At 41.7% G+C, this 144,179-nt stretch overlaps 3 protein-coding genes, 1 long non-coding RNA gene and 1 pseudogene across 17 annotated transcripts; 3 read left to right on the forward strand and 2 right to left on the reverse strand.

Annotated features, from left to right (window-relative positions):
• The first annotated feature begins 8,614 nt into the window (after positions 1 to 8,614).
• Positions 8,615 to 32,448, forward strand: cip2a (cellular inhibitor of PP2A). 2 transcript variants are annotated; one of them, XM_036124960.1, is made up of 22 exons: positions 8,615 to 8,755; positions 8,952 to 9,044; positions 14,283 to 14,430; positions 14,507 to 14,619; positions 16,218 to 16,312; positions 16,409 to 16,505; positions 19,868 to 19,990; positions 20,474 to 20,619; positions 20,711 to 20,786; positions 22,524 to 22,751; positions 24,269 to 24,431; positions 25,090 to 25,237; positions 25,346 to 25,445; positions 25,528 to 25,646; positions 25,736 to 25,913; positions 27,685 to 27,759; positions 27,848 to 27,958; positions 29,070 to 29,266; positions 31,432 to 31,545; positions 31,624 to 31,706; positions 31,798 to 31,937; positions 32,012 to 32,448. In XM_036124960.1, exons 1-22 carry the CDS (start codon positions 8,624 to 8,626, stop codon positions 32,156 to 32,158), a joined length of 2,826 nt encoding a protein of 941 aa, XP_035980853.1. In that variant the 5' UTR covers positions 8,615 to 8,623; the 3' UTR covers positions 32,159 to 32,448. The 2 variants fall into 2 exon arrangements, with proteins under 2 accessions (XP_035980853.1, XP_035980854.1); XM_036124961.1 differs by having other exon boundaries at positions 8,630 to 8,755; positions 8,952 to 9,054.
• A 2,132-nt stretch (positions 32,449 to 34,580) lies between these two features.
• Positions 34,581 to 90,785, forward strand: chrnd (cholinergic receptor, nicotinic, delta (muscle)). 10 transcript variants are annotated; one of them, XR_004927327.1, is made up of 13 exons: positions 34,581 to 34,716; positions 38,196 to 38,341; positions 38,797 to 38,841; positions 38,929 to 39,038; positions 40,835 to 40,990; positions 41,111 to 41,220; positions 45,483 to 45,683; positions 46,025 to 46,136; positions 46,630 to 46,744; positions 50,004 to 50,131; positions 50,540 to 50,750; positions 50,916 to 51,034; positions 51,936 to 52,240. XR_004927327.1 is itself a non-coding variant. In XM_036124986.1 (13 exons), the coding sequence occupies exons 2-13, from the start codon at positions 74,043 to 74,045 to the stop codon at positions 90,570 to 90,572; spliced, it is 1,569 nt and encodes a 522-aa protein (XP_035980879.1). In that variant the 5' UTR covers positions 34,663 to 34,716; positions 74,020 to 74,042; the 3' UTR covers positions 90,573 to 90,785. The 10 variants fall into 10 exon arrangements, 9 of the variants coding, with proteins under 9 accessions (XP_035980882.1, XP_035980881.1, XP_035980879.1 ...); XM_036124986.1 differs by lacking the exons at positions 38,196 to 38,341; positions 38,797 to 38,841; positions 38,929 to 39,038; ... (7 more) ...; positions 50,916 to 51,034; positions 51,936 to 52,240 and adding exons at positions 74,020 to 74,103; positions 77,661 to 77,806; positions 78,888 to 78,932; ... (7 more) ...; positions 90,167 to 90,285; positions 90,390 to 90,785 and having other exon boundaries at positions 34,663 to 34,716; XM_036124983.1 differs by lacking the exons at positions 34,581 to 34,716; positions 38,196 to 38,341; positions 38,797 to 38,841; ... (8 more) ...; positions 50,916 to 51,034; positions 51,936 to 52,240 and adding exons at positions 71,381 to 71,484; positions 74,020 to 74,103; positions 77,661 to 77,806; ... (8 more) ...; positions 90,167 to 90,285; positions 90,390 to 90,785.
• LOC118556759 lies at positions 52,390 to 61,735 on the reverse strand. Its single transcript, XR_004927330.1, has 2 exons — positions 61,386 to 61,735; positions 52,390 to 52,499 (listed from the first exon to the last, which is right to left on the reverse strand). It is a non-coding gene; the product is annotated as an uncharacterized LOC118556759 (long non-coding RNA).
• A 2,636-nt stretch (positions 90,786 to 93,421) lies between the features above and the next one.
• Positions 93,422 to 105,988, reverse strand: LOC105921174 (HERV-H LTR-associating protein 2). Of its 4 annotated transcripts, XM_036125012.1 has the most exons (7): positions 101,699 to 101,801; positions 101,430 to 101,517; positions 96,899 to 97,216; positions 96,237 to 96,503; positions 94,624 to 94,914; positions 94,421 to 94,516; positions 93,422 to 94,353 (listed from the first exon to the last, which is right to left on the reverse strand). In XM_036125012.1, the coding sequence occupies exons 2-7, from the start codon at positions 101,500 to 101,502 to the stop codon at positions 94,316 to 94,318; spliced, it is 1,083 nt and encodes a 360-aa protein (XP_035980905.1). In that variant the 5' UTR covers positions 101,503 to 101,517; positions 101,699 to 101,801; the 3' UTR covers positions 93,422 to 94,315. The 4 variants fall into 4 exon arrangements, with proteins under 4 accessions (XP_035980905.1, XP_035980904.1, XP_035980903.1 ...); XM_036125011.1 differs by having other exon boundaries at positions 93,422 to 94,516; positions 96,237 to 96,497; positions 101,699 to 101,802; XM_036125010.1 differs by having other exon boundaries at positions 93,422 to 94,516; positions 101,699 to 101,802.
• Positions 105,989 to 135,377: 29,389 nt separating this feature from the next.
• LOC118556747 lies at positions 135,378 to 137,123 on the forward strand (annotated as a pseudogene).
• The last annotated feature ends 7,056 nt before the right edge of the window (positions 137,124 to 144,179 follow it).

Here is a 144,179-nt window from a genome sequence, read left to right on the forward strand (position 1 = left end):
TTTTTAGGTATCTATACTTTACTCCATTACTTATTTTTCTTCCTACTTCTACTCATTACATTTTCACACAAGTATCTGTACTTTCTATTCCTTACATTTTTAAAACAAACGTTACTCGTTACTCTTGGCTTCAGTTTAATATTTATAAATATTTATTTCACGTAATGTGCGCCATCTAATGCAGATCATTGGCGCCATCCACACTTAGTGAAAACTAGTGTACTTGGATGAGTCATATAACGCAAAACTATTCGTCAAATTTGTGCTGACGCGAATGTTTTTGCACCAAAGGGTATAGTTTACCTTAGGTATTTGATGGAACTCACACATTTATGTTCTGGCAGTTCTGCAGGCTTGAATACTACCTCTGTTTGGAATTGAATTCCAATAAAGTTTGAGAGAGAACATGCTCCTTCAGTGACTTTGTCTTTGACTAATGGGTTAATGGTTATGTTGTGTCTTGGGCCACATGTAGAACTAATCAGTGTTTAAATTAAGCTTTCAATTTATATAGTGGCATTTTTTTAAAGGTTACTTTATACTTTTATACTTTAAGTAGTTTTTGGAGCACATACTTTTTCACTTTTACTTGAGTAAAGAGGTCAAGTTGATACTTCAACTTTTACCAGAGGGTTTTTAAACTGTGGTATCTATACTTCTACTAAAGTAACAAATGTGTGTACTTTTGACACCACTGCACCTAACCAAGAGCAGGTTGTGGGATCAACACGGGAATCCATCTCCATCTTATTGTAGGAGCTTCCAGTGTATTTCCAGTCCAGTAAGGATATACTTACTGACTTCTTGGTCTGCCTCATGGTCTCCTCACAGTGGAACGGGGCCATGGACAACCTACCAAGGGGGCACCATGATCAGATACCTCTAACTGCACTGATGCTTTTCAATGCGCGGTAGCAGCAGCTCTACTCTGATGGAGTTCCTCACCTTATCTCCCAGGCTGAGTCCAGACACCCTCTGGAAGAAGCTAATTTTAGCCGCTTGTATACAGACTCTTATTTTTTTCAGTCATGAGTCATCTCCAATGACCAAAGGTGATGGTTGGAGCACAGATGGACCTCTAAACCAGAGGCTTCACTCCGTTGTTTAGGACGAGGTCCCACATTTCAGTCTCCAACTCTATCCGCTTAAAGGCAGAGACTGACCCCTGTCCCAGGTGAGTCTGCCCACCTTCTTCCCATTGAGATCCATTGATTCAGACCTGGAGGAACTGACCAACATCCTGACCACTTCAGACTTGACTGTGAACCATTCCAGTAAATACCAATATATCATCTGCATAAAGGCAAACATGAGACCCAGATGTTCCCAGACCAAAGACCCCTTCTTTACGTGACTTCACTGAGAGACTGAAAGATCCCGAGAATATTATTCTAACACACTAACACTGTGAGGTTAAAATAACGCACGGTCCTCCTTGGAAACGTTGTGGCCTTGGAAGCAGCTTTTATTGCTCAAAGCTCTCAGAAGGACTTCTCTGCATCAATACTGCCACCAGAATAGAGGAAATGAGCTTTTCCAAGGGCACTGATACAAGCCCACACAATCACCTGCTGCAGGAACTTGTTGCTGACAGCTATCTGGGTGCATGTTTCTTCTCCGCTGCCTTAGTTAAAAAAAAACAAAAAAAAAAAACTGGCAAACTAATACATGTACCTACGATCCATGTGTTTTGCTTTGGGATAGTCTCACCGCAGACACCTCCGAAGCCAGAGAAGCAGACACTGTCTCCAGACAAGACTGCTTTTTACACAGTTTTATTTCTGGTATTTATGAGTGTAATTCTGTGCTATAATATCTGAAAAAGGTTTTGTAAGAGATTATGAGATTACAAAGACTGAACTGCAAGGTTGGTTGCCATGGAAATTACAGATAAACTGACTCTGAAGGGAAAGTGTCTGACATATTCAGACTGGACAGAATCACTGTTATGGGTCACTAAGGAAGTCTGCATTACCGATCTTCTCCACTGGTATTTAATGTGACTGACAATGTTCTCAGGAACCATTTGCATGGCATTGTTATGAGAACATAGTTTCTGTCTGTAAACATTCCTCTGCCTTTTAGATTAAATACGGTAAAAAATAGTTACAGTTTGAAGACTCTTTTTATTACTAGTCTGCAATGCAAACAACACATTATCAAATATAAGAACCAGGGGAGGCAGAGAACAGGTCAATACTTGAACAGTTTCCAAAAGCATTTAGTTGCCCTTTAAGGTTTTGTTGACTATTTTAAATGTAATGCAAACTAAGAGGGTTAAAGATCACAACTGAACATCTTAGCTTTGCTCCGTTTTCCTTTTTGCACTGAAACTCCTGGTTGTGTTTCCTCCACTACCAAATACCAAGTGTTGTCTCTGAAAAGACGTTGCATATTGTGATTTTTTAACTTTGTTTTTATGCTGCATGCCTTCCTAAATATGTCACATGTATCCCTTGATTGAAGAAGCAACCAAAGAAACCCAAAAAGACCTTTAGAAAGGGCTGGAGCGTTATTGGCCAGGGAATCTTTAAAAGACTGCAAGACGATCTGACTGACTGGAAAAGTGGCTTATTAAAAGGAGAACTGGATACAGACCAGAACATCGCTGCATTAGTTAAATGTGGAAGTAGACAACTTTTTGCCGCACCATATCCAAGTTATTCAGAAACCACAGCAAAGCATGACTCACCTCCCGCCTACGAACAATCACAGCACGATAGACTGTGACCTCTATCAGTAAAGCTCTGTCGGAAGAACTGAGAGAGATGCAACTCTAACCATCGCTTTCTTTAAAATGACATTGTATGTAGCTGCAATTTTTTCTGAACTAAATAAGAAATGTTGTAGACAAAGAAACAATACACTCATAAGGCCCTTTACCTGATAGACCTCATTAGTACTGGGTTGGAGACTCTTTTGCCTTCGGAACTGCTTTAACTCTTCACACCAAACATCAACCAGAGCCTCAGAAACATTCGGAAGAGATTTGGCTCCATATCGACATGAAAGCATCACACAGTGGCTGCAGATTTGGTGGATGTACATCGTAGACGTGAATCTGCTGTTCCACCACATCCAAAAGGTGCTCCTTTCGCCTGAGAAGTGGTGACAGTGGACCATCAGAGGACGGGTACACCGTGGTCACAAAGGGATGGATGCTGAAGGCAGGATGGATCCATGTTTCCACATCTTTTACACCAAAAACTGCCTTATGTCGATGTTGCACCTATAGCTGAGACTCAGCGGACCAGACAGCTTCCTTTTACAGCCCGTTGTTTGATTTTGATGAGTCTGCATGAACTGCAGTCTCAGTTTCCTGTTCTCAGGGGACAGGTATGGAAACTATTGTGGTCTACTTGAACATCAAGTCGTCCACGTTCACTGGCCTGCAGCTGGATTTCTGAGTCCGGTCGATTTGGTTCAAGCTCCTTTTATCTCATTGCTTCTCAAATTGTGGGGCGTGAAGGTACTGTAGGTAGGGTGCAAGAAAAGCCTAGCCTTTTTTTTTGTGTCCAGACAATAGGGTCTAAATGTGACAACAGCACCCCCTGCTGTTTGGTCTTCTAAGAAAGTGTACAACTTGATGTAACTGAAGTTTGTCTTTAATATTAACAATATTAGATAATGTTAATTATCCATTAATGGCAAATTAATATGAGGCTCATAGCTACTTAATAGTTGACTGCAGGTACGAGTCAGGCTAGAAGCCATTTTTTGTTGTTGTTAATATTATTATATATTTAAAAAGTGTGGTAATCTTGAAAAATTATAGGGGAAATTATTATGTTATAAATTAACTCATATATGTTGTTAATTTTCTAGAGGGATTCTAGGTAATCTTCAGAACGACAGCTTTAATGCATTAAAACAGAAAATGCTAAAAGTTACATTTTTGACTGACTCTTCTTTCTTTTGACCAACAAATTGCGCAAATTGTAACTACAAAAATACATTTATTTAATGGAAACATGGCAATTTCGAAAATACTCCTATTTTCGATGAAAAGTTTTTACCCTAGGATGAGGTGGTTTTTAAGCCATAATAAAAATTGGTATATATTGCAAAACTGCAGTTTTTTTTTTGCATCACACGAGTCACGTCATCAACAGCCGGATGTTACTTCTGGTGAAACAGACGAAGAAGACAACAGGAAGTAGTAGCAGGATAATGGCACGGCATGTTTGGGTTCACGAGGAGACGGCGTATTTTTTACATTTAGTTTGTGACGGGGGAATTACCAAGATCCTAGATTCAAAAACAGCAAAGAAATGTGAGCATCTACGAAGATCTTGAAGTGGCCATGATGGAAGCAGGGCTCCACAAGCTGTGGAAAATCTTAGGTTGAAAATAGAAAACTGAAACAGAAATACCTGCCGGAGAAGAGAAAGCTCTGCAAAAGTGGCGCCGGTGGAAAAGATAAAATTTGTTTTAAATACTTCTCCCTCATGGACGAGACACACCCAGAGGAGGATCTTTAAGTGACCAATTAGAGATGAGCATGAAGTCACATGGAAGCCAAAGAGTTAGGATGTGATACTCTCTTATCTGTTCAGCGTCGGATGGCTTTGAAGCATCAAAATTAGGCCTTGACAAAAAACAACAACTCATAAACCAAAAGTAGTGCTGAACAATCAAAGATCAGACACATTTTATGAGAGAACAGATGCGATAATTATTTTTCATTTTTTAATTGACGTTTCCTGTCTATATTTTTTCCTGCAATTTTGATGAATTTGGTGCCGTAGCACCCCCTACTGACCAGAACCTTTATAACCGATTTCAGCAATTTATCTTCACCAAATCTACACATCTGAAGGCAATGAGTTGCTGTGATCTGATTGGCTGATTCAGTATGTGTTCACCAGCCATTGAACAGACGTATCAAATAAAACTTCTACTTTATGGAGGAAGATAAACACACATGAAGGCTTGATTAATTATTAATAATCAATTTTTAACAAAGTTAAAGCTGGTGAGGAAAGCTGCCTGTTGCATTTCAGTAAGGTTATTTAAAATGTTTGTTGGGTTCAGAAATGAAATGTTTTGCAACTTTTTATTTACAAAGAATTGAAGAACTTTTATTGATACAAATTAATTAAGAAAGTGAATTAGCTTGGTAACTTTAAAGTATCTAAATAAAAAAGGCATCGGTATCCTGACTGTACAGTCGCTTCTTCCTTTTTTGTTTTTATAATTTTACTTCTTCATGTTTCACTTCATTTCAGTTCAATTTTATTTATAAAACGCAGTTCACATCATGTCATCTCAAGGCTCTTTCCAAAGTCAGACTCCATCAGATCCTCCAGGTTGGTGAGAAAGTTTCCTCTCTAAGGAAACCCAGCAGGTTGCATCAAGTCTCTCCAAGCAGCATTCACTCCTCCTGAAAGAGCGTAGAGCCACAGTGGACAGTCGTCTGCATTGTTGATGGCTTTGCAGCAATCCCTCATACTGAGCATGCATGAAGCGACAGTGGAGAGGAAAACTCCCCTTTAACAGGGAGGAGAACCTCCAGCAGAACCAGAACCAGGCTCAGTGTTTCAAGCACTCTGACTGTTTTTACTGAGAAAGATGAGCTTCAGTGTCTGTGTTTCTGTTTGGTTATAAAAAGATCATAAATTGCTTGTAATGGAAAATGTTGTGACCTGCTGATGTCCCATAACTGTTTTATAGTTTGTTCCTTAAAATCTTATGATTGTGTTGCGTTCATGGTGTATGCTTTCTGAGTGGAAGGAGTTTCTCTGCTTGCCAGCTCTGAAGTTCATCAGGTGCAAGAGTTCGATAAACAGAAGCAAGCTTCTTACACAACTTGCCAACAACCTGCCGTACATTGCAAATATCTTTGCACTTCCCCTGTCTTGGTTTGAAGATGTGTTGATTCTGTAGGTCAGAGCTAATGCTACGAGACAGAGCTCATAGCAGCTGACACTTTGAAAAACCGAGTAAATGATTCTTGTCTTGGATAACCATATTTTTACACCTCAGGCTTCTCTGTGTCTTTTGTTCTGCTTAGCTGAGATGCACAAATGTATTAGTTTATCACCTGCTGCTGAGCTCAGCAGATGATCTCCCCTTTTACTGCCAGTGCATGAAGCTGCACGTGCAACAACTGCACCATGCAGGCAGAACGCCTGAACAATAACAGCATCTGTCAATCTTGTGCAATTTGCATGTTAAAAATATCATGTGAGAAACTTTGTGATCATGCAGCAAAGTGCATGAAAGGAGAAGCTCTAATCTATGAGTGGCTGTATGGACAAAAACACAACCACACATCCTGCCTGTGTTCACAACCCCCAGCTCATGCTGCTATCAAGGTCCTTGATTTGTGTTGTTCACACAGCGTCTGTGAGCTGTGTCTGTATCAGCTGCAGAAGATCACAGTTTAAGGCGTCTGCTCTTTGTTTTTCTATAGATTGCGCTAAGGGTGGGGTGATGTTGCACATTTGAAGCTAATAAACGCGGTGTCTCTGATACAACAAGGTGTGAGGGAAGCAGAACAAAATGTTTTCAAATAGGCTATCAAACTGTAGGCTTGGTCTAACCGCAGTTTTTCAGTTTGATGTGTTCAACCATTGTTCCGATGCGACAGCAGCAGATTTGAATAAACACGGCAGGTTTAGGGGGCTGCGTTTGTAATCTCCAAAGAGTTGGTATTTTACTTTTTTACGGGGGCGACAATGGTGCAGGAGTTAGGCGCAGCAATTGGCGGGTTGCCGGTTGGATCCCCCTGCTCCGTCCGTCTAAGTCGTTGTGTCCTTGGGCAATACACTTCACCCAAAATGCCGATGTATGGCAGCCAAGCTTCTGTCAGTCCGCCCCAAGGCAGCTGTGGCTACAACATAGCTCACCACCATCAGGGTGTGAATGGATGATTGTAGAGCTTTGGGGTCGTTGGACTAGTTAAAGTGCTGTACAAGTACAAGACATTTACTGTTTGATGCAAAATAAAAAAGAACCTATATTATATAATTGAAAATGAAACGGACAAATCTACAATGGCTGATGGTAGGGTCGGGTGGGGTGGAGGGTCACCTCTGGGCAGTTGTTTTATTATTTGTTATTTCATATCTTTATTTGTTTACCATTTTTATTTATTTAATATTTATCTTTGATTCTGTTTAGCTTTTTCTTTAATTACTTTTTTCCCTATTAATTTATATATATATATATATATATATATATATATATATATATATATATATATATATATATATACAGTTGCTGACCCTAAAAAACCCTAAAAATGCATATTAAAAGTATGCACTGTGTGACTAAATTCAGACTGAGCACTTGGATTTAACTCAGTGTGACACAACAATACAGCCTTTGCACCTTTTTACTTTCTATAATCAGAAAATCAGAAATACTTTAATAATCCCATAGGAAAAATCTTTCTTTCGCAGCATTTTTCTGTTGTGCTTGTGCATTTTTTGAGTTTGCATTGTTCATGTGCGGCCAGCGCGTTCAGTGGCTGCACGTTTGTACCTGCCGGCCACCGTAGATAAAGTTATGGACGCAAGATTCCCTTCACCTTCACAGTTTAAAAACTGAAGTGATTCAAACTGGTACCACGCACCGAATTCAACAACAAAATATCTTCAGCATTACTTTCACTGGCTAGAAACGTTCTCTTTCCAGTAGAGTCACCAATCTTGGGCTTATTTTTGATCCACAAGTGAAAGCCTTATCAAGCAATCAAGCATAACTGTGAAATGTCGTACTTCCATCTCAGAAACATTGCAAAGCCATTCTTATTTTAATTATATTGTTTGTTTTATATAACACTTAGAGATTTTTGTAAAGTGGATTACAATATATATATATATATATATATATATATATATATATATGTATATATATATATATATATATATATATATATATATATATATATATATATATAAAATGTGTGCGTGTGTGTGAATATGCCTTTGAACCCATTTATATAATAATAATAACAGCAAAAACAATAATAATAATAGTAAAAATAATAGTTTAAGTTATGATGCACTTTGCAATTACAGAAAATCTGTAGGTGTTAAATAAAACGAACAATATAATAAAAACAGGAAAGTTTTGCAATGTTTCAATTACATTTTTACAGATACGCTTTCATATATGTATTTTAAAAAATCAGTGGCCACAAGATTACAAAATTAGCACCATAGTTATAACACGAGGATGATTTTTTTTACATGTCTTTATGACAAAGAATAAATTAAATGTAGTACTTTGTTGCATTAAAATGAGGATGTTTTTTGTGTAATGTAATTCATCATACGAATTTATTTCACTTTATGTATCTTATTGGATGAATAAAATTAAAGTTAAATTGTTTGGTTTATTGTATTAAGTATTAAGCTTTATTTCGTTGTGTTTTATTTATATTCTAGACTTTATTTACATTTATTTTATTGCACAGCTCCTCCTACACTTCCGCAAATGACGGACTTCCTTCCGTCTGAAAGACAAAGGGGGGGGGGGGTCGACATTAAACAAGCTTCAGTACGAAAATAAGGCAGTTTATAGTCACTATAGTTGTCCTAATTTTATTAAAATGACGTATTATTCAGATAAAATCTACATTTAAAGAGAAAAATGAGCAATAACCACGGTGTAAATGGAAATGGCTCCGCCGGTGTCCCCCCTGCTTCCTACATGGTTCGGTCCTCCCCGGTTCGAATCAGAAGCGGGAGGACTGTTGTCGCTCTGCCCCGGTGACCGGTTCCCGAAGACAGGAACAACAGCGAAGGTACTCAGGAGACAACCATCACAGATTTACTGTGACACACAAACGCATAAATCACATTTATGAGTATAATAAGTAAATAGTTTCTGCTGATGACGTGAAACTTTCGGCTAATCTACAAGCTAGCGTTAGCATCCCGAGCCAAAATGGACGTCAGTTGATAGGAGCTGTCAGCTGTAACTGTCGCTTCTCCCCTCAGGATGGACGCAGCGACGTGTCTGAAGTCTCTGCTGCTGGCCATCCAGCAGTACCGAGACGGCGGCACCGCCCAGCTCGCTGCGCAGCTGCAGAGGCAAGTGGAGGTGAGCTGCGGGCCTTTCCTCCGGTCCTCAGGGGTCAAACATGCACCATCAGCAGGACACCAGCATGTCTCCACCAGGGTCCAGAGAAACCAGCACCTGTAGCTGTCTGCAGGGTTCTGGCTGCTCTCATCCCACATGCTGGGTCCATTTATCCTGGTTTGTTACCTGGCACAGACTCAGACTTTATGCTCATCCACTAATTAATAAAACAGCTCATCCAGAAATGTAAACTTAGCTTTATTCAGAGGAGGGTTTAGCAGCCAGAAGTGTTACTAAAGTAAGAGTAGCATTACTTCAACATATTAAAAGTAAAAAGTAGTCTGCCAAAAATAACTAATTTAAGAGTAGAAAGTGTGTAGTACAGAGGCTACACAAGTACTGAGCAACTAACCATAACAGCTGATGATTTAATATTTAAAAAAAATGTAAACAGACAAAAATATAAGGTTATGTGCAATTTCTGGGATTTTAAAGAAAAAGGAAACACTATTCTGAATGTTTGTTCCCGACATTAAACTTTTAAGCAATACTTACAGCAGTTAATACAGTATGTTAAAACAGTACAAAGTACTTCAAATGACAATATCTACTGTTTACTGTACGTTCATCTGACCTCCATGTGGCTCAGTGAGCTCAGCAGATAGAAAATAACATTGAAATAATGAATGTTGAGATAAGAAGAATAAGAAGTCTCACTTTAACAAACTCTGGGTTTGTTTGTCTCTGGTGCCTTTTTGGTTTAAACAAGTCAGTTCTTTATTCATGAACTCACTCGCACTACCCAGAAAATTACTCAAGTAAGAGTAGAAATACTTCTTCACAATATTTACTCAAGTAAAAGTAAAAAGTTGTCAGCCAAGAAATAACTCATGTAAGAGTAAAAAGTATTTAGTTAAAGGCTACTCAATTACTGAGTATCCATAACCGCTGATGATTTAATATTTAAAAAATGTAAACAGACAAAAATATAAGGTTATGTGCAATTTCTGGGATTTTAAAGAAAAAGGAAACACTATTCTGAATATTTGTTCCCAACATTAAACTTTTAAGCAATACTTACAGCAGTTAATGTATATATACAGTATGTTAAAACAGTACAAAGTACTTCCAATGACAATATCTACTGTTTACTGTACGTTCATCTGACCTCCATGTAGCTCAATTAGCTCAGCAGATAGAAAATAACATCAAAATAATCAATGTTGAGATAAGAAGAATAAGAAGTCTCACTTTAACAAACTCAGTTTTTTTTGTCTCTCTGGTGCCTTTTTGGTTAAAACAAGTCAGTTCTTTATTCATAAAGTCACTTGCAGTAGCCAGAAATTTACCCAAGTAAGAGTAGAAATACTTCTTCATAATATTCAAAATATTTACTCAAGTAAAAGTAAAAAGTTGTCAGCCAAGAAATAACTCATGTAAGAGTAAAAAGTATTTAGTTTAAGGCTACTTAAATACTGAGTAACTAATCATTACAGCTGATGATTTAATATTTAAAAAAAAAAATTGACAAAAAAACAAGGTAATGCACAAATTCTGGTATTTTAAAGAAAAGTTTGTTCTTTATTCATGAAGTTACTCACAGCAGGAAGAGGAGCCAGAAATTTATTCATGTAAGAGTAAAAAGTATTTAGTTAGCTACTCAATTACTGAGTATCCATAACAACTGATGATTTAATATTTAAAAATGATGTAATCGGACAGAATACATAATTTATAGGTTACAAGCAAATTGTGGTATTTTAAAGAAAAAGGAAACACTTTTCTGAATAATTTATTCCGACATTAATCTTGAAATCAATACTAACAGCAGGTAATGTATATTTACAGTATGTTAGAACAGTGCAAAGTACTTCCAATAACAATATCTACTGTTTACTGAATGTTCATCTGACCTCCATGTGGCTCAATGAGCTCATCAGATAGAAAATTACAAAGGTTGTGTGCAAACAAGAGGTCTCACTTTAACATAAATTACAGGTTTTTGAGTCTCTGGTGCATTTTTGGTTAAAACTAGTTTGTTCTTTATTCCTGAAGTTACTCACAGCAGGTAGAGGAGTCAGAAACTTTACTCAAGTAAGAGTAGAAATACTTCTTCATGATATTTACTCAAGTAAAAGTAAAAAGTACAGCGCTGTAAAACTACTCCTAAAAGTACACTTTGCTTAAAAAGTTACTGAACTAAATGTAACTGAGTAAATGTAACTAGTTACTGCCAGGCTCTGACTTTATTTATACCAGTCTGGTGTGGATGCATGTTTGGGATCATTATTCTGGTGAAACCCCAACCGTGTCCACGTCTCAACTCCATCTGGTTCTTCATTGTTCCATTCAGGCTGTGCACTGATGGAACAACAGTCCCACAGCATGATGCTGCCACTACCATGCATGATGATCAGTGCGCTGTTCTCAGTTGGTAAACCCTCTCCCTGACTCCTCCAAACATAACTCTTCACCGAGGACAGTGAGACGTTGTTCCTGCAGAGTCCAAGGCCAAAGTTCATGGCCGGCTCCAGCCTCGGTGCCTCCTGGGTTGGTCCTGGACATCCTAACTAATTTATGCATGAGTCTGGAGAGTAATCAAAAAGAAATGAAGTGAGTTTTCTGTTGCGCCCGTCATTAACTGAGAAGAGCTTTCGTTAAAACAAGTGCAATTAAAAGAAATGGATCTAGAAAGGGCTGGAAGACAATGAAAGCATTGTTACTTAAAAAATGCAGCCATGAGTTCAAAGCACCCAGTTACCTAGTTTTACACCTTTGACTTCCCCCAGATCAACCTGGGAGATCCACAGAAATCTGGAATTTATCTTTATTTTTAAACCACAGCACCTGCTTCTTATTCTAATTTCTAACAGGATTGTCAGTCAGAATCTTTTATATAAAACAATGTACTGAATTACAAAAGCATAGACGTGCCTGTAATTTCACTCATAAATAAGGGTAAAAATATAAAATTGTATAAAGTTACAAAGCAAAACCTCATTAAAATTGCAGCAGAAATGCCAGGAGTTAAAAAGAGGGTTTACTATCCACAAATTACCATGTAAAATATGATTAAGCAGTTTTAGTTACTTAAATAGAGAGTTACACGTGTTTGTGTTAACAATGCACATAATTATTAAACTAAAACAGTCATCTGGTTTCATAAGGAGCCTGTTGGATGGCTGTAAAACTACTTTGACAGTAATAACCTAGAACATGAGACTAAAAACTGACCATTTTCTACACAAGGTGTTGATAAAAAAGTTTAGCCTTGAAAGACGTGTGATTATGATGAATCATTTTGAACTTTACACATATAACGTGGCATTTCCTGGATTATTCACTTGATGAGTGAATAATCCTTCTGCGAGAAGGTAAAATGTCACAGTAGCCTCTGAAAGCTGCAGTTAAAGCAGCTCTGGTTGGGGTCTGTGGTGGGAGACCCTCAGCGTCCCTCGTCTCCACCTGATAACTTTAACTCAGTCGGCCTTTCAAACGCTCTCGTCTCCAGTAGAGACGCAACGATCCGTTTTTTATGATCCAGTCTGATACCTGGGCTGATCGTATCGGCCGGTACCGGTACTACTGTTGAACGAATGAACCGTGTACCGTGTGAGCTAAGCTATCAGGCTGGAACTAAACAGTTAAAATGTTCTGCCTGTTGTTTAGCACGGTGCTTCTGGAGGAGCTAATTTTACTTTGTGGTGGTGAATTTACCACCATTATCAGCTCCTCCTAACTTAGGCATCGCAGACGCTGCAGGTTGCTGTCAGACCGTATTGAGTCTGAAATGTTTCCAGATTTTGCTCGGTTCGCCGCTTGCTCTCTGTTAGCTCACCGCTAGCTGCTCTGCTAACCGCTGTCGCTAACATAGAAGTCACAGACATCAGATACGTAGACGCGTCGTTGGGCGCAGGTTCGCATGTCAACGTCACCGCCATATTGTATGTGGCAGAAAAAAGTTGAGTTCTGTTATTGTGAACGTGGATCAGAGAAGATGCCTCATTCCTGTGCTGCATGGAAATGTATTCTGGCTGATTTCACTACTTGTATCTGCCTTCTATAAACTAAGGCTGCACCATGTTGCAAAACTGGACACACTAAAGCTGCAGAGTGGCAACAATAGGAAAAAGCTGTGCAAGACCATTATTTTTCAAGGTTTTTAGCCTGCATACAGTACAGACTATTGTATTTAGACATAGATGTGCATAGATTTTCCAAGTACTATAAATAAGCCAATAAGTTATATATTTATATATAATGTATATATGTGTGTGTATGTGTTATGAATATAAGGATCAATTTGTTAAATCTAAACATTGTGGTCTTCATTATTTCATAAAACCGTGTCACATGTGAACCTTTAGGAACAGACTTTTTGGGTGAGTATTAAAGAGGTAAAATTAATAATATGAGAAGAAGAAAAAGACCTATGACAATAAAGTAAAGCAAAAACCAAAACAAAAAAAACATAAAAGTGGTAATGTTATGAGAAAAATGGCATATTATGAGAATTAAGAGGGAACATTTCCAGAATAGTCACAGTTTGCAGAATTATTCCACTCCTGGAGTAATAGGGCCAGGTTAGATTATTTTAATTATTTTTATTCTTTACGAGAATAAATTCAGGAGAATGAAGCTAAAGGGATACGAAAATAAACTTGTAATATTATAAATATAGAAATATTACGAATATAAAGTATATCCTGAGATTAATGTCCCTCTGATACTGTTTAAGTGACTGAGTAACTGCAGATTTGCCACTTTCAACATGGCGGACGCTCTGAGGCATCGCAGCATAGGCAGAACCCGCCCACCGAGGCGTCTACATATATGATGTCTATGATAGAAGTGAGGAGATCACAGTGATTATCGCTGTGTTTGATGTTAATAAGAAAATAAACGACTGGATCAGCGTCAATCATCCGATATCTGATCCGGCTAATTAGTCGATTTTAATAGCATTACAGCAGTAAAACCTTTCTTTTATCTATCAAGCAGCTTTTTGTACATTTCTTTGGTGTTTTTATGATTAATTTCTGCTGAAGAGCTGCAGGCCTCCATCCCATCACCCTAATCTTTAAGCTCTCTCCACTGAGTGTCTGTTGCTCCAAAAATGCAATATTGCTTCCAATCAAAAGAACCATGCTGGTTAAATTAAAAGATTACCTAAAGCCTAAATCTGCCGGGGGTGTGAATAATTTAGGATCCACGGTGCCTCTTGGTTCCATGTCGGTTGTGTGTTTCAGGAGGTTTCCAGCCTGCAGTGTGAGAACCTGCTGTCCTCGGGTCAGTTTCTACCCACTGAGTGTGTGAGTGGGCTGGTGGAGCTGGCAGGAAACCCAAACACCAGCCCCGCCCTGACCAGCGCCATCATCTCCCTGCTGGCCCAGCTAGGTGAGCAGCGCCACCAAACCCCGTTAACCCAGTTAACGCTTTCTGGATCACCGCCGTTAACGCTTCCCTCTCGCAGGAAGTGACGACGCCAGTCGGGAAATTCTGCACAGCAACTACAACCTCACCGGCACCCTGGCCGCCGTCATCCACTGCCACAGCAGCACGCCAGGAGAGCCTCTGGTGCTGCAGGTAAGCTGTTAGCGGGCTACTGGACCGCAGGCAGACGCCCACCCACATGGTGCCAGCGGTGATCAAGCTCTGCTCTGGTGGCTACATGGTCCTCTGTCTGCAGCTTGTTGTTGTCTCAGAAAGCTAAACTGTTCCTGCAGCTGCAGTCAGCATCCTGCATGGCCGACGGAGAGAGGAACCGCAGACTAAACTCAGACTTGAGTCTCTTTATTAAATCTAAACACTTGCTGTAGGATTCAGGTGTTAAACCATTTCTACAGTTTTTTTTCTTTCAGCCTAAATGCATTTTTAGATTTTTCACCATTAAATAATTCATCTAATAAGTTATCAAAAATGATTTTCTGGTATTTAAAACAATGATTTACAAGCTGAATTGAACTAAATTCTTAAAAAGCTGATGGTTGAACGTTATTGATGTTAATAAAAAAGCCAAAGGCAAAACTATCTGATTACATAACGTCCAATATTGCAGCATATAAACAGATTAAAGGCCGTCCGTCTGCTGAGAGAACGTTAGTGCCAGTAATTTGATAAACTGAAGGCCTTTTTGATGGCTGCTCACTTTTCTTTGGAGGTAGCCACCAATTAGGCAGATAAAGAGCATTATAATCTGTTTACTAATTAGATTCATAAAGTGCAAAGTTAGCAAAAACACTTTTGGCTCATTGCTAAAACTTTCTGCACACATTTTCTAAAAGTTCAGGAATTTACTAGATTATTAATGCCGCTAGCAAAGAGTTTATTCTTGTCAAGTCAAAGTGACTTCAGTCAGTCCTGGAGAAGTTTGGTGTTGAAGCTTAACTTTGACCCGTTTTACTAATCTGAGATGCATGTGCAGCTCAAGCCGCAGCAGCTCTGCAGGGGTATAAAGAGACCGCAGCGAGCCTTTTTAGACGTAGAGGGCTTTAGTTTCTCCTTTAAGTGGTCACATTAAAGCTGTTTTTGTGAATCTGATACTGGCGACACAAGAACAAGACGACGGATGGCAGCTCCGTGAACGAAGAGAAGTTTGTGAACCAGTTCATTCCATCGTTCTAATATTCAACTCGTGTGCAGAGTCTGAAATAAAAGCACTGAATATGTTCCAAAAGTTGTTTCTCATTGTTTTCAGTTATTTGGGTTTGCAGCTTTTGCTTAAGTTTCAAAAGCCTAAAAATCGAGGAAGATTGTGAGACGGCTGAAGCTGGGAAGCTGAAGCTCGTTCGTTTTAGAACATAAAAACGTAGAATCTTCATTTCATGAAAACGTCTTCAAGGTCTTAAATATCAGTTAGTCCCACATTATTAGATCTGCAGTGGAAAGGAACGAGGAGAGGAATCAAAGTCTTTAAAAGCAATTAAGATCTAAACATCAACCACTTTGGATAGTCTGAACCCGTTTGGGGTTAATGCGTCAGGTTCTGATCCTGGTCAATTCATTTATATGGCACCAAGTCTCTTTGAACAGGAAAAAAAAGCAACGATCTTGTCCAGCTTTTTGCAGCAGCAGCTTTGCTGAAGGCTTTTCCTCAGAAAAATACACGACTAAACAGCGAGCCTCTTTCACAGAAGTACTCTCTATATGATGTGCTTTTAACATGTTTTTTTCTTGTTTTTCAGTGTCTTCAGGTGCTGCAGAAACTGACATACAACTCTCGCACCTTCCAGTTCACAAACTACATCCATGACCTCATAGGTTTTCTCCTCACCAACATGTAAGAAGCATAAAGTCATAATGTAACCCGAGGGATTAATGAGATTAATGACATGGGATTAATGATAAACTCACCGGCTTCCATGTTTCACCACAGCCAGTCTCAGAATGATGACATCATCATGCCGTGCCTCGGCCTCATGGCCAACCTGTGTCGTGACAACCCCTCGGTGCAGTGCCATATCAAGTCTATGGTGAGGTTTCATCACAGTTCAGCGATACTATGAGTTGTACAGCTGAAAAGGTTTAATGCAGAGAAAATCTGGTAAATATTTCTAATAGGATGTTTCATCAGTATTGTGTTGTGCTCAGGTCTTGCTGACATGGAGCCTCAGCTGAATGTCCCTAAAATAAGAGGACAACAATTGTATAAATATTCTTAGAAATGTAAGTGTAATTGTAAGTTTAGACAAGGAGTGGTAAACATGCAGCTTTTCCGCCTGACCTGTGTGACTCACAGCAACTCCACTGATCTGTCATTGTCCTCATCTAAATGCAGGTGTTTGGGTATTTTATTTAAAAAGAAATTATTCATTAAAAAAAATTTTACTTCTGCCTGTGCTTGGCTCCCCCGTGGACACTTCAGCTAAGTCTGCCGTGCAGTTACTTCAACTGATCCGCTAGGGAGAGTTACAGCTTTACATAAGAAGTCATTTTTACTTGTTGGTACAGCTCACAGATCAATCGGGCAAACTCATTTAGCCAGGTGAGGGAGCTCTGACCCGGCCATTGGGCAGTAAGTATCCACCTAGCTAATAACAGCTGGCGTTGGGTAATAACAGCTAGCGTTAGCTAATAACAGCTGGTGTTAGCTAATAACAGCTGGCATTAGCTAATATTAGCAGACGTTAGCTAATAACAGCTGGTGTTAGCTAATAACAGCTGGTGTTAGCTAATAACAGTTGGCGTTAGCTAATAACAGCTGGTGTTAGCTAATAACAGCTGGCGTTGGCTAATAATAGCTGGCGTTAGGTAATAATAGCTGGTGTTAGCTAATAACAGCTGGCGTTAGCTAATAATAGCAGGCGTTAGCTAATAATAGCTGGTGTTAGCTAATAACAGTTGGCGTTAGCTAATAACAGCTGGTGTTAGCTAATAATAGCAGGCATTAGCTAATAACAGCTGGCGTTGGCTAATAATAGCTGGCGTTAGCTAATAATAGCAGGCGTTAGCTAATAACAGCTGGCGTTAGCTAATAATAGCTGGTGTTAGCTAATAACAGCTGGCGTTAGCTAATAACAGCATGCGTTAGCTAATAAATGCATTCGTTAGCTAATAACAGCATGCGTTAGTATGTAAGTATGTAAGCGTAAGTATTTAAAATAAATAAACAAATGACGCTTAGCCTGGCGGCCCACCAGGCTTATGATACCATGGGGGGAAACCACGACATGTGGGACATTCCCAAACGTTCCTCTTTTGTCTCCTCAGTCCACGCAAAATGTTCCCAGAGGTCTTGGGGATCATGAGATTGTTTTTGATAAACGTGAAACGAGATATTAATTACTTTTTGGTTAGGGCTCGGTATCGATTCAGATTTCAAGAATTGATTTGATTCTGAGTCTCAAGATTTAGAATCGATTATTTTCTATTTGATTTGGTCTGCTCTCAAATTGGAGTGCTAGTATTAAAAACATTTTTAGCGATTTCTTGAATCATACTAGTATTATATTAGTATTCAACAGCAAATTACCACTGCCAATGATTGCATGATCTGCCAATGGAATGAATATTTTAACCCCTAAAATAAGATAATTAGTTATTCGGCTCTTGAAATAAGATGGAGATGAGTTGTTCCAATTGTAAGTGCCAAAAATTGGCAGATCATTTAAACTTGTCTGCTTAAATCAAGGGAAAATACACTAATTTCAAGAGAATTTTACTTATTCTTAGTTCAGTGAATTAAGCAATGGTGGTTGAAGGAAGCTGTAAGAATCAAAGCTTCTCCCTAAATGTTTTCAAAACCATACTGTGGGGCAGAAAACCCAAACAGTTCCAGAGTAGAAAACAGGACACAGAGATATCTGCAGCTGCTATCTGGACACTAACCTGGCGCATTGTTAAAAATATGATGTTAAAAATTCGTCTGGACTGGAGAGTGAGCTGGAAATGGCGGCTCACTCATTTAAAGGAACAGTGAGTAATAATGGCCCATAGTGGTTAAAATCGGAACAAAACATACACAACAGCCCGTCATTTACTTACATCCTAGTAAATGGGAATAATTTAGTATGGTCTTACAGTAAATGTCTTACTTATTGCCCCTAAGTTCATAGTGATAAATGCATTTTTTAAGTCAAACTTTGGTTATATGAATCTGCCTTTAGGAATTAATATGATAATCGATTCAGAAGTGGAAAAATTAGATTCTTTTGGCCTTGGAGCCTTCTCCTGGAGGCCATTTTTGCCCTTTCTCTCTTTTATTGGTTCTGAATATTTAACTCTGAGCTTACCTGAGGCTCTAGGGTCAGGCAGAAGAGCGCTAACATCTCTGCAGACCCCACACACCCTAGAAGCAAACCGTTTAGATGTTTACCTTCAGAGCGGCGCTGCAGACCGCTAGTTACTGAAACCAGCCGCCACAGAGACAGTTTCTTCCCCCAAACACTTAACAGCCAGGGTATTAATACACTCATAGATTCAAAGTTCATTACACCAATCTCAGCTTTAGAACCTGCATCCAAGTTGAGCTGTTTTTTTGTGCCATAGAGCATCAATAAGTTACACAACATGATTAGAAACAACCACTGTGTGAAGTTTAGTGACATGAACTGGGCTTAATCATGGAAACTGTCTGTTTTCATGAGCAGCATCTGTGTGTGGCGGTGAGGATGACTGTGAGAAGCTGGCACCACTGTACGGCTATCTTAAAAAAATTTGTGCTAACAGTAAATGCCACACAATGTTGTGTTATTTCCCCCAAGGAGGAAGTACTTTTTGACACCTCTACTTTATTTTCTTGCTGGGTAAACAGTTACAGATGGTCAGGGCCTCCATGTGGACCACAAGACATGTAAATTAGAGCGTTCCTGCTAGCTGCTCGGCTCTCTATGCCTGTCAGAACAGACGTTTCTGCCAGAATAATGCAGGATATCTCAATATCATCAACACAGAGAGAATCAAGAAGCTTTTATTGTCACCGCGTGTTTCATTTGAGACGCACAGGTAGACACTACAAACATAGACCTTTTTTTTAATATGGAGATTAAGTCGGTCAGTTAGTCATTGCATTGCACAATTAATTATTCAAAGATACTCATTTGCATCAAAATCGATAATTGATCTGTCCAAACAGCGGCACGTCTTTCACCACAGCGCTGCAACGACACTCGATCTGCTGCTGGACCATTTTATCTGCTTCTTTATGTACATTTTGAGCAATAAATGCGTTTTTTTGTACGTTGATAAAGCATTGGTGATTGAAGCACAGAGATGTGAATTTGCACGTGTTTGTCTGTGTTTACCTGCCTGGTACTAAACTAAACTACAGCTCTGAGCAGCCTGACCTCATGGCTGAGCTTCCTGCTGGTAAAACGTGTTTGTTTTCTCTCTGAAGGACAACGTGAGGCAGTTTTACCGGACTCTGATCAACTTCCTGGCTCACAACAGCCTGACTGTGGTGATCTTCACGCTGTCCATCCTGGCCAGCCTCACTCTCAATGAGAAGGTGGGAGAGAAGGTGAGCAGAAACGACTCTTTTCTGATTTAATTTACAGATCCGGTGGTGACAGGGAAAAAAAAAAGGAAAAAAAAGAAAAAAAAAAAGGAAAGAAAAAGGAAAAAAAAGGAAAAAAAGAGAGAAAAAAAGGAAGAAAAAAAGGGAAAAAAAAGGAAAAAAGAAAAAAAGAGGAAAAAAAGAGAAAAAAAAGAAAAAAAAGAGAGAAAAAAAGGAAGAAAAAAAGGGAAAAAAAAGGAAAAAAAAGAAAAAAAGAGGAAAAAAAGAGAAAAAAAGAAGGAAAAAAAGAAAGAAAAAAAAAGAAAAAAAAAACTGGACGGATTCTTGGCCTCCTTTGGGTTCAGTATAAAAATGCTACATGTTGGCCAATATTATAACCGTTCACCGTCACTCTGTCTGCATGCAGAGGGAAATCACATATTTTGCCACGCTTTAGAAACAGCATATTTTTATTTCTATAAACATGCTTGTGGTTCTTCTCTGCAGCTCTTTGATGCGAAGAACATCCACCAAACGTTCCAGCTGGTGTTCAACATCATCGTGAACGGCGACGGCACGCTGACCAGGAAGTACTCGGTGGACCTGCTGGTCGACCTGCTGAAGAACCCCAAGATAGCCGCGTACCTGACGAGGTGCGCCTGATCGCACGACCTTCACCTACAGACGGTTTACCACCAGCCCGTGCATTTGACGTCTGTCTGAAAACCATATTTCCATTCCTAGGTATCAGCACTTGTCGGCGTGCGTGGCTCAGGTTTTGGGGCTGCTGCAGTCCAAAGACCCAGATTCTGCAGCCACGGTGAGACGCACGCCTCTGCAGGAGCTCTAGCTGAAACGCACGTGCGCAGAAACCAAGCCGCGTCCAGAACGCAATCGCACGCCGTGCATCGAGCCTTTTTATCTCCGGCTTTGCATCTGTTTGCACCTCCCAGTTTGTTTGTTTGTTTTATGAAGAAAGGGAGGCCAACAGACCATTGACAGGAAACGGGTTGTGGTGAAAAGGTTGATTAAAAAAGCCCTGCTTTCTCAGTTCTGCATTGAAAAATTACCCAAAGGAATATATATCTATATATATATATATATCTATATATATATAGATATATATATATATATGTATGTGCATGGTTTCCTGTCAGAGTGTTAGATACAGGAATGGTCTCGCTTTTAATAGATCTGTCTACAAAAGGCTGCTCTTTTTCATTCCCCATTAGCGTTACAGTCATGGTAATTTAGCAGAAATACGGTTAGAGAGTCGACTGTTGATTCATTTTATTTTGTAGAACCATCTCTTTGAATCGCTGGAATTGACCTCAGGTCTCTAACACGAGCAACCGCTTGAACTTTCTGGGTCTGACTTCCTGATTCAGTCGGACTGGACCAGAAAAATGGCTTCACTCCTTCTCAGGCGGCCTGAATCCTGCAGCATCACCACCAGCTGCTGCCTAAGATGTAAAACCGCGGCTCTGAGGCCACAGTCGGTTTATTTAAATCAGCTGGTCAGGCTTAAAGAAATGTTCTCACGCAGCTGCAGCTCTTAGCACGCCATGGCAGCATTTTATAATCATTTATTCACTGACTGCATGAATCCGTGTGTTTTTCTAACCCTTTGCTGCAGCTGCATGTAATATTTCTCTGTTTTGTCCCGTATAATCTCTGTGTTGGTGCGTTCTGTCTGTTATCTGAGTCTATATATTCGTTACATGCAGAGGGAATTACTTCTAGTCTTTATTTCTGCTCATTTTGATGAAAACCAAGAAATTCAAGACAATGGAATTGTCTTGAATTTCATAGAGATTGTCCAAAAAATGGACAATCTCCATGGAGTTTGTCAGCAGAAGGAAGCATGAAGTGCTCTAAAATGTTCTGGCTGTGTTGACTGGACTCCATTAGAACCCAGTGGACCAGACGTTGACATTTCTAGGCTGTAGGCAACGTCTGGCTCAGATGCACAAAAATACGCAGGAAGATTTAACTTGAACCAGGGCTGGACCATGTAGAAAAAAAGCATATTGATAAAATAGAAATCATATTGATTGATATTGATAATTATCAACAAATTCCAAACATATATTTTAAGCACAGCCCTGGACACTTTATGCTGTTGCCTATTTTTAGATAAAGACACAAACACTGAATTCAATCTGAAGCCTTTATTCTACCAACTTTTTATTAAAAACTGTAAGTTTTTATAAACAGAATGCGTGCGAGCTTAGTTGTGTTGTGATTGGTTGGATGTAATGACTGTAATATTAACCTAAATGGCTAGAATGCAAAAAGAAGGAAAACCTTTATTCTATTGAACTTTCTATTAACCCTTTTCCTGTCCATTGATATATATTCTTGTTGAATTATTGTCCACCTCTACATAAAAACATAATAGCTGCCAAAGCTTCCAGATGGAAATGTTCCATAGTGAAGGTGTTTCTAACCTTGTTTCTCTTTATTCCACTAACCATGCTGTATTTGCTGCCTGATGAGCTTAATAACCTCCATGTTTCGCTGTTTACGGCTGCTTCTATGAATCATTTCGCTGCAGGTGCTGGAGCTCCTCCTGGCCATGTGCAGAGTCACAGACCTGCGCTCGCAGCTCTGCGCCGTGGTTTTCCGACCGTCCGGACCCAGACTCAGAGCCGCCGGAGTCCGGCAGGGCGGCGGGACGGACGGGGGCCGCGGTCTGGCTCTGCTGCAGTGGCTGAACTCACCTGTGGAGGGCGGAGACAAATGCTCGCTGCAGACGCTGCAGCTGCTGAACGAGCTGCTGGAGGTACCGATCCTCTTTGGGCTTTGGTATCTGCTGTTACTGCTGTTAATAATAAAGTTTGCACATTTTAAATCTCATCCAGCTTTTCAAACTAACCTGGTTCTGTTTGGCATCATAGCTGCACCTCACAGGCCTGTGAGGCAGTGTTGGTTGTGTTATGACATGTAGCATAAGCATCAGAAGTAGGAGGTTAGAGGCTTTGTTGGTAGTTTCCTGCCCCCTACAGGACAAACTCTGCAGCTGCATCTGTTTTCATCCCACAGCAGGGTGAGAAATGAGAACATCAAAGAGCAAAGAACATTATATACAAATACATAAAAATGGAATATGAAACATGTGCTGTGATTTAAAATAAAATAGACTTGTTCTAGATGTATCTTGATCTGCCAGGTTGATCTGAAAGTCAAAGACGTGAAACCTTAGTAGCTGGCCTTTTGATTTCTTAACTCAGCCCCAAATCAACTATTCTTTGCCAATTAACTGTTAACATGGTTGTCTTATAGTGCTGTCTACATATCCTGGTCATTATTTTGACAGAGTAGTGCATATTTGTTGAAATCCTGCTTTTGTGTCTAACACAGTCAGTGTGCCCCCCCCCCCCCTTTCCCCAGGGTTAAAGGGTGGTCTTGCATTGAATTTGGAATCCGTATTGCTGTTGGTTAAACGTTTTTGTGAAGTGATTTGGGGAAACGTAGCCCTGCAGCCTAATATGGAAAGCCGATTTAATATTTAATCAGTGAATTTAACTGTGCAGAATTACCATTATAGATATCTGATGTCATTTTGACTGGTCATAATGTCACTATGTCACTATGACTAGTAGGAATTTTGATTTAGGATATAGCTTAAGTCATTCTGACGAGTCAAAACTAAATTAGATATCTCTGATGACAAACGACACATGAATGACAATATAGTTTGAATCTTACAAGGCAAAGCTGTATTACAGAGGTCTGTAATTAGAGTTTGGACTAGTTAAAATCTAATTCGATGTTTTGAAATAGTTTCGACTAAGCAAAATTAAGCTGCAGATATCAGTAATTAATAGCCTGTCTTGTGATTAAATGTTAAATATATTGCCATAGGTGAGTCTCACAGCCAGACGGCTGCTGTCTCGTCCTGAAACCCGTCTTCACTGCCTCGGCAGTGCCGGCTTCAGGCTTCATCAAATCAAACTGATAAGGTTCTGACCCGCTGGGCTCCACAAAGCCTCTCTAACCTCCGGGGGGTGGGGGGTGGGGTGGGGGTGAAAATCCTCCTCCTCAAAAGACCAAACTGTTTTACACGAGGGGAGTTACACTTTAATGCCGTCCCTTTTTTTTTTTTTTTTTACTTTTAAGACCTTTAATTTACTCTGTTTCTGACTTAAAATGTTGATATTTTTGAAAAATTGTTTTAAATTGGTTGTATCTTTATTTTAAGACGTTGTTGTGGCTGAGCTGAACTCTTGATTTTATTAATAGGGAATATTTTTGCTGTGTGTGTTTTTTCTGTCCTGACGGGCTCCTCTGTGCATCCAGGAGACGCTGGGAGCTGAGAGCGTGTCTGAATCCACGCTGAGCTTCGTGGAGGTGCTGCTTCCCGTCATCCTGGGGCTCCTGAAGGGCCCGGCCCCCCCACAGGGAGAGGCTCACCTCAGAAAGCACTGCCAGCGCATCGCCCATGTCTCCACCCTGCTGCTCAATATCCTTCCTGCACGCCTGCATTACAGCATTCACGCTGATCCGAGCCGTTTAAAGGTTTAAAATGCTGCAGTTTATTCAGGCTCGCTCTGAACTGAGCTTTCCTTCATCAAAGTCTCAACAAATGACTCTGAGTACCGTATAAGTAACCTGCAGTGAAAAATGCGTCATAAAGAGGAAAAAAACATATATAAGTCGCACAAGACTTATATGCATTAGCATCAGAGAAGTTGTAACCCGCCCAGACAACAGAGCTGTAAGCTAGCGCTAGCTGCTATTAGCTTCATAGCCTAATAACGGGTTCTGTCTCGGTCTGGATCCTTAGAGCTGCATCACGCAACGCTCTGCTGTGTGAATACAGACTGAAACAGTGAAACATCCAAACATGTTCATGTCTAAAAGTCAATGTTTCAATACATTTTTAAGTCAAGGTGACCAGATTTATCTAACGAAAGCCGGGAACGTCTCTGATTTTGTTGAGAATCTCTGTCTGGGTGGGTTGGTTTGTAGACGGTAATGTTTACTCCTTGGTTCATGCTGGTCAGGATGAATTACCATTTCAATTTGATATATTAGTCGCACCTGAATAAAAGCCGCAGGATCGAACAAACTATCTCAGACGTGATATTTGCCTTTGTTGTTTCCTTTACCTGCTCCACCCCTCTGCTCCGAGGACTCCACCAGATCGTTGGTGTCCTCTCAGGTGAGCGCCCAGCTCTGCTTCGCTCTGGTCGACGGTCTCCTCTCCTGTTGTCATGGCAACAGCCCCCTAACCAGCCTGGCTCCCGCCTCCAGCAGCGACCTCAGGTGAGTCGAGGCGAGACTGGCCTCTGCTGACTAAACTCCTCCAGTTATCGGCCTTTAACTCAAAGAGATCACGTTGCCAGAAGCTTAAAGTCGGCGTTTTCCCTTCAGTCAGCTGTGCGCTGAAGCTCTGCTGAAGACTCTGGAGCTGATGAGCAAACTGAGGCAGCAGGTGACGGACATGGAGACGAGCTTCTACAGGATGCTGCAGGTAGACGCACACGCCTCACCTGAGCTCCGGCTTCAAACCCTCGGCCTTTTTAACGCGTCTGTCTGCTGTGAACTCCTTCCAGGACCAGAGGACCGTGACGCCGCTCTCTCTGGCGCTGACCTCCCACCACAGGGAGCACGTGCAGACAGCGCTCAGTCTGCTGGCTGAAGCCACGCCCCTTCCTGACTTCCCATCACTGGTGTGAGTCTCAGCAGGAAGCAGCATCACGGTGGAAACGAGGCCAGAAGCTGCTGCCGCTGATTGACTTTGTCCAACTCTCCTCCCTCCAGCCTGGGGGAGAGCATCGCCGCCAACAACGCCTACCGGCAGAGGGAGGCGGAGCTGTCGGCGAAGCGTGTCGCCGTGCAGGGCGTCCCGGCGCTCAGGACAAGCAGCAGCGTGGCGGAGGTGTCCAGCGGCTACAGGAGCGTCGGCAGCCTGGTGGAGAAGATCCAGAGCGGCTTGGAGGTAGACAGTAGGGCTGGACGATAACTCAGTAATAATGTTAATAATTCAGTATCGACCGATAGACGTGTATCGATGATAGAAAAAGGGTGAATAAAAAGTAGGGCTGGGCGATATGGATTAAAAAATAAATCTCCGATTAATCGATTTTTTTTCCTCCTTTTTGTTTCATAAAAAGAAATTAAAGAAATTATTTTAAAACCTTGCTTTTATGTCAAGCATTTCGTCAGGGAGTTGACCTGAATTCAAAGTGCAACTAAAAACAAGCTGTGAAACATGCTTGTAAAACAAGATGGCAGCCGTGCCATTATAAACAATGAAAATATAACAAAACATTTGCTGCTAGTGGTATTACACATTGAGCTAAGAACAGGCTTCACTGCACTTGTGAACTTCAAACTAAGTTAAAAATAAGTAAATGAAGTACCTCGTATTATGGTAAAAAAAAAGTTTCCACTTAATAATATTTTGACAATAATTTTGCCTAAACATATATTCAGCATCACATGCTGTTCTCTTCATGGAAACCCAATGAGTGTATAGGCAAAATAAAATCCAGATTTTCCAAAAATGAAATCTTAAACAATTGTAAATTCAAAATAATCGATTAAATCGATTTATCGCCCAGCCCTGATAAAAAGTTCAATAGAATAACAGTTTTCCTTCCTGTTGCATTCTAGCCATGTAGGTTAATATTACATCATTAAATCCTCCTAACCAATCAGAACGCAGACCCAGAACCAAGCTCCGCCCCCTTCATAGAGTTCAGACAACACACGTTCTTTTTAATTTTTTAAAAAGTTGCAGTTTTGGTAAACAGTTGATTGAATAAAGGGTTGAGTTTGAATTTATTGTTTGTGTTATTTATCTAAAAATAGGTTGCTAAGCAACAGCATTAAAATGGCCAGGGCTGCACTTAAAATATATGTTTTGAATTTGTTGATAATTATCGATATCGATCAATATGATTTCTATTTTATTGATATGCTTTTTATCTACATCGTCCAGCTCTAGTACACAGAGACTCCAAGCAGAACCTGAACTTCAGGGTCTGGTTGACAGACCAGAACAACGCAGAGCTTTAGCTGCAGATTTAGGGTTTCAGTTTTCTAGCAAAGAAAAAGGAATCCAGTGAGGTAGAGGTTAGTTTTCAGCCCAGAGAGTCGGTACTGTGTAGAACCACCGTGCTGCAGCGGTTTTCTGGTGTCTCTGTATCTGCAAACTCTGCAGAAAAGCTCAGACTGGATGGAAAGTATCTTTTTCCTATGTTTTTTTTAAAGTGTCTATGATAGGGCTACAACGACGAATCAATAAAAAACCAACGATTGAAAGCATTGGCAGCGCATTTCATCATCGATTCGTTGTGTCGCGCGATTAATGCGTCACTCGGCGTGTAGCGGAGCCGTTTACCTCACCTGCAGAGCGAGTTGAACGCAGCGAGGTGGAGGCGGTATTTTTAAACACATATTTAATTTTTAGTAAATTTTACTAATGATGATACAGAGAACACGGGTGGAACAAAATCCTCAGAAGACAGGGAGCATACCGTAGCTCTTAATGGGGCTGTTAGCTCGTTAGCCGGTTAATGACAGGAGCTTGTTTACATGCAACATTCCCTGATTGGGTTGAAATGCTTTAAAAGTAACGAGAGTATTCTGAAAGCGCCGTTTATATGGGCTCTAAATCAAATAATCCGATCATGACGTGCGTTTTTATTCCAGTCGTTAGTTGCAGCTCTAGTCTACGACTCTGACGTTCCTGTTGTGATCCGCAGCTCCAGGAACAGACGAAGGACTCGCCTCTCTCTGACATCATCGACGTTTATGAGCAGAAGCTGGCCGGATTTGCTGTGAGTTTTAGCAGAACATGAGGAAATGCACGGGGAAATGCAGGAACATCTGAGCAGCTGCTGTAACGTTGTCGTCCTTCTCTGCCAGTCCAAGGAGAGCCGTCTGCAGGACCTGCTGGAGGCCAAAGCTCTGGCTCTGTCTCAGGCCGACCGCCTCATCGCTCAGTATCGACTCCAGAGAGCTCAAGCCGAGGCCGAGGTAACCCGACCAGAAAGTTCCCCGTAACGCTCATCTAGTAGCTTCTCTGCAGGAACGGCGAACTTTGTTCTCAGTTGCATAATTTCCAGTTTAAACTCAGCACTACCTGAACGGAACAATACGGTCGTATGTGTTTTTATTTAATTTGCAGTGAATCCTCTGCTTATTATTGTGTTGTACTTTTACCCTGTCTGACTTCTAATGTTCCTGTTACCTGCTTCAGTATCTTTATGATTTTCTACATCTGCTTAGATATTTTTTATTCCATTTTATACTTCTTTATTTATTGTGTTATTGGACCTGCGCTGGAACCAGAGGAACAAACATGCAAACACTTGACTTGAACTTTTCAGCAACGTATAAGGACTATAAGGCGCTTAAAATCCTTCAATCTTCTCTAAAATTGATGGTGCTCCTTATATCTGATCACCGTTGTGATTACTGACTGATTTTATGTGGTACAATGAGCTCAGAAATCTGTTAAAATGTGTAAATACGACTCTGGTTAGCAATGAAGCTTCTCCACTCAATGGATATTAGGAGCATTACGGTACACTGTCACTACCTGAGGACCCCTGAGCTGTCTACCAGACTGCCTGACTGTAATGTCTGAACTAGAAGTGCATTCATGTAAGGCAGCCTGGAGTACGCGCTAGCAACAATAAACCTAGTAAGTTAATTCAGTATAAAAGTTTATTTTGGCCTTATTTTAGAAACAGGACAGTGTAGTCCAGCTACTCTGTCCTCCTGATAGACGGATAGAGAGCTGTAGACGTGGAGGAGAGATATTACACACCTGGGAAGAAAAATACGGTATTGGAAAATACGGTAAACATTTAATACTTAGAAACTGCTGCTGTATAAAATCATGAAACATTCACACAGGAACCTGCAGAGAAGATCATTAAAATGGTGGAAAATAGTCAGACTTTGAGGGAAACCCAGATGGTCCACTTTTGTCTCGAAGATCTTGATAAATTTAGTTTGTTCACAGATCAGGAATAAAGGTTTTGCTGTTTGGAGCTGAACGAGTTGCAGACGTCGTAGGTTTGAGAAAATGGACAAACTTGAGCTGAAGTTGTTTAATAAACGATAAATTCTCCTCCTGCAGGCCCGGAAGCTGGCCGGCCTGCTGAAGGACGCGGAGCGGCGGCGGGAGGACCTGCAGGGCGAGCTGAGCAACCAGGTGCTGGAGGTGGAGCGATCCAAAGCCGACATGGAGGAGCTGCTGCAGCACAACGCCAGGCTGCAGAGGGACTCAGAGGAGCACCAAACTCTCAAGGGAGCCTATAATGCCCTGCTCAACAGGTCAGAGGCAGACAGTTGAGCTGAAGTTTGTTGTTGTAAATGTAAACAGCTCCACCTATCTCTGCTTAAGGCCCGGTGTCGGTACCAGATCGTCTCGCTACCCGTTGACGTCTACATATGGCAACTCAACTCAAACAAACTACATTACGTCTCCATTTGTTACAAATCAATTTTATTTAGTTAATTTACGGTTATTTTCCTGTAAATTAGTCGAGGCATGAAAACTTTTAACATCATTTTGGAATGCTTGTGTGGTAGTCTGACAATTTAATCGGTAATTTTGCAGGATCAAAGTTACAACCTTAGAGAAATTTAATTCCTCCAATTTTTTTTTTTAAGTTGTGAAGGGAAACTAAACCATAAACTCATTTCATTTTTAATAAAAGTCAGCAGCCAAATTTAATTTTATCACGGCATTCATCACTTTAAAATCAATAATGTTCATTCATCCTTTTTGTGCTGATGTTGTTCTTTCTGATCACATGTTTTTTTATTATTCCAGATGAAATTGTGATGAATTTGATTATTTTTTTATTGTGGTATTTGGTACATTTAAGATATATGCTGGATAAATTAGTCTGGCTAGCCCTTTCATTTTTGTTAACAATATTCTTCCAAACATTGAGCCAATTGTCAAATATTTGTTTATTTTTTTGTAAAATGGCTTGAATATTTGTTCAAGCTTTTGAGAAAAAAGAAACCGCTAAATTAACTAAATAAAATTGATTCGTTACAAATACAGACAGCGGGCTCTATGTAGTTTGTTTGAGTGGTGTTGCCATAATGTGATGTCATCAGGAGGCGCAGGGACCACGGCGATTTTCTTCGTAAAATTGTCCGTTTACAAACCGCAATCCCGCTCTCGAATAAAACCAACACCCCGCTATAATTACTTTAGTAAGTTGTCCAGACTAATTACAATGTTTTGCGTAATTGTGCAAACATTAAACCAACCATGTATAGTGACGTCATCAGAAGGCGCAGGACCCGAGCAGATCTGGTACCTACAGCGGTTACCTGGAATCAATTCAGATTCGGGTCAAAAAAGGTTTTTTGTTTTAAACAGTTTGATAATGACGAAGATCTTCTCTTCCTAGAAGCTGAAGATGAAACCTTTTTAATTGTGAGATAAAACAAATAAGGTGGATGGATCCTCCTTGAATTATGACGTTTGCAGATGACGTTGTGATCTGCTGTGAGAGAAGGAAGGTTAGCCGTAGCAACACAGACTACATGTGTGTGAATGAGAGACCCAGGTGGAGCTGTGAGGTTACAGGAGCAGAGATGGAGAAGGTGGAGGAGTTTAAGAGCTTTGGCTCAACAGTTCAGTCCACTGTGGAAAAGAGGTGAAGAAACGTGTCCAAGCAGGTTGGAACGGGTGGAGAAAAGCATCAGATGTGTGATAAAAGTGAAAATGAAAGGAAAGGAGATGGTGCTGAGAGGAGATGTCTGGTTTAGAGACAGTGAGGAAGAGACAGGAGGCAGAGATGAAGATGCTGATGTTCTGTGTGGGAGAGACGAGGGTGGAGTCTATCAGAGGGACAGCTCATGTCAGAGCTAGTTTATTTTTTATTAATTTTTTTATTTAAAAGGGGACAGTGTACATTAATCAACATTAAAACAATGTAAATGTACCCGAGTTAGCTAAAAAGTGCTAATTTTCATCGGTAGTCCCCCAGCCAGGTGTAAAAAAGGCAACCTTAAAAATAATCACAATTATGAAATCACAAGATAAAATTGCAATGCCAATTACATAAAAAAAACATTATGGTTAAGAAATACAATTCATGTAAAAAAAAATTATAAATTATTTAAATACACACAGATAACCTTAGTGCCCACAAGTTTGGCTCTCTACAAGCCATTTTTTTTTTTTTTGCATTCTTTTTAAATGAAAAGAATGACAAAGACTCTCTGATGGTTTCTGGCACTGAGATGCTCTTACGGAGAAGACAGCCTGACCAAGAGCTGTTTTTCTCCGTTGGGTTGTGTTGATTAAAAAGGTAAATAAAATGATCTGATAGCAACAAACAAGAGGAAGAAAAAAGCTTCTTCATCTGCAGTTATACTGATAATAACTGTCATAAATATAAAATAACTATGGTGTCACGACAAAGTAGCAGAAATAAATGACCACTTTGGTGTTTTTGCGTTGAACCGTCCAGGTTCAGTGAAAGCGAGCGTCTGCTGAAGGAGCTGCAGGCTGCCCACGTGTCTCTGAGCAAACAGATGGACACCCTGAGGAAGAACCACGAGGCGCTCCAACACCAGAGGGACAAGTAGGGAAAAATTTAAACTCTTCTTTACGCTCCCTGGTGTCTTCAAAAACCCAAAATGTGATGCTGCGTGTGTCCCAGACTGACGTCGGCGCTGCAGGACAGAGAGGAGGAGATCCGCTGCCTTCAGTCGGACCTTCAGCAGAGAGACGGCGCCGTGGCAGGTCAGGGAGGCAGAGCAGCCGCCGTTCAGCCCTGAAACTACGTCCCTGCTTCTTTCTGTCCTCTCATTTGTCTGGGATCCCGTCCTGACAGGTCTGACCGCGGACCTGCGGTCCAAAGAGGAGGCGCTGAAGGAGGCGGAGCAGAAGAGGAGGGACCTGGAGGAGACGGTGGACGTCCTCAGGAAGGAGCTGAGCAAGACGGAGCAAGCCAGGAAGGAGGCCAGCATCAAGGTGAGCAGGAGCAGAGACAGCCACACATAAAGGAGCGGAGCCCCGGCTGACCTTTGACCTTTGACCTGTTGCAGGCGTCGTCTCTGGAGCTGCAGAAGAGTCAGCTGGAGGCCAAGCTGAAGCAGAAAGAAGACGAGCTGACCAAACACTCGGCCATGATCGCCATGATCCACAGCCTGAGCAGCGGGAAGATGAAGAGCGACGTCAACCTGTCGCTGTGAGCAGAGCGCCGCCGCCAGGACCCGGAGCCAGCGGCGTTCACGGACTCAAGCCTGGCCTTCTAAACATTAACTCACCTTTTTATATCTGAAACACGTAAAATTAATGCTTTTTTTAAACCAGACTTGTACTTTTTTATGTCGTGATCTTGTCTGTTTTCATTGTTTAGTTCTGTTCAAATGTTTGTCGCTTTAGTCAATAAATGAAACTTTAAAAGCTGCTGGGACTAAAATAATCCACCTGGACTTGAAGTTTCTTTTCTTCTGTGTGGAAAATAAAAGTTTTGATGCTGCGAACGTCTCTTAAATGAACATTATGAGCGTTTAGTTTTCAGAACATTTAGCTATGTTTCTATTTCATTCACTGCTTTATTCCAAACATGATGCACTAAAAGCTGTCCCTCATATTCCCGGGTCGGTCCACAGTGATGAACCAGAAGCTGTTCCTGAACTAAAAGATGTTTGGACTTTTTATAAAACCATCTAGGAGACCAGATGTGCCCACCAGCCTGTTCTAAAAATAGCAAAACCCAACTACATTTACATTTTTATTTTAGTCCATTTCTCTTCTGTTTTACTCACACTTGCATTTGTTTGGATTCAGAATGACAATATCTTTAAAAAATGTTTTAAATTTGTTTATTTTACATCACATTAAAGGTGGATTCTGGCTTTTGAGTTCAAAGGTCAGCACGTAGCTCTTTTATTGACAAAACCAATGAAGTAGCTCTGTTTCAAAAAGGTAGTCCCCCCCCCCCCCCTCCCCCGATGTGGAAAAACTGAGAACTGAAGGACGTTTGGCTTTTATATAAAACCATCTAGGAGACCAGATGGTTCTGATCAATGCGGTTCTTTACCGTTAAATTCAGGAAAAACAATAAATAAAAGTTGGAAATTTGATAAACTACAGAGCAGATTTAAAATGTTTATGTAGAAAAACCGAGCCCACCTGATGGTCCGGCAGCTGGTAGAACCAACATCAGCACCAAGGGTCCGTCTCTCGTCTTGGTGCAGACATTTGGGCCCAATCCTGTTTCTGATGTTAGTTTCTTCCTAGTCAGAAGTGCAGTTCATTTAAAATGGCAAACTAAAGAGTTTTATTCCTAATTATTGGATTCTTTATTTGTTCTAATTTCTGAAAGAAGGATATGAAAAAACTAAATCTAAAATAAAATAATGTATTTCCAGTTTTCTGTCCATCGTTTTACCAACCAACCAAATATTTGTGACATTTTAATGTGTAACCCACATTTAGTCAGCTGCATATATTTGGACACTGAAGCAGTTTGTTTTTTATCTGTTTACTGAAAAATTTTCCAGTTTTAGTTACTTAAAGGAACAAAGGGGATGAACGTTTTTAAATCCTTAACATGTGCCATCGTGTTTTTAAACAAGACCAACAGAAGCAGGACAAATGACATAAAGACGATTTCATGTGCAGAAGTCAGCAGTTCCTTCATTATGTTATCAGTTAATCAGACAAAAAGTCTGCCGTTGGTTTGGGGTGTGCTGCTTGTGTTTGCAGACATTTTGCTGAGAACAGACAACTTGATCAGATAAGCTCTCCATGCAGAGGAAACCAGCCACTTCTACCATAGCGGCAAACTTAATCATTTGGTACATCTGGAGAAAGAAAGAGAGCCCCAGTGAAGTACCTGGACGTCAACAGTGGTGGATGACCACATAATCGTTTTAAAGGAGAAGAAGAACCTCTTCCCAACAGCCAACCAGGGGATCAACTCTCCAGGTAGAAGGTGTCTGAATATTCAGGTTTCCTTTCAACATAGGGGTCCCTGCAAGGTGAAGCCACTCAAGCCTCAATAAAACAAAAACTAGATTGGACCTTGTTTAAGATGTCTAAAACAAGCAAGCAGAGATATTTTGTGTCAGTAGTTAACTTCAGACAACAAAAATCACATGTGGGGTTTTCTTTGTTCAGTTCATGTCTTTGGAGATTCTCAGTTATCCGCGTCATCACAACAGTAAACAGGCTTAAATCGGAGGCAGCCGGACTGTCGTTCAGTCCTTTGTGAAAACATTTTGACCGAGCTGTAAACACCGAGGAGATGAAAGCTCAATCCTCCCTCTGTTCACTGATGGCTCTTCTCTTTTGACCAAGATGGCATCTTTGAGCCCTCTTTCACATCATGTTCTCCCTGTCCAAAATCTGGACATCATTGTCTTCTAAGGAGTCTCCTTTGTTCTGAAGGTACCAGTGGACTGCTGAGCCTGGCCCCGAGCTGCTGGCCCTCCTGTGCTGTGTTTGCTTTAAGATCCCAGATCTAGAGCAGAAAGTAATCCTGGGACAGCTGGGATTGGACCATGTGAAAGCACCATGTTCTGCATGGTCCGTCCTGCTATCTGCTTCCTGTAAGGAGAAGAGGTGACGGCAGCTGGTAGCTCGGCCTATTTTCTCCCCTCTGTGTTGCTGCAGCTGCTGCTTGTCACTTACTGGTGAAGGTCGCTGGGTAGAAAGGCCTCTGGTCCTCTCAGGCAGTCCGCCATGGAGCTCCACCGAGTAGCACTGGTCCCCTTGTTCCTGCTCCCTCTGCTCTGGACCGGTGAGTTTATGGGATCATTTACCGGCTCAATTTGTGTTGTTCCACTGCTCATAATTAACCAAGATCAGTTTCAAAAATGTTTGATTTTATGTGGAGGCTGTAAACATGCTTCTGTTTATATCAACTCCAAAAATGGGAACATTTTCTGCACATTTCCATCCACATAAAAAAAGAAACGAATCCTTACATTCTCCAAAAAAAAAAAGAAAAAAAAGCCACTGTTCTTTATAAAATGTAAACTGTAATAAACTTTTGAGGATTAAACACATTTATTCTGACAGATTTTTTTATCATTTTATTAGAAAATAAACATTTATCAGCATTTACATGTTTTCACACAATCCAACATTAGACAAATTAATCTGCAAAACAGAAACATAATTAGCAGAACGACTGTTGTTGTTGTTGTTGATGTTGCTGTGGAAGAGGACTGTCGGTTCCTGTTCTGTACGGCTGAGCTGCACTTTCGAGTCAGGCTCTGATCTGTAGAACAGCTGCTGTAGGGAAACCCGAGCTGCATTGAACCATCCAGACAATTTCCAAAAAAAGGTAAAAAACAAGGCAACTGGACTTGTTTTCCGTAGTTGAAGACGTTTCGCTTCCTCTCCAGGAAGCTTTCTCAATTCACAATCTCTTTGAATTGAGAAAGCTTCCTGGAGAGGAAGCGAAACGTCTTCAACTACGGAAAACAAGTCCAGTTGCTTTGTTTTTTACCTTTTTTTGGAATGACCATGACCTGGATGACTGAGAATCTTCACCAGCATATCCAAACAATTTGAAACTGTTTGGTTTTCATCTGTTTGAGGGAACATTTTGGTTTCTGTTTATTTATTGTCTGGGTTCTCTGAATGTCAGAAAAATCCAACAGTCCAGAGGAGCGGAGTCCAAACTATCATCCTGACCATCAAGACCAGAGTCTGCAACCTTTACATCCAAAGAGGCTTTTTGTAATAGTCCTGTTAAATAAAACCCGATTATGTCACTCACCTTTTTTGAAATAAATATCATCTAGAGAAAATGTGTCGGGATTTTCTAAGAAACATTTTTTTTTTTAGAATTTAAAATGAAGAAAAATAAGTTCCAGTTCCACCTGCTGTGCCTAATCAAGCCCAGACTCACCTACCATCCTCCCTACTTAAACTCCCTTCAGTCAGCTCTTCCCCACCGGATCGTTTTCACCCAAACCTCATCTGCCAGTCAGAGCTTCCCACGTCTGCCTGTCAGATTTCCCCACGTCTGCCTGTCAGAGTTCCCCACGTCTGCCTGCCAGAGTTTCCCACGTCTGCCTGTCGGTTTCCCCACGTCTGCCTGTCTGCCGCCTGCAAGTACTCTCTCTGCTGTACTGCTGGTTCTGCTGCTACTCAAGCGCTCCAAGAACTCTCTCTGCCGTGCTGCTGGCTCTTCCTGGATCCCAGCGCCCTCCTCGTCGCCCCTGGAGGTTTCCTGGCTCCCAGCGTACACCTGGCTCCACAGCACAGCACCCGCAGCTCTTGCTCCTGCAGTCCTTCAGCCTCCTTCCTGTCTGCCCGCTCCTGTCTTAACCATCCACCTGTTCCTTCCCAGTAACAGACTATGGTGCTCATCCTCCACCATTCATCTAACCTCCAATAAACTCTCAGAACTAAGCTCCGTGTATGGTGTGTGTTCGGGTTCGTCGTCACAAATCATGACACAACTTCTCTTCAAGTTCAAGAATTTATTAACTGAAATAAAATCAACATCCAGAGAACATAACTATATAATGGTGTTTATCTGAATTAACGCTATATTTCAATCAACAAATTCTCTCTATTAGGCTAGTGAAGCTGAACTAAAATTAATAAGCAAAATGAAGATAAAAGAAGCTAAGCTAAGGAACTGTTTACATGCAAAAGAAACAAAAGACAAAATAAAATGGTTCATCATCAGAAAGATTCAGTGAATCCTGGTTCACTGCAGATCTGACTTAAAGAATTAAAGTTCATCTTAAAGAATGTGGAATGAGGTTAAATTAGCTTAACTAATTTAGAACAACATTTGATATGTGTTTCAACCCATTTACAATGCAAATCCTGAGTTAAACAAAACATTATTTGGTAAAATAAAATTTTAAAGAATTATTTGCTCAGTAAAATCAGTAACTTTCGGACACTTGATTTTATTAATATTATTCCTCTGGGAGGCTACGGGTCGCTGTAGCGATCGGTCGCTAAAATCGGTTAATCCTAAAGTTATACAAGACATCATTAAATCATTACCATTAATATTCTATATTTATACGGTAATAATGCTCATAGCTCTGTCGAACTATGGTGGAGCAAAGCGAAAGCAAGGATTATGTTTAAAATATGATATCCGGGAAGCTAATAGCATTATGCTAGTGAACGTTCGCCGCTAATTTGAAAAAGCCTTAAGCTCTATTTTGGTCGTAATGAGCGGACCGGATAACAAAAACATTAATATCCCATCAATGTATAAAACCCTTGTTCAGAAAGAGATTTCCTGTTGACTTGCAATCAAATAAATGCCACTACATAAAAAAAAGGGTCATTAGGAGACATTTGTGGTTCTGGAGCTGTGCTAGCGGGTTACAAAAAATAGGATTTGTTTTAAAAATGTATCTCTTGCCACATTTTTAACTGTTCAACAAAACGCTTAAATAGCTGCAATATTTCAATGAAACAGATAAAGTTGTTTTAGGAGGGCGGGGCTCTATAAATCATTCTAGATGTAGTTTTGCCACAATAAACCTCTGATCGATATTTTGCATCAATCCAACCATGTCTTCCAAGAACGTTTTCATTTACCTTTTTTTAATGTTGTACCTAAAATGTTATCATTGAGAACAATATGGAGTCAAAGTCAAATTCCTTGTTGAATGAAGCCACTTGTAGATTAAAACTGATTCTGATTCTGATGAGGTGGACTTGTTTCGCAGCCATGAGACCTGGCCCTGTCTCCTCTATACACCAAAATAGTCTACAGTCAGATGCTATGATCCCAAACACAGCAACAGATCTACAGCAGAATGACTGAACTAATGACTGAGAGAGTTCTCGCTGTGAAACATATCTCTACAAGCTGTTGAATCATGGGGGTGTACTTACTTTTCCACACACTTCATCTGTGTTTAAAAACAATGACGGTTTTGGGATCTGTGGCACATCTTTTTTTACACTTAAGCTTCCATTTAAATAAATATGCAACCTGATAAAGACCAGATCAGGTTGATTATACCCGGATAAGAGAACTCTAGAACTGAGAGGGTGCACTTTCTTTATACAGTGACTATATACCTTTTTTTTTGCTTTTAAATGTCCTCAATCAAATAAAAAATTTACTTGGACCTCGGCAGCCCCAGTGTTGACTTCTAGGTTTTTCTGCACGGCAACGTCAGCTTATATCTGAACCCTAGGTTTTTTTACACAGTAAACATAGTAAAACTAAGTACTTCAGCTTCTATCTGAACCCTTGAAGCATATTCTGTGTGCGCGTGTCAGAGTGTTTGTGCAGGAACGAGGAGGAGCGTGTGATCAACTACCTGTTCAAGGAGAAGGGCTACAACAAAGAGCTGAGACCTGCTGCAAAACAGCAGGATGTCGTTGATGTCTTTCTCACCATGACTCTCTCCAACCTCATCTCTCTGGTGACGAAACATGCATGTTTCTGTCTTTAATCTGGAATTATTAACACCTTAATGTAGAAGAGAAAGCTTTTTTAGGGGAGTTATTGGAGGAAACAACTGCAGTGATGTTGATCTGAAAAATGTGGCATGTATTTGTTCTCACCTCCCACTGCAGAACCATCTCCCCCTACAGTTACAGCTGCAAGCCTTTAGTTGCATGAACTTCATTCTGTTGAGCTCTAACCAAATACCCTGTCTCTACTGAAGAAAAGCATCCCCCTGCATGATGCTGCCACCACCATGTTTTACCACAGTTATGGTGTAATTTTTATTGTCAGTTCCCCTCCATGCATGGTATTTTTAGCACAAAGCCCAAACAGTAAAGTGGTTTTAATGTTGGTCTCATCTGCTGCCCCTACATGGTTCCTTGTTTCTACCTCCTGTAATTTCTGTCTTTTCTACTCCGTCATCTATAGAAAGAGGTAGATGAGACGCTACTGACAAACGTGTGGATCGAGCACGTATGTTAAAGTAACTTTCTTACATTTCACCCAGACCAGGTCTCCACCTCTGTGTTTAATCTACCTTTCTCTGTGGCTCTGACATAGACGTGGACTGACTACAGGCTGTCCTGGAACGCCTCAGAGTTTGATGGCATCGACACGCTCCGCCTGCCATCCAGCATGGTCTGGCTGCCAGAGATTGTGCTTGAAAACAAGTAAAATCATAGCTTTTGTTAATTTAAAGTACTGGCCTAATTGTGTTTAGCTCTGAAGGCCCATTTCTACGCCGGTTTAAGATTTTGCAGTAAATGAGAAAAACATTGATCAGAGGTAAACATTGTAATATGCATATTTAATTCATTAGGAATTACCAACGGAGATAAAAAGTTTACATTACCTGTGTACCTACGTGCTTCTCCCAGGCATTGCAGCTTTTGTCTAATCTAAGTTTGCAAAGACATCCTTTTATTACTCTGACTGCCCTCCTCCGCTGAGTTCGGGAGGGAGGGGATCTGTGGGCTATCTGTTTCTCAAACAAACAGGCTGTTCTTCCCGGAAATGGGTCAAGCCAAATGACCTACCCCCCTGCCATAAAACTCATGTATGTTTATCTTACCCTCAAAGGGGGAGACAGTCAAAACTTATGCATTCCTCAGCCCTCCCATTTGAATACAACTAAGATATTTATTTTCAGGTTTGGACACATCTAAATCTGCTACCTTTCTTCCAAACATGTTGCACCACAGCTTGTGGTATTATCCAGGGGTTTAAAGGTAGAAATGGGGGTAAAGAAGGAACTTTGCTGGAAATAAGCTTGTAACGCTGTAATATGCAATAATGTAATAAAATCAGGCTTGAAAATGTAATAAAACATAATTGAAACCGCATTATGTAGTAATCGACATAATCGATAAATTAAACACAAAGAGTAGTTATTGTTCAACGAGTCACCAACCAATGGTGGGGGTTTAAAAGTATGTTGCAGCCTTAATGGACAAACTTGCCACTGATAGCATTTTTTTTTTGTCTGCTGAAGAAAACCATGAATGAGTTTAACATTTACTTAACAAAGTTTCATTTCAGTTCAATTTAATTCAATTCAATTCAATTGTATTTATATAGCACCAATTCATCTCAAGTCTCTTTCCAAAGTCAGACTCCATCAGATCCTCCAGGTTGGTGAGAAAGTTTCCTCTCTAAGGAAACCCAGCAGGTTGCATCAAGTCTCTCCAAGCAGCATTCACTCCTCCTGAAAGAGCGTAGAGCCACAGTGGACAGTCGTCTGCATTGTTGATGGCTACAAAAATTTTAATGTGTAGTATCATGATCATGATCATTATTACAAATGTATTTATTAGGATGAATAGAAACTCTGGTTTGAGATTATTTCTTACATTTCTTACAAGGATTTTATTACATTTTGTGTCGATTATTAAGTAATTCAGTTTTAATGATGTTTTATTACATTTTGATGACTGATTTTATTACATTATTACATATTGTGGCGTTATTACATAATGAGGTGTTACACATCTGAAGAGGTAAAAACTGCTGTTTGCAGATACTCTTCCTCCAGCCCGACTGAGTGGGCTTGAGCTGTTTGGAAAAGAAGAACTAGCAGAAAATCTAGTCTGTTGATGTGCAAAGCTGGTAGGGAAATACCCCAGAAGACCTACAGCCAAAGGTAGTTCTGGAAAGAACTCGCTCAAGGAGCTGAATACAAATATCCACCATGTCTATTTTAGATTTTGATTTGAAAGGCATTTGAAATCAATGTATCATTTTACATCTAATTTGCAATGATGCATTGCTGTGTAATTTATTGCATAAAATCCTAAAGAATTCAACTAACAGTGAAGTTTGTGGTTCTAACCTGACACAATGTGAATAATTCAGTGTATATGAATACGTTTTTTTTTTTTTTTTTACCGGCGATTGTTATATAAATTTTAAAATGAATAATTTTGTTCCTAACTGTAGATATAATAATGTAATCCTTCCCCCGGTTTAGTAATGATGCCCAGTTCCAGGTGGCTTACTACAGCAACGTCCTGGTGTACCCAGATGGTCTGTGCTACTGGTTGCCTCCTGCCATCTTCCGCTCCTCCTGCTCCATCAACGTCAACTACTTCCCCTTCGACTGGCAGAACTGCACGCTGAAATTCACGTAATCAGCCACTGTTCGTCTGTATATCTAAGCACAATGAAGTCTGGTGCACAGCATGAGCTGCTCAGCTCCTCCAGAAAAACCTCAAACACAGATGAATGTTTTTTTGTCTGCTTGCAGGTCTCTGACATACAATGCCAAAGAGATCAGAATGCTGCTGAAGGAAGAGGGCAACGAAACCAACAAACATACGGTGGAGTGGATTGTTATTGACCCTGCAAGCTTTACAGGTAATATTTATCTGCAGCAACACAATTTATCCTTCAAATGTTCAGCCCTGTGTGCTCCAGTTCAGGTCACAGTTGTTTATTTTTGTTTAACACACTTATCTGAATATTTCCTTTGAGTAACAATACCAATGGAATCACACCTGTGTCATAGCACTTTGAATTATCCTGTGACTGAAATGTGCTTTACAAATAAACTTGCCTTGCCTTATCTGTGACAGACCACATCACCAATCAGAAATTATATAACCTGACGTTATCCAAGGCTCTATTCCTACAGAAACTTCCCATGAATGCAAATATTCTGAGTGACAGAGAAACTCTGGCAGACGTCCTGTAATTCATAGAACTGATCTTATTTGAATATGGTCGCTCCCTGCAGGTCTGTTTAACTCTTCCAAGCGGCTTACCACTATAAACACCCTCTAAGGGTGACTCAGCTTCAGAGTTTAACTTTACCATTTATTCTAATATGGCAGAGAAACAATCACAAGTTTACAGCTCTGGACTCTTACAACAAAAACAAAACGGGCGATGACCCAAAGATAAAGAGCCCCCGTCTCATAAAAACATGGATTTTTCTAAGCTTAGACACACCCTCAAAGGGTATAGTCTTCTCACATGATATGTGAAGAATGTGTTGTCATGGAGACATGATCTGTTTTACAGCATGTGTTACTCTGTGGGTAACTTGAGCTGACTAGGTGAAAGCATGCATCACGGTTCAGATTTCACCCCCTGTTGAGTTATTTAACTTTCTGGGGAAGTTTCTTACAGGATGAGTCCTCCATGCAGGGAGAATCCTCCTCCCTTGGTATTCTAGTTATTTTAAATTGTGTATTTACATTATTCTAAGCCTAAAAATTCCATCCAACGGTCACGTGAATCTGCCTCGGATTGCAATATCTCCGGTAGCTCTCTGGTGTGGTGCAAGTGTAGTGTGAAAAAAGTGGAAAGTTATCCAACATTTCATACTGTAGCTGTAAAATAATTCAACTAACTAAACTGAGACATCCTAAGGACCACAAACATACGGTCTAACATCATGGGCATCAGTCATAGTAGACCCTATTACTATTCTCTTTCCATTCAGCAGGTGTCTGCTTCTTCAAGGTTTCCAGACAACCTCAGCACAGCTTCCATCCCCTGTTCATCCCCTGCATCTCCATAGAACAGGGTTCTAAGCCCTGGACCACAGACATTTGGTAGGCAGGTAGCCCTCCTCCCCTTGGCAAACAAAAAGACCCACTGCTTTAGTAATACACCTGAGGATGAGAGCTTTAACAGAACACACAACATCCACTAAAGTGAAAGCACGCATCTAAATCACGAGGACAGCTGTTCCATTAAGAACTATGCACAGCCTATGTCTAATTAGAGTACCTTTAACCTTTAGCAAAAAAATAAATAAACAAACCGTTATAGAATCTTTGTTGCATACATAACTTTTGTTCTATTTCACCCCTCCTAACCGCCAGAGGCTAGAACTGAAAGCACTAACTGACCAATACCAACTATGTCCCAAGTAATGCTGAGCACATACGTCACTGGGAAAGCCTAGAGGATCCTCGCAGAAGAACCTGAGGAGAGGATAAGGGCGGATCACATTGACATTGTAAAATCTGGGGAATGTGCTTGATGAAGACCAGCACATTGTGTTCCCAATGGGACCCCTCCCCCTTTCCCTTTTGGTAGAGTGGGCCTGCACACCAACTGGTAGGGGACAGCTTACTCCACCGTAGGCGTGGCAGATGACGTTCAATGGAATCCAATGGAAGAGACTGTGTTTGGAAAGAGGACAACCCAAACTAGGACCTCTATTACATAGGAAAAGCTGTTCTGAGGATCTTACACCTGTAGTGGCCACAATGTATACCTCCAACGGCCTCTCTGGGGACCTCCAGACTTATCTCCGGTCACCCCTGACAGAGACTGAAATCGACCAGAGTCTGAGGCCCGGGTAGCAGACTGACTCACAAAAGTCCTTGCTGGATCTTTGAGCACATCACAAGGATAAGAAACACCAGATCTGTCACAACCCAGAGGTGGCCGCTGAACTCTAGTGTGTGTCAGAAGAAGGACGTCTTGAAGGCTGAGGAGGAAGAGGAGGCATACTTCTGCTGAGGATACTATGGAGGGTCCTACGACTTATTTCAGTCAAAGTAGGCTGGGCCAGCCTGACCTGTTGACGTGCTTGAACGGGGGAAAGACTCACAGAAGCTCTATGGCAGGGGTCTTCAACAGGGGGTTGCGAAAGTTTTGGTTGATTAGACATTTTCTTATACACCCCCCCCCCCCCCTGCAATTTTTTTCCACTAATTGAAATGTCTTTAAATACACATTAACATGAATTCAACACACTGTAGTAAACAGATAAATGGAGGCAGAAGATGTCTTTCAGTCATCAATGCACACATTCAGCGACACACAGGAGCTCTTTCAAGCTGGGCACCGAATCATTCACAACACTTGTCCCATCACCGATAAATTAGAATCAGAAATACTTTAATAATCCCAGGGCGAAATTACTTTTGTTACATTACTCCATATGTAATATAATTAGGGGGTCCCCGCTCCATCTCGCCATCAGTTTGGGGGTCCTTGGCCTGGAAAACGTTGAAGACCCATGCTCTATGGTCATCAACACAAAGATCTGCAATGCTGCATCACTAAAACCATCCACCACAGTAGCACCACCAGCATCCTCAACGGATGCAGAGAAGGCAAACTAAAGCTGAGTCAAAGTATTGCCAAAGCGGCCAGTACATGTTCCCATATTGTAAGCTCTATAGAGGTCGTCCGCAGCATGACACTGAGTCCATGGGCGCTAGACATCACCACCTAGAACTTCATTTGGCAACGCAACCAGTGAGGCAACAGCAGGTTCAACTGCTAGCAATTGATCCAAGCCTGTCCTGGCCGAGTCATGCATAGCTGCCAACACTCAACCATCCATGAAGAAGCATGAAAAGACCATTGGGTCACATCAACAAGCGGGCTTTTCTCTCAGGTACTTCTCTGATGGAGGGACAGAAAAAGAAATTGGAGCCAATCAGCACCTAAAGCAAGCACCACCAGGGGAAACAACTTCAGCTACTCCAAGATCATTTGTATGACATCCCTTGTGGAGCTGTACCCCGACTAACCAACAAGACTCTGAGATGATGAGCGAGAACGCCAGCTTCAGAAGCATGAGATGACTCCGCCTCCTCCTCATCCCTGAAGTCAGAGGCTGACATAGCCAGAGACAAACTATCCTTCTCTGCAGAGAAGTCAGGCATGGATTTGGAAGAGAGCCTATCCAGTGTAATCGAGGTGTCTAATTAGCGTGCCATTAAAAAATTATTCCATCCTTTTTCAGAGGAATTGCAGCTCTCTCTGCTCTGTCTTCTGTAACCCCCAGTGGGTGGAGGCAGATGAGCGTTCACACTGAGCCTGGTTCTGGTTCTGCTGGAGGTTCTCCTCCCTGTTAAAGGGGAGTTTTCCTCTCCACTGTCGCTTCATGCATGCTCAGTATGAGGGATTGCTGCAAAGCCATCAACAATGCAGACGACTGTCCACTGTGGCTCTACGCTCTTTCAGGAGGAGTGAATGCTGCTTGGAGAGACTTGATGCAACCTGCTGGGTTTCCTTAGAGAGGAAACTTTCTGACCAATCTGTCTGGACGATTTGATAGAATTTGACTTTGTGAAGTGCCTTGAGATGATATGTGTTGTGGATTGGCGCTATATAAATAAAATTTTATTTTAATTAATTAAATCTCAGCCAATTCTGCAGACAGTTGCTCAAACCTTGTGGAAAGCCCCGGTCAGACTTCCTCTTAGAAGAGGCCATGGTCACTGCAACCTCCTTCCTGCGCTTCGAACACCTAGGTGGGGCCACCTGCCCAGAGGGCGGAAGGTCAGCGTCCCACTAAGGGCACAACTGGGCCAACTGAGCCATCCTCACAACTTGAGGAATGTAACTACAGATAATGGAGGGATTCTCCGACAATGCCTCCACCAGGTGATCATGTCCAAGGCAGGCAGGGCACAGGTAGTGACCATCATCAGCCTGGAGCATGATCCCACAATCTATACAACAGTGGGAGCCCTCCAGGAAATCTAGGCAATGCATTTGTTACTTCAAGGCTGAACTATTGTAATTAGTTCTGGTCTAAATTGCTACAGCAGGAAGTCTGATGTAAATGAAAAGAGGAAATTAGATTTCAGTGGTAAATTAAGACCTACTTATCAAAAGGTATTTGTCTCTGCTGGTGTCTGCAGAGAACGGTGAATGGGAGATCATTCATCGGCCGGCCAAGAAAAACACCTATAAGCACATTCCCAAGGAGAGCAACAAGCACCAGGACATCACCTTCTACCTGATCATCAAACGCAAGCCGCTCTTCTACATCGTCAACGTCATCATCCCCTGCATGCTCATCTCCTTCCTGGCCTCACTGGTCTACTACCTGCCTGCTGACAGTCAGTACTTTCACACTTTCTCTTATCTGCAGTGGTTTTAGATATAACAAGTTGTTCATAGATCTTAATGCAGTTTTGAGGACCAGAGACATATTCTTCTCTTGCAAATATAGCAAACTTTTCTTTCCACAGTACTAAACAATACTAAAATATTTATGTGTAATTTAACTGTAGCTGAATGGAGCTATATTTAACTTGAACATGTAGAAAAATCTATTTCAGAAGACAATACCAGAGTTTGCCTGTTCAGACGTGTCTCTTGAACTGTTTTTGGTCAATCCCTTTGACTTGTGAGTGAAAGACTCCTTTGATCTTAGAGAAACTTGATATTTTGTGTTTAGGTGGTGAGAAGATGACGTTGTCCATCTCCGTGCTGCTGGCTCAGTCTGTCTTCCTGCTGCTGATCTCTCAGAGGCTGCCGGAGACGTCCACATCGGTCCCTCTGATTGTCAAGTAGGGAATAAAAACTGCTTTTCTAATATATACGGACACAAAAATATATACTTCATACTTCCTGATTGTCTTTCAATGACTTTCTTTGAATTTTAGTCTAGTTCGTAAACATTCAGGACTGGTGTTAATGTCTTAGAAAAGATTAAGTTGGACTTTCATACTACTTTTTGGCGTGTTGTCCCAATAAATTTCCTTTTCTTGAATCAATCAACAATGCCAAAGGTAACGGTCTAACAGAAACTAGGATTTTATCACCACCAAGATGAATCTAAAGAGAGCTGTATCTGAAGAATTGGCAGATAGCAGGTAGGTGGAATATCTGGGTGTCTGGTCTTTAAGAGATGACCCCATTCTCCTCTTTTGTCCTCCATTTCCATTAGGTTTGTCTAGTGCATGTTGCACAGCGGATCAGTTAAATACAAAACTGTTGCCACCAGATCAACAGGTCTCAATGTTCATAAGTCTATAAGGTTTATGTGTTTTTTTTCCACAGATATTTGATGTTCATCATGGTTCTTGTTACGATCGTCGTGTTGAACTGTGTGGTCGTGCTCAACCTGCACTTCAGGACTCCCAGTACACATGTCATGTCTGAATGGACCAAGAAGGTAATGAATACAAAAACACATTTCTTCTGCTTTTTAGTTTTACATAATGCTTAGGTCCAGGCTTGTTAAAGATCTCTGTTTCCACAGCGATAGTATCTCAAACTTGTATCACACAGTTCTGGGAATTCTCCCTCGTTTTGTTTTCTGGTATTTCCGACTGACGGTCGGATGGCCCAATTTCTATTGGCTGTGTAAAAGTAACGTATATTTTATTCGCTGTTGAAAAGGCCATTGAAAATCATGGGTTTCAGAGTGCAGTGGTGCACGCCCCACGTCTTGTCTGACAGGCCCATAAGATTACCCTGAGCTATCTCTGTAGTTATGCTTAGGATGCTGGAGGGCATTTATGATCCACTTCTCTCTGCTGAGTATTCCTACTGTTCCCCAATTTTGCATTGTTTGTTATTATTTCAACTTTTCACTTTGTGTTCTTCCTGTCCTTTTTGTCTTCATAGTAGGTACACCTGGTCTGGTGTTCTATTTAGCTGTGATGCCATCCTGGGGGGCAGATTGTCTATCAGTACCCTTTGTAACATAGATCAATGCTTCTGTGTTCTTTTTGTGTCTCAGCTTTTTCTCCTCAAACCCTCTGATTTACCTTGTGCTCTTCGCTTGTTCCTTTCCTATAGGAAGTATTCAAGGGAGTTTCTTCCAGTTAGAAGGGAGCTTTTCTTAGCTCCATCAGTGGCTCAATCAATGAAAGAGACACTGCTAAACAGAAGCAGAGAGCTTAGCCCTCTGCTTGAAGGAAGAATTTACAAATTAAATGGCACACAATGTTAAACTCAATAATATTTATATCAGAGGTTCCATATGAAAACACACCTAAACACTCCAGGACTAGGAGTACTTTCTATGGGAACAAGAAACAAATTGGAAGTCAATGGCAGAAAAACTTAATCAGTGTTTAGTCCTTGACAGAGAAACAGAAAAACACCCTAGCACTGAGCCAGAGGGTACTCATTATTGGTCAACTTAAACTAAAGTTTAAGTTGATGGAAATAATGCCTCCATCATTGTCTCTTTCCAGGAAAAAGACACAGCTAAACACAATCGGACTGAGTTAGGCAGAAATTCAATAAATGAAATGGTGCACAATAATATGGTATAAAGAAACAGCTTAATATTCAAGCACCGACAAAAAAGCACTGCTACTTTTTTCCCTTTTTATTATATATAGTTTATGTATAAGAAATCCAATGTACATCAACACATAACAATCAAAGGAAGCATGCGTACCATCAAAAGATAAGATTTTTGAGTCCTGAGCTTCATTCTCACAGAAACTAAATTTAGTAGGGGATTGACTACAAAGTCATCAGTAAGGTTTGTGGTCTTCTGCACTTTAATATCTGTCAATATTTCCATAACAGGAGGTTATTTTGTAATACTAACTTCCATCTCCTTCCATCCAGCTGAATAGGTCAAGGAATTTAGAGATATTAAAGGTTTAAGTTGAGCCGTAATATTCCTAATTAGTAATATTCCTTAAAGGCATACTATGCAACATTTTTCAGTTAATTAATGTGTTCCATACCGTTTTGGATGATTAAATGAGTCATTTCAGGTCGAACAAAGGTTTTCTCGGCCGCCCTGGTGGTCTGTGGGGGAAATACCGCACTTGCAATTGCAGGAGCCCTCGGCCCGCACACAAAGAAGTCTCGCTTTACGGTGAGAACTCCATGTGTTTTTGCCCTGCCATTCACTATATGCACGCGCGAAAGCAACAACAAAGAACCGCGTGTTAACGTCAAATAAACATGCAAGCATATCGAGTTTTATTATTATTATTATTATTTTATTTTTTTTTCTTTTATGTTGGCGAGACGCTACCGCGGTGGCTGCGGCTTGGCGAGGCGGCGGCGGTAGCGTCTCGCCAACATAAAAAAAAATAACAATAATAATAATAAAACTGGCGAGGCGGCCGCGGCGGCCGCGGCTTGGCGAGGCGGCCACAGCGACCGCCTCGGGAAGCGCCACGGGAAGCTTGATGTTCATACCTTCACTGTGTTAGTCATTGTTTGTACTGCCGTTTTTTCCACTTTTCGTTGCGTTCGCCTGTCTGCTAAGCTCAAAACAACCGCGCCTGTTGACGGAGAAACCAGAACAGCTGAGCATCTTTACGACAGTGCACTTTTACTTTCGCCCTCTGGGGGGAGCCTCGCTGGAAAATCAACCCCGGTTGCATAGTATACCTTTAAGGCAAGGAAGGCCCATTGCCCCCTTTACTTTGAAAGCTGCAGCGTTTTGTATTTAATCCTTGCCCCATTATACTGCCATATAGTTTAACTGGCAAGCACAGGAAAAGGTATCGCATTTGAGGAAGGATATTCATTCTTATGAATTCAACTCGGGAGTATACATTTATACATAGATACATTTATCTATCTTTGTAAATCATATAAAAAAGGTTGATTAACTAGGAAGGTCAGCTGTTTTATCTTTTCTATGAGGAATTCTGGAGGTTTTGGGGTTTTAACATTGATCCTCTTCACCTGAAGTCATCCGCCATATCTGCAGCTGGTGTCATCCTTATATTTTACCTGCAACCTGGATGGGAATATGGTTTGGAGCTTGACTTGGTTCTATTTCAGAACCATGTGGACCCTGGCATATTCTCTTTGTTCACTGATAATGGTCTGTAGGATAAAGCTCCCTTCCTCTTCCAAGCTTTGTGGATGAGCTGATGTTTAGACTTGATACTCCCAAACTTAACGCTGACATAACGTGGGGGTCGGTGCGCCCTCTCAATGTGTAGGCCTGGAATCTCTTCAGCACAGCGGCTTTTTAGTGAAAGATGTCATGGAAGTAAAGTCCTTTTCGACTCCCTGGCTAATGCCATTAATCCTTATATTTTCTCTTTGTGAGCGACTCTCTGGAGCCTGTAAGCTTGTCCTCCTGATTCTCGTGTATCTTTAGCATCTCAGCTGTGGCTATCTTCTCATCGGCTTGCTCTATTTTCTCTTCAGCTTCTCCGAGTCTTGTATTGATTCTAAATACTTCACTCTTAACAAACTCAGATTTTCCTTTTTCCCTGCCAAAAATCTCTGAGTTTCTTAAGGACTGCGTCTAGTTCGGCCATGGCTTCGGTCTTTGCTAAGTAGCTTTAGCGTCGGTTGCTGGGCATAATAAATGCTCTGCTTTTCACAACTAAAACTGAACTTCACAAGGCAACGTTTGCCCCCTCGATATAAACGCTGTTGAATGAAGAGTCATCCAAGAAAGGGGCTTTAAATGAAATTCACTTGGGTTCTTTTAGGAGCTCAGTCAAGGTTCTGCCATCATGGAGATGTTCCACCAGAAGTCGAGAAGTAGGCTACTTCCTATAGGAACAGAGTCGAAGCCGATGGCAGTGGCTCAATCCACGGCAGACACATCTAAACTCAGGTACAAAGTGAAGAGCGCTTTCTGTGGGGAAAGAATAGAGGAGGAAAAATGCAAGAAATATCTTAGTTAAAGGCTCTATCTAGAAAAACGACACAGCCAAACAAACTGGAACTTTCCCTTGGAAAGAACAACATAAAGTGGAGATCAGTGAAGTAAATTGCAGTAAAAGCCATCTATAATATTTCCATCCAGGGAAAAGAGGTTGCTATACACAGAAATACTGAAACAGGGGTACTATCTATGGAAAGAAACACCTGCGAGACAACAGAAAGTACAATAACTACAAATAACTAATAAGGTGAGAGTAGCAGGAGGAAAAAGGGAGGGCAGGTTGTCAGTAATTCAAAAACATTTCCATAAAATAATGTTTTTACACATTAAATGACTGTTATTCAACTTTTTGTCCAGTTTTTCCTTGAACGCTTGCCCCGGATCCTCCATATGTCCCATCCTGCGGATGATGAGCCGGTGTGGGATGGAGCGTTGCCACGACGATCCAGCTCGGTCGGCTACATCGCTGCAGCAGAGGAATATTACAGCATCAAGTCCCGCAGCGAGCTGATGTTTGAGAAGCAGTCAGAAAGACATGGACTGTCAAAACGGCCCACGCACGCTTCAGGTACATCCAAACAGGTCCAAAAAGATCCAAATCTGTAGTAGAATTAATTCAGCTTGACCCTGACGGCAGGCACCTGGCATCTCTACCTGGTCAGTCATTTATTTGGACAGTCTGAGTCGATAGACGGGAATGCTAACAGAGACTGATGGGGCTGGTTCTGTTCAGTTCTGAAGCCGCAGGAAAGTGACGGCATGACGGATCAGCTGTACGGGGAGATCAAGCCAGCGTTGGATGGAGCGAACTACATCGTCAAACACATGCATGCCAAGAACGACTACAACGAGGTGAGAAGCAACGTAGTCTCTGAGTTTTTCCTTTGCTTTTACAGTGTTGAGTACAAGGTGTCTTTAACCAGCCGCCACTCATCTGCCTGAAGGCATCTCATATCAAGTCTGTGTCGATTCCTACAGACCATCGAGATGTTTTGTACCACTTTGACAACTAATAAAGTCAGTTTCTCTATACTCCTTATGATTACTGGAAGGAAACGCAGTTATGAGAGCAAATGTCTTGCAGGTAGATGTTGCTCATCCAAGGCTTGTATCTATTGCATGGTCTTTAACATTTTGTCCCCTGAACTGCTTTACCTGAAATCTTTAACCTATTTACAGTTGTTTTGAGTGCATTTCCACTTTGGGCTTTATTTGTTTTGTTTTTTATGTATATTACATTTTCACCTCCTGCAGGAGTTAAAAATTATACATGTACTGAACTTATATAGAGCCTTTCTACTCAAAGTGCGTCATACTACAGCCGCATTCACCTGCACACATTCATACACCAACTGGTAGATTACCATTTTCTGTGCTAGTTAGAGCAGGAGATGAGCTCTGGAGACCTGGAGGAAAACAGGCTCTATAAATAGCTAATTTATGACATTTTAGAGCATTTAAAGTAGAGTTTAAACATAAACCTTGATGCTCAGCATTGGGATCTGGCTTAAATATTGTTTCCAAACAAAAATACAGAAATTCTGTCATATAATTTAAAGGTAGCAGAAAATATGACCAACGGAGGAGGACAAACTAGCAAATAGGATCCTCAGCCAGCAAGAACTCCTTTGCATCTTCCCCACCTTTAGCTCAGGATCCATCCAAAAAGTCCTGCCTGACTCAGAGAACTGACGAAGAGCCAACTAGATGAGCGAGTGCTTGGCGTCTGAATCCAGGACTGTTGTCTTTGCAGGAGAAGGACAACTGGAGTGGTATCGCTCGTACGGTGGATCGTCTCTGTCTCTTCTTGATCACTCCGGTGATGACCTTCGGCACCATCATCATCTTCCTGATGGGAATCTGTAACCACCCTCCACACCTGCCCTTCAAAGGAGACCCACACGACTACAGTGACGAGAACCCTCGCCTGCTGTAACATCGACGCTCTAAACTCTAGTTGGGTCAGCAAACAGGCTTAAATCAGACGCAACCGGACTTTCGCTCAGTTTTTCTAAACACGGTTTGCCAAAGACTCTTGGATAGGTGTCGAAATTTATTTAAAAAAGTGAAAGAGGGAAAGTCCGGTTACCTCTAATTTTAGCCGATTTGTTGTTGTAATGACCCGGAAACTGAGAATTTACACAGGCACTAGTTGGGTCGCAGCTCGGTTCTGTTGGTTCTGCTCTTTTATTAACAGTTCTATTGACTTTTTCAGCTTTATATTTTACTTATCTGTATTTTTTGAGGTTGAAGTAAATATTTTACATCTTGTTTGATTAAATCGTTGTCGTTTTCTAAAACCTTAGTCTTACTCTGTCTGAGTGTAGCGCCCCCTTGCCTACATTACTGGCAAAACATCCAAAAGCATGTAAACTAACCAAATATGGGACGCCCTGAGTTCTTATCAATTAAAAGATGATAAAACTGTAGTCGTTGTTAGATTAATTATGAGTTTCTTTATAAATGCCTTGTAAATATACCCAGTTTTTACCCAAGAAGAAATCTGTTAATGAAATAATGAACTGACACAGTAAATGTCTTTCTTCTTTTTACTTATGAAAATATATTTTAAACGAAATTACCCGGAATTTAGAAAATTAAATATCTTACATTTGTAAATAAACCATAAACACACTCGAAGAAGTGGGCACAACTTAAAATAACTCAAATTACCTGTATAGCAATGTACAGTCAATAATGAATGTGTCTTAACTCAAAACCTTACAATTAAAGTTTCCCTTTAAAGTTCAAAAATCAAACCCTTGTTGTCCATCAGTCACTTTCAGAGCATTAACAAACAAACACAATAAGCAAAACCATCCAAGTCATTAGTAAATCCTAAGCTATGCCGGCTTTATAATAACTAAAATGATCCAAAAGTACCCGTTGCAGGCCTGAACGTCGCTTGTGTGCGTGGAGGCCTGAAAACTTAAACACTGGCCGCTTCACTCAATGAGCAAACAAAATAAATTGACTCTGTACCTGACTCGTTGTGTCGGAAGGTGAACAGTAGAGCGTTCATGTGCTCACAGCGTGGACCTGTCGTGGCTCGTGGCTCCGCACGCGCCTCCCGCATGGACCCCCGCAGCACCGAATCCCCCGGTCCCCACCGTGTAGTCGATCTCGGTCGTCTTTTCCAAACAACCACAACTCTTCCGGTGTCCAAGACGATTCTCGCCTCCAGATTCACAAAGAACAGCAGTCGTGTAGCTCACCAACGTGATAGCCACCCCTCCTCGCTGTCTTTTAACCTAGCGTGCTCTCGCGGGCGTCGCGTCAGTTTTCACAACAGTCCAGGTTGCGACTTCTTGAAAACAACAGAGGAAAAGTGTCCCACCGCACATAACTAAAGTCCACTGCTTTTATAAATGTTCTGGCCGAACACTTGACTGCAGCTGCCTTTCCTTAGCTAGGAAAAGTCTTTGCTTAGCTCATGCTAACTGGGAAGAGCAACCGAGCAGACTGACTCCTTCACCCCCTCCGTCAAACTTCCCCCTCTACTCCTCCCCTTCCTATTACGCAACAGTCCAAGGATCAATATCCTTAACCAATTACAAATTAGTAAAATAATTTGGCAGTTATTAAATACAGAAATAAAATACAAATTTATACATAAAGGCATTTGACATAGGAATATTACTAGTGTTTGGAAATTGCTTTTTTTTTTTTTTAATGTTTAACATCACTTGAATTGAAATGAATGAACCCAAAATACAACACGGGCTACACTCTCCCCCACTCAAATGGTTTACATGTCCCTATGAAACCTAATTCACATGAACAGGAATGAAAACATAATTTTAATAACACAGAAAATGAAACAACAAGTCCCTTAACCAATCTTTATGACTACACCCCTATGTACTATAGTCAAAGGCTGATCTTTAGGCTTCCCTGCCTCATCATAAGTTAGTCTGATAATAGGTTTAACCGACCTTTTTTCACGTTGGGGCGTTCGCTGAGGTTTGACTTCCTCTGTCACTCTGACTGGAGAATGTCTTTCAGGCTCTGTACTATCTATTTCTCCAGCAGACATTTCTACTTCATCGGCAGCATTGATGTCACCATCACAATAGTCGACAATGCCTTCTGACAACACATCACATTCATCCCCCTCGTGATCAGACACACTGCCCTGATCATCAGCAGTGTTCTGTACCTCACACTCATCATCTCTGTCTGAGACAGGATCCACCAGATCCTCAGGCTCTAACCTCCACCTGAATCTAGGTTGACATTCGAACTCAGAATCGCTAGATTCCTCATCCAGCGGGTAACCCACATCGCTTTGAGACCTTTTAGCCTGTGATTGATGGGTTACTGACTTTCTCTGACTCCTAGTCACAGCCCTGTTGGGTTTCTCTGGAACATCTAACTCCTCAGAAATTCTCACCAAACTTCCAATAGGCAAAATGTTGTCTCTGTGTATAGTCCTCAGCTTCCCCATCCCACTTTCGGGCTTCACCCGGTAGACAGGCAAATCAGGGAGCTTTTCCATGATCACATAAGGTAAAGAGTTCCACCTACACTGCAACTTATGTTTCCCGTGCAACCCCAAGTTCTTCAGGAGCACTCGATCACCTTTGACTAAGGTTTGATTGCGTAGAGCTCTCTCATAGTTCTTCTTGTTTCTCACATGAACTTGAGTTGCAGACTTGGTAGCTAACCCGTAAGCACGCTTTAAGTCTCTTTTGAGATCTTCCACATAACGTGAATGACTGACTGGTTCTTGGTGATCAGTACCAAAACATACATCAATAGGCAATCTGGCCTCTCTGCCAAACATGATGTAATAGGGTGAAAACCCCGTAGCATCATTCTTGGTACTGTTGTACGCATGTACTAACTGACTCACATGACGACTCCACTGACGTTTGTGGGTATCTCTCAAGGTTCCCAGCATAGATAACAGCGTCCTGTTAAAGCGCTCCGGTTGTGGATCGCCCTGCGGATGATAGGGTGTCGTCCGCGACTTACGGATTCCCAAGGTTCTCAGAAGCTCCTGTATCAACCGGCTCTCGAAGTCACGCCCTTGATCCGAATGAATTCGAGCTGGAAGACCATAGTGAACGAAGAACCTTTCGACCAAGACCTTGGCAACAGTGACTGCTCGTTGATCTCTAGTCGGGTAGGCTTGCGCATAGCGACTGAAATGATCGGTCACCACGAGAATGTTAGAACCCCACTGGAGTCAGGCTCTAGTGAGAGAAAATCGATACATACAAGTTCCATAGGTCCTGCAGAAGTAATCTGGTGTAATGGAGCAGCTCGTGGACATGGAGTCTTCCATGTGACACACTTCCCACAGTTGCCTATGTATGTCTCAACAGTGTGACTCATCTTCGGCCAGTAGAACCTTTCTCTCATTAATTCTACTGTCCTCTCTACACCCAAGTGTCCCATGTCATCATGCAATGCACGACACACCTGTATTCTGAACTCTTCGGGTAAAAGCAGCTGACGGTGTTGTTTACCAGAAGCTTTGATTTTCACTCGGTAGAGTAATCCGTCTTCAATCTTTAGCTTGGTTCTCTCTCGTTTCAGCAAAGAAACATCGGCATCAGCAACATGAGAAGGCCAGCGACCTGTGTTCAAAGCCTCTCTTACGGTTTTGAGGACAGGGTCTTTGAGCTGAGCCCTTTGCAAGTCGTCAGGGGTCAACCGTTCTAGTTGTCCAACATTCAGGTGGGTTGCAAAACAATAGAGCTCAGGAACGCCCTCTGCAGGAACTCCTAGTCTTTCAGCCACACACACATCTTGTGCGTGCACTTGACTGCAAAGTGTTTTCACGTCACCCTGACCCAGTTTCTTCCAGGGCTCTGCTTCAACTTCAGACCAGTTACGTGAGAGTAAGTCAGCGCCAATGTTCACCTTTCCAGGGTGATACTTGACTTCAAAGTCATACATGGCTAGTGCTGCAAGCCACCTGTGACCTGTTGCGTTGAGTTTCCCAGTTGTCAGCACATAAGTGAGCGGATTGTTGTCAGTCATTACCGTGAATCTCACACCATATAGGTAATCATGAAATTTGTCCACCACGGCCCACTTGAGTGCTAGAAACTCAAGCTGGTGGATGTGATACTTCTGCTCAGCAGCAGTCAACCCTCTGCTGGCAAAGGCAACAGGACGGAGACCTTCAGGATAAACCTGGTGTAAGACTGCTCCTAAACCTTTAAGACTAGCGTCGGTGTGCAACACATAGTGCTTGTTAGGATCTGCAAACGCTAACACAGGCGCATTGGTAAGGCATCTGATAATGTCACGAAAAGCTTTTGTGCATGTATCAGTCCATCTTGATCCAAAAGGTTCAGCCTCCTTGAAGTACTGATGATCTTTTGTAACTGTAGACCTCTTGCCTTTCCTCACTGGAGGATACCCTTTGGTCAGGTCTGTCAAGGGCTTAACGATTGAGGAGTAGTTCGCCACAAATCTGCGGTAATAACCACAGAAGCCGAGGAATGACCTCAGTGACTTAAGGTCAGTAGGCTGTGGCCACTGAGTTACAGCTTCGACCTTAGCTGGATCTGCCGCAATCCCATCAGCAGAGACGATATGGCCGACATATTTGACTCTGGGCTGACAGAACTGGCATTTGTCTAAAGACACTTTTAGACCTACTTCCTCAAGACGGTCTAGTACTTTCATGAGTCTCTCCTCATGTTCTTCCAATGTAGCACCAAACACTATTAAATCATCGAGATAAACCAGGACTTGTAGCAAATTCATGTCCCCAACGGCCTTCTCCATAAGACGTTGAAACGTCGCAGGAGCTCCCATCACCCCTTGGGGCATACGCTCGAACTGATAGAAGCCGAGAGGACAAATGAACGCGGTCTTTTCTTTGTCTTCCTCCGCCATTGCGATTTGGTAGTAACCGCTACGAAGGTCTAAGACAGAAAACCATCGACTTCCTGCTAAACAATCCAATGCGTCATCGATGCGTGGTGTAGTGTATTGGTCTGGTATTGTCTTGCTATTCAGAGTCCGGTAGTCTATGCACATACGCACATTCCCGTTTTTCTTTCGCGCTACGACGATAGGCGAAGCGTATGGACTCCTTGACTCTTTTATCACTCCAGCGTCTAATAGCTCTCTGAGGTGTTTGCGTACGTCCTCTATATCCGCAGGTGCTAAGCGTCTGGATCTTTCACGAAACGGACGGGGATCGGTTAGACGAATGTTGTGCTCAACGCCTTTAGCTAAACCAACCTCCCATTCATGGAGTGAAAACACATTGCGTCGATGACAGAGTTTTCTCCGAAGTCTCTCTTTCCACTCATTGGGGATAGGAGAATCTCCAAAATCTATCAAATCTGGATCCAGTTCTTCAATGTTTTGACTATTCACTATAGGACTGGCCAAATCAGCTGACTGAACAGTACCTAGCGGAGTACCTGAAGATATAGTAACTTCCTTCTTGGTCTCGTTCTGAATCAACAGAGAGAAACAGTTAGGGTCAATGGCAGAAACAGGGGCAACTACGGGCTGAAACATCACACCGTGAGGCAGTGCTACTGTGTTACTGGTCTCCACCACGATTATGCCTTTAGGTGCTGTCTGGCCAAAATCCAGTTGACATGGTACACAGCGACTCTCTTGTGGGGTAAGTTTTAGGTCATTAGGACCCATAAACCTCACTAAACCCACCGAATCAACGTTCATGTCTTGGGCTTTGGGCAGCACCAGTTCTCTCTTTGGTTCAGCGTTACTAATTTTCAGGGCACGGGCTAAAGCTTCACCCTCTGGACGATCACACAGGTCAGCGAGTCTGTGGAACAAATTAGCATTTGTGCCTAGTATGACTGGGACCTGATCTGGTGTGTTCGGCCCAGGGCAAATCAGTGCCAACACTGACAGCGTCTCTGACTTTCCAGTTAGCTCCTTTGGAAACTGCATGTCCACTACAATGTATCCTGAGTAAGGATAGCTTGTATCACTTAGTCCCCAAATGGCTAAGCCAGACACTGGTTGTATGGGTATATCGGACAAGTGCTCTTCGTAAAATTTCTGGAAAATGATTGTTACTTGAGACCCACTATCCAATATGGCTGTGCAGGGGTTGTCGTTCACTCTCACTTGCACTGTAGAAGGTGGACCAATGAGACCTTTAGGAAGCGGGGCATTTGTGTTAGTGCATGCTTCCTGTTTTTTAGAGAAACAGTTGGTGGTCTCACTGTTTGAGTCGCCATCGCAAGACTGTTTGCCTTTAGCCTTGTTTAGCGACGCTATGAGTCTCTTAATGACTCTTTTCTCATTCTCTGCAGATGAACACTGGGTGGCGATATGGCCATCTTCCCCACATCTGTAACAGAATCGCTCACCAGTTCTAGGACTCTGTGCTGGCTTAAAACCCTGACTTTGGCTCTTAGTCCCAACTGCGGCTACAGTAACCGAAGGCTCAGTTGTATTTCTCTCTTTGGACTTCAACTTTTTACTTAACTTCTGAACTTTCTTTCTTAAAGCAATAGCTTCAGACTTGTCACTGCCAGAGTGATTCGAACTAGGCATAGGTGCATGAGCACTGGCTCCTTCATTTGCTGCACACTTGCTCATCTCACACACTTGAGCTTTCAAAGCTTTAAAATCAGCCTTTAGCACTTCTATGTCGACATCATTGTCAACTGAGTCATTACAAACAGCAACACTCCGAATACGTGCGTTCACCTTCTTTCGTGTTAGCTGGTATTCTTCTTCGGCTCTGATCTCAGACAATAAGTCAAGAAAATTGGGGGGTTTACTGCGCCTCTCTTTCAAACGTAACTGTAGTAGCATCAAGTCTGAGTCGATTGCACCCCGAAGCAGCTGTTCAACACGCACTTTGTCTTTATCACTAGCTGAGACCCCTCCTTTCTTCACCACTTTAGCCAGAAAAGGTTCAATTCTGCGAATGTATTCTGACAACTTCTCACCAGACTTCTGCTGTATGAGCCGGAAAGAAAAGTACAGGTCTTCCGCAGACTCAGCGGAACCAAATGCACTGTCTAACGCATCGAGGAACTCTTGGGCTGTGGCTCCTTGCTTACTGAGGCGTACTGACTTGACAATTTCGAGAGCAGGTCCTCGCAAGCACTCCAGAATTCGCCGCCTCTTCTCATGTTCATTGAGTTCACTCTCCTGAACCATCAATGTTGCCTGCTCTAGCCAATATTCTAGAGATTCCTCCCCTGTTGGGGTGGGAGTGACTCCTGAGTAGATCCGCAGGCGGCGATAACCATGGCTTTCAGCCTGACTTTTAGTAGTTCGACTGACAACGTCAACCATGGCACGCAAAACTGACTCATCAGTGGGAGACATGCTTTGAACATCAGCAAGGGTCTTTCCCTCGGACATTAGAAAACGTTGCAACTTGGCTGAAAAATCCTCAGCAGGAGCAGAAGTAGTGGGTTCCTGGGCATAAGTTATGATCTTCCAAATAGCCCCATCTTTAGGTCGGACTTCAGGAGGAACTACTCTTGGATCAATGACTTCTTTGCATTCACAGAGAACTAACACGCCATCACCATCACTATAGGGCTTGGTTCCCCTTACTCTCACACGACCCCAGCATCGAACTGTGTGTAGCTCTTCTTCGATTTTGGCAACTTCGAGATCTTTACCCACCCCCACCACTAGTACGGCATGAGCAACATCAATAGTTTCAGTATCACACCACTCATTAAGCTCTGCCTGCAACTTGCTATCAGCCATGACTGAAAATAGAAATTCTAAATATCAATGATAATGTTCAAAAATGCACTAGAACTACAGAAACCCAAATTACAAACTTCTCATAACAATCCCAGCGGTGCCTCCATTTTATGTAGCGCCCCCTTGCCTACATTACTGGCAAAACATCCAAAAGCATGTAAAATAACCAAATATGGGACGCCCTGAGTTCTTATCAATTAAAAGATGATAAAACTGTAGTCGTTGTTAGATTAATTATGAGTTTCTTTATAAATGCCTTGTAAATATACCCAGTTTTTACCCAAGAAGAAATCTGTTAATGAAATAATGAATTGACACAGTAAATGTCTTTCTTCTTTTTACTTATGAAAATATATTTTAAACGAAATTACCCGGAATTTAGAAAATTAAATATCTTACATTTGTAAATAAACCATAAACACACTCGAAGAAGTGGGCACAACTTAAAATAACTCAAATTACCTGTATAGCAATGTACAGTCAATAATGAATGTGTCTTAACTCAAAACCTTACAATTAAAGTTTCCCTTTAAAGTTCAAAAATCAAACCCTTGTTGTCCATCAGTCACTTTCAGAGCATTAACAAACAAACACAATAAGCAAAACCATCCAAGTCATTAGTAAATCCTAAGCTATGCCGGCTTTATAATAACTAAAATGATCCAAAAGTACCCGTTGCAGGCCTGAACGTCGCTTGTGTGCGTGGAGGCCTGAAAACTTAAACACTGGCCGCTTCACTCAATGAGCAAACAAAATAAATTGACTCTGTACCTGACTCGTTGTGTCGGAAGGTGAACAGTAGAGCGTTCATGTGCTCACAGCGTGGACCTGTCGTGGCTCGTGGCTCCGCACGCGCCTCCCGCATGGACCCCCGCAGCACCGAATCCCCCGGTCCCCACCGTGTAGTCGATCTCGGTCGTCTTTTCCAAACAACCACAACTCTTCCGGTGTCCAAGACGATTCTCGCCTCCAGATTCACAAAGAACAGCAGTCGTGTAGCTCACCAACGTGATAGCCACCCCTCCTCGCTGTCTTTTAACCTAGCGTGCTCTCGCGGGCGTCGCGTCAGTTTTCACAACAGTCCAGGTTGCGACTTCTTGAAAACAACAGAGGAAAAGTGTCCCACCGCACATAACTAAAGTCCACTGCTTTTATAAATGTTCTGGCCGAACACTTGACTGCAGCTGCCTTTCCTTAGCTAGGAAAAGTCTTTGCTTAGCTCATGCTAACTGGGAAGAGCAACCGAGCAGACTGACTCCTTCACCCCCTCCGTCAAACTTCCCCCTCTACTCCTCCCCTTCCTATTACGCAACAGTCCAAGGATCAATATCCTTAACCAATTACAAATTAGTAAAATAATTTGGCAGTTATTAAATACAGAAATAAAATACAAATTTATACATAAAGGCATTTGACATAGGAATATTACTAGTGTTTGGAAATTGCTTTTTTTTTTTTTTAATGTTTAACATCACTTGAATTGAAATGAATGAACCCAAAATACAACACGGGCTACATGAGAACACACAAACTCCAAGCAGAAATTGAGCTTGAACCCAGAGCCTTCTTGCCACGAGTCAGTATTGCCAAAGCGACCCAGATTGGCTCTGCTTATGTTGAAAAGCAAATGAAGACATAAAAGGAAGATTCTAAAAATAAAAAGTTATTATTTACACCCTGAATGCCACTTAAGGTAATATAACTTGGCCAAATGTTATTGATAAACATAGTTGCTCATTGTAATTCTGAAGGGAAATAAAAGCACAATGTGTATTTGCCTAAAATTTATGATGACCTTTATGGGATCCTATAGATTGTTATGAAACATGAGCAATAAAACTGATTAACTGTGGAGCCACTGCTTTTTTTAGGACATTTCTGATCAATGTTTGTGTGAATGTTTTCATTTAAACAGACTTTTCTTCATTGTCTTAATTAAAACGTTTTAGTTCTTCATTTTGTCAACTGTCTGCCTGTTTCACGCCTGCAGCTTCAGTCGGGTTTTATGGTCCAGATGTGACATCTTTGTTTGTGTGCAGATCCTTCCCCCACCAGCTTTTCCTGAACGTTGTTATGCTGATTATCTGCTCATGTGTTTGCTCCCCTGCTCCTGGTTTCCCTGAGCTGTTTTCTCTTAGCAAACACAGCAGCTTCAAATATTTAGAGTTACTGGAGCAGTGCCACAGCTAGTCACCTGACTAAGCTACATTGTAGTTAAATTAATAAGAAACGAACATGGGATTTCTGTACAATTTTCACCCAGCCAGTCTACGCGCTGCTGGGTAAAAAAAAAACAGCAGTGTTAAATCACAGCATAAGTTAAATGAGAAAATGGTAAACTGTAGGAAAAAGAACAAAAAGAAAACTGCTCTAAAAACTCCTGCTAAAAACAAAAAGAAAAGGTTTGACAAAAACAGTAGACTTTCCCCAGTAGCATGTCACCCACAGCCACTACAGCATGGATCCCCCTGTTAGCAATCTGGGGCTGTTGTGGTCTGATGGGAGCATGGATGGAGGAAACGACCTGTACCATGTCATCACTGGACATGGTACAGGTGAAAGATGGGAAGAGGTTTCAGGTGTGAAAACAACTAGGCATGCGCAGTACCGCCTTACCTTGCTCTTCCACTCTTCAGGGGGATCCCATGAAAAAGAAGCTCCCATATCCACTCTGGTCTTATTTACTGTGAATGCAGTAGGCATTCACAGTTCTTGAGATCCTCTTTCACGTTTTTACTATTTAAAGTTTGATTCGCTTCTCCTCCCACAGTTTTTGTCCGATTTCAACCATTCAACTTTTAAACTATTCAGCTTCTTTTGGAATCGATGGCTATATCTTTTTTACTTTTAACTTTTAAACTTTTTAAAATATTCAGATTTTTCTGCAAATTTTTTGCAAATTTCCATAGGAAATGAATGTAAATCACTAAAATTCTGCTAATTTCAGCTGCTTTTGGACAGCTTACTGCTTCAGCCTACTTTCAGCTAGAAACGCCATTCAACTTTTAAAATGTAGTGATATCTTTCAGCTATTATGGTATATTTCAGCTTTTTCATATCTTTTACCATTTTCATATAGTACCTCCTTAAAATCATTTTGACTTTTCAAGAAATTCAGCAAATAACATGCGTTGCTATGGTTGTCAAGGAGGCAGTTATAGAGTGCACACTGTAGAAATTCAACAAATTCTTCTTCTCCGAACAACTTCTTCTCACTCGCTCAATTTTCAACCTATCCACATAAATTATACATCAAAACGTAGGAATTGTTGTCTGGATTCAGGAAATGTAACCCAATAGTTTTTTTGCAAATCACCTCAGACCGCCAACAAGTCTAAACCCTCCTCATTCATTTCCAATGGAGCGATTGTGAAAAATGACAACTGAAAATTCCAAACAACACATGTTTTCAAATCGTCGCTACTCCTAAACCCTTTAATGTGTAGGCATGAGACTTTTACACATTCAAGTCCAGACCCTTCTGGCACTCACAAAAATGAATTTTGTGGATAACTGTTACAGTTTGGCTGCAGGAACAATTTGTTTGGGAGTAGCGAATGTGCAAAATCTTGAAAACGCTTTGGACCTCCTTCCCCCCAAATGATGCAATTTTTTACATCGTCGCCATGCCTACACTGATTTTTGTACAAACATAAAAATTAGCACCCTAGTCCTCAAAACCCTGCTGATGCTCACGGTGAAAGAATTATTTTGATATCTCTCATACTTTTTCAGCTAGAGCTGAAAAAGTATAAGAGAGATTTGTACAGGACTATGTTTCGGGGATTTTCGCATTGTCCTCAAAATTACCTTTTTCCAGGATTTTTTGTGCCTAAATTATAATATTTCCAGCAAAAACCGATAGCTTGTCCCATTCCCCTAGCCGTTACGAAATAAACGCAGAAAAAATTACGTCTCTAACCTTTATCATTCCGGAGAAACCAAGTGCTGCTCGCAGGGTAAATCGCAGCTGAAACATGTTCAGAACTCCATGCCCCCAAGTTATGCACGTTTTACTTCGTCGCTATGCCTACACTGATTTTTGTAGAAACATCAAAATAAGCACAGTTGTCTTCCAAAGCCGGCTGATACAGTGGAGGAATTATTTTGATATCTCAATATACTTTTTCAGCTACAGCGATTTGTTCGGGACCCTTTTTAAAGGATTTTTGCATATCCATAAAAAATCTGCTTATATCATAATTTTATTAAAATATTTCCAGCAAAAACCCATATTTTTTCTTCTTCTCCTATCCGTTGCGAAATAAACGCAGAAGAAATTACGTCTCTACCATTTACGGATCAGGAGATATGGATATAGATATGATCGAGGCAAAGTATTCCATTCTATTCCAATGAGACAGAGTCTGACGCAGTGTCTGCACTTAAATAGACTGGCCCGCTGCAGGCGTGAGTGAGTTTCCATGACGACGGAACTCTGCTGGCCAGAGGTAACTACAGGTCAGGGACAGGCTCCATTGGGATAGAATGGCAACTTTCGACACCCACTGCAGTGGCTGTGATGAATGTAGAAATCTGAAATTCGCACAGTCACTTCCTCTTAACATTTTAAATTTTTCAAGTGATTATCAGGCATGTGTGAATTTTCTGTCACTTTTTGGATTTCACATGCTTTCCTATTGGGCCTCTGACTCCAAAAGGACCTGGCAGGATGCCCAGACACGACCCCCCTGGCCTAAACAGCATCACCCACCTGTGGGAAATGGCACTACACACCATTTTGGTCAAATGTTGAGTTCTGGCCCCAGATTTGGTGAGGCTGAGTTGCTAGAGGAGGCCAATCTCACCCATGTACTTTGGTGACGTTTGGTGAAATTAAGTATTGGCACCATTTTTGAGGCACTTCCCAGTACAGGATTTGGACCAAACTAACAGAGTACCATCACACGGTCATACTGAACACAACCATGTTAGCGGCTAACGGTTAGCATGTTGCTAACCGGAAGTAGCCCTAGGAAGCTTGTCGAAACTTCTGCTTCACAGAGTCTGTACTTCCTTTAGAGAGAAAGCTCCACAAGAAATTTGGCCTACGTCGCATAAAGCATCTCCAAGCTATGAGGTGTCAAACATCCAATGTTTTTCAATGGGGGGTGAAACCCCTTATACTCTTAGAAATGCAGGCCCACATATGGCTACAGTATATTCAAGTTTGAAATTCTACTTTTGCTTTGTTAAACGACTCAGTGTTTAGAATGAGTTAGGAGATGTTTGATGCCATTCCCTCAGTTTTTTTCTTCTTCTAATCATTCAGCTGTTGTTCTTTCATGTTCAAATTCTTCAACTTTTTCAAATTCTTCAACTTTTTCAACTTCTTCAATGCTTTTCAGCTATTTTTTCTCTTCTTCAAAGAACTTCTGCATCTTTTGCTCAATCATTCAGCTTACTGCATTCACAGTGCATTTTTGCAGGAAATGCAATTTTTCTAGTTCTTTCTACTGAGTCCTTCCTCATCTCCTCATAAACTTATACATGGTTCACTTCTTGCAACTCTCAGCCATGTTCAAAGTCTACAGTGAGTAGGGTTGGGAATTGAAAAGATTTTCACAATTCCGATTCCCTTATCGATTCTGTGAAACGATTCGATTCCTTTTCGATTCTCTTTTCGATTCCAATTTGGGGAAAAAAGGAGAACAAACAGTTTGATGATGAGCATCAACTTTGTTTACTTAACTATCACACGACCTTACAAACTAACAAGGTCAAGATGTCCATAGCAAATGTGCAACTGGAGTAACATTTATATTTGTTTAAATAAAAAAAGGAATATAAGAACAAACTTAAATACAGTAGATGAGTTGCTTAGAATACAAGAAAATTTAAGTTTGTTGTGACAGTTGCTTATTAATCTCCCTTTAGATAACCTCAGTCATCTAAATCTAACAGAGAAGGCATCCGTTTAATGAAAAAGCATTACTGTACAATTTTGGGAAATAAACTCGTCTCCCCCTGATTTTAATAAACGAGCATCACCTTTCTCTCGCTCCCTGAACTATGGAGCAACTTCGTAGCATGTTTTATTACATCCACTGCAATAGGTAGAATCATGTAAGAATTCCAGCTACCAGTAGTTCTAATTAAACATGCTACCAAGGAAGGGCTGGATTAACAATAAAGGCACACTCCCTTAATAACCCCAAAGAGAGGTAGGAAATTGGTTTATTTACAGAAATGGCATATGATTTACTAGGAACCAGTCAGTGATGTAAAACTAGCTACTTACCACCAGAGTTGCCTTGCATGCTGGTCGTAACTTTAGCTTCTGTCCGGTAAGAATAAAAAACACGGCATTCATTAAATTGTATGCCATGTTGTGTGCGCAGGTGTTTCTGCCTGTTGGATCTATTTCCTCCCGCGGATGTATATGCCATTTTGCAATGATTGCAAAGCGCCTCGTTGCCATCTTTCTCTTCCTTAAAATGAAACCAAACTTTCGACCGCTTCCCCTGATGGGGCGGCATTTTTTTGTTTTGCTTTAAAGCCTGGTCACGTCGTGCGCAAGATACGCACACGTGCTTACTGAACGCCGTGTGCGTAACTTGCGTATAAAACGTGACGTAACTTGCGTAAAAAAAACCGTTGTGCTAACGTTGTGCTGCTAAGAGCCGCGGCACGACGGAATCGAAAAGAGAATTGTTTAGCAAGCTGCCAAACGGTGCCACTGAATTGGAAAACACAGAACCGGTTCTGAACAGGAACCGGTTTTCGATTCCCATCCCTAACAGTGAGAGCAGCCAAGCTACAATGAATGGCTAACAGCAAAGCTAACCGCTAAGCTAACTGGATACATAAACACGAGAAGTGCGCATGCGCAGCCAGCAAGTGGAAACTAACAAGGAATGAGGATGCACACTGGTGTTACTTGAGCACATCAGAGTGATTGGCATGTGGGAAAACCAATAGAACAGGTGATTCACACGGAACTTGAGGGAAAGAGGGGGACGAAAGCTGGAACAAAACTCTAACAAATCCCTGCCCTTTGGACTAAACAGCAGTGATTGGGTTAGTTTTTACAAGCCTGTAGCTCTCACAGAGATAGATTTTTTTAACCTTGTTTTTCTGAACACAAAATGTATTGACTACTTTCAGGATGGATGGAGAAAAAGTGTTTCTGAACAGGATTACCAACATTAGGCCAGTTCACTGCTATTGTTTTTATCCGGGTTTTTTGTGCCTGCGCGCCGGACTGGAAGGGTGAAGGGTGGAGGGTGAGCACAGTGGCAGACGCAAACAGAGCAAACGACGAGTTCTCGAAATATTTTTCTTCTTTAGATAATGTATCACAAGATCGTTTTAAGAGTAAGTTGATGGTTGATGGTATCAGATAGAGGTGGCCGATACCGGGAATTTTTAATCGATCCGATACCAAGTAAATACAAGGGGCAGTATCGCCGATATCGATCTGATACCAATACTTTTAACATTTGATTTTTATTTTATTATTACAATTAAATAATAATAATAAAGTTATGTTCAGTGTTTTTTTCCTAATCCACCACCTATATCTTTCAATCCTCATGTAATTTTGTCCGTATTGTGTGCACCTGCTTGTTGCTTTAATCCTATAATTTTCCCCGTCGTGGGACAAATAAAGGATTAGCTAATGTTATCTTATCTTAAATAACACTTTTTAATAGGATATATGTACTGGGTTCTTTCAAGGTCTTAATTACATTTTCTGTGTGGGCTCCAGTAACATATGATAGATAATATCTACTTTGAAAATTAACATGAACTGCTGCTCTGATCTACCTGGATGTCCTCCGGAGGACTGAAACGCCTCAGTCAGTGACGTCAGTCTGTGGGTCTGTCGGGGCAATCAGGGAAGTTTCCTCTGTCGCTCTACGTTTTCTTCCTCATGGTTTTTCACGTGCTTAGATACATTTGTTGTGTTTCCACTTAATTTAACCGGCTTTTTACAAAACATATTTCTCTCTTCATGTTTTTCCGCTCTGGCGGTCTCTCTCTCTCCGTGTCTGAACAGGAGCCGCGCGCCGCGCGCGGCGGTTGTTTGTGTATGTTGAGTTGAGAGAGCACAGAGGGCGGGACAGGCGGGACAGGCTGAACCTGCGTGCTGATTGGCTGGCGCCGCTGAGCCATGTACGAGAGGGGAGGGGGAGCAGCAGCCAGCAGAGTGCCGGCCCGTGACACAGAAGGGGATACTGGTGAATCTGCGGCAGTCAGCGCGCGCGGGAGAGAATAAAGAGGATCGATCCTGTTAAAAGAATATTGTTCAATATCAATACCCGCGTTGGTATCGATCCTAGGATCGATCCGCCCACCTCTAGTATCAGATTGCCAGATATCATCCAGATAGCGAGTCTGTGAATGCTGGCCAAACGATTTAGTCCGGCCCGGTGGCCAAATGCATTATCATTATTCAATGGCTGTATCTCCTCGCTGCATCGACCGATCTGCACCAGATTTTTTGTGAGTCGTGGGGGAGCGCTGTCCAACGCGTTCGTGTGTATTGCCCGGTGGACAGGCGGGGAAAATGCGTGACAGCTTCTGCGGTGGCTGGTGGCCGGCGGCCGGCGGTGCACGAACCCCCGCGGTGGCCAATAGGCCCGAGCGGCGCTTGGCTGCAGGGCCGATCGACGCCGCTTGCGGCTTTAATTATTTAAGCAGAACAATGACCAGTGCAAAATTAAGTTGTATTTACCTGAGATGAAGTGTAGACTGCAAATTCTGTCGGGGTATGATGGCTCCCACAGTCCATTGGGATTGTCTGCCTGGGTCCTTCTTCATTGAAATTATCAATTTTTTTCGTCTTTCTTCGTCCTTTGGTAAACGAAAGAAACGTACATCCAACGATTTGTAATGCTTCTGTGTGCAACCGGGAGCACAACAAGTTGTCGGCATTGTTTACATTTCGAAAATAAACTAACTAAAAGCACGCTCTAATTCACTCGTTTTGTAATGATAGAATGCAAGAACAGTCCTGTTTTTGTCTACACGTGGGACCCGGAAGTAGCGCGGACGTCACGCGTGAACTACCCTATAGCTTTAAAGGTAACCCATTATGCTAACTTTAAACATTTAGGGTACGTCTATGGGCTGTACCAAACAAGTTCATTACATTTTTTTGCACAAAATCATTCTCACATAATGAGATTTTCACATATTTTCAGCGAATTTAAAATACGTTGTTTGTATTTTATGCAAATAAGTTTTAGCTGGCCGTGTCCCCCAAAATAAATATTGGGGGGCATGGGGGACATGTGAAAATGGCTGCGTGCAGATGCACATTTGTACAGCTGTACCTCTTTCATCCTGAGTCCAAGCCAGCACGGATCAGCTCAGTCAAAACAAAATTAATTCAAACATACCATAATATGACAAGACAATGTAATGATACAAGAAAGAAAGATTTCCCTTATAGCCCCACAAAGGGAAAATTTTGTATAATGCGTATAATCCATCCCTCAGGGACTAGTGGGCTGTCTACACTGAATGGCGCCCAGGGAGCAATCAGGAGCTAAGGGTCCTGCTCAGGGACGGACACCGGCAGTCTGTGGGGATCGAAATGGGTACTTGCGACCTCCTCAGGCGCAGGCACCCTGCTCTAACCACTAGGCCAAGTAGAGGACCCAATAATTCTGCCAAAACACAAGAGTAGGTTTATTTAAGCCAAAGATGTAGAAAGGCTAGAAATATGCTGGAGCGCACTCAGGAACAACTGCAATAAAGAGACAGAGGTCAGTGGTTGTGTGGAACCACTGACCACAATAAAGCCACTGGTCTTCTCTAAATCTGGGACATGGCACTGCATCTGATCTGTGGCTCCAAGGGCTGCATTTATTTGGTCCTTATGCCAGGAAGCATGGGTTACAGGTCTAGCTTATAATAATCTGTGAGCAGTGTAGCAGTGAAACAGAGCTCCAAGAGACAGTCCAGGGTCATACAAGGGGAATCCAAGTCAGGCTGAAGTACCAGGTAGGCTTGGTGAGAGGATAGTCCGAGGGTTTGTACCACAAGGGTCATAAGAAGGCGGAGGTACCAGAGGAGTAGGCGATGAGGCTTGGTCAGGTAACGTGCAGGAGCTTCGGTGTCCCATTCGGTGTCAATGTTAGAGTCCAAAAGGGGGAAAGGCAAATAGGCAGAAATTCACAGAACAACCGGGGTCAATCTGGCTAACACCTGATTACAGGAGCTGATCTGAGCAGGCTGAGAGTGACGTCATTGTCACTGCAGTCAGGGCTGTGACATTACAGACACCCCCCCCCCCCCCCCCCCATTAGTGGTGAGAAGCTTGCAGTGGTCACATCCTCTAGACCTGAGATGTTACCGGACATCAGAAATGTATGCCAGCTGAGGTAACCCTAGGCCAGGGGTCACTAACCTTTTAGAAGTCAAGAGCTACTTCATTGGTACTGTGTCATACGAAGGGCTACCTGTACTGACCTTTGAACTAGAAGAGTCAGAGCTCACCTTAACTTAATGTAATATAAACATATTTTAATGCATTTATCATTTTAAATCTATGTCAATACAAGTATGAATAAAAAGCAAGAGCAACTAAATAAAATAACATTTTAAATGCAGCTCACTGGAGGGTTGTGCAATTTTTTTGAACAGGCTTGAGGGCACCACATGTTGGTGACCCCTGCCCTAGGCTTATCAGTAGCCGTTAGCGTTAGCTTGTGCATCTTGTTCTTGCAGAACAGCAAGGCAAAACAGACAAGACAAATCATTAAGTACTTACAGTACCTCTCTGTCAACTGCATATTTCCAACTAACAGTAGAGACAGAACTTTTCTTCAGTCCAGGTTGTTTTGTTGTAAGAGTCCAGCGCTGTAACCTTGTGATTATATCGGCCGTATTAAAATAAATGGTTAAGCTAAACTCAAAAGTTGAGTCATCCTTTGAGGGTGTTTATTGTGGTAAGCTACTTGGAGAAGTTGAAAGGACCGGGCAGCGACCATGATCCCAAATGAAAGTACAAAAATGTGCAAAAAGTGAATTTTGCAAAATAGGTCACCTTTAACCTGCAAACTGAGGCCTTTGAAGTTCCATGTGGAGTTCTGGGGTTAATATTCTGGTATGTGCCTCCTGTAAAGGCATGTTTCTGCAATATGTAGATTAAAGCAGATCTTTAAATAAATTAAGACTTATCACATCATCATGTCAACAAGGGTGATGGGTTAAAAGCAGAGAACAAATTTCATTGTAATGTAAGTCTCAATGTATGTTTCAATGACAATAAAGATTATTACTATTACTGTACAGCCTCCATGTCTGTCCTTATATTTATAAATCTAATGAAATAAAGAGTTTCAGTGCCAAAGTTGGGCCATGATTGGTTTAAGATCACAGATCCAGAGCAGAAAGTAATCCTGGGACAGCTGAGATTGGACCATGTGAAAGCACCATGTTCTGCATGGTCCGTCCTGCTATCTGCTTCCTGTAAGGAGAAGAGGTGACGGCAGCTGGTGGCTCGGCCTATTTTCTCCCCTCTGTGTTGCTGCAGCTGCTGCTTGTCACTTACTGGTGAAGGTCGCTGGGTAGAAAGGCCTCTGGTCCTCTCAGGCAGTCCGCCATGGAGCTCCACCGAGTAGCACTGGTCCCCTTATTCCTGCTCCCTCTGCTCTGGACCGGTGAGTTTATGGGATCATTTACCGGCTCAATTTGTGTTGTACCACTGCTCATAATTAACCAAGATCAGTTTCAAAAATGTTTGATTTCATGTACAGGCTGTAAACATGCTTCTGTTTATATCAACTCCAAAAAATTTCAACATTTTCTGCACATTTCTATCCACATAAAAAAGAAAAAACTCCTTATATTATCCAAATAAAAAACAATGCCACTGTTCTTTATAAATGTAAACTATAACAAACTTTTGAGGATTAAACACATTTATTCTACAACAAATTTAACAGATTTTTATAATTTTATCAGAAAAAAAACATTTATTAGCATTTACATGTTTCACACAATCCAACATTAGACAAATTAATCTTCAAAACAGAAAAATAATCTGCAAAACGACTGTTGTTATTGTTGTTGTTGCTGTGAAAGAGGACTGTCGGTTCCTGTTCTGTACGGCTGAGCTGGACTTTCAAGTCAGGCTCTGATCTGTAGAACAGCTGCTGTAGGGAAACCTGAGCCGCATTGAACCATCCAGACACATTCAGAACCTGTTTGGTTTTCATCTGTTTGAGGGAACGTTTTGGTTTCTGTTTATTTATTGTCTGGGTTCTCTGAATGTCAGAAAAATCCAACAGTCCAGAGGAACGGAGTCCAAACTATCATCCTGACACTCAAGACCAGAGTCTGCAACCTTTACATCCAAAGAGGCTTTTTGTAATAGTCCTGTTAAATAAAACCCGATTAAAGCCTCTAATGTCACTCACCTTTTTTGAAATAACAATTTGTAAGTTTTCCTAAATATTATTTTTGCGGAAACAACATTTTATTTCTGTTTTGAGGTTTTAAAATAAAATAGAATAAATAAATAAACTGTAGCAAAAAGTGGATGGAAACATTTTCTTTAATGCCACGCTGATGTTTAAAGGTATATAGCCACGTTATATACTTGAAAAAAGTCTAAAAACAATTTGATCACGATAAAATAAGGTTGTATACACCAAGTGTCCATCCTGATAATGTTTTGATGGTCCTTTTTGTGGATAAAAATAGCCCCAGCGCCGGGCGTGATGACCAGATATAAACAGACGTGCCGCCATCTACCACAGTATCACAGAACTGTCATAATGCCGATTTGCTTAATTAAGAAATCGATTGTAAATAATTCCAGACTGAGCCTGACCCTCTGCAATGCCTCATAGTAAAGCAGCAGCTCTGCGTGATTGAAGACCAACAGTTATAAATAAATAAATCGATCTACTGCAGCTTTAAGAGCCTCATATCGGAACATTTACTCACGTCAGTCAACTCTGCGTCACATCTGAGCCTCGGCAGGTTTAGCGTCTGCTTCAGTGAACACCAACATTCCTACTGTATTCCCAGAGACATTCCAGTCTTTTTCCTCCTGGAATCATATTGTTTGCGGGTTTTTTCCCCTACTGGATCTTGGACCATTCTTTATTCTTTCGTTGGGAGATGCTAATAGCTGTTAGCTGCTTCCTTGTTTTATCCCCAGCTGCACATGGGCAGTGACGTACTTTTGTTGTTTCTAAAAATAAACATGAAAAGGCTTTATTTAATAACGAATTATGAAAAAACAAAGCATAAAACTGCCAGATAAAAACTAATACATTAGCAGGACGTGATAATCTTTCATAAAAACTTTGTATGCAACCAGAGTGAGCTACTGACATGAATGAAAAAAGGCAAATAATGTGGCTATTCACCTTTGAAATAATAATAAAAACCAATGTGTAGGTTCCAATCCAACCTATAGACAAGAAGAATAGATCTAATTTAAGATTACTGCTACTTATAATGTTGCTCTGTTCATGGTTCATGTTTTAAATAAAAATCCAACAAATTTGTAACACCTGCATTTATAACTAAAGCTAGAATAAAACTTCAGTCCGGTCGAGTAATTTATTTTCTATTTTCAGCTACAATAGCCAGATTTGCTTTATTCAGCCAAGTTCAGTAAATCAGTTAAATGCAGATTTGATATCTCCCAGGTCTGCTTTTGAATAAAGAAAAATTAAGATATTTGTGCTCCTATTTACTATAACATTGAAAATAAAGTGAAACACATGATAAAGAAAAATGTAATACTTGTGTTGTAAAATTTTTAATTTTGAGAAGATTTCAGTTTGTAAAAATTTGTAAAAATGTTGATTTCATTAAAATTAAATTTCCATCAGTATCAACGGCCTGTGCCTTCGGAGCTAATATGTACCATCTTTCATTTGAGGTCAACGGCCATACAAAATCAAGCCAGGGGCCCCTGATGGTCCCCAAGCTGCATGTTTGGATATTTTGGTCTGCTAAAATCTTTTCAGGATATGAAAACTTATCAGCTCAACTAGACAAAAACACAACAGATTTTACACTGTTATTTATTGTCTAAACCAAAATTGAATTGAAGAACTAAGTACACCTCTGTTGCTTCTATAAGACTTTAGAGCTTGATGTAGCAGCCTGCAGCTGCTGATCAAATGCATTGTATAACTGATCATGATCTTTTTTTGTTGCTCTGGAGGATACAGGTGTTTGCTAACACAATGCCAAGATGGAAAGACATCAGCAACGACCTCAGAGAAGGACAAGTTGCAGCCCAGCTATCCGGAAAGGTTTCTAAGACCATTTCCAAGCAAGCTAAAGTCCATCATTACACAGGATATTAGATTATTTACAAGTAGAAAACATTTCAGACAGCTGCCAAGCTTCCCAGGTGTGGACATCCCAACAGATTCACTCCAAGACCAGAGCGGGCCTTGGAGGTTATAAAAACCCAGGAGGTTCTTAGACTCTGCAGGCTTCAGTTAATGGGTTATGGTCAGATCGACAGAGGAGGCCAAAGTAGAGGTAAAAACAGAAAATTATCAAAAACACCCACAACTACCTATGATGCACAGTGGTGGAGGGCTGATGATGTGGAACATACGCCAGGACTTGTGGACTTGAGCTCGCCCTAAACACCATCAACCCAGACATCCTCCACTAGAAGCTCATCCAGCTCACAGTACCAGCCTCCATGGATCAGCAGCTTCCTAACTGACCTGAAGCAATAGGTGATACTTGGGAGAATATTACCCTTCACAAGAACCACCAGGACTGGCAGTCGCCAGGGAATGATTTCTCCCCAACCCTCTTCTCTCTGTAACAAATGATAGCACCTCAGTGGATCCATCTGTAAAACCCCTGAAGTTTGCAAAGGACGCCACTAATCTAGGATGGTGACGAGTCTGCATACAGATAGGAGGTGGATAAGTTGGTCCACTGGTGCTGTCAGAACCACCTGAAGCTTTAATCTCTTAAGACAGTTAAGACAGACTGGACTTCTGGAGAACTCCCTCACCATCCTCAACAACACTGAGTCTGCTGTGGATCACTTCCGGTTCTTAGGAGCTACCCTTTACGACTTGAGAGTGGACTTCCTGCTCCAGCTCTTCCCCAGGAGCTGCAGGTCATCTTCCTCTATGCCATCATTCAGACTGTCCTGTGTTTGTCCAACACTGTGTGGTTTGGCTCACCTACAAAACAGGACCGTCCAAGAATAATCAAGTCTGTAGAGAGGATCGTCAGGGCTGACTTCCCTCAATCCAGGACTTGTATAGCATCAGGAAATGGTTGGCTAACATCTCTGCAGACCTCACACATCTAGGACACAAATTTTTATCTTGGTGGTACTACAGTGCGCTATAAGCTAGAACCAGGCGCCACAGAGACAGTTTCTTTTCCTAGGCTGTCTCTCTGATGGACACCTAACAGAGTGCGTAGACCAATACCATGCTTTTATACACCAATCCAACCATGACTTCCAAGACAAATGTTTCTATTTACCCTGTTTTAATGTTGTACATAAAATTTTACCATTGAGAATAAAGTAGAACCAAAGTCTAATTCCTTGTTGAATTAAGTAACTTAGAGATTAAAACCAGTTCTGATTCTAATGAGTTGGACAGCCACGAGACCTGGTCATGTCTCCTCTATACACCAAAATATAAATGATCACAAACACAGCAACAGATCTACAGCAGAATGACTCTGGTGTTGAAACGGCCTAGTCAAAGTCCAAAACTCAACATGATCAAACTGCTGTCCAGAAATCAATCTCTGCAAACATCAAAGATCTGAAGCATCGACATTGTTGAGAGATTGTTGCTGTGAACATATCTCTACAAGCTGTTGGATCATGGGGGTGTACTTATTTTTCCACACGCTTCAATCCAGGCATCACCTGTGTGAGGGTGGCTACTATTCAAATTTGAATCGATACGGTACCAATAGCGGTACCAGGGATTCGATACCATACTCAATGGTACCTATTTTTAGTACTTTTGTGTGTGTTTTTGTGGCTTCCTTCCATCCATTATCTAAAACGCTTATCCCTGTTGGGGTCGCAAGGGGGTGCTGGTGCCTATCTCCAGCTGTCAATGGGCGAGAGGTGGGATACACCCTGGACAGGTCGCCAGTCTATTGCAGGGCAACACAGAGACAAACAACCATTCACGCACACCTAGGGATAATTTAGAGACACCAATTAACCTAACAGTTATGTTTTTTGGACTGGGGGAGGAAGCCGGAGTACCCGGAGAGAACCCACGGATGCACAGGGAGAACATGCAAACTTCATGCAGAAAGACCCATGGTAGGACTCGAACCCAGGACCTTCTTGCTGCAAGGCAACAGTGCTACCCACTGTGCAGCCTTGTTTCTGTGGTAATAAATGTTAATTGATTTAACAATAAAATCTCAAAATTGTTGAATTTTACATATTTATTTCTAGATATATAAACTTGTTCGGAACTACAAATAAAATTTATGAATTTTAATACATTGCTTGAATCCACACCTCAGAAAACAAATTTTACCAAAACGAGGCCCACAGCGTGATCGAGGTGAATAAGTGACCGAAGCTGTGTGTGGATCAAACTAAGGAAATTATTTATTTTTAGAGAGAAAAAAGACTACATTAAACACATGATATTTTATCCCACTTTGTAATCCAATTCAATTCAATTCAATTCAATTTTATTTATATAGCGCCAAATCATGAAACATGTCATCTCAAGGCACTTTACAAAGTCAAGTTCAATCATATTATACAGATTGGGTCAGATTATACAGATTGGTCAAAAATTTCCTATATAAGGAAACCAGTTGATTGCATCAAAGTCCCGACAAGCAGCATTCACTCCTGGGGAACCGTAGAGCCACAGGAAGAGTCATCTGCATTGTACATGGCTTTGCTGCAATCCCTCATACTGAGCAAGCATGAAGCGACAGTGGGAAGAAAAACCACCCATTAACGGGAAAAAAAACCTCCGGCAGAACCGGGCTCAGTATGAATGGTCATCTGCCTCGACCGACTGGGGTTACAGAAGACAGAACAGAGACACAACAAGAGAGACAAAAAGCACAGAAGCACACATTGATCTAGTAATCTGTTCTACATTAGATGGTAGTAGCGGGTGAGCCGTCTTCTCTGGATGATGTCACAGTTAACAGAACGCCAGACCAGGTGTACCTACTATGAAGAGAAAAGAGAGAGAACAGAAAGTTAAAGCAGAAATGACAACACATAATGCATAATTGAAGAACAGTAGAACTCAATATAGTGAGAAAATTAGATCCTGATGTACTCCAGTAACCTAAGCCTATAGCAGTAAAACTATAAAGGTAGCTGAGAGTAACATGAGTCACTAGTTATAATTTTTGTCAAAAAGAAAAGTTTTAAGCCTAGTCTTAAAAGTAGACAGGGTGTCTGCCTCACGGACCAAAACTGGGAGTTGGTTCCACAGGAGAGGAGCCTGATAGCTAAAGGATCTGCCTCCCATTCTACTTTTAGAGACTCTAGGAACCACCAGCAGACCTGCAGTCTGAGAGCGAAGTGCTCTGTTAGGAACATACGGGGTAATCAGAGCTCTGATATATGATGGAGCTTGATTATTAAGGGCAAGATAGATTTGCAATGTAGAAACGGAGTTGGTCTCCTCTCTACTCTCTGTCTCTGACTGCGGGCGGGGGTTTCACTATGAGGCAGAAAGTTACCAAATTAACATTAAACTATGCCCTCTGCTGGCCTAGTGATGACCTTCAGGTTTTCTGCATGGTAAACATAGTAAAACTAAGAACTTCATCTTATATCTGAACCCTTGAAGCATATTCTGTGTCCGCATCTCAGAGTGTTTGTGCAGGAACGAGGAGGAGCGTCTGATCAACTACCTGTTCAAGGAGAAAGGGTACAACAGAGAGCTGAGACCTGCTGAGAAACAGCAGGATGTCGTTGATGTCTTTCTAACCATGACTCTCTCCAACCTCATCTCTTTGGTGATGAAAGATGCATGTTTCTGTCTTTAATCTGGAATTATTACCTCTTTATTGTAGAAGCGAAAGCTTCTTTAGGGGAGTTATTGAAGGAAACAACTGCATCAATTTCCAAAAAAGTTAAAAAACAAAACAACTGGACTTTCCGAAGTTTGAAGACGTTTCGCTTCCTATCCAGAAAGCTTTCTCAATTCAAAATGTCTGGAGTAGTGTGGAGTAGCAAGCTTAACAGTACTGCCCAACAAAGGCCTTGTAATGGCTTAGACAACATGCAAATTGAAACGAAACAGGTCCACCCCATTAATAATGGGGAGTCGTTAAGGTCGTTGTTGGCTTGCAAATTGAACCAAAACTGGTCCACGCCTCTGAAATGGGGAGTTGTTCTGTCTTCTTTGTCCAAAATGTTCACATTTTGGACAAAGAAGACAGATGGTTTGAAAGGGGTGTAAAGGAAGCCATCTACATTAGGAGAGAAAAAACAACCTTAAACAGAGGAGGAGGACTTATGTTCCAACTCTCAAAAACGTATAATACAGCTATAGGGTTAATTCCAGCCAATCATCACCTCAATTTTCACCCCAATACGGGTGATCAAAACATCACTTCTGTAAACCAGGCCAATAACGACCCTAAGGACTCCCCATTTCAGAGGCGTGAAACTTTTCTGGAATGACCATGACCTGGATGATTGAGAATCTTCACCAACTGCAGCTATGTTGATCTGAAAAAATGCTGCACGTATTTGTTCTCACCTCCCACTGCAGAACCATCTCCCCCTACAGTTACAGCTGCAAGCCTTTAGTGGTGTGAACTTCCTTGTGTTGAGCTCTAACCAAATTCCCCATCTCTACTGGAGAAAAGCAGACCCCTAGCATGATGCTGCCACCACCTTGTTTTACCACACTTATGGTGTGTTCATGGGGTGTGCAGTGTCAGTTGTTATTTTTGTGCAGTGTCAGTTAGTATTTTTAGCACAAAGCCCAAACAGTAAAGTGGTTTTAATGTTGGTCTCGTCTGCTGCCCCTACATGGTTCCTTGTTTCTACCTCCTGTAATTTCTGTCTTTTCTTCTCCATCATCTATAGAAAGAGGTAGATGAGACGCTGCTGACAAACGTGTGGATCGAGCACGTATGTTAAAGTAACGTTCTTACATTTCACACAGACCAGGTCTCCACCTTTATGTTTAATCTACCTTTCTCTGTGGCTGCGACACAGACGTGGACTGACTACAGGCTGTCCTGGAACACCTCAGATTTTGATGGCATCGACACGCTCCGCCTGCCACCCAGCATGGTCTGGCTGCCAGAGATCGTGCTGGAAAACAAGTAAAGTTATAGATTTTCAATTCAATTACATTTTATTTTTATAGCACCAATTCACAACACACGTCATCTCAAGGCTCATTCCAAAGTCAGATTCCATCAGATCCTCCAGGTTGGTCAGAAAGTTTCCTCTCTGAGGAAACCTAGCAGGTTGTATCAAGTCTCTCCAAGCAGCATTCACTCCTCCTGAAAGAGCGTAGAGCCACAGTTGACAGTCGTCTTCATTGTTGATGGCTTTGCAGCAATCCCTCATACTGAGCATGCATGAAGCGACAGTGGAGAGGAAAACTCACCTTTAACAGGGAGGAAAACCTCCAGCAGAACCAGAACCAGGCCCAGTGTGAACGGCCATCTGCCTCGACCAAATGGGGTTAGAGAAGACAGAGCAGAGACACAAAAAGCCCAGAAGCACACTAATACTAAGAAAGTAGAGCACATAACCCCAGTTCTAAAGTCCTTACACTGGCTCCCTGTATCTCAGAGAATAGACTTTAAAATACTTCTGTTAGTCTATAAATCCTTAAATGGCTTAGCACCTAAATACATCACAGACTTGTTATCAGTGTATCAACCCTCCAGACCACTAAGGTCTTCTGGCTCCAGTCTACTCCACATACCTAGAACCAGAACTAAACATGGAGAAGCAGCATTTAGTTCCTATGCTCCGTTTATCTGGAACAAACTTCCAGAAAACTGTAAAAGTGCGGAAAGCCTGAGTTCTTTTAAATCAAGATTAAAAACACATCTGTTTAAAATTGCCTTTGACTGTTCTAGTTAAACAGTTTTACTGTTTTTAATGTTCTTTTTTGTTACTACATTCTATCCCTACTTGCTTTTATTCTATTTTCTATCTACATTTTATTATTTTGGTATATCTTAATCATGTAAAGCACTTTGTATTGTCTTGTACTGAATTGTGCTATATAAATAAATTTGCCTTGCCTTGCCTTGCCTTGATCAAAGAATGATAGAAAGGGTAATGGCAGATGACCTGCTTCACAGGATGGCACCCAAGGATAATGAAACTACCCCCTCCTCAAGGGTGGATTCCAGACGCCCACTAGGGTCGAAACAACCCAACTAGGGTGGGCAGAGTGGGCCTCAGAAAGAGGGAAACAGCTCTGGAAGAAGACCTGGAGGTAGTCCTGAGACGACCAAGTGTTCTTGAGGTCGGCGTAGATGGAGGAACCTTTGAGGCCAGCGGTGATGGGGGATCCTCCTTATAATGCCTATTCCGATAGTCACCTGATCACTACCTGACAGTCAGAATTTAAAAGTAAAAAAGTTAAAGTCATCCAGGTTATTATCAAGACATGCCTGTAGTTTAATTAATTTATTGGATCCATCAAGATTTATGGATATATGTATATACAGTAAAGAGAATTAGCCTAAGGAGAGAACCCTGTGGTACTCCACAAGTGACCCTAGAGTTTGAAGATTTATTGTTAACAAGAACAAACTGGGATCTGTCAGACAGATAAGATTTAAACCAGCCTACTGAAGTATGTTCAGGTCTGTCTAGGAGAATATTGTGATCAACTGTGTCAAATGCAGCAGTGAGATCTAACAGGACAAGTATAGACACAAGTCCATTATCTGAGGCAATGAAAATATCATTAGTGACCTTCTCCAGAGCTGTTTCAGTGCTATTATGAGCTCTGAAGCCTGACTAAAACTCCTCAAGTAGGTCATTACTTTGTAAATGTTCACATAGTTGATTAGCAACTACTTTCTCAAGAATCTTCAGTTAGGAAAAGAAGATTACACATAGGTTTGTAATTTATTAAGTCATCTTCATCAAGAGAGTTCTAAAGATTCCTCCAAAGCTGCCTCACTTACTGAGGACAAGATAATCATGTTTGGGAGGATGCCAATGATTTTATTTTTAATGGAATCAATTTTATCCCAGAATCCCATAAAGTCATTACTGCTGAGAGCTAAGGGAATGGATGGATCAACGGAGCTATGACCCGGGGTCAATTTAACAACTGTACTAAAGAGAAATCTAGGATTATTTTTATTCTTCTCTATTAATGATGAAAAACATGCGGCTCTAACTCCGCAAAGGTTCTTTTTATACAACAGTAGACTGTTTTTTCAGATTAGGTAGGATTCCTCTTGGTGTGTAGAGCGCCATTTTCTCTCCAATTTCCTAACATTGTGCTTCAAAGAAAGCAGCTCTAAATTAAACCAGGGAGCCAGCTTCCTGTGAATAATCACCTTCTTTTTAAAGGGAGCTTTATCATTTATTGCAAAAAGCAATGAGGAAGTGACACCATCAAGAAACAGGTCAATTTGTGAATGTGAAGAAATAACATTGCTGCCATCGGCAGGGTATTTCTGCAATACTGAGGATATTAAGAGCGGGACAGACTCTAAAATTTGATACAGCATTATCTGATAAAGAGCTACTATAATGAAACCTTCTTTTGGAGGTGGAGAACTCAGTTAAATTCAACTCAAAGGTTATTAAAAATGGTCAGATAGGACAGGGTTGTGAGGAAATACTGTTAATTCGGTCCAAAGTATGAAGGCAAAAGTGGGTTGGTTTATACACATTTTGAGCAAAACCAAGTTTTAAAGGCATTTCACATTCAGTATCAACATGAATGTTTAAATCCCCCACCATAGTAAGGGCCTGGTGGACGATACAAAACAACAAACAGAAGAGGTTTTATTGCTTTGCAGTTTGGATGAGGTTGAACTAAGGGTTAAATGTTCAAAAGAGCTGTAGAAAATAATTGCCCTGGGAATACTTAATAAATCAGAATGAAAGATGGTTGCTTCTCCCGGTCCTCTTCCCGTAGTTCTGGGAATGTGGAAATTTATATAATTATAGGAAGTTGAGTCATTTATACCAATGTAGTCCTCTTGCAGTCAGGTTTCCTCAAGACAAAATAAATCTATCTGATTATCAGAAATGTATTCATTTACTAACAAAGTCTTTCGAGGGAAATACATTATGTTTAATAACCACATTTAATTGTTTTATGTTTTGGTTCAAGTTGAGTAGTATTGATTTTAATAAGATTTTTTAGGATTTTAATCTGTTTTTGGCTGTGGGAAAGACAATGTCTCAATGGGGTAATGGGTGGGCAACAGTAAAGAAGCTACAACTCTTCCAAACATGCTGTACTACAGCTTATGGTATTATAAAGGGTTTAACTAGAAATCAGCTGAAGAGGTAAAACCTGCTGTTTGCAGATACTCTTTCTCCAGCCTGACTGGGCTTGAGCTGTTTGGCAAAGAAGAACTAGCAGAAAATCTAGTCTGTTGATGTGCAAAGCAGGTATGGAAATACCCCAGAAGACCTAAAGACAAAGGTAGTTCTGGAGGAACTCGCTCAAGGAGCTGAATACAAATACCCACCATGTCTATTTTAGATATTGATTTGTGAGGCATTTGAAATCAATGTATCATTTTACTGTATGCATTTCAAAATGAATTATTTTGCTCCTAAGTGTAGATATAATTATGTAATCCTCACCCTGATTTAGTAATGATGCCCAGTTCCAGGTGGCTTACTACAGCAACGTCCTGGTGTACCCAGATGGTCTGTGCTACTGGTTGCCTCCTGCCATCTTCCGCTCCTCCTGCTCCATCAATGTCAACTACTTCCCCTTCGACTGGCAGAACTGCACGCTGAAATTCACGTAATCAGCCACTGTTCGTCTGTATATCTAAGCACAATGAAGTCTGGTGCACAGCATGAGCTGTGGGAAGTATCTGCTCAGCTCCTCCAGAAACCAAGATAAATGTTTTTTGCTGCTTGCAGGTCTCTGACATACAACGCTAAAGAGATCAGAATGCAGCTGAAGGAAGAGGGCGACGAAACCAATAAACATATGGTGGAGTGGATTGTTATTGACCCTGCAAGCTTTACAGGTAATATTTATCTGCAACACAATTTATAATTCAAATGTCTCCAGTTAAGGTCACAGTTCTTGGATTTTTGTTTAAGTTGTTTGTCGGGTTATGTCAATAGTACATCGTTGTGCCATTACACACGTTTTAAGTACTGTTTAATATATAAGTTGGTCTGTTAGGTATTGAGAAAATTTTGGAGTAGACTTTTTTCAAAAGTCTAAAAATGTCACCTAAAGTTCTCATATGTGAGGGCGCGCATGTGGCGCAGCGGGTAGCGCGACCCATATACAGAGGCCTTAGTCGTCGATGTGGCCGATCCGGGTTCGAATCCGACCCGTGGTCCTTTGCCGAATGTCTCTCCCCCTCTTCTACCCCCCTTCCTGTCAGCCTACTTTCGAAAAAAGCGAGCCACTAGAGCTGCAAAAAATCCCCCCAAAAAAAAAAAAAAAAAAGAAATTCTCATATGTGCGCAGCACAAGCTGTGTTTATGAATGCCCACCCAGAGACGCCACTTGTTGAGCTATTAACATACTGTTTTAAGTTATTTAATGTTTAATAAATAACTCTCGGTCTTTTAGGTATTGTCGGGTAAATATTAGCTGCTAGGACAATAGTTGAAAAGGTGATTCGAGCACTGGCGTTCTTTTAACAGCAAACTCTGCACACATATGTGTGCATACCACATAAAGGAGTGACAACTTCTCTTCAAGCTCAAGCATTTATTAACAGAAATAAAATGAAAACCCAGAGAACATCACTATATGTTGTTTATCTGAATTAAAACTATATTTCAATCAACAAATCCTCTCTACTAGGCTAATTAAACTTAGCTAAACGTCTAAGCAAAATTAAGAATAAGAAACTGAGGAACTACGTATATACGTACAAAAAAAACAACAAAAGAAAAAAGTTGAAAACCATCATCAGACTGATTCAATGAATCGTTGTTCACTGCAGATCCAAATTAGAGAACCAAAGTTCATCTTAAAGAATATGGAATGAGGTTAAATTAGCTTAACTCCTTTAGAACAACATCTGACATGTGTTCAACCCATTCATAATGCAACATCAGGTTAGATAAAACATTATTTGAAGAAATAGCATTTTAAAGAAGGGTTTCCTATGTATAACCTTTAGGACACTTGATTTTATTAATGTAATTATTGCTCCTGGAAATAATTAAGACTCAAATTGGTAACTTTGGAAGCTGAAGGGTTCTGTAGTGGATAATCAACGACGTGTTGAGGCATTTCTGAGCCGTGTTTACATTAGCTTTATGAGTTAATCTTAAATTACACAAAAACACAATTAAATCGACATAATTGTTTCCGATTAATGCTGTATTAACGCTCATAGCACAATCAGACGATGATGGAGCTAACAAGATCAAACATTAGGTTTAAAACAAGTCGTAGTTACATTCAACTAGGATTAGTAGCAGGTTATTAACGGAGGCTAATAGCGGCTAATAGCGGCAATTCGGCACTCACTCACAAAAAGACTTTTAGGTCATATTTTGTTTCTATGAGTGGACCGCCTCAGTCTCTGCAGTACATCACAAGGATTAGAAACACCAGAGGAGGCGGCCAAACACTGGGGCAAGCAAAAAGACACCTTGAAGGCTGAGGAGGGGGAGGAGGCATACTCCTGCTGAGACCCAAAAGCAGATTCTAATCTGCTGTGCCTGAACAGTCCGTTCCAGCGCTTCCAGGGCAGCTGAACTAAACAACTTCCTCAGCACCAAGGAAACACTACGGAGGGTCCTATGCAGTGATGGAATCAAGACTTGTTCAAGACCGATACCGGGCCCTCCAAGGCCAAGGCCAAGACCAAGGCAGAATCTTTAGAACTATGCTGCATTCAGAGCAAATGCTTTTTGAGCATCAACTTGGAAGCTTGTGTGCATTAAAGTCTGTCAGTTTTGAGGCTCTAGACGGGGTGTCTGGCAAAGTGACTCCCGTTGGAAGGAGTTACCCTCTTCTTTTCCTCTACCGGACTCTTTGTAAAATTGCGGATGAAATCCAGAGAGTGGCTTGGCTTTATTTACTTAATAAAGCTAGAGAGGGCTGGGTGCCCGGGCGGGCGCTGGGTCACTCCTAGCAGCAGCTTCACAGGACTCAGAGGATGTTATATTGCTCTCTCCCTTTCAGTCAAAGCAGACTGGACCAGCCAGACCTATTGACAAGCTTGAACAAGAAGCTGTTGGGTCATTGGCGCAAAATCAACTACTGCAGTTGTATCACCAGCATTCTGAAGGGATGCAGAAAGAGCAAGAGCTGTACCAACACATTTCCAAGGAGGCCAGCACACACTAACACGTTGTAAGCTCTGCAGAGGAGATCATCTGTAGCATGACATTGAGTCTGTGGGTGCCGAACATCACTATGCAGAACTTCATCTAGCAACACAATGAGTGAGGCAACAGCAGTGTCAATTGCTGACATCCAAGCAGGCCCTGGTCCAGTCCTGCATTGCTGCCAACAAACGGCCATCCGTGGAGAAGCGTGAAGACTCTTGGGTCACACCCACAAATGTGCAACTCTCTCAGGTAGTCCTCTGATGGATTAACAGAAAAAAGAGAAGGAGCCCTTCCATGCCTCAAAAAGGCACTACCGGGGACAGATTCTTTCCCTCGTAGGATGTCTAACTACAGCCACTCCAAGGTCAAATGCATGACAAACCATATGAATCTGTTAGCTAAACCATCAACTAGGCTTCATGATGATGAGAGGGAGGCAGCCTCAGAAGCATGGGACAACTCCGCCTCCTCCTTATCCCTTGTGGAAAGGCCCTGGTCAGACTTCTTCATAGAAGGGGCCAAGGTGACTGCAACCTCCTACCAATGCTTCAAACACCTAGGAGGGACCACCTGCCCTCTGGGAAGGCCCCGGCTCTCTCCAAAAACATCTCCACCAGGTGATTATGTCCAAGGCAGGCAGGGCACAGGTGGTGACCATCATCTTCTTGGAGCATGGTCCCACAATCTATACAACAGGAAAAATCTAGTCCATGCATTTGTTAATTCAAGGCTGAACTATTGTAATTATTCTACATCTTTACCATCAGGAGGTCCACAAAATTCATTTGAAAACCTTTAGCAGATCCAAAATGCTTCAGCAGGAAGTCTGGTGGGAATGAAAATAAGACATTATATTTCAGCGGTAAATTAAGACCTAATTATCAAAAGGTATTTGTCTCTGCTGGTGTCTGCAGAGAATGGCGAGTGGGAGATCGTCCACCGGCCGGCCAAGAAAAACACCTACAAGCACATTCCCAAGGAGAGTAACAAGCACCAGGACATCACCTTCTACCTGATCATCAAACGCAAGCCGCTCTTCTACATCGTCAATGTCATCGCCCCCTGCATGCTCATCTCCTCTCTGGCTTCACTGGTCTACTACCTGCCTGCTGACAGTCAGTACTTTCACACTTTCTCTTATCTGCAGTGGTTTTAGATATAACAAGTTCTTCTTAAATCTTAATGCAGTTTTGGTGACCAGAGACATGTTCTTCTCTTGCAAATATAGCAAACTTTCCTTTCCACAGTACTAAACAGTACTAAAACATTTATGTGTAATTTAACTGTAGCTGAATGGAGCTATATTTAACTTGAACATGTAGAAAAATCTATTTCAGAAGACATTACCAGAGTTTGCCTGTTCAGACGTGTCTCTTGAACTGTTTTTGGTCAATCCCTTTGACTTGTGAGTGAAAGACTCCTTTGATCTCAGAGAAACTTGATATTTTGTGTTTAGGTGGTGAGAAGATGACGTTGTCCATCTCCGTGCTGCTGGCTCAGTCTGTCTTCCTGCTGCTGATCTCTCAGAGGCTGCCTGAGACGTCCACGTCGGTCCCTCTGATTGTCAAGTAGGGAATAAAAACTGCTTTTCTAATATATACGGACACAAGAATATATACTTCATACTTCCTGATTGTCTTTCAATTACTTTCTTTGAATTTTATTTTCCTAATTTTCAGTCTGGGGGCCCTTAAACATTCAGGACTGGTGTTAATGTCTCAGGAAATATTAAATTGGACTTTCATATTACTTGGTAATAGCTAGTGGTACCAATAAATTCCCTTTTCTTGAATTGAATCAAGGCAGCAGTCAGACAGAAACTAGGATTTTATCACCACCAAGGTGAATCTAAAGAGAGCTGTATCTGAAGGATTGGCGGGTAGCAGGTAGGTGGAATATCTGGATGTCTGGTCTTTAACAGATGACCCCATTCTCCTCTTTTGTCCTCCATTTCCATTAGGTTTGTCTAGTGCATGTTGTACGGCGGGTCAGTTAAATACAAAACTGTTGCCAACAGATCAACAGGTCTCAATGTTCTTAAGTCTATAAGGTTTATGTGTTTTTTTCCTCAGATATTTGATGTTCATCATGGTTCTTGTTACGATCGTTGTGTTGAACTGTGTGGTCGTGCTCAACCTGCACTTCAGGACTCCCAGTACACATGTCATGTCTGAATGGACCAAGAAGGTAATGAACTGAACGAATGCAACATTTTATCTCTGCTATGGCTCTCATTTGCTTTTTGTCCTTTTATTGTATTTTCCTGAGCAAGGGCGCAACAACAGCAGAGAAGAAAAGCTCCCTTTTAACTCGAAGAAACCCCCATCAATACTTTCAGTGGCAAAGGAAAGACCAACAGAGTAAATGACATCAATGGGTCCATCAGTGGCGTTATCAATGAAAAAGACAACTACACACAGAATTACCGAGCTCTTCTGTGTTTAGCTGTGTCTAAGACCTCTGCTTCAAGGAAACATAATGAAATGGTGCACTACGTTAAAACCCGTAGTATTTATACCAGTGGCTCCATATTAGGACACAGTTAGACACTCCAGGACTGAGAAAAGAGTACTTTCTGTAGAACGAAGAAATTAAATCATTGACAGCAAAACATAATACTTGGCTCAATCCATGACAGAGACACATGTAAACACAGGTACAAAGTGAACAGCACAGCCAAACAAACTGGAACATAAAGCGATCAGTGAAGTAAATGGCAGTAAAAGCCATCCATAATGTTTCCATCCAGGGAAAAGATGCTGTTATAGACGTAAGAACTGAGCCAGGGGTACCATCTATGGAAAGAAACACCTGTGGTGGCAACTTTCTGACTATAGAAAGTTCTCACAAAGCTAATGGGAACAATAATTACTAATAACTAATAAGGTGAGAGTAGCAGGAGGAAAAAGGGAGGGCAGGTTGTCAGTAATTCAAAAACCGTTCCATAAAATAATGTTTTTACACATTAAATGACAACTATTTGTCCAGTTTTTCCTTGAACGCTTGCCCCGGATCCTCCATATGTCCAATCCTGCGAATGATGAGCCGGTGTGGGATGGAGCGTTGCCACGGCGATCCAGCTCGGTCGGCTACATTGCTGCAGCAGAGGAATATTACTGCATCAAGTCCCGCAGCGAGCTGATGTTTGAGAAGCAGTCAGAAAGACACGGACTGTCAAAACGGCACACACATGCTTCAGGTACATCTAAACAGGTCCAAAAAGACCCAAATATGTAGTAGAATTAGTTCAGCCTGACCCTGAAGGCAGGTAACCTGACCCTAGCCAGATTGATATCGCTCCGCTTAGCTCCGCCTAGCTTATATCACATCCATCTGGGACATCTCCAATAGAGAGTAATTTCTCCAACCAATTTTATTGTCCAGCCAATCAGGATGCAGGGCTGGAGTTTCATAGATGTGACGTAGTGGAGAAGCGACCGTGACGTGAGACTGTTTTGATTCAGACAATGGCGGCTTGCATCGAGGAAGCAAGCGTTAACATTGATGCTGCTATTTCTTCCGTGTTGTCCAATCTACCTAATAGACCAGTTCACTGCTATTGTTTTCATCCGGACTGGAAGGCAGAAGGCGAACATATAGCGGGCGCAAACAAAGGAAACTGACCAGTTCTCGACGTATTTTTGTACTTTAGATAACGTATCACAAGATCGTTTTAAGAGTAAGTTGATGGTTGATATCGGGACATAGGCACCAGCAACCCCCGCAACCCCATGAGGGATTAAGCGGGTCAGAAAATGAATGGATGGATGTTCAGACATGTATGTGTAACAGCAGAAAGCGGAGTTGGACACAAACAGCACCTCAGCAGAGAGGAAGACCCGCCCGGTAGGTTAAAAGATTGATCACAAAGGATTATTTTGGTGTTTTTGTCTTATTAAAATGGGTGGGGGTGTCGGCGACGTTGCAGTGTAAACACGAAGATGTACTAGTGCGTGTGAACAGGGGCGTAATGCAGCCGCTGTCTGGTGCAGCTGCAGCCTGCAGCTGCACCAGACAGCGGCTGCTGCATCGACTCCGCTTATCCCGGCCCCGTGTAGCGATCGCTACCTCCCCTCCGCTGCTATTTCAGTAGAACAATGACTAGAGCAAAATTAAGTTGTATTTACCAGAGATGAAGTGTAGACTGCAAATTCTGTCCGGGTATGATGGCTCCCACAGTCGATTGGGATTGTCTGCCGGGGTCCTTCTTCATTGAAAATATCAATTTCTTTTGTCTTTCTTCTTTCTTCGGTAAACGAAAGAAACGTCCATCCAACGATTTGGAATGCCTCTGTGTGCAACCGGGAGCACAACAAGTCGTAGGCATTGTTTAGATTTTGAAAATAAACTAACTAAAAGTACGCTCTAAATCGGAGCGGAGGCGCACCCCTGGCGGAGTGGTTAGCGCAAACCATATTAGGAGGCCTTTAGTCCTCGACACTATCGGCCCGGGATCGACACTTTGCCGCCTGTCTTCCACCCTCTTCCTGTCAGCTTACTGTCAATAAAACGTGTGCCACTAGAGCCGCAAACACATAAAAAAAAAGTTTTGTTTTTTCCTGCGTCGCTCTCACAGCGTCACGGGTTAGCTTCGGTGTGAGTGGTTGAAATAGCACGTCGATAAAGATGACAGACAAGTGGCTTATCCAATCATATGCAGGGATTTTTGATAAGGCCCAGCTTTCAATAAAGGCAATTCCTATGGAGGTGTCCCAGATGGATGTGAGTGGAGCTAGGCGGAGCGACATCAATCTGGCTAGAATCAGGTTAGAAGGCAGGCACCTGGCATCTCTACCTGGTCAGTCATTTATTTGGGCAGTCTGAGTCGATAGATGGGAATGCTAACAGAGATTGATGGGGCTGGTTCTGTTCAGTTCTGAAGCCGCAGGAAAGTGACGCCATGACGGATCAGCTGTACGGGGAGATTAAGCCAGCATTGGACGGAGCGAACTACATCATCAAACACATGCATGCCAAGAACGACTACAACGAGGTGAGAAGGAACGTAGTCTCTGAGTTTTTCCTTTGCTTTTACAGTGTTGAGTACAAGGTGTCTGAGCGAGTACTTTGATTCTGAAAGGACTGTTGTCTTTGCAGGAGAAGGACAACTGGAGCGGTATCGCTCGTACTGTGGATCGTCTCTGCCTGTTGCTGATCACTTCGGTGATGACATTCGGCACCATCATCATCTTCCTGACGGGAATCTGTAACTATCCACCACATCTGCCCTTCATAGGAGACTCATACAACTACAGCGACGAGAATCCTCGCCTGCTGTAATATCAATGCTCTACACACCAGCTGCGTCGCAGCTCGTTCTGTTTGTTCTGCTCTCTTAGCACCAGTTTTTATTGACTTTTTCAGCTTCATATTTTAGTCATCTATGTTTTCTGGGCTTGAAGTGAATATTTTATGTCAGGTTTGGATAAACTGTTGTTTTAAAACCTTGTGCTCAGTCTGTCTCCTGGACAAATAAAACATGTGTTTTGAAAATGCTTTTTAAATATTTTCCACAGAAATATTGTGTAGCAGCACAATTTTATTTGTTTTTTTGAATGAATACTATTATTTACTCCCACACTCTCTATGCATAACAAATATTAATAAAATGTAAGAACGTTTAGACCCTTAAAGCCCTAACCTTGCCTACAAGCTGAATTATCTCGGTATTTGTGCGTTCACAAACACATGAGAATCCATCTTGTACCGCTCCGGCTTCAAGCGTTTGTGCCTGAACCAAAAACGGTTCAGGCCAGTCATGTTGCAGTTCTGAGGTTTAAGGCGGGACATCAATCAATCAATCAATCAATCAATTTTATTTGTCAACTGTAATTTGCATTGCAATCGAAAGTTCAGCTTCAGTACAACCGTCCATCACATACACTTAACAAACATTTTGGGGGAACGATTGACTGAGGCCTTGCGTTGCCAAGGAACACAGCCAGTCGGCCGCTGCTCCATCAGCGCAGCCGTTAGGCGCGTTCCTCCAAACTGCCCCGGACCCCTCCTTACACGGTGCCCACAGGGCGCTGCCCTTGAATCTGTTAAAGGAAAATTAAAACGTGGGGGAAGTGGAGGGAGAAAAAAGACAACAATTTATCATACTCTAACCTCTCACAATACAGTATGAGAAATCCTACACAAAAAAACCCTCATTGCACAAAAAGGCAAAAATATAGCGAGACACATAATAGCAGGAGAACATTTGAGATATGTCGTGTGTAAGTTCATGAGCTAAATGTGAGTCAGTAGTGTGTGCATGTTGTGTGGAATTTTGTATGTCCATGAATGCTGTCCCGCCGACAGTGTTCTTGATGGAAAGTCTTTATCACTTCGCAGCCCGGCTTGACGCCTCCACGGATGTTTTGCAGGGGGGGGGGGGGGGGGGGGGGGGGGGGAATAGGTCTGTGCGATTTTGCCATAACAACGCAGGGGAGAATTTAGACAGTGGGAAGTCTGATTTAAATTTGTTTTTTGAGAACAAGCTGAACCAACTTTTCTTTCAGCTTTAAAGCCTTTTTATCACTGGCTCCAGGATCGATTATTCCAAATAGTTGGGCTATGTCATGTTCACACTTCCAGATTTATCCCATCTCACCTCTTTGTCCAACCATCGCAGTCAGCTTATCCAGCTTATTGCTCTGTTCATTCACCGCCTTGGTGATTCTGTCGTAAGCCGCTGGTAGTCTCATCAAGGCCAAATTCACCACCAGCAGTCTCTTGAACCCCCCGGGTTCAAGATGTATCCTGCAAAAAAAGTCCCGTCGGGACAGGCCCGCTCCCCGGTATTTTGCTTTCCAGTTGCAAAAATTTGATCAATAGCGTTGAGAGACCAGCAGACGAGATCCATAATTTCCTTAGCTTCACTTCCGAGCTTTTGGTTGCTATGAAGAAATTGCACAAAGACACAAAACGAAGCACATAGCAGAAGAGGGGGTGGGGGGGGGACAGGGCAAAGCAGATAAGGAGCTCAGGAGAAAGCTGAAAAACACGACCGACCTCGAAGAGAGACAGAACATAAGTACATACCGATGCGATGAAAGGAAGAGCGGCTGAACCCACAGCCCAACCAACATAAACATGGCAGCGCAGGAGGACGGATGTGTAGCTGCTGCTATCACATCTGTTTGTTAAGAATCCAACATTTCTTCTTCATGACGTCTGCCGCTTTCTTTTAATTTCATACCATGATTGGCTAAAACCAACCTTTGGTAGGCATCGCTCTGCCCAATCAGCTTGGAGAGTTCTGCTGAAACTCCCTCCTGCCCCTTTCCTTTAAAATGGAGCAGTCCCAGGTTAATGTGTGGAACCAACTTACTCTAAGGTACTTTTAAAGCAACTCGATCTCTAGTGCGATTTTTCTCTTTTTCAAGTTGTGGCGTTCAATTTCTCCTCTTAATTTGTGTTTTTTCAGGTCAAAATACAATTTTTTTGTTGAAGAAGCCGTTTATATAGGGAACGGATGGCACCCTGTGTCATTTTGTGAAAGAAAAAGAAAGTAACAAAAGTAAAAAGAACCTGTTGTTTTTTTTTCAGCCTTTTTCTTGGTGGCTGTTATAAACAGACAAACACATCATTTAACAGTGGCTTTTAAAGAGGAAGAAGTTGCTTTATAAAATACAGTATAATAATTAAAGGCTACCATTTTGTAGAATATTCGTGTATTTCACTTTTACTTGTCTCCATATTCTAGCGGGTCCGGTGGAGGCTCTGACATAAAAGAACAACGGAAATATGAAATTATTGAAATGCAAAAATTCATACTGTAGAAAGTGATAGAAACATCTACCATGGACAGTATTTACGCATTAATTTGTCTGCTGCTTTTTGCAGCCCTCTCTCCTGGCTTTAGCAGACTTTGAGGTGTTCCCTGTCGTTTTAATTAATGACTCAAATTCAGCATAACCTTCCATTAAAAGCTCTTGTTCTGCTTTGGAGACAAACTGTGAGCGTTCTTTGGCCATGCTGAACAGCCAATAGCAGCGTTGCTGATCATTGTTTCTACTATCGATACATTTCCCCTTTTAAACAAACGCATGAACGCGCAGTTGTCTCAGATAACTCAATCCAGCCATACTAATCATAAACAACAGGTGTGTTTGAAGAACCCAATTAGCCGGATCAGGATTAGCCGGATGAAATCATCTTGGATGTGTCATTTGATCTCGGATGTTTTAAGCAACGTACGAAGAACGGACCCCTGCTCTTCCTAGAACTCTCTCCGGTCCGTCAGTTCCTGCTTCCATCTACACCCCCAGTTCCAGTCCGGTACAGCCTCTCTGGCTTCCTTCATCCACTGCTCATCCGTTGTTCAATAAACTCTCAGAAATAAGCTCCGTGTGCATGGTGTGCTTCCAGGGTTCATCTTAGAAAAATCTGACAATGTATGCCTAATTAAACTAATCTAAGGCGTTGATACTTGGATCCAAATCTATCTTGGCAAGACATCAGAAGAGGTCTAATCGGACTCTATTTTCTTTTTGGAAACTTTATTTAAAATCAAATAACATTACAAAAAATAATGGCTTTTGCATGTAAACAGTGGAAAAGCAACAGTAGTTACTAATAATGAGAAAGCTGAACAAGTAAACGGAACAAAAAACTGATCAACAAACAAGAGCGACATGTCACAAACAGAACAATAAACATTTCTAACAATATTAACATTAAATCATTGCCTGGTGTGGTTCATCAATACTTGATGAAATTAATGCTGTTGGACATAATCCTGAATAAATAATCTCAAACTATAAAGCAGGAATATCATCTGCTTGCATCTTAGATGTCTTCCTTTGTCTTTTGAGTCTGAATGAAAGTGCACCAGTAAATGAAGAGTTTCACTGTCTTATCACCGTCAGCGACTGACCGTCCGTCTGTCCGTCCGTCCATCATCCATCCATCCATCCATCCATCCATCATCCATCCATCCATTGCAAACAAGGTATTTGCGCTCTTCTTCTTCTTCAGGTATGAAATTGCTGAGACCCAGGTGGAGCTGCCCTCCTCTCACCATGGATCCAGACTCACAGTCTGGCCTCCACATAGCCGTTGTCCTGTAGAGCTGAGAAACATCCACATGATAAGAACCACAAACACCAACATCCAATTAAAAAAATAAGAGTTTTTACCTTTGTTCCTTTTAGCGCAGATGAACAGAACAACAAAAACTATTGCTGCTGCGACTCCAACAAAGATGAGAACCCCTGGGTTGCGTTTGGTGCCTCCTGAGTGGAAACAGATGGACTGAGCTCACCTCCTGACCTTATACAGGTTTTCAAAGTAAATTAAATCTTTTTAACAGACTCAGGTTTGGTAAGGGATTCAGTCTCACCTCCATCCTCCACCATCTTTAGGAAGGTGCTGGTTAAGAAGGTTTCCTCCTCATTATTGAGCTCACAGGTGTAAATGCCCTCCTGTTGTGGAGACAAACCCTGTAGACTAAGACTGCCGGACTCGGATATGTCCTTCACCAGATGTCTCCACTCCTCTGACACCATCACCCTGCTCTGACTGCTCTGGTTCACGATAGTCTGACTGTAATTAAATGTCCAGAGAAGACTCGTTATGGAAACGTCTGAGCCAGAGCAGGAGAGGGAGGCCTGTCTGCTGGAACTGATTACACCTGGAATTAGATCACAGATGTTTGCTTTAATCCAAATCAAACATTTTACAATCCAGTCCTATGAAGACAAAACTTATGTCATATATGTACACAGAAACATCCACAAGAGGCACTTTAATGCAAATTTCCAGCCTTTTTTTGGCTTTATAGCAAATATTTTTAACCCAAATCATCTAAGGAGATTAATATCAAAAGTTCCCAATCACGTCCAAGGTGCATAGTTGCCTTAAAAATATTTTAGGATTTCCCATTCCTATGCATCTTCCCCTGCTTCTATTCAATGATGATTCCGTTCTTAGTGGCAATATCAGATTGGCTCACAGGAAATATATTTTTGCAGGACTAACTGCTGCTAAGAAGACTATAATACACTCATGGTTTTCCCTGGACATCCCATCAGCAAAAGAATGGATAAATCATTTTAGGGACATTGCCATTTTAGAAAGATCATTGGCGGTTGTAGTCAAAGCACGAACATCTACTGTGCAGGCATGGGACGCTCTTATTGGCTATTTGGCTGACATAACATTGTTTGCCTGTATATAAGGGATTTTCTGCCTGTGTGATGTCTGAAGATCGGATCATCTCTTATCCTCTACCTCTCCTCTCTTGGTTTATTAGTGTACATAATTATTTACGTGCAGGTGTGTGTGCTGATATTTATGTGGATTGGTGTGTATGTATATGCAGTTAATATTTTATTTTCCTTCAGTGGAAAGGCAATGGCACTGTTTTTGTAATGTGTTCAAATTGTTCAATAAAAAAAAAAAAAGTTCCCAATCACACCCTTCTAAAGTTTTAGGTACAAAGATGTAGATAAATCAGAATAAACATGTTTCTCCATCATGTGTCGTTTAGACCAATGCTGGACCAATGTAAGCTCCTGACCAAGGATTTCTTTCAAACTGGAAACTGCTGTGCTCAGTAAATTCATTAGTTTACAAGTGGAAACTGACTCTTGTTTCACTTGGGAAGGTTTGCTGAGTGTGAGAAAAATGAGAACGATGGGAAAAAGGATTCGACTCTTTGCTGTTCTCATCCTTCTGCTAGGAACAGGAAAGTTTACCGGCATGATCTGTAATCAGCCGGCAGCGTTTTATCTTCACAACATTTGAGCTCTTTAGTCATAGAGAATAATTATTATAAATTAAATGTATTTATGATTCCATACTTAAAACAAGCACTTAGGTTTAGGGATAGCTTAAGGTGTACCTGGATTTTTAGATGGATTTAAACATGAGGAGCTGCTTCCTGTGTGATTTCATGGAGAACATGTGAAGACAGAAATGCGATGAAATCAGATCTCAGAACATCCGACTCACTTAGCTGCCTCAGACTTGCTCTTCTCTTGTTGCTGCGAGTGCTGACCATGCAGCTGTAGATCATTCCAGACACAACCTCCAAACCCACGAGGGAGCTGTTGATGCTGTAAAGCTTCTCCTCAGTCTGCTGGACGGTGGTTCTGTTCTGCAGAGCGGTCCTGGATGGAGGGATGGGGGACCAGGTGAGCTGAGGTTCTGGGTAGATTCCCTCTGAGCTGCAGGTGATCATGTTTCCTTCCTGAGAGATGCGGACTTTAGAGACTGGAGCTGTTAAAGAGACACATGATTTTTTAACAACTCGTACATAATATTTATGGAAATGAGAGCCAAACATTTTGACACCGTGGTTTGAATAACTCACATGAAGACAGGAAGGTTCTAGATCAGAACAGAGAATCTTATAATTAAGTTCTTGTCTTGAATGAAAGGATTCCAACAAACAGGGAATATGGTGAAAGAAACAAAGCACAGATGACATAAAACAAATTAAAGGCAGGAGAACAAAACAAGGCATCAAGGACAGAGAAACCTGAACAGAAACACATAATGAAACAGAGAACAGGGGGATTCTGGGTAAAAACTCAACCTGCGGTCATAACTAAATAGCAGACAGTAGGAAAACAAAGGAAAATCAGCTGTTGTTATATAAGTTGTTGTTTTACCGTCCACATGGAGGTTAATAAATGACTCCTTGTCCCCTGTGATGATGCTGCTGTGACATTTGTATCTGCTCTGATCCTCAACCTTCACTCCTGTCAGGCGCAGTGAGGCGTTTCCGCTGGAAATCAGATCTTTAAACAGTGATGTCCTGCCTCTAAAGTTCTGGTCTTGGTGTCCCAGTTCGTCCTTATTATCGTAGTATGAGTGGACTCGAAGTGATCCTGCTGCCATCTGAAACCAGTTGATCATCACATCAGAGCCGCCTTCGAAGCTGCACGGTAAAATGCAGCTCCTCTTGAAAACACAGAAGATCTCAGTATCTGCAGGGAGATCAACGGCATACAACATACGACATGTCAGATTCAATAATCAACCCCTACTGTAAAGTCTTTTTATTGGATTGTGTTTGTCATTTTTCATGTAATGAGGACCCAATGCATACAGCAGTAGAGTGTAGGGGAATGTAATATAATCTGAGAAAAGTCCTCCACCTCAAAGAGGTCAACCTTCGACTAAACCCTGTGTAGTGCAGATCCCACTGAACCGGGTCAGTTAAGCGGGACATGTTTTTAGATCCCCCCCCCCAAAACAAAAGTGTTCAGTGAGATGCCAGTTCCAGCAGATATTCTAGCTCAGAGGTTTCTTAGGGATAGACGACGATCTTGGAAAATCTATTCCAAACTTTAGTCAGCTGACAGCCAGCCTGCGACGGCTCACACACACACAGTGTGCCAGTGATGCTGTTCTGGGCGTAGTGTGTTAGCAGGCAGGGCAGAGCGTACTCTAACTGACCAGAAATGCTCAAAATGGTAAATGGTAAATGGCTTGTACTTGTATAGCGCTTTAACTAGTCTTGACGACCTCCAAAGCGCTTTAGACTACAGTTCAGTCATTCACCCATTCACACACACATTCACACCCTGACGGTGGTGAGCTATGTTAGTAGCCACAGCTGCCCTGGGGCAGACTGACAGAGGCCAGGCTGCCATGCACCGGCACCACCGGGCCCTCTGACCACCACTAGCAGGCAATGCGGGTGAAGTGTCTTGCCCAAGGACACAACGACAGAGACAGTCAGTGCGGGGGATCGAATCGGCTACCCGCCAATTGCAAGACAAACTCCCTAACTTCTGTGCCACGTCGCCTCAAACAGAAAAACAGCTGTCTGTGGTTGTTATTAACTGCTACAAATTCCACGATTAACATCTACGGCAAGCCTGCGACCATAGAAACAGATCACCAGGCAACGGTCACCATAATGAAGAAGCCCATTCATGCAGCACCAGCAAGGCTACAAAGGATGTTGCTGGGACCTCAGAGTCACAACATCACGGTTGCATACAAGTGGAACACAAATACATCTGGCTCTCCTGCTCCCTGCAGTCCTAAGGACCAATGGGGCGAAGCCACACTCCTGATGCGGTGACAATAAACTGCAACGCTTCTTCATGCCTGGATGAGTTAGGGAGGTGCACAGCCAATGATGAGACCCTGCAAACACTCATTCACAGCACATTCAATAAACATGGGTGGCCATGACGACCTGGCAGTCTTCCTATTGAAATTCGTCCCTACTTCTCTTTCAGGGGTGAGTTAATCACTGAAGATGGAGTCATCACTGCACAACGAGTACATCAGAGTTCTGACATCCAAGTCCATAAACGGAGAGCAAGAGCCATTGGTTTCTGGAAATCCATGTCGCAGGACATCAAACCAGAAATCACTTCCTGTTCAGTGTGCAAAAGCTCAAAACCATATAAACAAAAACATCCGCAGACCCTGGGGATGCCGCTTTATAAATAAGTCTGAATTGAACTGAATTGAAATTGTAATAAATAACCAAATTCTCTGTAAGGTCCAAGCTGCAGTAATTTCTCCAACTCCTCCATCTACCCTTCAGCCTCCCGAAGCGGCAGCCATTCACCTTCCCATGATGTTTAACAGTGCCTATAACGTTAAAATAAAAAGGAAAAATTAACTGACTTCTCTTTTTTATGTTTACAGTCATAGGCAACTCTAAACAAATGGGTTTTAACCTTCATTTAAAAGAATCCAGGGTTTCAGGAAGGTGTTTGAAAGAATGAAAAACATTCAAATGGATCAAACTTTATTGCTTATTCTGGCTTGACCAGATTTTTACGAAACCTTGTATAAACTTATATGCAAATAACATAATTCCAACAATAATAATATTAATAACTATCATCATCTTTATGTGGCATTGCAACCTTTTGTATATTCCAGTTAAATGTGTCTGCCACTGGGCGGCGCCCGGTGAGCATCCCGGAGCTAAATCAACCATTTCACCAAAAATGTTTCAGGAATTGTCGCAGGGAAGAAATTATTTGTTTCTGTTTCCAAATGTTGCCGGCAGAGTGAAGTTTCCACGGTTGGTGAAGGTTTGGGGCGTCACATCATCTGGTGATTCCGATCCACTGTATTTTCTGAAGTCCACAGTCAACAAAACCATCTACCAGGACATTTTGGGGCACTTCATGCTTTCTTCTGCCGACAAGCTTCATGGAGATGCTGGTCCAGTGACCATGGTGGCATGTGCTTGATTGCCCAGCAAACTGGGGTATAATTCTTTGTTGGGTATAAGATGGAGGATACCAGAACCAACAAAGCAGATGACATGAAGGTTCCTATCAAAGCAACCCGGCTTCCTGAACACATCAGCAGAACACATTGGATCACCTCTATACCACGCTGCATGGATGCAGTAATTGACGTGATGACATCTGTCAATCAATCTTGGAGGCTCATCAGTAACTGACCAATCAGTAATCACAATTTGTCCTGAAATGAAACACCCCTTTCCTGCCGGAGCTGCTCCTTCGACACCATTCCCAGACTTATCATTATGAGCACAGAGGGATTTCGTCAAAAAACATCGGTAAAAATGGTTAAACGTTGTTAGACGTGCATTATCCTGAACGTTTATTCCTTTCCCAAAACCTAAAACGAGTCTAGATAAATGTAAAATATGGATATACGGCCGACTTGAGCAACTGAAAACAACAGAGTTGGACGGGGAACTACACCATGTTGGTATGAATGGAACTTTGTTTCTGTTCATAATTGTACGCTTATGATAATAATGCTAATTAAATGATTAAAGGGTAACTAGCTTGACGCTAGTTGTGCTGTGTTTTGGTTGCGTGTTTTTCTGTTGTCAACTATGATCAGTTAACAGGACTACAATTTTGCATAAAGCGTTTCATAGGTACTGTAAAGAAAAAATTGCACTTCTAATAAAGAATTTCAATGTAAATTACTGCCAATAGCTTGATGGTACCATCTACTACAGTCTGTGGTTACTATTATATATTCTAAGTTCGCTATTTAAACTTGAGCATTAATGCACATTTGTTCGGGGTTTCCTCAAAATAACTTCACTGACTTGATCTATAAATTATTTGCGAAATTCTTCCCTGTCTTTTTGCCTTATGTTGACAGATTAGACAAATATCAGCAGCACCCTCAAGCACAGTTCTACCTGGGTGGGGCGATCTTACAGCTGGCATCACGTCAATTCATGTAAAAGGAGATCAGACTCTAAAGTGCAGATATATATTTTTAGGTCTATGTTCCTGAAATTAAAAAAAATATATGCTTTTGATGCATGTAATCTTATACATTTTGTCACTTTTGAAAGAGAATGTTTTAGGTTTTTTTTAGTAAGCAACAATCATCAACCTTAGGAGAAATAAACACTGGATCCTTAGTTACAGCAAAGATGCTCAGAGTTAAGCAGTTGTCAGTGTTTGGTGTGGATTATTTTCAGTTAGAACCCTGTTAAACTTCATCATCTCTTCTAAGCAACATAAAAAACAAAACCTGCCTTTAGCAGGTTGGTGCAGACAGGGCAGGAACTATTTTCATAATGCAAAAAGTATGCAAATTTTCAACTGTAACACCGACTACTATCAAGCGCTTGAAAACGGAAGCTGTGATAGTTGGGACTAACAACAACCCTCACAATTCTGGGTTTAAATCTTGAATAGGAGCTTTGTGTGGAGATTTCCTGCTCCCATAGCTGTGTTGGCAGAATTCTATTGGTTCTTCTTCTAAGGTAAATATTCAATGTTTAAAGAACAAAGTTATGAAATGGTTTGTTTAAGGCCCAAAATGAAAGTAAGAAGAAGCAAAAAATGTATTTAAGATCAAACACGGGAACAAAAGTAAACACAGCTGCTAAATTTAAACAGCCTTTTGTCTCATTCAGGGACACAAAGAGTCACGGAGCAGCTGGTACAGATGGAAAGAGGGAGGTTCACCTTCCTAAAAGCAACACAGCTTCTGTTCCTCTAATTTTTAGCAACAGAAACATTCACATTTAAGGTACATCACCAACAAACTGTTTATATTAATGAAGGATGGGATTGAAAATAAAAATAAAAATCTATGTTTCCTGCACTGTCCAGTCACCGGTTTTACCAAAGAAACAGATAAACCTGCACATGAGTGCGACATTTTGAAAATAGAACATTATAACAAAAAAGGAAAAGTATTTTCCTTCCCCAAACTCACCTGATTTCACATGAGTCGTTGTCCAAAGCACAGAAACAACCATCCAAACCACAGAGACGCTGTTTCCTGACATCCTGCTTAACAGGATCTACAAGAAAAAAAGCGTTTTTGTTTTCATCAGTTGAGGTCAGTAGGATGTCTGGAGGACATGCTACTGCTCCACCCAGCTTGTATGAAGGAAATATGAACCACAGCGTGAGCTTGGGGGGTTTCAGCCACTTTGTTTTAAATGTGAGAACATATTAACAGAAAACATAAACCTTACTTACTGGTGGAAAACAGCCGTTCACCTCTATAGCTGCTCATCTGCTCCTCCAATAAAAACCATTCATTGCCAGTCATCCTGCAGCCATGATGAAGTGAAAAGGGGAAAGAGAAAATCCGCTGAGGTTATACTCCACAACCAGGAGAACGATGAGAGGAGGAGCCGGAAGCTGCAGCCAGACCTGTGAGGTCCATATCAAGCCTTTGTTTCCCAGGAGACAAACCTGAAAACAAAGACTCAATGACACGTGGAGAAACTAGACCCTGGGGCTTAAAGGGAATTTCCAGCCATGTGTGAGAACTATTCTCAGTTGAATTTAAATCTATTCTTAACTACAAGATTTCATTGTTCCCTGTCCAACAAATCAGAGCAGCTCTCAGCATAAGGAATAATAGATGAAATCATCTAATGACAACACAACTCTCTGACACAAAAGTTCCTTTCAAATGAATTTTTTAATAAAGAATTGTTTTATGAATTAATCTATGTGACATTACAGATGTTCATTAAAACCCTTTGTCAAAGAAAATTTCTGTCAAGGGAGACGGATTAAGATACTCTGATGACAGATCAAACGTTTTTGTGCGCAAGTTCACAAAAATATTATGTAGCTCTGTCACGGAAGCAATAAATCACGCATGATCAGGATCTATCAGAGGAGGGGAATCTATCAGAAAAAACCCTCCCAGCTGGTGAAGAAGGCCTAACAACAACTCTTCTTCCTCAGGAAACTGAAATGGACTAGACCTTCTACTTCCCTGCTAATAAACCTTTACGGAGCTACAATTGAAAGCATTTTGTGTTTCAGAGTGACAGTGTGGTATGGAGGGTTTCGAGGACACCACAGGGCATTGTGGGATGCCGTCTACAGGACCGAGATACGGTTTATGCCACAGATCCCACCAACCTGGCAACACATTGTCTGTCCCACTTCCATCAGGGAAATGATTCAGGAGCACTAAATTAAGAACTAATAGAACTAAAAACAGCTTCTTTCCCAAAGCTGTGAGGGCTATCACCCCCTGCTGAGAATCAAATAAACCACCAGCCCAATTCATAGTCTGTTGCGCATATACAAACACACTACTGGTTCCACAGGTTCTTGATCCTATTAAGAATTATTTACACTGTCTCTCACATCCTAATGTCTATTTGCACACTTGGGTTTCTAAGGGAGGGTTTGTGTGGTCATCCATGCAAACTGCACGGTTTGTACATCGTTCTAAAAGAAAAGACTGCAGTTCTTCTCTTTTCTTTTTGACTTGAACATGTCATTATTATCTGAATATGCTGTATTATCCATTAATAATGGCACAGTGTGTTTCCCCTTCTGATCTTTCTCATCTGTTGTTCATATTAAGCTCAAATGTAGCTTGTTTTCCCATATTGTGTTTATGCATTTCTGAGATTCTTTTCTAGGAATGCTCGTTCTTCATTTTTCCATGGGTGTTTTTAATTTGTCCATGTGTTATAACTTATGTGTGTACTCAGAGCTGATGTCTCCCTAACATTTCATTATGGCTGCATGATGACAATAAAGATTCTTGATTGTCAAGGGCTGTAATTAAAGCAGTATTTCACTGGGTGTAATGGTTGTTCTTCAGATGGTAAAACATATAAAACATGAAAGTTTATTCAGGAAATTGTTCATTTAAAAAATTATTACATATTTAGCTGACTTTTGTCTCTGATCGAGCTTTGGAAAATATGAAGTCTGAATAGGCCATTCTTGCACATCACTCTAACCTTCTTATTCTCATTCTTATTCTTACTATTATTCTTATTCTTATTACTACCCCATTTGAGAGAACGTGAGGTAGAGTTTAGCTGCTCCACAAGAGAACACTGGAGAGAAGAAGAGTTATGATTCATGCAGTTACTGTGACATGCATGTTTTAAAGTTGCAGACCAAAGCTTTTCTCAAGTAGTTTTTCTTCCAGGATTTGCTGTTTATAATCTCCTTCCATCTTCTCATCAGGTCTGACCAGCAAAACATGGGTGTTCCCATTTATTGAATACAATTAGGAGATGGAAAACAATCCAAAATGCCAGGTGGGGGTCTTTGAAAACAGGTAAGATGGACAGCAGATTATGGCGAGTGTGGATATGACACAGCAACCAGTAGGCTGGAAAAAACCCTACGACCGGCCGTCACCTGAACCCTTTCTGCCCTCTCACCGCTCCCTTATATAGAGTTCCCCTCTACAGTGCCACCAACGTTGGAGGATGTCAACTTGTACGTAAACAAAACACTCCCACCAAAAGCAAATAAACCAGACCCAAACACCAAGAACTATACATGGTTCCTACAGGCTTTGTAAACAGGACTTACTTCAGGCAACCTGGACTTCCTCTGCTTTTTTCTCAATTTTGGCTTTCTTCTTTCCCCTCTTCCATAATGCCAGATTTGTACAGTGCATAACTAACAGTGTCCTGCCAACACATTCCTGAATCTCTGCAGATCCTCCAGAGTCACCATGAGCCTCCTGGCTTCTTCTCTGGTTATTGCTCTCCTTGATGTCAGTCCAGGTGGACGTCCATGTGCAGGTGGGTCTGCAGGTCGTCCATCCTCTCTCCAGGTCCATATGATGGATTGATCAGAGCTCTGGGAGATGTTGCTGTGGAACCTGATCCTGTTTTAAACTGGACCAGAACTTGCCTGAACCGTCTGCTGGGTTCCTTGGTTTCCTTGGTTGTTCTCTGATGTTCTCTAAAGAACCAGAATTGTCCACATAATTGGACTTTGCCTTTGGTGACTTTTGAAGGCAATTGAACGCTCTGGATTTTATTTAGGGGCATCAGAATAAGATAAATTATATGAATGCTTTCAGATTGTGTCCATTTCTATTACTTTTCTTATACAATTATTCACCAGTTTCTGTTGGTCTAAGAACATAAAATACACACCTTGTAGTTGTAAGATGGCAAATATGGAAACATTTTAAAGTGCATGGACACTTTTGTCCTAAAGTCATGACACCTTCTCGTCCTCGCTATAGAAATGAGTTCAAGTGATTTAAAAAGTTGAAACATCTGATCCTGCCAACATTTATTTAATGTAACAGATGATTCCTGACAGCCCTCCTAAAATGGCCACACCTGATCTTTGTTTTTAGATGTTTAAATCAGGTCTCATCTGATTTATTCATGTAACTTTAGTTTGGCTCCAAGTTCACTGATGTCTGGTTCGCTCCTGGTGAAGTTTGTCTCCCACTGGTGGTGCAAAAGTCAAAGTGCAAAGTGAACCCTTCCTGCTGCAGACCAATGAAAGCAGCAGACCAAACTGTACAATCAGACCACCAGCCTTTATCTTTATTTAATTTTCAATACGCAACAATATGTAAATAATTATAAAAATAAAAGCAGGAGAAGAAGAGCGCGAGAAAACAAAATTAAGAGTAAGACGGTGATGTTGATTTTAACACTGATTTGTTACCGGTTACGTGAAAACAAATGTGGAACAAGTCATTTCCTTTCAATAATATTGATGCTGTAAAGCTGCTCCTCAGTCTGGTGGACGGTGGTTCTGTTCTGCAGAGCGGTCCTGGATGGAGGGATGGGGGACCAGGTGAGCTGAGGTTCTGGGTAGATTCCCTCTGAGCTGCAGGTGATCATGTTTCCTTCCTGAGAGATGCGGACTTTAGAGACTGGAGCTGTTAAAGAGACACATGATTTTTTAACAACTCGTACATAATATTTATGGAAATGAGAGCCAAACATTTTGACACCGTGGTTTGAATAACTCACATGAAGACAGGAAGGTTCTAGATCAGAACAGAGAATCTTATAATTAAGTTCTTGTCTTGAATGAAAGGTTTCCAACAAACAGGGAATATGGTGAAAGAAACAAAGCACAGATGACATAAAACAAATTAAAGGCAGGAGAACAAAAACAAGGCATCAAGGACAGAGAAACCTGAACAGAAACACATAATGAAACAGAGAACAGGGGGATTCTGGGTAAAAACTCAAGCTGCGGTCATAATAAAACAGCAGACAGTAGGAAAACAAAGGAAAATCAGCTGTTGTTATATAAGTTGGTGTTTCACAACTTATATAACAAGTAATTTATTAATCTCCACATGTAATTTAATAAACGACTCCTTGTCCCCTGTGATGATGCTGCTGTGACATTTGTATCTGCTCTGATCCTCAACCTTCACTCCTGTCAGGTGCAGTGAGGCGTTTCCGCTGGAGATCAGATCTTTAAACATTGATGTTCTGCCTCTAAAGTTCTGGTCTTGGTGTCCCAGTTGGTCTCCATTATTGTAGTATGAGTGGACTCGAAGTGATCCTGCTATCTGAACCTGAATTGTGTTTTTCATGTTTCATGTAATGAGGACCCAATGCAAATAGCAGTAGTGGCAAAACTGTAGGGGTCCTCAACCATCTGCTTTCATCCTAAACCTTCACTCCTGTCAGGCGCAGGTTCCTACATTCCTTGATTGCCTGCATGTTATTGACCTGTCTCGTTCGTGTGGATTTGCCTGTCTGTCATAACCTTGCCTGCAAGCTGAATTCTCGTGATTTTTATGTGTTTACAAACACACTTTAATCCATCTTGTACCGCTCTGGCTTTAACTGTTTGCCTCAGAACCAAAAACGGTTCGTACCAATCACATTGCAGTGTTGAGGTTTAAAGAGGGACGTACTGCTGCAACAAAAACAAGAGCGGTTGAGCCCACAGCCAAACCAACACAAACATGGCAGCGCAGGAGGACGCACACATAGCTGCTGCTATCACATTGGTTCAGTAAGAATCCCCGATTTCTTGTTGTCCCTGTCTCCAGTGGTCAATAGGCGAGAGGTGGGGTACACTCTGGACAGATCAGCAAACTAACACAGAGACTGTTGACTGAGAAAGCTTCCTGGATGGGAAGCGAAATGTCTTCAGCTTCAGAATAGAAGTCCAGGTGTTTTGTTTTTTAATCCTTTTTTTGGAATTAAATTTTCTGCATTTAAATTCTGACAAGACAGAAGTTGTAATCTTTGGACTTGTTATGCCAGAAGCTGGTTGAATATGCTTATTATTATTATTATTAATTATAATTTGGTATTATAATTTAAATAATAAATCATTCAACTCAAAATTCCGCTATAACACAATATAGTTCAAATGGTGGTGATGTTAGCTATAAGCTTGTAAGAATTTATACCACTAATGCATTAGTTAATTTGCTGTTATGAACTCATTTATGCTGGAATAAATGATCAGGTCGGACTGTTAACCGACGAGGTTTATCCAGCAGGCTGTGAGAACCCCAATGTAACTGCAATTAGAGTTTAAATCCTTATTCCTTATCACCATCCAATGATATGTCTCTGTATTAATATCAGATGTTAACTCCAAAGGAGGTTAGCTCTGAGTTCTGAATAGCCACGCAACTGTGAATTAGATTGAACACAAAACAATGTCTATTCCGCAGTCGTTGGTTTTATTGAACCAAAAGCAATTCCCTGTTACAGTAATTCTCTGATTCAACAACTTTGGAATTCTTACTCACTACTAAAACTAAAACATGCAAAATATATATGTGGAAATAAAAGAACAAAACCAAAAATAAACAATGGATTAAAATGAGCGGTTAGCAGATCTTAACTTAACTCACAGTTGTTTAACACTGCCCTCGAAACACCGGCATTTGACGTATCAGCATTGACAGACAGAACAGCCTCGGGAATCTCACTGGACGCTTTGATGTCTTACCAAAAGCTAGTTCAGCTAAGCTACCTACAGTTCAGATATACGTCACCCTCCCAAGATGGCTGCTACGATGACGTATGAGGGGAGGTCCTAATGACGTAACCACGCTTACGCTGATGGGATAATGCCTCGCTTCGAGGGGCGCGGCTAACTGGGAGTTTAAGCAAAGCCCGCGACTTGAGCTCGGACAAAGAGATTAAACTGATAAGAAGAAGCGAAAAGAGAGAGGGGGGGAAAGCATGGAAGAAGATGAAAAGAACTGAAGCAGTGACCCACGGCGGGGTTATTGATGAATCACAAATCAAGACAGCAAAATCAATTGTAAAATGCATGCACATACAAAGAAAAACATTCAGCAAAATAATTCCCACTTCGTCCTGGAATAAAAGCATTAATCTGCACCTACAAAGTTCTAACGTCTGCCCAGGCACTTCTAAACATCCTATGGATGAAAAAGAAATAAAAGGGGAGAACCCCGTTACTTTGAGGTGGTTCCGAATGAAAGTCCCGGCTTCGGGTTCGTGAGCACTCGGAATAACGCGGCGTCCTAAATGCACCAGAGCGGGCAGCAGCAGGAACAGGCGAGAAGGCTCTTTCGTCTCTTCCTCCGGGCTCACGACCGCTTGGCTCGGCCCAGCACAATCGTAGTCCTCTTTCGATCACTGGGAGATAAGGCGGCTTCCAGTATTTGATCAGAGGGAATTAAAAGTACCTTTTTAAGTCGACCTCCTGTCTGTACAGGGAATAACGTTGCTCCGAGAAATCTCGGTCCAGCGAGAAAGTCGAGCATGTAGCGTGGGATTGCCCCAACGGAGTGAAACAGCTGTGTGTGTCTTCTCGGGTTGGCAGCGCACCAGGGAAGAAGAAAGATTGTCCTGCGTGGCCGAGTTTTATCAACTTTTGCCTAGCAACGTTATCTCTCCGCTCCGTTGTTAGGGCGGCAGCCATTTTGGGCTGCGTTGCATGATGGGAGTTGGTGGCCATTTTGACCACATTGCATCATGGGTAATGCGGTCCGTTACGTCCCGAATGGGGTACCGCGCGCGAGCTATTTTTAGAAACACAACGTCACGATGACGTCACATCACGTGGTACGCAGTGGGGCAAACTCCGGAAACCCGTCGCTGTTTTGCTGTAAAAGAGCTGTGCGTTACCCTTGCTTTTACTCGGTAAAACGACTGCTTTTTCCAAATCTAAGACCATGGTTTTTAAACATTGTTGCTATGGAACGTGCAACAGCGACTCGAGGTACGCTGATCGGCCGCATATGAAGGATGTTTTCTTCAAGACTGCCAAGGAGAAATGTGTGCGCTGGGACCGGTGCGGTCGGCCTACACAACAGTTCAACCCGGAAAAAGTTACCAGATTCACCTACATATGTAGCAAGCATTTTGTCGGAGGAAAGGGCCCAACCGAAGAACATCCTGACCCAATTCCAGCGACATCAAGTCAAGGTAAGAGTATTTTGGTGGCCGACATGTTAATAAAGTAGCGCCTGCTATCCAGACCAGCATATAGGCTATCATGGTAGCAGGCGCTAACATGATAGCCTGCTACCAGGATAGCTTACTCAAAAACATTTCAAATGAGACAAACATTAAACATATACCCATTCCTGGACGGTGATTGCAAACAACAAAAAAAAAAAACGGCCGACGCTGCCATGATCGCCGCGCAGGAAAAAAAAACAAAGCTTACCGTTCATCAACTCGGCCAGTTTTCCAGTCTTTTTAAGCCCTCGACACTCAAGCCATCGTTTGAGCTGAAGGTTGGTGTGTTCTTCGACAGTGCGACCAGTAAACCGTGCGCCTGGGACATCGTCTTGGGAAAGTTTAACGGCTGTAAAGTCGGTCATATCTGTTATCTGTGCGTTCTCTCCTGTATGCGTTCTCTCCTGTATGCCCTACCTAAGCGGCAAAAGGGGCGTTGCTCTTGAGACGGTGACGTCACGTGCGCGGTACCCCATTAATGCCGTTTTTGTCACATCCCGTAATGGCATAACAGACTCAAAAAATAAACTTCTTAATCAATCACTTAATCTGGGTGGCATTAACCTGGCCTCTGGTACCAAAGTAAAAAATCTTGGTTTTATTTTTTACCAAGACATGTCATTTAAATCCCATATTAAACAGGTATCCAGAATTTCCTTTTTTCACCTCAGGAATATCGTCAAAATTAGAAACATTCTGTCCAGGAGTGATGCTGAAAAACTAGTCCATGCATTTGTTACTTCAAGGCTGGACTATTGTAATTCTTTACTATCAGGAAGTCCACAAAATGCAGTTCGAAGTCTTCAGCTGATCCAAAATGCTGCAGCAAGAGTTCTGATGAAAATCAACAAGAGGGATCATATTTCTCCAATTTCAGCTTCCCTTCATTGGCTTCCTGTTAAATCAAGAATAGAATTTAAAATTCTCCTTCTAACGTATAAAGCCCTTAATAATCAAGCTCCATCATATATCAGAGCTCTGATTACCCCGTATGTTCCTAACAGAGCACTTCGCTCTCAGACTGCAGGTCTGCTGGTGGTTCCTAGAGTCTCTAAAAGTAGAATGGGAGGCAGATCCTTTAGCTATCAGGCTCCTCTCCTGTGGAACCAACTCCCAGTTTTGGTCCGTGAGGCAGACACCCCGTCTACTTTTAAGGCTAATCTTAAAACTTTCCTTTGTGACAAAGCTTCTAGTCAGAGTGGCTCATGTTACCCTGAGCTACCTCTATAGTTATGCTGCTATAGGCTTAGGCTGCTGGAGGACATCAGGGCCTATTTCTCTCTCTCTGCTGATTTCTACTGTTCTCCAGTTTTGCATTGCTTGTCGTCATTTCAGCTTTTAACTTTTTGCTCTCTCTTTTTTTTCTTCATAGAAGGTACACCTGGTCTGGCATTCTGTTAACTGTGACATCATCCAGAGAAGACGGCTCACCCGCTACTACCATCTAATGTAGAACAGATTACTAGATCAATGTGAGCGTCTGTACTTTCTATGTCTCTGCTCTGTCTTCTCTAAGCCCCAGTGGGTTGAGGGAGTTAGAGAATCCTCTAGATTTGATGGAATCTGACTTTGGAAAGAACCTTGAGGTGACATTGTGAACTGGTGCCATATAAATAAAACTGAATTGAAGTAACAGGGTATAAGTTGTAATCAGAACAATCACACTAATTGGACAGTTAAGGTCATCAATGGGGTCTTAAGAACACTGTGAAACACAAAACACCAGAGGCAAAATTTGCTTTGAAATTACTTTATTTTAAAGATAATTTTTTTTTTACTTTTTGAACTCTTAATGATTTAAATATATTAACACTTCATAAAAATCAAAATACCTTTTAGAGTAACAAGTAAATATTGATTATTCCTTCATGTTTGCACTAAGGCACAAAAAATGCTGATTGCAAGGCAAGGTAGACTTAACATAAAGCAGCGATGCAGTTTTTGTTTACAGGGCTCCTTCCCGTTTTACCATTTAAAACTTTCAGATTACATTTTTACATTACATTTTTTTATGCAAAACACTGATGGTACTATTTAGGCCCCATACAAAAATGCTCCAAACATCTCATGGAAAACAAAAAATGAGGGAATAAAGACTGAAAGCAGCAAACGTAGCAAAAATGGCAGGCTTATTCTTTGCATTTAACACATGTTTCTCTCAAAATCTTGTAAAGATTATTGCTTGGTAAAACACTGTTGCTTAAGTTACATCAATCTGCAACACGGGTAAAATAATTTTTAATTTCCATGAGGCATTATCAGTGCATATCCATTCCGGCTCCATCCTGTATTTACTCACTGCTAAGGCATCAATGAAGTTCTCTGCTTGATGCAGGAAATACACTTAGAGAGTAAAATCTTGTTGAGGACCCTGGCCTCAGACTCAGAGTAGATCCATCCATGTTTACTTGGTGAAAGGAATCCAGATCTCTCATCTCTTGGTAAATGTTATCCTGTAGACCAAATAAATATCAATACAATAAAGTTACAAATGCTTACTTAAGCAAAATTACTGAGGAAAAATGGCAAAAAAGTGTTTCTACCTTCCTTTTTATTAGTTCAGATGTACAGACAGTATTGCGGCTTCTGCTCCAACAATGACGAGAACAAATGGGTTGCTTTTTGTGCCTCCTGAATGAAAAACTAAAAACAATAACATGAGCTTTAGTCCATCCATCTATCCATTATCTAACACACTTATCCCTGATGGGGTCGTGAGGGGTGCTGGTGCCTATCTTCAGAAATTCTGATTTTTAAAAGAATAAACTGGAAGGCCTCCATAAAGTCAGATTTTATTTGTTTTTTATTTTATTTTTTTTTATTTTTTATTAAATCAACATAAATCACAACACAGAATACGTTTACACAGTTAATGTACCAACCCAAAAACCTCCCTCCCACACTCCCTCCCCCCCACACATACACACACACACACACACACACACACACACTTATTCACATTCATTCACCCACATTGAATGAAATCATTCATCCGCAAATTACATTTTCAGTATAAACATTTGAGAACTTCCCATCTATTGTTATGTTTTCTAGCTTCATTATCGGTTTCAACCATATAGCTTTCTAAAGTTATGAAATGCTGAATAAATGTTTTAAAGAAATTAATACTAAGTGAGAAACTATTTTTGGCTTTAAAAATAAACCTTTTACCAAGTACAATGATTAAATTAACTAAATCATGACTGTTGATGAACTCTCCCAGTAAAACAGAAACCACATCAAGCTTGATAGACAGACCAATCTTTAAACACATTTTTTCAACTTCCACCCAAAATTGAGACACAATATGACAATACCAAAACAAATGCAGGGTGGATTCAGACTCCTGACAACAGAAACGGCAGTCATCTGACTCTGTCATATTCCATAATTTTAACATTTTTCCAGTGGGTAAGAAATTATATATAATTTTAATTTGAAAATAACGATTTTGTACATCAACAGTAGTTTTATAGATTAGTTTAAATATTTTATCCCACGGCAGCGGACAGTCAAAGTAGTCCTCCCATTTTCTATATGTGTTATATGGGGCAACCCTCAGTGACTTTTTTATTAAATAAAAATTATATATTTTTTTATTTATTTTAATTCCCTTTTGCCAATAGAGTTACTTATTGGAGGTTTACAAACATATAGTTTAGTAGTTCCATTGTTAATTATCTTTTTCCATTTTTTTCCAATTACTCCAATGAGCTGGTTAAAGAAAAACTTTGAACAAGCATCACCATACAAAGTTCTAAATTCCTCATACTCCATAATTTTACCGTTCTCATTGATAATGTCATTAACAAAGATAACACCTCTTTCAAACATGTTTTTCCAAAAGAAAGGTTTTCCGTCTATTAATATATTGGAATTCATCCATATTATCTGCTGCAAAATGTCCTCTCTTTTTTCTGGTACATAAAATTGAAAGCACCACCATGAGTGGATTGTTTCCTTTATGAACCCTGAGATGTTTCCCAACAGACTCTCTACATATGGAAAATGGGAAGGTATCACTTGTAAAAAAGGATACAGTTTTTTATGATACAATATATGTTTTTTGTCCAATAGGACACTTGTGTACCACTCATTGTTAATATACATCTTTGAAACAATTGATGCTTTTAAAGACAAACACATAGCTTCAAGGTTAAGGAGTTTCAGACCCCCATATTGATAGTCATTGTACAAAACCTTTCTTTTTATCTTTTCTGGCTTGCCATCCCAGATAAAATCGAAGATTTTCTGCTCATAACACTTAAAGAAAATTTGTGATGGAGCTGGTAAAGACAAAAATAAATAAATAAATTGAGGAATAATTAAAGAATTAACAATAGATATTTTACCATACAAAGTTAAATATTTCCCTTTCCACAATTGCAGAATTTTATCCAACTTTCTTAGTCGATTTTCATAATTTACTGAATTTATATCTTCCAGATTCTCTGGGATCACAACACCAAGTATGTTAACTGGTCCATCTGTCCACATAACAGGCACTTTACATTTCATTTGAAAAGATGTTTTCTTTTAAACTTCCAATCCTTAATATTTTACATTTATCATAGTTAAGTTTAAGCCCAGATTGCTCTGAAAAGATGTCCAAAAGATTTATAAGGTTCTGTAAACAAAGAGGATCAGGGCTAATGAAAAAACTTGTATCATCCGCATACATTGTTATTTTACTTTCAATATTATCATTAATGAGCCCTTCAATGTTTTTATTCAATCTGACTTTAATCGCTAATATTTCCATTGCCATAATGAATAAATATGGAGACAAAGGACACCCTTGTTTAAGACCTCTTACTAAAGGTATTTTCCCCGACATGTTTCCATTATTTATAATTCTACAATTAGCTTTTTTATATAGCGTCTTGATCCAGTGTAGTATTGAGTTGCCAAAATTGAAAAAGGATAAACTTTTACATATAAAATCTAAGCTAATTTTGTCAAATGCCTTCTCCAAATTGGCAACAAAAATTAATCCTTTTTTATTCTCTATATTATAATTTTCTATGATTTCTAATAACTGTCTAATATTGTTTCCTATATTTCTTCCTTGTAAGAAACCTGATTGGTCTTGATGGATAATATTTGGTAAAACAGACTTAAGTCGTAAAGCCAAACATTTTGCCAGGATCTTAGCATCATAACATTGAAGTGTTATTGGTCTCCAATTTTTTAAATATGCTGGGTCTTTATATTGGCCATTTGCTTCCTGTTTCAAAAGCAGTGAAATAAGACCTTCTGTTTGAGAGTTTGACAAAACACCTGTTATGTATGAATAATTAAAACTAGCCAGTAATGGTTTCTTAACCTCTTCATAAAATACTTGATAAACCTCAATAGGTATTCCATCTAATCCTGGGGTTTTCCCTGGATGGAAAGACTTAATAGCTTCCATAAGTTCTTTTTCTTTAATGAGGCCTTCACAGGAACTACTTTCTTCAGAACTCAATTTTTTTTCATAAGTTTCTGGAAAAAATTGTATTGTGTCAGAATGAGTTACCGGATTCGAAAAAATATTTTTAAAATAATTTTCTATTTCATTCAACAATATGGTGTTTGTAGTCAATACTTTTCCATTTGTTTGAATAAGCTTAGAAATGTTCTTTTTTGAACGATTTCTTGTTTGGATATTAAAAAAAAATTTTTGAACACTTCTCACCTTTTTTCATCCAAATTGCTTTGTTGCAATCATAACTTTTCAGTAACTGTTTTTCAACCAAATCGGCTAACTCCTCTTGTTTGGTTGTTAAAGAATTCAATTGTTCATTTGTCGGATAATCATTATCATCAATAACCTGTTGTAGATCCTCAATTTCTTTCTTAAAAATGTAACTTAAAGCTGTACTTTCCACATGCAAACACCACTTTAAAGGTGTTCGGTTCAGAACGGCAGCCGCTAAATGTAACACATGCAACCTAATTTTGTTGATGCGAGGAGCTGCCATGTTGGATCCGGCAACCGGCAAATTCTTACATTTTCTGAGTAGGAAAGTCAGATTTCCTACTCAGAAAATGTAAGAATTTTTCAAGACCGCTTGCCGGATCCAACATGGCAGCTCCTCGCATCAACAAAATTAGGTTGCATGTGTTACATTTAGCGGCTGCCGTTCTGAACCGAACACCTTTAAAGTGGTGTTTGCATGTGGAAAGTACAGCTTTAAATTACATTTTTAAGAGACACTATAAACAGAACAACAGATCTCCTGTCCGTCGCCATAATGGAATCCCAACTTCTGTGAATGTATTAATAGGAAGGCTGTTAACTAGGGTATTATGACATTCCTAGCTCCTTGTTCAGATTTCCAAGGTAAATGGATTGCAGTGTAACTCAGGGTTTCAATGCAAAGGAGCAAAGACACAAGCAAAAACACAAAAACAAACCAGTTTGCTGCCGCTGTTGCCATCGTACCAGAAGTTGCTAACATCAGTCCCATGGCAGCACCATCAGGAATTAGGTGGATACTCACAAATAACAGCTGATAGAGCTTTTTGTCATATTCGCCTGTTTTGTTCCATACAAGTCCCCCACATGCATTACATAGATGATTTTAGTACAAAAATGCCAACTCTATAATTTTCTATGTCACCGGCCACTCTTCTATTCATTATATTCCAACTAAAAAACGTCTCTTTCTTAAATTGTAATCTGCACTAGCTGGATTAAATTAAGTGGTGTATTGTATTTATACAGTTTTAAATTAGAAACACTACACTGTTGCTGTTCTGGCAGGAGAAAAGTGACTCACCTAGTTGTCTTACTGTAGCCGTCTTCCAGTTTCTCAAAGATCTGACGGTGCAGCTGTAGATCAGATCCCTACTACTGTCTGAAACCATCAGGGAGCTGCTGATGCTGTAAAGCTGCTCTTCATCTTGCTGGACTGTAATTCTGTTCTGCAGAGCGGTGTTGGATGGAGGGATGGTGGACCAGGTGAGTTCAGGTTTAGGGTAGATGCCCTCTGAACTGCAGATGATCTTGTTTTCCACCTGAGAAATGCTAACTTTAGAGACTGGAGCTGTTGGAGAGATTTTTGCAATTAAAACTTTTAATTCTTTAAGTAAAAAGAAAAAACTAATTTGATTATGATATTTTGGTCATAGAGTGGAATAAAGTGAGACCACTGAAATATTGTGAAAGATTGAGTGAGAACCAAAGAAAACCGAAGGAATGTGGGTAAGAACTCGACCTGCAGTCATAACTAAATAGCAGACAGTAGGAAAACAAAGGAAAATCAATTGTTGTTATATAAGTTGTTGTTTTACCGTCCACATGGAGTTTAATAAATGACTCCTTGTTCCCTTTGATGATGCTGCAATGACATACGTATCTGCTCTGATCCTCAACCTTCACTCCTGTCAGGCGCAGTGAGGCGTTTCCGCTGGAGATCAGATCTTTAAACATTGATGTCCTGCCTCTAAAGTTCTGGTCTTGGTGTCCCAGTTGGTCTCCATTATCGTAGTATGAGTGGACTCGAAGTAATCCTGCTCCCAGCTGAAACCAGTTGATGATCACATCAGAGCCGCCTTCGAAGCTGCACGGTAAAATGCAGCTCCTCTTGAAAACACAGAAGATATCAGTATCTGCAGGGAGATCAACGACATACAGCATACAACATGTCAGACTGGCTCACTGAAAAATCAACTCTTTTACTGCAAAATACTTTTTATTGGATTGTGCTTAAAAGAAAGTGTTAAAAAGTCCTGTAATATCTGGGGACGTGTTAAAATGAGGGAGAAATATTTTCTGCATATAAGCAAGACAAGCATTGAGTTTGAGTAAAAGTAGCAAAAGTTTGCAGAAAGGTCTTAAGAGCAAATGGCTGCTCCAAACAGTCTCAGAGAATGCTGGTGAAGATTCTAAGTCATCCAGGTCATTTCAAAAAAGTTAAAAAGCAAAACAACTGGAAATAAAGTCCAGTTGTTTTGTTTTTTAACTGTTTTGGAAGTCTCAGAGAATGCCTTTCACATATCAGACAAAAGGTCTTTTAATATGGTCTTGCAGCATTACGTCAAACCAAAGGGTCACTACTTAAAATATATATCTGTTGATCTGTATTATGTTATTTCAATTAATCTCCATGTTTGGTTTGGGGGTACGCAATCATGGCAGACAAAAAGGTCACTCATAGAAGTTTCAGAATATTGATCAGCATTCCTTTTGCACAAATCAGACCTTTAGAGCACTGATGTTTAGGTTTCTATGTTTTATACGTCTGTCAAGGTCTTTGGAACTGCCTGCTGTCATCATACCACAGGCTCAGCACTTCTCTCTTCACTTGTTTGGAAGTCAACACTGGAGTAAACATGGACGCTAGGAGGGTTAGCTAGACAGCTAGGAGGGTTAGCTAGGAGGGTTAGCTAGACAGCTAGCAGCACAAGGAGCTAAACTAAGCAGTAAAACTGCCCAACTGAAGAAACTTGGGTTACTTCAGGTAGAAGGGAACTCTTCTGCCCCAGCTGCTGTAATTACAGAACCTCTTCTAGTTTGAATTTTTATTTCAGTCAGTGTTCAGCCTGACACCAGTGCTCATGTTTATGTATGCTAATGCTTGACTTTTGAGTCAGCTCTGCAAGTTGCCCTATCTCACTGTTAGTTTCCATCCCAAACCCAGCAAAAAACCTGCCCAACTAAAAAGAAAAAAACAAGCCCAAATCTCAAACTCTCTTATGTTAGAAGCGCCGAAGTATGAATGTGATGGAGCGCCGCTAAGCGCCCATCCCAGACTCAACGTGTCCGTACTCCCTCTGGCTCAGGGGGGCGCGGTGCCAGGAGCGCACTTGGCGCCGAGCTTCCACACACTCACCTCTCGCCTCTGCTTCATTCCAGCTGTTCCTGGTCCAGGGACCAAACCGGACCACTTCCGCGTCATGCTGGAAATAGCGCAGAGTAGCGCGCTTCGCCAGTCACGTGACAAAGGACTTAACCATTTTGGGTGTTAGTATTATATTTTTATATTGTTTATGTTCCTGACGTTTTGTAGATTTGTATGGAGTCATTTTGGCAAATTTTTTTTGAGTTTCTATGCAGAAAACTGTTTTGAGTCTTGTTATATTTTCTTTTTTTGTTTTGTCCTTAAAACCCCTTAATTTGTATTTTGGTTTACCTGGGGGAGGGGCTAAAGGGGTATTTAAAGGGGAGCTGAGCTCATTAGAGGGGTATGCTGGATCCCATGGTAGTGTTGGCTGTCTGAGTAAGTTTGTCCTGTAAGTAGTCTTGTGAATACTTGTTTTTGTGTTTGTTTTTTTTGGAAAGATCAACATTGTTTCATTTTTTTCACCTAGGGACTAATAAAAGAAAAGCACGAAGGCTATTTTTCGACTGAGCCATCATTTTTTTGTTTATTTTTGGAATGAACTCGTGACATTTGGTGTCAGGAGTGGGATGGCCAGTCGACGGAAGCACCCAACTGTGAAGCGTACAGGGCTGCGCTCACAAAAAGTGAAGCAGGTCTTACCTGTGGACGATGGAGGCTGGGCAACTGAAGATGAGGAAGGTGGCGCCGCTACCTCAATCAGGCAGCCTGCACCAGGTACAAGGGAGGAGCTTGTGGAGGTCATGAGGACATTTCTGAAAGGACAGGAGCAGAGGGACAAGGGGTTTTTGGTGGAGCTGAGAGGGCTTCGGGCCACCTTCCCAGCCCCACAGCTGTCTGTCCCTGTGTCCAGACCTGCATCACAATTTGAGTAGTCAACACCGAGTCTCCGGGTGGACCCCCCCACTCCAGCTCCTCGGAGAGGAGGCCCCAAGGATCAGCATGGAGAGAGCTGAACCCGCCAGACATGAGGGCCAGCTTTACGGCGACCCCAAGATCCCTCAATATGTCTCAGGGGAGGACATTGAAAACTACCTGCTACGCTTTGAGCGCATCGCAAGAACTTGGGGTTGGCCGGAAGGTGAGTGGGCATGTCGGCTGGTGCCCTTACTCACCGGGAAGGCGTTAGAAGCTTATACAGCCATGGATGAGGAGTCGGCGCACTCCTACCCAGACTTGAAAACTGCACTGCTGATCAAGTTCGATGTTTCACCGGAGACCTACAGGCAGCAGTTTAGGTCCATATCGGTGCCAGCTGGAGAGAGCTCGACCGAGACCTACCACCGTCTGAAGGGGCTGTACTGCCGCTGGATCCGACCGGAGCAGCACTCCAAGGAGCAGATCGGGGAGCAAATTATCCTGGAGCAGCTTCTTCACGTCCTCCTGGCGGACGTCCGCACCTGGGTGAAGGAGCATGAGCCGACAGAGGGCCTAGCTGCAGCCAAGCTCGCGCTGCAGTATCGCAACGCGAGGAGGGGAGGCTCCGCTGCTTACCAGGATGTTCGTCAGCCGTCGTCGCAACCCAGAGCCAGCTTCAACCCACCTAGAGATCCCGGGCCTGCACCCAGCCAACGTGGTCCCGGTAAGGAGCTCATCTGTTTTTATTGTCAGCAGTCAGGACATAAAGCTGCCCTGTGCCCAATCAGAAAGGCTAAGCTTACCGGGGCTTGTTACACCCCACGGGCTGAGGACATGCAAGAGGTAGGGAGAAAACCGTGGTTCAAGGAGGTGTGCATTAATGGGGAACCTGTGACTGCTCTGGTGGACTCAGGGAGCTTCATGACTCTTGTACGGAGGGACTTTGTGCCAACGGGCTTGTTGGATTATAGTAAGCAGGAGGACATTTGTTGTGTACACGGGGACAGACATTCTTACCCCACAGCAGACATGACGGTGATGGTGGATGACCAACCATACTTACTTACTGTGGGGGTGGTGGAGAAGTTACCGGTAGCCGCTATCTTGGGCTGGGATTTACCTGTACTCCTGGATTTATTGCAGGAGGCGGGGGCCGAGGAGAGTGGCTGTGACAGGGGTTTGGCTGGTCCTGTGTTAACCCGGGCTCAGTTCCGAGCAGGGGTGGCACCCAGTACAAAGCAGCAGCCGGAGCCTGAACATTTTTCCAAGTTGGACAGTGACCTGTTTGAGGGGGGCAAAAAGGGTCCAAGGAAACCACGTAGCCAGCGGAGGTTCGAGAGGGGCCTGAAGTCAAGGGAGCCAGACTCTCAGGGGACATTGGGGCTGTGCAGAGACAGGATGAAACCCTGAAACCAGTGTTTGCCAAAGTGCTTGGGGGGCTGGACAGCGCCAAGGGGAACAGAAATAATTATGTTATCGATGACAATGATGTTCTGTATTTAGTGTCAGACTGTGTCAAGCGCCTCGTTGTTCCCTCATCTTGCCGCCAAAGGATCATGCACTTGGCTCACACCGTGCCTTGGGCTGGTCATCTGGGTCACAACAAAACATACATGCGCATCGCTTCCCGTTTCTATTGGCCCTCCATGTACTCTGATGTTCAAACTTACTGCAAAACCTGTCCCACCTGTCAAAAAACCTGCTTTGTCCGCCAATCTGACCGTGCTTGCCTCCAACCGCTACCTGTCATCTCCACCCCATTCCGGCGCATAGCCATGGACATTGTTGGCCCGCTCGTGCGAAGTAGTAGGGGCTACCAGTACATTCTGGTGATCTCAGACTACGCAACACGGTTTCCCGAGGCGTTTCCCTTGCGCACCGTCACTGCCCCTTCTGTGCTGCGTTGTCTTGTGCAACTTTTTTCCAGGGTCGGTGTTCCGGATGAGCTCGTGACCAACCAGGGGACCAACTTCAGTTCCTGACTCATGCAGCTCTTCCACCGCCAGCTAGGGATCTCTGCGATCAAAACCACTCCGTATCACCCACAGATGGATGGTTTGGTCAAGCGGTTTAACCAGACCCTGAAGAAGATGTTGCAGAAGTTCGTGGATGACACTGGACGTGACTGGGACCAGTGGCTGCCCTTTGTGCTGTTCGCCTATCGAGAGGTGCCGCAGGCATCCACCGGATTCTCCCCGTTCGAGCTGCTGTATGGCTGGGACGTCCAGGGCCCATTGGACTTGCTGCTGAAGGCCTGGGAGGCTCCACCAACGGCTACTAGTGATCGGAGTGTGGTGCAGTTTGTGCTGGAGATGAGAGAGCGCCTGGCCAAGTATCGGGAGGAGGCTGAGGTCAACATGCGAGAGGCCCAGCAGACACTGAAGGCCTGGTACGACAGACAGGCCAGACATCGAGAGCTCCAGCCTGGCCAGAGGGTCCTGCTCTTGCTGCCGTCCTCCACCAGCAAGCTGTTGGCCAAGTGGCAGGGTCCATACACTGTCCTGAGGAAGATGGGCCCTATTACTTACGAAATACACCACCCTGACAAGAAGAAAGCCAAACAGACTTACCATGTCAACCTGCTGAAAGAGTGGAGAGAGGCCGTCCCAGTCTCTGCTCCTGTGTTGTCTCTTCTCGTGGCTGAGGTTGACAGTGAGGGTGATGAGGAGCTGTCTCTTGTTGACCACCACCAGCCGCCTCCACCCACTCTCGACCATCTTTCTATCACCCAGGCCAGCCAGCTCAGCGAGGTCTTCCGGAGGGTCCCCAAGCTGTTTGCTGCCAACCCGGGGAGGACTGTTATGATCGAGCACGTCATCCGCCTGAAGGACAAGGGGCCCATTCGCCAGCGGTCCTACCGGGTCCCTCAGCATTTGGTGGCGCAGCTACTGAAGGAGGTTGAGGAGAAGCAGCACCTGGGGCTGATCGAGCCGTCAACGTCCGAATGGTGCAGTCCAGTGGTCATCGTGGTGAAGAAGGATGGGTCGCTCCGCATCTGCATCGACTTCCGAAAGCTCAACGCCCTGTCGGAGTTTAATGCGTACCCGATGCCCCGGATTGACGACCTACTGGAAAAGATCGGCCGGGCCCGGTTCATCACCACCCTTGATCTCTGCAAGGGCTATTGGCAGGTGCCTCTGGAGCCGTCCAGTCGGCCCTATACGGCGTTTCAGACCCCTGCTGGATTGTTCCAGTTTACGGTGATGCCGTTTGGTCTTCATGGGGCCCCCGCAACCTTTCAGAGGCTAATGGACCGTGTTTTACAGGGTTGCGGTGACTGCAGTGCTGCTTACCTGGACGATGTAGTAATCTTCAGCGACACTTGGGAGCAGCACTTGCAGCATCTGGAGAGGGTCCTTGGCAAGATCGAGCAGGCGGGACTGACGCTGAATCCTGCCAAGTGTCAGTGGGCCAAGGAGGAGGCGCAATACCTTGGCTATCGGCTGGGTCGAGGTGAGGTCTGTCCGCAGGTGGACAAGGTGGAGGCAATCCGCAGCTGCCCACGGCCTCGCGCGAAGAAGGAGGTGAGGTCCTTCTTGGGCTTGGCCGGCTGGTATCGGAGGTTCGTGCCACTGTTTGCCACCATAGCCACTCCACTGACCGCACTGACGGAGAAGGCTCAGCGGAACCCCGTCGTCTGGAGTGAGGACTGTGAGACCGCTTTCCAGACCCTTAAGACCTGTTTCTGCTCGTCACCGGTGCTGCGGAGTCCGGACTTCAACCAGCGGTTCTTGGTCCAGACCGACGCCTCCGCAGTGGGTCTCGGGGCCGTCCTGGCACAGGGAGACCCCGGAGAAGAACGCCCGGTGCTGTACCTAAGCCGCAAGCTGCTTCCACGAGAGACCAGGTACTCCACTGTGGAGAAGGAGGGCCTGGCCATCAAGTGGGCTTTGGAGAGCCTGAGATATTATCTTCTGGGGAGGGAGTTCGACCTGGAGACCGACCATCGTGCCCTGATATGGATGAACTCTATGAAGGATCACAACAGTCGACTCACCCGCTGGTATCTCGCTCTCCAACCCTTCCGATGCCAAATTCGCCATCGGGCGGGGAAAACTAATGTTGTGGCAGATTATCTCTCCAGGTTGCCGCACGTCGTCAACCTCGGGGAGGAGGCGGATAATGTGATGGAGCGCCGCTAAGCGCCCATCACAGACTCAACGTGTCCGTGCTCCCTCTGGCTCAGGGGGGCGCGGTGCCAGGAGCGCACTTGGAGCCGAGCTTCCACACACTCACCTCTCGCCTCTGCTTCATTCCAGCTGTTCCTGGTCCAGGGACCAAACCGGACCACTTCCGCGTCATGCTGGAAATAGCGCAGAGTAGCGCGCTTCGCCAGTCACGTGACAAAGGACTTAACCATTTTGGGTGTTAGTATTATATTTTTATATTGTTTATGTTCCTGACGTTTTGTAGATTTGTATGGAGTCATTTTGGCAATTTTTTTGAGTTTCTATGCAGAAAACTGTTTTGAGTCTTGTTATATTTTTCTTTTGTCCTTAAAACCCCTTAATTTGTATTTTGGTTTACCCGGGGGAGGGGCTAAAGGGATATTTAAAGGGGAGCTGAGCTCACTAGAGGGGTATGCTGGATCCCATGGTAGTGTTGGCTGTCTGAGTAAGTTTGTCCTGTAAGTAGTCTTGTGAATACTTGTTTTTGTGTTTGTTTTTTTTGGAAAGATCAACATTGTTTCATTTTTTTCACCTGGGGACTAATAAAAGAAAAGCACGAAGGCTATTTTTCGACTGAGCCATCATTTTTTTGTTTATTTTTGGAATGAACCCGTGACAATGAAACACATGAGAACATGCCACAATGTACACTAAATGAACAATCAGTCAACCAAATAACACACAAGATCACTTTAACAATCATGATATATCAACCGCAAAAAAACTAAAAGTAAACTTTTATCAAAAGCTTCCCAACATGAGTAATAAATTCACCTTAATATAAATGTAATTTCTCTTACAGAATATAGCTCAATCAAACATTTCTCTTTCACACAGCCATGACATATTTTTAGGTTGATCAGTAGAACTCAACCTAAAGCTCATGAGCTATGGTCACGAGCTTTAGGTCGTGACCGAAAGAACGAGATCCCGGATACAAGCGGCTGAAATGAGTTTTCTCCGTAGTGTGTCTGGGCTCTCCCTTAGAGATAGGGTGAGGAGCTCAGTCATCCGGGGAGGACTCAGAGTAGAGCCGCTGCTCCTCCACGTCGAGAGGAGCCAGTTGAGGTGGCTCGGGCATCTGGTCAGGATGCCTCCTGGACGCCTCCCTGGTGAGGTGTTCCGGGCACGTCCCACCGGGAGGAGGCCCAGGGGAAGACCCAGGACATGCTGGAGGGACTATGTCTCCCGGCTGGCCTGGGAACGCCTTGGGGTTCCTCCTGAGGAGCTGGCCCAAGTGGCTGGGGAGAGGGACGTCTGGGCCTCCCTACTGAAGCTGCTGCCCCCGCGACCCGACCCCGGATAAGCGGAAGAAGACAGACAGATGGACGGACAGTAGAACTCAACGCCTCTTGGGGCGTTTACATTGACCAATACAATTTCATAGTGACACTTGATTAACCATTAATCTTTTCTTGTTTTTTTATAACAATCAATATTATTCATTCTAACTATTATTCATTGATGATGTCAGATTCGACTTATTTAAAAAATAAATTGACCAGTAAAATGAGTTCAATGAGATGGCATTTTATTAAAAGGGTTTCAGTTTTCTTCTAGACATAGACAACTATTTTGATATATATTTTGTTAGTAATTCTTTCTAAAAGCCCAACAAATATGAAAAGCTTCCCAAATTTTTACAACCTGCCCATAACCTATTTCAAAAGAAGCCTAATTGGGTGGAAACCTGCCTACTTTGGTAACACTGAATACACTATTTCTTTTTGTTAGTTTTTTTTAGATTTTGGGATTTTATTGTTTCTTAGCACTGTAGGAGGTATCACAGAGCCACTGTTCAGCCTGAAGCATGTAAATTGCTTCTTTTTTTTTTTAAAGTGTGCCCCCCCTGACAAATGTAATGCCCCCCTGTAATTTGTTTCTGCAGCCGGGTCTGTCCGAGCATGAATTTGAATTGCTCACAGCTCAGATCTTGCGTTATTACAACGTGACGCGATTAAAACTATTTCCAAGCAACTTGCATATAATGAATGATGAGAGTGAGAAAGAGATCTTTGTGGCACACAAAGTGGTCATCATCAGTGGAAAAACCCAGCTCTGTCCCTGAAATATGAAGTGCTACCCAAACATTTCTATGATTCTTCAATTTCTGTCAGTTATACCTGTTACGAATGCTTCTGTGGAACGTGCTAACTCAGGCCTTAAAGCAGTAAAAACTTTGCTACGGTCGACTATGGGACAAGAAATGTTTGTGACTTAACTACTTATGTATGTTTACAAGGACATTCATTTAGACATCAACAAAATCACAGACATATTTGCCCAGACGCATCCTAGAAGGTTGACATTCATATACCCATTATCATCATCATCATAAAGTTGAAGGTGTTGTGGAAGAGAACAATATTCTTTGTCAAGTCTTACTGTTCCATTATAGGCTTATGGCTTAACTTCACCATACATGTTCATTGGTTTAACTTACTTTAAAGTTGTTTTTCTCTCAACATAGTTTATCTCGTTAAAATATATTCAAAACTCCTTTATCACTTGAACCATAACAAACTGTTCTAAGTCCCTGGGTCTTTTTAAGTCATTTTTTTCTTAATATAGTTTATCTGGATGAAATAAATTGTTAAAATACATGTATATTAAAAAATCCTTTATCAATTTAACCATACCAAACCATTCTTAAGTCATTGGGTCTTTTTATTTCATTTTACTAAATAAATATAATTCCTGGAAATAAAGAAAATCTTTGTTTGATTAATTGTTGATAAGGATAATTTTTTCTTCAAACTACTTTTTAACCTTGTGCATGCTGTAAAAACCAAGAAATTCCACTTATGTTCATCCATTAAAATTATTATCAATTCAAAAAGCCTTAGATTAATAATTAGGGTAATGTGAAAGAGTAAAGATGACATTCTTTGGTCGTTTAGCCTCACATTGTCTTGACATGACTCTTAGGTGCGCACCCCCCTTTGAAAAATCCTGGATCCGCCCCTGGTCAGTAGAGTGGCAATCCTGAGACACTCCAAGGTCATACACAGGCTGACAGAGAAAGGCAGAGGCACCAGAGGGGCAATCCAACAGGCTGAGTCCAGAATCTAGTTCAAGGTCAGGGATCCAAAACAATCCGACAGGCAGAAGTACAGAAGGGCTTGGCAGAGAGGGTGAGTCAGGGAGCAGGCAAAAGTCTTGTCCATTTACTGAGAACCAACTAAAGGGTTCTACAGAAATCCTAAAACATGAACAGGGTCACTCACAGGTAGCCAGGCTAGGAATACTGGGTGGTCTAGTCACACAAAGGTTTTCAAGGAGGAGGAAGGCTTAAATAACATCACACACAGGTGAAGCAGAAACAGGTGTAAGCAACCAGGAGAACTTGCCAGAATGCAGAGGGAGATGTCAGCAGAAACAGCAGGAGCAGAATCATAGCAGAAGCTGTAAACATGACAGAAAGATACCAGAAGCTAAAAAGCAGATGACCGGAAGGCTGCTGTCAAAGCAACTATGGCTTCCTGAACACGTCAGCAGAACAAAAATTGGATCACCTCTAGAACCGTAACTGACCAATTAACAATCACATGTTTTCCCAAAGTGAAACATCCCTTTGCCGCTGCAGCTAGAGCGACAACATTCGGGGACTCTGCATTATGTGAAGGGAACTATTAAAACTTATTAAAATCACTTCTGACCAATCTTATTCAAAACATGTAAGCAGTTATACTCAGGGAGAAGACTGTCATGGACTTGGACATTTTGGATTAATACGTTCCACTCCCCTCAGACTTCTGCCATCTATCACCATCCTATCAGCTCAGTCCACTCCAGACATCCGCCCAGATCAGCTCCAACTGCTGCCACTAATGAGTTCCAACTCTGGTCTCCTTTTCCCCTGCCTTGACATACCTGCCTCATCTACACACTCACTGCCAGATCGTCTCGTCACCTCACTTATGCTCTGCTGCTCCCAATCCTCGTATACTCAGCTTGCATCTGGTCAAGTCTGATTCTGCCTGCAACTGCTGATCTGTCAGCATTCAACATTTTCAATAAACCTTTTTTAACCTACTCCGTGTTGTATAATTTCAGGTTGGCACACTAAACCTGACAAAGATGATTTCACTCTACCCTGGTAAATGAAGGTCAACACTTGCGTGTTTTCTGAGTGAGACTGTACATTTTTTAGGTTTGAGATGTTTGCGTTAGATCTGCTCTGGAACAGCAGATAGAGTGTATAGAGTGTGAGAAAGTGACGGGGGGATTAGGAGGAGACCAGGGGTGAGAGCAGACAAGATGGCTGGCTGCAGCCTAGCCAGGGGTGTGATTACTTTCTCTGTGCTCTGGTTCTGAATAAAGGGCTGGACTTTCCTTTTATTCAATAAGTAACTGTGGAATCTGTTTATTTTTATTTCCCACAACACATTACGAATGCATTGCGGTCAGAGGGATTTCGCTTAAAAACATCAGTAAAAATGTCACAGTGGAAAGTACAATTCAGACTTGCGTTATCATAAACAGTTATTCCTTTCCCAAAACCTAAAAGAAGTCTAGAAAAATGCACAATATGGATATGCAGCTGACCTGAGCAGCTGAAACAACAGTGATCGACAAAGAACTACAGCATGTTTGTATGAAAGGAACTCAATTTCTGATCATAAACATTGTATGCTTAAAGGTCAAATTAAAAGGTAATGCTTGACACTAGTTGTGCTGTGTTTGCTATGTTTCAGATATACAGTAAACTTGGGCTTTAAAGTACATTTGTCCGTGGCTACCTTAAAATAACTTCACTGACTTGATTTACAAGTTGTTTGAGGAATGTCTTCTAGGACTTTTGCCGTATGTTGACAGATTAGACAAATATCAGCAGCACCCTCAAGCACAGTTCTACCTGGGTGGGGCGATCTTACAGCTGGCATCACGTCAATTCATGTAAAAGGAGCTCAGACTTTAAAGTACAGATACATATTTTTAGGTCTATGTTCCTGATATAATACTATTTTTTATTGCTTTGATGCATGTAATCTTATACATTTTGTCATTTTTGAAAGACAGTGTTTTGGGTTTTTCAGTAACTGTAAGCAACAATCATCAACCTAAATAAATAATAAACACTGGATCCTTAGTTACAGCAAAGATGCTAAGAGTTAAGCAGTTGTCAGTGTTTGGTGTGGATTATTTTCAGTTACAACCCTGTTAAACTTCAACATCTCTTCAAAGCAACATAAAAAACAAAACCTGCCTTTAGCAGGTTGGTGCAGACAGGGCAGGAACTATTTTCATAATGCAAAAAGTATGCAAATTTTCAACTGTAACACCGACTACTATCAAGCGCTTGAAAACGGAAGCTGTGATAGTTGGGACTAACAACAACCAGCACAATTCTGGGTTTAAATCTTGAATAGGAGCTTTGTGTGGAGATTTCCTGCTCCCATAGCTGTGTTGGCACAATTCTATTGGTTCTTCTTCTAAGGTAAATATGCAATGTTTAAAGAACAAAGTTATGAAATGGTTTGTTTAAAGCCCAAAATGAAAGTAAGAAGAAGCAAAAAATGTATTTAAGATCAAACACGGGAACAAAAGTAAACACAGCTGCTAAATTTAAACAGCCTTTTGTCTCATTCAGGGACACAAAGAGGCACGGAGCAGCTGGTACAGATGAAAAGAGGGAGGTTCACCTTCCTAAAAGCAACACAGCTTCTGTTCCTCTCATTTTTATCAACAGAAACATTCACATTTAAGGTACATCACCCACAAACTGTTTATATTAATGAAGGATGGGATTGAAAATCTAAAAAAATCTATGTTTCCTGCACTGTCCAGTCACCAGTTTTACCAAAGAAACAGATAAACCTGCACATGAGTGCGACATTTTCAAAACGGAACATTATAACAAAAAAGAAAAAAGTATTTTCCTTCTCCAAACTCACCTGATTTTACATGAGTCGTCGTCCAAAGCACAGAAACAACCATCCAAACCACAGAGACGCTGTTTCCTGACATCCTGCTTAACAGGATCTACAAGAAAAAAAAGCGTTTTTATTTTCATCAGTTGATGTTGGGAGGATATCTGGAGGACATGCTACTGCTCCACCCAGCTTTTATGAATGAAATATGAACCACGGCGTGAGCTTGGGGGGTTTCAGCCACTTTGTTTTAAATGTGAGAACATATAGTAACAGAAAACATAAACTTTACTTACTGGTGGAAAACAGCCGTTCACCTCTATAGCTGCTCATCTGCTCCTCCAATAAAAACCCAGCATTCGTTGCCAGTCATCCTGCAGCCATGATGAAGTGAAAAGGGGAAAGAGAAAAGCTGCTAAGGTGATACTCCACAACCAGGAGAACGATGAGAGGAGGAGCCGCAAGCTGCAGCCAGACCTGTGAGTTCCATATCAAGCCTTTGTTTCCCAGGAGACAAACCTGAAAACAAAGACTCAATGACACGTGGAGAAACCAGACCCTTGGGCTTAAAGGGCATTTCCCACCATGTGTGAGAACTATTTACAAGATTTCATTGTTCCCTGTCCAACAAGTCACAGCAGATCTCAGCATAAGGAATAATAGATGAAATCATCTAATGACAACACAACTCACTGACACGTGAGTTCTTTTTAAATGAATTACAGCTTTTTTCATAAAGAATGGTTCTATGAATTTATCTATATGACGTTACAGATGTTCATTAAAACCCTTTGTCAAAGAAAATCTCTCTGAAGGGAGACGAATTAAGATTACAGATCAAAATTTTTTGTGCGCAAGTTCACACAAATATGTAGCTCTGTCACAGAAGCAATAAATGATGCATGATCAGAAGATGAGGGGAATCTTTCGGGAAAAAGACCCTCCCAGCTGGTGAAGAAGGCCCAACAACAACTGTTCTTCCTCAGGAAACTGAAACGGACTAGACCTTCTACTTCCCTCCTTATAGACTTTTACAGAGCTACAATTGAAAGCATTTTGCGTTTCAGATTGACAGTGTTGTACAGAGACTGCACGGCACAGGAGAGGAAGGATTTAACATGGGTTGTGGGGACACCACAAGGCATTGTGGGATGCTGTCTACGGTTTATGTTACAAGAGTCCAGAAAAGGGCCAGACGTATTGCCAGAAATCCCAGCAACCTGGCAACACATTGTCTGTCCCACTTCCATCAGGGAAACGATTCCGGAACATTAAATGAAGAACTAATAGAACGAAAAAGAGCTTCTTTCCCAAAGCTGTGAGGGCTATCACCCCCTGCTGAGAATCAAATAAACCACCAGCCCAGTTCATAGTCTGTTACACGTATACAAACACAATACAGGTTACACAGGTTCTTGATTCTATTAAGAATTATTTACACTGTCGCTCACATCCTAATGTCTATTTACACACTTGAGTCTCTAAGGAAGAGTTTGTTTGGTCATCCATACAAACTGTCCAGTTTATACCTGAACCCTTTCTGCCCTCTCACCGCTCCCTTATATAGAGTTCCCCTCTACAGCGCCACCAATGGTGGAGGATGTCAACCTGCATGTAAACAAAACACTCCCACCAAAAGCAAATAAACCAGATCCAAACACCAAGAACTATACATGGTTCCTACAGGCTTTGTAAACAGGAATTAGTTGAGGCAACCTGGACTTCCTTTGTGCAGTGCATAACTAACAGTGTCCTGCCAACACATTCCTGAATCTCTGCAGATCCTCCAGAGTCACCGTGAACGTCTTGGCTTCTTCTCTGGTTATTGCTCTCCTTGCTGTCAGTCCAGGTGGACGTCCATGTGCAGGTGGGTCTGCAGGTCGTCCATCCTCTCTCCAGGTCCAGATGATGGATTGATCAGAGCTTTGGGAGATGTTGCTGTGGAACCTGATCTTGTTTTAAACTGGAACAGAACTTGCCTGAACCGTCTGCTGGGTTCCTTGGTTTCCATGGTTGTTCTCTGATGTTCTCTAAAGAACTTATGTGGCCCGACACAGAACACCCGGATTTATTCTAAGAACAAAATACACAGAGTTGGACTTTGTCTACTAAGTTGGTGACTTCTGAAGGCAATTGACCGCTCTGGATTTTATTTAGGGGCGTCAGAATTGATTAAATTATATTTATGCTTTCAGATTGTGTCCATTTCTATTACTTTTCTTATACAATTATTCACCACTTTCTGTTGGTCTAAGAACATAAAATACATAGCTTGCAGTTGTAAGATGGCAAATACGGAAACATTTTAAAGTGCACGGACACTTTTGTCCTAAAGTCATGACACCCTCTCGTCCTCGCTATAGAAATGAGTTCAACTGATTTAAAAAAGTTGAAACATCTGATTCTGCCAACATTTTATGTAACAGATGATTCCTGACAGCCCTCCTAAAATGGTCACACCTGATCAGTGTGTATTATTTGATCTAAATCAGGTCTTTTCTGATTTATACATGTAACTTAAGTCCACTGATCAGGTTCGCTCTTGGTGGAGTTTGTCTCCCCCTGGCGGTGAAAAAGTGAAAGTGCTCACAGATGACTGCCTTTATATTGTTCCAATTATTTTATTATACTATTATACTTTGTAATATTTTACAGAAATATTGGACTGGCACCAGCAGTGATGAGGTCTGGGGTTCAACGTCCCCAGAGCTAACCTGTAGGTAGAGGTTATTTATCTTTAAAGTCCAGGGGGAAGGTAAAACCCTCCCTGCTGCCTGCCGATCGCAGCAGCAGACCAAACTGTTCAATCAGACCACCAGCCTTTATCCTTATTTAATTTTCAATATGCAACAATATGTAAATAATAATAAAAAAAATGAAAGTTGGAGAAGAAGAGGGCGAGAAAATTAAGTTAAGAGAAAAATGGTGATGTTGAGTTTACGTGAAAAAATGTGGAACAAGTTATATATTTCCTTTCAATAATATTTACATTTTTACAAATAATATGATACATTACATTGACATTCAAACAAAAAAACTACTACCAACACAGCATGAATAATAATATCTATTCATTATCCACTTTTTAAAAGTGTGATTTAAACTGTAACCACTGCCTGAACTCCTCGTTCAGCCCGGTCCAAAGCTTCAGCCCAAACACAGAAGTACAGAAAGTTTCCCTTATTCTGAGGGATGTTTGATACTAATTTAAACCTCTTATCTCCTGAGCTTTTCTTTTCTGAAACAGTTTTTGAATATTTTGCAGTAACTGTTATTTTGTGCTCTAAACATATTTTGTGCTGTTGTTAGATCAGCTACATCAGTGGATTTGAATTCTGATAAAATAAATATTAGGTTAGCTACTCACTAATTGTGTCCCAAATCTCTGCACGGTAACTGAAAAAATGGTAAAACACGAAGCGCTATATGATCTAATACATGTCTGGCTTTTTGATTGGTTGTTTTGAACACATTTGATATGAGTATTTCAGTTTTGTTCATAATCAATAATAATATCAATAAATGTATCCTCATGTTCATTTTGACCCCATTTATCTGTATTTTTAGCTTTGCAATTTCCAGGCACCATTATTTTTGTTTGGTTCAGATTTAAGGATAATGTATTACTATCACCGTATGTATTTAATTTCTACATTATTTAACAGTTATTCTTGGTTATTTCCAACACCGCCTGAGCAGCCAAGCTCAGGGGCAAAGCAGCCCTTCACACAGCCGACAGACAAAATGCTGATAGATGTTCCTCATCTCCATCTGCTGCTTGCTGTTGGATGTAAATCTGCTCTCTTGTTGATGTAAATATTAGAAATCCCTCTGGTCTGGTGTTGCCTGTTAGGATTTATTAGCATGCAGCAGACTAACGAGGGTGTTTGTCTCTGAAAGGACTCATGAATAAATAGCGCAGCTTTATTAAAGCTCCCTACAGACGCTCAATAACTGACAGAACAGAGTTTTTACCTCGCTGAATTTAACTTTTAAACTTTTTGAAGCCTCTGAAACAGAAACAAAGCCTGATGTGTTAAAAACATCTGATCTGATCTGAGACCAGCCTCCACGGTTCCCATCTACAGACAATAAGCTTCAGACTCTTTTAGCTGAATTAATTTGTAATACTTCACGGTAGACTCTACTTGTCTCTTGATTAATGAAGACCTCGTGTTTCCTGATAATTGCTGCAGGAATTAGAAAAGTTTTCAGTGCGGGACCAAACTGATTTGTGTTCATGTTGCAGGGTGTAACGATCCTTTGAGTTTTATATTTCTGGTTTTCAGTTTAGAGTTTCTCTCCATTATCTTATATATAATCATATTTACGGTGTGTCTCTGATCCCAGCTTCATTTCTATCTGTTTCTCTGGTTTATTTCCTGCATTCGGTGTGACTAAACTCACCTCCTCCTGGTGTCAGTAAGCACTTTCCTCAGTTTAGATGCTCAGCCGGTACCTTCACAGATCCTTTAGTCACCTACCTGATTCCAAGTACTTGAAATTTTTGGTGAAAATGCCTTGGTGCCTCCTTGGTGTTTATTCATTTTTTTGTCCTTTCTTGAACTAAATAAGCCAAACCATGAGGCCGTTATTTGTTCTGCCTCCGGCTGTGTCCAACTCCACCAAAATGAAACATGTCAGAATTCTTGACAGAAAGTTTGTCCGATTCTTGATTTATCTGAAAATGAAACTCTTAGTTTAAAACACAACCAGCCTACAGATTACAGTTCATTCAGGACAATGATAAAATTTCCAAACTAGCTACAGTCTGTTTTGGAGTACCACAGGGCTCAGTGCTCGGACCACATGTCTTTACTTTATCTATGCTCCCACTTTGTTACAGAGACATTTCTGTGATAATGATGATACCTATATTTACCCATAGACCCCAAAGGCCCAATCAGTTAAGGACAAAATAACTATGTTACAAAAATAAAAAAATGCAAATAAGTCTTTTGTGCATTTCTTATTTCTAAGTTTGGATTTCTGTAATTCTTTGTTTTCAGTAAATCCTATGAGTTTCCTGAAAGTAATTTAACTTTTCCAACTCTGGAAGTTTAATCCTTCAGGCAGTGATGTTGGGCTTGTCTCATATCTTTATTTATTTTTATTAGCTGTTGCGATGTCTCAGCTCTCTTGCGTAGAAACATCACCATCTAACATATTAAACCTTTTGTTTGATGCTTTTTGTTTATAACAACTGATTTTATAATTAATCAGTTTTCTCTAATTTCTTTGTGGTTTTTATTTATCAAAGGAGTCAAATTATCATGTCTGCGCTCAAAAACAAAACTTTCAGAAGTTTGTTTTTGTTCTTTTGTTTTGAACAGTTCATGCATAATAAATATGTCATTGTGAATCTGACAGCGCCGCTCTTAGATCCTCATGACTGACAGGAAATCGAATCTACTGACGATGTTTGATTGATCGCTGAGATGAAAGAGACCCAACAAGTTTGGTGCATATTTAAATCTGTTTGTGTTTTTCTATGTTTCTGGGGAGAAAATGCATTCAAAGGATGGAGTAATTAATAAATGAAAAAGCTCTGAAGGCTCCGATTTTCAGTGTTTGATTAGTTTTTAGAGTTGAGGACTTTGAGATGCTAATTTTATTTTAAACAACAGTTTTTTCTCCGCAGTTGTTTTTGTATATTTTACAAACTTTAGCTCTAAAGTTCATGAACATCCATCAGGAATCGAGCTTGTATAAAACCCAAATTAATCACATAAATTTCAATGTTAAAATAAGCAAAGATTAAGATAAGATGGTGCTGGTGTGTAAAAGTGAAGGATCCAAACATTCGGTTCACTTCACAAATCAGCAGCAACAAAGCAGATGGAAAACAGAAAACAGGTGGATGTAAATTAATCAATAATCAATCAAAAATCTCTTGTTTATTATTTCCATGGATATGTTTTTTGTCAGTTTAGTGTTTGCACAGATACGCTTCATGATTAATTAACTAACTGAATTGAAATAAAAAACATATTTATAAAAAACACAAATATAAAACTACACAGAAAGATAAAAAAATATATATGAATTTGGGTTTTAATAATAAGGCCATTAAAAACTGAACCAAAGAGGAGTTCAGTTTTAATGAAAATATTTTGCTGATTTTATTTCAGCATATTATTTCAGCATTCCGAGAAGGGTTTTAGTTTTACTTTTTACTGTTTTCCTTCAGATTAATGTTAATTAATATTTTTAAGATAAAAGCAAACTAAATTGTATTTGTTTTTTAAGTTTAAAACATATTTACCATTTTTAATAAAAAAATATAAGTTTCAGTTTTTTTTCCATCAATCAGAATTTCCACATTTTTTGTGCTCTGTTAAGATGTAATTTTATATTTTTACTGCATCAAACGTCTTTTTGCAGTGACACACCTACTAGAATAATCGGCCTGTGATGCACCTGAAGACAGACGTTCAGTGGAGAAGCTCTGAGGTTGTAGAGAGGAGAGAATCATTCATCAGCAGGAAAATTCTGCAGCTCTCAGAGATTTTCAATCAGCAATTTCTCACCTCTGCACTCCACATGGACCAATCAGAGAAGAGACAGACTTGCAAAAACTTTCGGATTGGATGAGGATCCAGGAGACCCTGTCTACCCGCTCCTCCCATGTTGAAGCAGCTGATATATGGACCTTTGATCCTGATTCTGTCTTTCAGGATAAACTGGGAATGAATCAGGAAGAATGACAGTCAGCTGTGTCTCTGGCTGCTCCTCTGCTGTATGTCAGCGTCTCCCTGGAAGCTGAAATGATCCCAGTTCCTGGCCTCCGACCAGGACAGACTGCAGCCCACCTTTCTCTGGAGGAGCATCACAGGAAGAAGGTGCTCCTCGCTCAGTGGAAGAAGAGCTGCAGCTCCCTGAACGCCTCTCCTTCTAACTCGTCTGTGATGAGAACCTGCTGCTGGTTCTGGAGGACCGCCTTCGCTCTGGTGCTCCTCATCCTCTCCGGAACGGCTCAGTACGACGGGGGGAATTCTGTCCCGCGGCCCAGCGTCTGCCAGCCCATCTCCATCCCGCTCTGCACGGACATCGCCTACAACCAGACCATCATGCCCAACCTGCTGGGTCACACCAGCCAGGAGGACGCCGGCCTGGAGGTCCACCAGTTTTACCCTCTGGTCCAGGTCCAGTGCTCCGCAGAGCTGCAGTTCTTCCTGTGCACCATGTACGCGCCGGTGTGTACGGTGCTGGACCGGCCCATCCCGCCCTGCCGGTCCCTGTGTGAGCAGGCGCGGCAGGGCTGCGAGGAGCTCATGAACAAGTTCGGCTTCCAGTGGCCGGCCAGGCTGCGCTGCCAGAACTTCCCGGTTCACGGAGCCGGAGAGATCTGCGTGGGTCAGAACACGAGCGACGCGAAGGTCCCGCCTCTGAGCTGATCCCGACCACGCTGCCTCCCTTCATGCGGAGCGAACGTCCCTTCTCCTGTCCCCCGCAGCTTCAGGTGCCCTCCTACCTGAGCTACACCTTCCTGGGGGACAAGGACTGCGGCGCCCCCTGTGAGCCCTCCAAGCCCGGCGGACTCATGTACTTCAGCGAGGAGGAGTTACAGTTCAGCCGGCTCTGGGTCGGAACCTGGTCCATCTTGTGCTGCGTCAGCACGCTCTTCACCATTCTGACGTATTTACTGGACCGGAGGAGGTTCCTCTACCCAGAGAGGCCCGTCATCTTCCTGTCTGGCTGCTACTTCATGGTGGGCCTGGCGTACGGCGCCGGCTTCCTGCTTGCAGGACAAGGCGGCGTGTGTGGACAGGTTCAAGGAGGGAGGCTACAGGATGGTGGTCCAGGGCACAGAGAAGGACGTCTGCACTGGTCTCTTCATGGTCCTCTACTTCTTCAGCGTGTCCAGCTGCATGTGGTGGCTCGTCCTGTCCCTCAGCTGGTTCCTGTCTGCAGCGATGAAGTGGGGCCACGAGGCCATCGAAGCCAACTCTCAGTACTTCCACCTGGCCGCCTGGGTGGTTCCGGCGCTGAAGACCATCATGGTGCTGGCCGTCCGGCAGGTGGAGGGCGATCCGCTCAGCGGTGTTTGTTCTGTAGGCGTCTACGGCGTGGACGGCCTGCGAGGCTTCGTCCTGGCACCGCTCCTCGTTTACCTCCTCATCGGCACCGCCTTCCTGCTGACCGGCTTTGTCTCGCTGTTCCACGTCCGATCCATCATGAAGCACAACGGCACCAAGACGGAGAAGCTGGACAGGCTGATGGTGCGGATCGGCTGCCTTCAGCTTGCTCTACACGGTCTCCCAGGCGGTCGACCATCGCCTGCCTGGTATATGAGCAGGCGTTCCGGCCGCAGTGGGACGCCAGCCTGGCGCGCCCAGACCTGCGGACACTTCGCCGTGCCCTGCCCAGCCGGACACCCTCCTCCCGCCTCGCCCAGCTTCACAGTCTTCATGATCAAGTACCTGATGACCTTAATGACGGGGGTCACGTCCGGTCTCTGGGTCTGGTCGGGTAAGACGATGCGGTCTTGGCGGCGTTTTTTCTAAGAGAGCGAACATCAGCGAGCAGCAGGTGGGAAGAAGCTGAAGCATCATCTGGGAACGGATTCAAACCCAAGGGACAGGAACCCAAACTCAGTCTGACCTTCAGAGTCCAAACAAGCTGATGCAGCTTTTTACTGTAGTTTTTAGACGTTAAATCATGGATGGCAGAAAATATCTTGTGTTAAATCAGGACAAACTGACGATTTTAGTTATTTGCAGAGACTCTCAAGGGAAAAACTTGCATTACAACTTTAAACTCTGGAAACAAGCCTTGAGATCAGATTTAAAACCATTTAAAGTCTTGGCAGAAAATCAACTTGGTATATCTGTGCTAATGTAACATTTATTAACTGTGTAACCCTGTTTGTGTGAAGCTTTGGGTGCTTATATATGTGCGTTCAAATGCACACACAATTACACATTCAACAAGGACTCTTATGCATCTCAATAATTAAATACCACTAAAACACGCAGACAAAACTACATTTTAACCACAGATCAGTTTAAACTCATTCATACTTCCAGGAGCTTCAGAGGTTCATGCAAACTCGGTGCTTTTAAATGCTGGTAGAAAGCCGGAGCATTTGCATTTTCTTCAGTCTAGTGTAATTTTCCTCTATAGTTGTGGAACTGACTAGAAATTCATCTTTACTGTTATGTGTTTTTTCTCTAATGTATTTTCCCGTGGGATTTCTTTAAATCATCTTGATACTGAAAAGTGCTTTATAAATAACTCGCCGTCTCCTTTACTGAACAGAGAACCTTTGCTTGGACACATCTAAAATAATTAATTTTCACATGAAGTCTTATTGTCATGGTTTGTGGTGACGGACCAAAGCGGCAGCGGGACATCGGTAGGCGCATAGTGGGAGGAACCAGTCTCACAGAATCTGGTAACTCAGAAAGAAGATGGAAAACAGACCACTGTGGGAAGGAAGGAACCAAAACCTAGAACTTAAATACAACAGGGAAGTAAAACACAGGTGAGTGGGATTTACTAAGTCATGCTGGCTCAGGCTGAGGGAGAGTAATTAAAGACGACATGATCCTGGAACATAAGATTAAAAACCGAAAAACACTCCAAGGATCATGACACTGATTCTGTTTTAGTTCCTTTAAAGGTGGACATATTCAGTCTCTCAGCCTGATGAATACCTTTAGAACTCTTCTGGTCCACTTCATTAGTTATCCTTCATATTTGTTTCCAAGGTGAGCTCATTTTTAAGCTTTAAAGAAAACTTTCTTCTAAAAGTTAGGCGTTGATTTAAGTTTAATGTTTTTAAAAGCTTTTTTAGAGTTTGTACACATCTATGAGAATGTCATCATTATAGCAAAGATCATGGATAGCTCATGTTGTCTTTGTTTTTTCCAACAGTTTGTTCTGAAACCCGATAATGTTTCAATTGCAGAATCCCAGGAAACCTATATTCTAAAAACATTTAATTTAGTAGTGGACAGACGGCTGTTCTGCTCCACCTTTCCATCAGTCTTTCACAAACATATTTATGAAGCTTTCACTCCTTTAAACTGTTGCATCAGAAAATCCCAGTGAGATCTATGTCTCCGGTTGGGTTACCTAGAGATGCTCTGCAGATGTGATGTTAAGAGGTGCAGCCATGAGGGTGGACCTGACTCTTTAGATGAGATGGAGGACGGAGGAGAGTCAGAATCAGAAATACTTTAATAATCCCAGAGGGAAATTATTTTGTTACATGCTCAAGATATACAAACAACACACACACCAAACATATTTATATATATATATATATTTACAGATCTAAAATATAGGAGGGAGGAGGAAGGTCAGGACATCTCGGCTGAAGTCCTTGGTAAATGGTCCTGTGGGTGAGAATAAAGATATATGTGATGTTATTTTTTAACTTAATAACTGTAAACTTATATTGACTTCTGTATCGCTTGGAGTTTCCAGAAAAATAAATTCTCACAGAAATTCAGATGGAGCTACTTAATCTACCAAAAATCAACAGGAAGACAAGGAACAGATCATGAACTTAAACTCTTTTATTCGATCATTTCCACATTACTCACATTGTTATATGTGGGGCAAAGTTAGCTTAAAGTTAGCTTTGCATTTTGATTTTCTTTGCTCTTTATTGCATAGTGTATATCTTACATCACAGCATGATGAGAGGAAAAAAATAATTTATTACCTTATTGTTTCATGAAACGCCAATGAACAAAAAGGCAGCTGTGCCTCCCAACAAAATTATTCCAACCATAACGGCCACAGCAGCAGGAGGAGGAATCCATTGATCCCCTGAAATGGAAGCAGGTTTGTTAAAGAAGAACATTTTTATTGAATTATTTCTGATGTGCACTTTTCTGGTCAGAAGTTTACATACTCTCATCATGTTTGTGAAATTGACATGATGCTTTTATAAGGTTTATGGTTTATCATAATTTTGGTTTATCATAATTTTGTGTTTAGTTCTAAGTTTATTCCTGGTTCAGTTCCCTCTGTATTCCAGTTTATTCCCTTAGGTTAGCATTTGTTTTTTTTTGCTGATTAAGTGTTCCTTTTGTCTTAATCAAGCTTGTTAGAGCTAATTAGTCTCCCTCGCTGCTTACTTTCTGCCCCAGCTGCTCCATTTTGTCTCCTGATTAAAACATCGGCTCCTTATGTTATTCTCCACACATCCCTCAGGTTATAAGCTCTCTGTTTGTAATTCTTCCTTGCTGGACCCTTTTCTGTTACTTAAATGGTTTTCTTCCCCATGTTATCACTTGCTTTCTCCATCCATACCTGATGATCTGTTCCCCTCCTGGCACGTGTTAAGTTTATTCATTTTGTTGTAATTAAATCCTTTAATTCATCATGCCGCTCTCAAAATCCTGTCTGCCCTTTTGTCCAGCTCTCAAACCACAAACCCAGACAAAGTATTTATCTATTCTATTCTATTCTATTCTATTCTATTCTATTCTATTCTATTCTATTCTATCTGTTCTGTTGTTCTGTTCTGTTCTATTCTATTCTACCAGAAGTTTGTTGAAGCGTGGTTGAGGTGCAATGTGCTGTGGTCACCAAATACTAGCGTGGCCACATGTTGTTTATATTTGAGCCTGTATATCTCATGTTCTGAGAAGTTACTGCCGGACCAAAACGCAAACAGGAACTCTGGAGCCTCATGGTGAGTCAAAGGATTTAATGATAATGAAAAGATAAGTAACAGTGGAGGAAGAGGCGGGAAACTAGGGGCATGGATGGAATGGGCTAGTACAACAGACAATCCAGCAAAAACAGTGACAACCAGAAAGTATAAAGACAGAGGAAGAGAGACTAGGTGAACAGGTGGAAACAGCTGAAAACAATGAAAACTGAGAACTGGAGAGGTAGAATAATAATTAAGGCAAGGTAAAATTATTTGTATAGTACATTTCAGTACAAAGACAATGCAAAGTGCTTTACATGATTAAAAGCATAGGAAAATAAAAATAGAATAAAAGTAAGTTGGTATTAAATGTAGAAAAATTTAAACAAAATGAAACATGGGAAAATGGAAACTTAAAGTAATTATTTAAAAACAGTTGGACTCCAGCGTTCTGGATCAGCTGCAGCTGTCTGATCCACTTTTTAGGCAGACCTGTGAAAACACTGTTGCAGTGATCAGTTCTACTAAAGATAAACATGGATTAGTTTTCCAGATCCTTCTGAGACATCGGTCCTTTAACCCTAGAAATTTTCTTCAGGTGATAGAAAGCCGACCTTGTAATTATCTTTAGATGCTTTTGGAGGTTCAGGTCTGAGTCCATCACTACACCCAGGTTTAAGTTAAGTTGGACTCTGAACTGCTGAAGACACAAAATGGACACTGTAATTTATTGAGATTTACTGCATTTTAGCGTGATTTTCCAAGCTATATGCAAATGAAATTTCGTTCTGTACGCACTCTGTGCATGCAGGATGACAAATAAAGTTGTCTAAGTCTAAGTCTAAGATTTCGTGCCTGATCAGTGGTTTTAGCTGAAGCAGCTGAAGCTGTGTGCTAACTTTTGATCTCTCCTCTATTGGTCCAAATATTATTACTTCAGTTTTGTTTTAATCAGTTGGAGAAAGTTTTGGCACATCCATGCATTAATTTCTTCTATTTCCTCAGAGCTTGAACTGGTTCAACGTCACCTGGTGACATGGTGATGTAGAGCTGTGTGTCGTCTGCATAGTTATGGTAGCTGATGTTATTTTTATTATCTGAGCTAGAGGGAGCATGTAGATGTTGAAGAGGAGGGGACCCAGGATGGACCCTTGGGGAACCCCACATGTGATTTTTGTCATCTCTGATGTAAAGTTACCTAAAGAGGTACCTAATTAATGAAGGCAGACAGGGAGACAAACGCTAACAGAATATAATACAAAATGAACATAAGAGTCAAGAACCTAATCAACCTAATTGTGACCGTTTCAACGGTTTTAACCTTGTGTGGATCAGAGAGGATCAGCTGTTCTGTTTTTTTATTTTATTAATTTGATCAGGTTACTTATTTAAACATAGCGGTTCTATCCTGAAAAAAACCCCACAATAACTCAGAGTTACCTTGATTTTTCTCTATGGTCAGCAGGATGCTACTCATCACCACCTCCTCGGTGTTACTGAGCTCACAGGGTAGAGACCCTCCTGGTTGGAGGATAGATCCCTCAGCGTGAGGCTGCTGACTCTGACACGCCCTTCACGTGTTTCCTCCAGTCCTCCGCCACGCTGTGGTTGGCGTCGGTCCTGTATTTGCTCAGGAGCACCCAGCTGTGGTTGAACCTCCAGACGAGGCTGGTCACAGTGAGGTTCCAGTCTGAGCAGTTGATCGTTGCCTCAGCTTTCGGCACGCTGACGGAAACTAAAGCAGGCAATGCAGGAATGTATATAAAAAGCATCTCATCAGGTCTGCAAGATAAAGCCATCACTAGTTGCTCTTTAAGGTGATTCTAACCTGCAACGGTTGTGCAGCATTTATCTGATAGACAATCTTACTTGGTCTGAACAAGGTGACCTTCCTCTTGCTTCTCCTGGTGCTGAAGCTGCAGCTGTAGACCAGGTAGGAAACAGCTTCTGAAACCGTCAGGGAGCTGTTGATGTTGTTTGTAAAGATGCTCTTCAGTCCGGCTGACTGTGATGGAGCTCTGGACGCCGGTCTTAGCCGAGGCTTTAAAGGACCAGCTGTGCTCAGGGTTGGGGTAGATCCCCTCTGAGCTGCAGCTGATTGTGTTTTCCACCTGTTCGATCTTTAATTTACGGACTGGAGCTGTGAAAAGGGAGGAAAGTGGCACGTTTTCAATGTGCTGAGAACTTTTGGGGATTTCTGCAGCAGTGTGTGCTTCTCATACCGTCCACGGTCACGCTGATGAACGAGTGACTGATTGCACCAGAACTGTTTGTGAAACACTCGTATCTTCCCTCATCCTCAACCGTCACGCCTGTCAGCAGCAGCGAGGCGTTTCCTCCGGAGATCTGATCCCTGAACAGAGACGACCTGCCTCTGAATCGCCGGTCCTGGAGACGCGGCTCGTTCTGATCGCTGTGAAAAGAGTGGACCCGAATCGGTCCGTCTGTCAGCTGGATCCAGTGGATGTGGACCTCACTGCCGCTCTGGAAGCTGCACGGCAAAAGGCAGCTCTCCATGAAGACACAGGACACATCGGTGTCTGAGACACAACGCATAGAGACACCAAGTTAAGATGTGAGATGAAATATAGTGACAGACAATCTATAACAAAGCAATGTACAGAACATGTTCAAGGTTCGAGAAGGAGGATATAATGTGAGGAGTAATTTAAATTTTAAGGTATTACCAGCATGTACTACAAGAAGAACGTTTTGTCTCCATATGTAGAGTTTGGCTGGGGAATAATTTAAATATGCATAGCCAGGTTATTTACCTTTTTTATTTATTTATATGTCAGTAGCTCCACTCGGGTTGCATACAAAGGTATATAGATATATATATATATATGAGATATATATATATAATATAGATATATAGGAGATATATATACACATGAGATATATAGAGATACACACACACAGATAATATATAGCTATATATATATATATATATATATATATGAGGGGATATATAATATATATATATATATAGCACTATATATATAAGATAGAGAATATATATATAATAGATAGATTATAGATAGATATATATAGAGCAATAGAGATATATATCTAGATATATATATATAGATATATATTATATAGTATATAATATATAATATATATACACCTATATATAATATATATATTATATTATATATATATATATATATATATATAGAGAGAGAGAGAGAGAGAGAGAGAGAGAGAGAGAGAGAGTTATATTAAACCATAAAAATGTGTGTTTTACTTTTGTTCATTCCTTTTCAGACAAGAGAGGGGGTAAATACTGGGCATAGAAGATGTCATTATTAATTCATGTTATTATTTTGCTGATCCTGCTTCATTGTGTTTCTATCTGATTATTTGTTCTTGCGAAGGTCTAAAATAAACCAAAAATAAGCTAAAAAGGAAATCCCATCACTGTACACAGGAACTATACATCTGTTTCCCGTTTAAGCCAATCAAACTTTATTTAACTAGAACCTTAGAACGCAAGAACAACAAAGCAAAGCCTGATATAAAAACCCAAAACACACACGGACCATCAAACACGTTTAAACAGGGAACAAGGTTATAATCCAATAACAGCAGCAGAAACCGCTGAGGAGGGAAACATCTCCCTGCAGCTCCATGTTTCGGACTGTTGTGGTTCTGGTTATCTGACATTTTTCAGGGATGTCTCTCAAGTTGATGGAATTACATCTTAGGTTCTAAGATGACCTTTGACCCTCTCTGAGCAGCTGCAGAAGGGAGGGAGCGGAGGAGACCAAGGCAGTGGCAGATACGGCGCCCTGCTACCAGGCTCCACTCTCCCTCATCCATCAAGGTCAGTGTCTGCGTATTTTCTGTTGTGGGGACTATCAGGTCTGGTTTATTCTGTAGTCTGATTAGCAAAGTTAAGATGTGGAGAGCAGGAACAGAGCTGGGGGAAGCAGGGCTGCTGGCT

Source organism: Fundulus heteroclitus, chromosome 21, assembly GCF_011125445.2.
Source record: "Fundulus heteroclitus isolate FHET01 chromosome 21, MU-UCD_Fhet_4.1, whole genome shotgun sequence".
NCBI lineage: Eukaryota > Metazoa > Chordata > Actinopteri > Cyprinodontiformes > Fundulidae > Fundulus > Fundulus heteroclitus.

Bases quoted from the DNA above. Each gene is read 5' to 3' on its own strand.
- cip2a (XM_036124960.1), top strand. From the start codon at position 8,624: ATGGAAATGGCTCCGCCGGTGTCCCCCCTGCTTCCTACATGGTTCGGT. The intron at 9,045-14,282 runs GCAAGTGGAGGT...TGTGTGTTTCAG, and splicing joins CTCGCTGCGCAGCTGCAGAG to GAGGTTTCCAGCCTGCAGTG. The intron at 27,959-29,069 runs GTAACCCGACCA...CTCCTCCTGCAG, and splicing joins GAGCTCAAGCCGAGGCCGAG to GCCCGGAAGCTGGCCGGCCT.
- chrnd (XM_036124986.1), top strand. From the start codon at position 74,043: ATGGAAAGACATCAGCAACGACCTCAGAGAAGGACAAGTTGCAGCCCA. The intron at 78,933-79,019 runs GTATGTTAAAGT...GCTGCGACACAG, and splicing joins CAAACGTGTGGATCGAGCAC to ACGTGGACTGACTACAGGCT. The intron at 88,492-90,166 runs GTACATCTAAAC...GGTTCTGTTCAG, and splicing joins ACGGCACACACATGCTTCAG to TTCTGAAGCCGCAGGAAAGT.
- LOC105921174 (XM_036125010.1), bottom strand. From the start codon at position 101,502: ATGTCAGGAAACAGCGTCTCTGTGGTTTGGATGGTTGTTTCTGTGCTT. The intron at 97,217-101,429 runs GTGAGTTTGGGG...ATCTCCCTGCAG, and splicing joins AACGACTCATGTGAAATCAG to ATACTGAGATCTTCTGTGTT. The intron at 94,517-94,623 runs GTGAGACTGAAT...GTTTCCACTCAG, and splicing joins AAAGATGGTGGAGGATGGAG to GAGGCACCAAACGCAACCCA.